At 53.4% G+C, this 136,819-nt stretch overlaps 6 protein-coding genes across 37 annotated transcripts in view; 5 read left to right on the forward strand and 1 right to left on the reverse strand.

Annotated features, from left to right (window-relative positions):
- LOC105487001 (Rho/Rac guanine nucleotide exchange factor 18) overlaps positions 1-11,921 on the forward strand; it is a 128,141-nt gene extending 116,220 nt beyond the window's left edge. For 5 of the 7 annotated variants that reach the window (XM_071086266.1, XM_071086267.1, XM_071086268.1 and 2 more), the window contains 10 exons: positions 1,625-1,807; positions 3,297-3,434; positions 4,044-4,174; positions 6,373-6,429; positions 6,524-6,571; positions 6,673-7,143; positions 8,219-8,525; positions 9,327-9,452; positions 9,546-9,735; positions 9,966-11,921. In XM_071086266.1, coding sequence (XP_070942367.1) covers positions 1,625-1,807; positions 3,297-3,434; positions 4,044-4,174; positions 6,373-6,429; positions 6,524-6,571; positions 6,673-7,143; positions 8,219-8,525; positions 9,327-9,452; positions 9,546-9,718 — 1,634 coding nt within the window. In that variant the 3' untranslated portion in view covers positions 9,719-9,735; positions 9,966-11,921. Of the gene's footprint in view, positions 1-1,624; positions 1,808-3,296; positions 3,435-4,043; positions 4,175-6,372; positions 6,430-6,523; positions 6,572-6,672; positions 7,144-8,218; positions 8,526-9,326; positions 9,453-9,545 lie in introns of all 7 variants that reach the window. The other 2 variants (XM_071086265.1, XM_071086272.1) reach the window with 2 other exon arrangements.
- Positions 11,922-14,683: 2,762 nt separating this feature from the next.
- On the reverse strand, positions 14,684-27,011 carry LOC105484507 (peroxisomal biogenesis factor 11 gamma). 6 transcript variants are annotated; one of them, XM_071086274.1, is made up of 6 exons: positions 25,276-25,838; positions 24,487-24,578; positions 23,337-23,525; positions 19,872-20,050; positions 16,117-16,179; positions 14,684-15,241 (listed from the first exon to the last, which is right to left on the reverse strand). In XM_071086274.1, exons 3-6 carry the CDS (start codon positions 23,373-23,375, stop codon positions 15,007-15,009), a joined length of 516 nt encoding a protein of 171 aa, XP_070942375.1. In that variant the 5' UTR covers positions 23,376-23,525; positions 24,487-24,578; positions 25,276-25,838; the 3' UTR covers positions 14,684-15,006. The 6 variants fall into 6 exon arrangements, with proteins under 6 accessions (XP_070942375.1, XP_070942376.1, XP_070942374.1 ...); XM_071086275.1 differs by lacking the exons at positions 24,487-24,578; positions 25,276-25,838 and adding an exon at positions 26,880-27,011; XM_071086273.1 differs by lacking the exons at positions 24,487-24,578; positions 25,276-25,838 and adding an exon at positions 26,484-26,870 and having other exon boundaries at positions 14,684-15,058.
- Positions 27,012-35,141: 8,130 nt separating this feature from the next.
- Positions 35,142-52,856, forward strand: SAXO5 (stabilizer of axonemal microtubules 5). 11 transcript variants are annotated; one of them, XM_071086553.1, is made up of 12 exons: positions 35,148-35,388; positions 35,587-35,750; positions 36,502-37,089; positions 38,887-39,480; positions 42,332-42,435; positions 42,522-42,622; positions 43,525-43,637; positions 43,718-43,827; positions 44,111-44,312; positions 45,172-45,257; positions 47,618-47,730; positions 52,460-52,856. In XM_071086553.1, the coding sequence occupies exons 4-11, from the start codon at positions 38,904-38,906 to the stop codon at positions 47,720-47,722; spliced, it is 1,398 nt and encodes a 465-aa protein (XP_070942654.1). In that variant the 5' UTR covers positions 35,148-35,388; positions 35,587-35,750; positions 36,502-37,089; positions 38,887-38,903; the 3' UTR covers positions 47,723-47,730; positions 52,460-52,856. The 11 variants fall into 11 exon arrangements, with proteins under 11 accessions (XP_070942652.1, XP_070942650.1, XP_070942651.1 ...); XM_071086548.1 differs by lacking the exons at positions 47,618-47,730; positions 52,460-52,856 and adding an exon at positions 46,942-47,228 and having other exon boundaries at positions 35,151-35,388; XM_071086546.1 differs by lacking the exons at positions 45,172-45,257; positions 47,618-47,730; positions 52,460-52,856 and adding an exon at positions 46,942-47,605 and having other exon boundaries at positions 35,144-35,388; positions 36,502-37,097.
- A 2,441-nt stretch (positions 52,857-55,297) lies between these two features.
- Positions 55,298-61,091, forward strand: LOC105484472 (zinc finger protein 358). 4 transcript variants are annotated; one of them, XM_071086540.1, is made up of 3 exons: positions 56,105-56,240; positions 59,271-60,503; positions 60,540-61,091. In XM_071086540.1, exons 2-3 carry the CDS (start codon positions 59,309-59,311, stop codon positions 61,013-61,015), a joined length of 1,671 nt encoding a protein of 556 aa, XP_070942641.1. In that variant the 5' UTR covers positions 56,105-56,240; positions 59,271-59,308; the 3' UTR covers positions 61,016-61,091. The 4 variants fall into 4 exon arrangements, with proteins under 4 accessions (XP_011744433.2, XP_011744423.2, XP_070942641.1 ...); XM_011746131.2 differs by lacking the exon at positions 56,105-56,240 and adding an exon at positions 55,298-55,402 and having other exon boundaries at positions 59,271-61,091; XM_011746121.2 differs by having other exon boundaries at positions 56,093-56,240; positions 59,271-61,091.
- Positions 61,092-62,786: 1,695 nt separating this feature from the next.
- Positions 62,787-75,044, forward strand: LOC105484467 (mucolipin TRP cation channel 1). Of its 2 annotated transcripts, none has more exons than XM_011746111.3 (14): positions 62,787-62,945; positions 65,135-65,340; positions 66,946-67,113; positions 67,232-67,397; positions 67,992-68,100; positions 68,333-68,429; positions 68,627-68,726; positions 69,066-69,172; positions 69,290-69,439; positions 69,570-69,671; positions 70,059-70,181; positions 70,680-70,895; positions 74,564-74,694; positions 74,800-75,044. In XM_011746111.3, exons 1-14 carry the CDS (start codon positions 62,915-62,917, stop codon positions 74,834-74,836), a joined length of 1,743 nt encoding a protein of 580 aa, XP_011744413.1. In that variant the 5' UTR covers positions 62,787-62,914; the 3' UTR covers positions 74,837-75,044. The 2 variants fall into 2 exon arrangements, with proteins under 2 accessions (XP_011744413.1, XP_070942643.1); XM_071086542.1 differs by lacking the exon at positions 62,787-62,945 and adding an exon at positions 63,296-63,312.
- A 163-nt stretch (positions 75,045-75,207) lies between these two features.
- On the forward strand, positions 75,208-104,123 carry LOC105484447 (patatin like phospholipase domain containing 6). 7 transcript variants are annotated; one of them, XM_011746071.3, is made up of 35 exons: positions 75,208-75,283; positions 75,792-75,944; positions 76,541-76,609; positions 76,965-77,052; positions 77,224-77,306; positions 77,481-77,578; positions 81,346-81,486; positions 81,577-81,736; positions 82,058-82,138; positions 82,351-82,479; positions 82,782-82,862; positions 82,956-83,118; positions 83,422-83,505; positions 84,009-84,118; positions 84,209-84,376; positions 84,455-84,532; positions 91,339-91,544; positions 91,731-91,862; positions 91,950-92,073; positions 92,419-92,532; positions 92,781-92,856; positions 96,209-96,352; positions 96,546-96,609; positions 96,892-97,060; positions 97,230-97,412; positions 97,586-97,704; positions 97,968-98,124; positions 98,805-98,921; positions 99,007-99,076; positions 99,520-99,636; positions 101,207-101,508; positions 103,021-103,137; positions 103,386-103,482; positions 103,579-103,688; positions 103,844-104,123. In XM_011746071.3, the coding sequence occupies exons 3-35, from the start codon at positions 76,583-76,585 to the stop codon at positions 103,916-103,918; spliced, it is 3,984 nt and encodes a 1,327-aa protein (XP_011744373.1). In that variant the 5' UTR covers positions 75,208-75,283; positions 75,792-75,944; positions 76,541-76,582; the 3' UTR covers positions 103,919-104,123. The 7 variants fall into 7 exon arrangements, with proteins under 7 accessions (XP_011744373.1, XP_011744405.1, XP_024648989.1 ...); XM_011746103.3 differs by having other exon boundaries at positions 75,213-75,283; positions 96,212-96,352; XM_024793221.2 differs by having other exon boundaries at positions 75,268-75,283; positions 75,770-75,944.
- The last annotated feature ends 32,696 nt before the right edge of the window (positions 104,124-136,819 follow it).

Consider the following 136,819-nt stretch of genomic DNA (forward strand, 5'->3'; position numbering starts at 1 on the left):
CTTCCTCCTTAACAGTCACTCCCCACCCCGTGCCCCAACCCTGACAACAGGAATCTATTTCCTGTCCCTGTGGATTGGCCTGTCCTGGATATTCCACATAAATGGAGTCACACACTGTGCGACCTTTTGGGTCTGACTTCTCTCACTGGGTGTGATGTTGTCAAGGTTCATCTGCGTTCAGTGAGCACATTGTCAAGAACAGTTCCTGGTACCCTGTAGCCTATAGCAAGCTCCCTTCTTCCCTTTCACTGTCTGTACTTTTTTTTTTTTTTTGAGACGGAGTCTCGCTCTGTCACCAGGCTGCAGTGCGGTGGCGCGATCTCAGCTCACTGCAAGCTCCGCCTCCCGGGTCCAAGGGATTCTCCTGCCTCAGCCTCCTGAGTAGCTGGGACTACAGGCGCGTGCCACCACGCCCCGCTAATTTTTATGTTTTTAGTAGAGAATTTTAGAGTTTTTAGGGTTTCACCATGTTGGCCAGGATGGTCTTGATCTCTTGACCTCGTGATCTGCCTGCCTCGGCCTCCCAAAGTGCTGGGATTACAGGCATGAGCCAGTGTGCCCGGCTCTGTATTATTCATTTTTAAATTGAATAATACTAAAATAGTAAGTGGCCTGCTATGGTGGCTCATACCTGTAATCCCAGCATTTTGCGAGGCTGAAGCAAACGGATCACTGGAAGCCAGGAGTTTGAGACCAGCCTGGACAGCATGGCGAAACCCCGTCTCTACAAAAAATTTAAACATTAGGCTGGGTGCTGTGGCTCATGCCTGTAATCCCAGCACTTTGGGAGGCCAAAGCGAGTGGATCACCTGAGGTCAGGCGTTTGAAACCAGCCTGGTCAAGATGGTGAACCCCATTTCTACTAAAAATACAAAAAATTAGCCAGGCATGGTGGCGCATGCCTGTAGTCCCAGCTACTCGGGAGGCTGAGGCAGGAGAATCACTTGAATCTGGGATGTGGAGGTTGCAGTGAGCCAAGATCGTGCTACTGCATTCCAGCCTGGGCAACAGAGCGAGACTCCTCCTCCAAAAAATAAGGAAAGAAAGAAAGGGAGGAAGGAAAACTCAAGTTTTCTAAGGCTCTAAGTTGGTCCCAGACTAATAAACAGGCCTGATACAATCCTCACTCACACCCTACTGTGTTTGATTTTCTTTCTTTTAGAGACAGGGTCTCGCTTTGTTGGCCAGGCTGGAGTACAGTAGTGCGGTCATAGCTCACTGCAGCCTTGAACTTTTGGGCTCATGCGATCCTCCTGCCTTGTTTCCCAGACATGCACCACCACAACCAGCTAATGTTTTCTTTCTTTCTAGAGACAGAGTCTCATTATGTTGCCCAGGCTGGTCTCGAACTCCGGGCTGCAGGAATCCTCCTACCTTGGCCTCCCTAAGTGCTGGGACTGCAGGCCTGAGCCACCACAGCTAACCTGATTTTTATAACGAGGGGGAAAATAATCAGAGGACAAGGCCATGCCCTCCCCCACCTCCCAGGAATGCAGGACGCAGGGGGCAGCCTATCTCAGGGCAGGGGCAGCGGGGGTCCTCCTCCTTAGGCCAGTCCCTGGGGCTCAGACAATTCCAGGGAAGGCTGACCAGGCTGACTGCCACCTCCACCATCACTCTGCAGAGCGGTTAAGCATGAAAGACCAGCTGATTGCACAGAGCCTCCTAGAGAAGCAGCAGATCTACCTGGAGATGGCAGAGATGAGCGGCCTGGAAGACCTGCCCCAGCCCCGCGGCCTATTCCGTGGAGGGGACCCATCCGAGACCCTGCAGGGGGAGCTAATTCTCAAGTCGGCCATGAGCGAGAGTAAGTTGGCTGCCCACACCTCAAGGGTGCAGTCCTGCCTGGGTGGGCTCAGGGGAGCCCAGGACAGGCTCACGGCTCAGTGTGGCCAACACGGCACTCTGTCCAGGACAGGCTTCTATCTGGGGAGACCCAGGAGCAGCACTGACACCCCGACTGGTGCCTGCTAGAGCCAGAAGGGCCTTAGACACAATCTGGGCCAGCCCCTCCTTGCAGACATAAAGCACTTTCCCCCCGCATTCAACAACCGCTCTGATGCTCCCTGCATGCGGAGAACTAAGCCGGGCTGGGGAGGATCTGAAGTTGACTGACACTGGTTCCCTACCCATCAGAGGTTCCTCTTCTTCCTGGGAGGTGGGTCTATGGTGATATCCCCAGAAAAACACACGCATGCTCCCTCAGGGGTTCCCCAAGCACAGCTCCAACACAGCCACTCCAAGACAGCCGCTCCAACACAGCCACTCCAAGACAGCCACTCCAAGACAGCCGCTCCAACACAGCCGCTCCAACACAGCCGCTCCAACATAGCCACTCCAACATAGCCACTCCAAGACAGCCGCCAGGCCCCTGAGCTGGCCGCTTGGGCAGGCAGTCAGTGCCCAGTCTGCTCTTTCTTTTTTTCTTTTTTCTTTTTTTTTTTTTGAGATGGAGTCTCGTTCTGTCACCCAAGCTGGAGTACAGTGGCATGATCTCGGCTCACTGCAACCTCCACCTCCTGGGTTCAAGCAATTCTCCTGCCTCAGCCTCCTGGGTAGCTGGGATTATAGGCACCTGCCACCACACCTGGCTAATTTTTGTATTTTTACTAGAGATGGGGTTTCACCATGTTGGCCAGGCTGGTCTTAAACTCCTGACCTCAGATGATCCACCCCACTTTGCCTCCCAAAGTGCTGGGATCATAGGCGTGAGCCGCCGTGCCCTGCCCCAATCTGCTCTTTCAACAGTGAGGGAGGCCGACACAGCCCCTGCCTTCCAGAGCCTTTCCGCAGAGTAAGAAGGCAGAGACGGGGGTCAGCCTTTCCCCTCCAGCCCCACTGACATCCTTCCACCCGGCTCCAGTGGCCGTTGTTCTTGGCCCCCGGGGACACTCTCATATCCCGCACCTTGGCCTGGAATGTTCTTGTCCCCACCTCTGTGCACACCAAGTGTGTCCTGCTGGCCCTGGGCAGGGCCACATCCAGCATTCTCCAGCCCCTGGCCCAGGATTGCCTGGTGGAAGGTGCGGCAGGAGCCTGTACCCGCCCTCCCCATGGCTGCCCCACAGCCGTGTCCTCTCACTTAGATGCGGATTGGCCTGTCCTGGTGGCCACACCTGAAGCAGGGGTGTGCACAGGGACAGTGGGGCTGAAATCCCATTGCAGACAGTGCGGGCCAGGCCATCACCACCCCAACGAGTCCCTCCATCCGCCCCGGTCTCACTGCCCCAGCACTCCATATTCCCCCGTACACTTCCGCAGGGCGACCCGTGCCTCCTGTCCCCTTCCTTCCACAGTTGAGGGCATCCAGAGCCTGATCTGCAGGCGGCTGGGCAGCGCCAACGGCCAGGCGGAAGACGGAGGTAGCTCCACAGGCCTGCCCAGGAGGGCCGAGACCTTCGGGGGCTACGACTGCACAAACAGCCCCACCAAGAGTAAGAGTGGGGCCATCGCCCCTCCCGCCCCCAGGGCCACCCCTCAGGACGCACATTAGCTTGTATGGGGTTTTCTGGAAGCTTCTTTGTTGTTGTTGTTGTTGTTGAGACAGGGTCTCGCTCTGTCGCCCCGGCTGGAGTGCAGTGGCGCAATCTCGGCTCTCTGCAACCTCCACCTCCCGGGTTCAAGTGATTCTCCCGCCTCAGCCTCCCAAGTAGCTGGGACAGCAAGCACACACCACCACGCTCGGCTACTTTTTGTATTTTTAGTAGAGACAGGGTTTCGCCATGTTGGCCAGGCTGGTCTCGAACTCCTGACTTCAGGTGATCCACCCGCCTCGGCCTCCCAAAGTGCTCAGATCGTAGGCGTGAGCCAGCGCGCCCAGACAGTTTTCTGGAGCCTTCTGAAACCCTGCAGACATTGTCGGTTGTGTTGTGACAGCAGCACCCGGACCAGCCCCCTCCCCCCAGCAGGTGTCTGTGCTGCAGACGCCTCCATTCGGGCCCAGCCTGGGTTTCCTACCTGGGCAGGGGCTGGGGGTGGACTGGGAAGGTTTCCCCTCCCCATGGGATGGCAGCAGCCTCACGCCTCTGGCTTGGGGTTCTCAGATGGCAGTTTCAAGAAGAAAGTCAGCAGCACCGACCCCAGGCCCCGAGACTGGCGAGGCCCCCCAAACAGCCCGGACTTGAAGCTCGGTCACACTGACGTTCCTGGGGGCTCCGAGGAATCGCCGCAGGTGGTACGTGGATATCCGTTTGCTCGGTACAGTCTGAGTCGTCGTAAGGATTCAGGCGTGTGAGCGGCTTCTGCTGGGGTTGTCTAGTTTTAGTCTTACCAGCATCGACAAGCGTGGTTCGTTTTGTGGTGCATAACAGTATCTCAGCCCAGATGAACACGCCGGCAGCTGCGTTCTTCCTACGGCCTCCCGGGAAAAGCAAGAGGTCCCCAGGAGGAAGGCTGGGGAGGGGACAGGCTCAGGGCACTCACCGTGGCTTCATCAACAGGCGAGAAACCCCCCTACAGGGACCACCAGGTTTCAGCCAGGGCAGGTGAGGTGGCGCCTACCAGATGCCAGAGCTCCCTGGCTGTTCCTTTGCCTTTGAATCAGAAGGCCAGGTGCCTACTCGGCCCTGCCTGGGTTAGGGGTCAGAGGCCAAGGCCAGCTGCCTCTGGTCAGCTCTGAGGCTTGGACTTGCCGCTGTGGCCAGAGCTGGCATGCAGGCCTTATAGCCAAGCCCACTCTACCTCCCAGGTGGCCCCAGCCCCTCGTTTTCCAAACACCTAGATTTGCACAAGTCAGGTGACCGGCAGGGCCAGTGTTCCCAGTCATGTCCCGGTCCTGGGTCCTTCCTGTTATCCAAACTAAGGGATGTATTTTCAATAAGAAGCAGGGGCCAGGTGCAGTGCCTCACCCATAATCCCGGTGTTTTGGGAGACCGGGATGGGAGGATCACTTTTTTTTTTTTTTTTTTGGAGACAAGGTCTCACTCTGTCACCCAGGCCGGAGGGCAGTAGCATGATCACAGCTCATGCAACCTCTAACTCCTGGGCTCCAGCAATCCTCCCACCTCAGCCTCCCAAGTAGCTGGGACCACAGGTGCACGCCCCCACACCTGCCTAATTTTTTAAATTTTTGTAGATATTGGCTCTATGTTGCCCAGGCTGGTTTCCAACTCCTGAGCTCAAGCAATCCTCCTGTCTTGACCTCCCAAAGTGTTGGGATTACAGGCAAGGCTGTCATACCTGGCCTTGGGAGGATCACTTGAGGCCATGCGTTTGAGACCAGCCTGGGCAACAGAGCAAGACCATGTCGACAAAATATTTTTAAAATAGCTGATCCTTTGGCCGGGCGTGGTGGTTCATGCCTATAATCCCAGCACTTCAGAAGGCCGACTCGGGTAGATCACTTGAGTCCAGGGTTTGAGACCAGCCTGGCCAACATGGTGAAACCCTGTCTCTACTAAAAATACAAAAATTAGCTGGGTGTGGTGGTGGACACCTGTAATCCCAGCTACTCAGGAGGCTTAGGTGGGAGAATTGCTTGAACCTAGGAGGTGGAGGTTGCAGTGAGCCGAGATTGTGCCACTGCACTCTAGCCTGGGCGACAGAGCAAGACTTTGTTTCAAAAAAGTTAAAAGTAGCTGCTGGGCGTGTTGGCTCACGCCTGTAATCCCAGCACTGTGGGAAGCCAAGGCAGGTGGATCACCTGAGGTCAGGAATTCAAGACTAGCCTGATCAACATGGTGAAACCCTGCCTCTACTAAAAATACAACATTAGCCGGGCGTGGTGGCGCATGCGAGCAATCCCAGCTATTTGGGAGTCTGAGGCAGGAGAATCACTTGAACCAGGAAGGTGGTGGTTGCAGTGAGCTGAGATCGTGCCATTGCACTCCAGCCTGGGCAACGAGCAAAACTCCATCTCAAAAAAAAAAATTTTAAAAAGCTGAAACGGGTGGTGCACACCTGTAGTCCCAGCCACTTAGGACTGAGGTAGAAGGATCAGGCCACTACACTCTAGAGTTAGACCCTGCCTCAAAAAAAAAAAAAAAAAAACCCGAAGCGGGACATGGTGGCTCACGCCTGTAATCCCAGCACTTTGGGAGGCCGAGGCGGGCAGATCACCTGAGGTCAGGAGTTTGAGACCAGCCTGGCCAACATGGTGAAACTCCGTTTCTACTAAAAACACAAAATTAGCCAGGCGTGAAGGCGCGCGCCTATAATCCCAATTACTTGGCAGGCTGAGGCAGGAGAATCACTTGAACCCAGCAGCAGGAGGGTGCAGTGAGCCGAGATCGCGCCATTGCACTCCAGCTGGAGCAACAAGAGCAGAACTCCGTCTCAAAAAAAAAAAAAAAAGCAGCAGCAGCAGCAGCAGGCTTGGGTCTAGTCGGATGGGTCTTGAGCGTTCTCTGTGGTTTGACGGTGTCCTCTTCCCAGGTGGAGGCGCCAGGCATGGAATCTGATTCCCGTCTACCCACCGTCCTGGAGTTGGAGGTAGGCGCCCGCTGTCCATCTCCCCAGGGCCGTGTACACGCGCCTGTGGCCTCAGGCCCGAGAACTAGCGTCAATCTCCCTCTCCTCCCTGCAGCTTGTCCAGCGGATCCAGACACTGTCCCAGCTGCTCCTGAACCTCCAGGTACAGGGGCGGGGTAGGGCCGGCCACACGTGCCCTTTCCTGGTTGGCTGGGGCGCGGGCGCGGGTGCAGCTCTCACCCACCTGGCCCTGGCCCTCCGCAGGCGGTCATCACCCACCAGGACAGCTATGTAGAGACGCAGCGGGCAGCCATCCTGGAGCGCGAGAAGCAGTTCCGCCTGCAGTCCACGCGTGGGAACCTGCTGCTGGAGCAGGAGCGGCAGCGCAACTTCGAGAAGCAGCGGGAGGAGCGCGCGGCCGTGGAGAAGCTGCAGAGCCAGCTGCGGCAGGACCAGCAGCGTTGGGAGCGCGAGCGCCAGCGGCAGCAACAGGAGCTGGAGCGTGCGGGCGCTCTGCTGCAGGAGCGCGAGGGCGAGGCGCGGCAGCTACGCGAGCGGCTGGAGCAGGAGCGCGCCGAGCTGGAGCGCCAGCGCCAGGCCTACCAGCACGACCTGGAGCGGCTGCGCGAGGCCCAGCGCGCGGTGGAGCGCGAGCGGGAGCGCCTGGAGCTGCTGCGCCGCCTCAAGAAGCAGAACACCGCGCCGGGCGCGCTGCCGCCCGACACACTGACCGAGGTGAGCGCTCAGCAGCCAGTGTGCGCAGCTGGGGGTGACCGGCTTGCGCGTGCATTTGCACGAGTGCATGCAAGTGACAGGGTTCGCAGGTGCATGCGTGCAGGAGTGTAAGAGCAAATGGCACAAGATACCCTGGCATTAACAGCTCATGCCACAATGCAGAACCTTTCTCAGAGCTGGCTAAATGCTTAACAGAACACTGTTGCTCAAAACATTCCATAAATGTTAGAAACTTCTTTAAGAAAAAAAAAAAAAAATGCACTCCTGTAATCCCAGCACTTTGGGTGGTGGAGGCGGGCGGATTGCTTGAGCACAGGAGTTCCAGGCCAGCCTGGGCAATATGGCGAAACTCCATCTCTACGAAAAAATACAAAAATGAGCTAGGCATGGTGGCATGCACCTGTGGTCCCCGCTACTTGGAATGCTAAGGTGGGAGGATCCCTTGAGCCCGGGAGGCTGAGGCTGCCATGAGCCATGATCACGCCACTGCACTCCAGCCTGCGCAAAAAAAAGAAAAAAATTGGGTGCCATGGTGTGTGCCCTAGCTACTCCGGAGGCTGAGGCCAGAGGATTGCTTGAAGCCAGGTCTTTGAGACCAGCCTGGGCCATGGAGTGAGACCTCGTCTCTAAAAAAAAAAAAATAACAAAAATTAGCAGGGCATGGTGGCACATACCTGTAATCCCAGCTACTTGGGAGGCTGAGGCAGGGCGATCATTTGAGCCCAAGAGGCTCAAGGGCTGTGACTGTGCCACTGCACTCTAGCCTGGGTGACAGAGCAAGACTGTGTCTCTGAAAACAAACCTATAAACCATGGGTTGTGTGAATGGGTGTGGACACGAATGTGTGAGGTGTTTGTATATGAGTATGTGACAGTATGGGTGCCACCGAGTGTCACAAGTATGCACATGTAACAGGGGTTGGGGACAGGCAATGACCAGCAGCTCCTTCAGGCTGCACCTGGCTCTGTCCAGAACAGGAGAGGTCGAGGGTCTCCTGTGCACGACCCTCGGGGGCTCTCCAGAGGCCACACAGGAGGAACCTGGCATTGGGATGTATGTGCTGTTGTCCCCCCAGGCCCAGCCCCCAAGCCACCCTCCCAGCTTCAACGGGGAAGGGCTGGAGGGGCCTCGGGTGAGCATGCTGCTGTCCGGTGTGGGGCCAGAGTACGCAGAGCGCCCTGAGGTGGCTCGCCGGGACAGCGCCCCCACTGAGAGCCGGCTGGCCAAGAGCGATGTGCCCATCCAGCTGCTCAGCGCCACCAACCAGTTCCAGAGGCAGGCGGCCGTGCAGCAGCAGATCCCCACCAAGCTGGCGGCCTCCACCAAGGGTGGCAAGGACAAGGGCGGCAAGAGCAGGGGCTCTCAGCGCTGGGAGAGCTCAGGTGAGCCGGCCCCGCCCCTTTGCCTGGGCCTGGAAGGTGCAGCCGTGGGCAACTGGTCAGGCTGTAGGGGCTCGCTGGGAGCCAGGAAATTCAGGACACCTGTGCCATCCTCCGGAGAGGAAAACCAGAAGGCAGAGCTGGCATCATGGCTGAGGCCACCCCACACAGGGCCATGTTTGGTCTCCAGGCCCAAAACTGAGATGATCCACTGTGTGTCTTCCCCACCTCAACCCTCAAACAGTGGGATGGGGACCAGGAGCCTTAGGGACACGGGCTAGAAGGTAGAGAGCCCTGGCCACCTGGGATCAGCACAGCCGGGGCGGGGACAGGTGCAGGCACCTCTGCTCATCGTCCCCGTTCCACAGAGCTATTCCACAGAGGGGGACACAGAGCCCAGAGCAGCCCCAGTGTTTCCATGGAGGGTGCCCAGGGGCTCCTCTGGCACGAGAGCCGGCCCTGCTGCTCTGGGGGACACCTCCCTGGGGGACAACCAGGGATGTTCTGAGACATTCCCTGAAGATTAGGTGTGTCCCGTGGCCACTGGGGCCTGTGCTGTTTCCACAGGAGGCTCAACCTCCTCTCCAGATGCCAGGTGACTCTGCAGGTCCTTCCACAGCGAGGCTGGGGCCATTCTCCCTGAATTTGGGGCTTAGCATCTGAGCAGCTCAGGTCATGGGATCCAGGCTGCCCGTGGGAAGTGTCAGGTGGGGGTGGCCAGGCCCCTCTGCTCTCGGAGGCTGCCCTAGGGAGCGGGGACAGCTAGGCAGCCTGGAGCTGGCCCAAGCGCCTTCCCTCTTCCAGCGTCCTTCGACCTGAAGCAGCAGCTGCTGCTCAACAAGTTCATGGGGAAAGATGAGAGCACCTCACGGAACCGCCGCTCGCTGAGCCCCATCCTGCCCAGCAGACACAGCCCCGCGCCACCGCCAGGTGAGCCCCCACCTGCTGACATGAGCCCAGTCCCACTTGGCAGCTGTGGCACCACCCGGCAACTGCTCAGTCTGGACCCCCTCTCTGTTCCAGACCCTGGCTTCCCCGCCCCAAGCCCACCGCCAGCTGACAGCCCCTCTGAGGGCTTCTCTCTCAAGGCCGGGGGCACAGCCCTCCTGCCCGGGCCCCCAGCTCCCTCGCCACTGCCGGCCACACCACTCAGCGCCAAAGAGGACGCCAGCAAGGAAGACGTCATCTTCTTCTAAAAGGGCCGTGACTCAAGGTGCAAGGCCCCTCCCTGCCCTGCCCAACCTTCCTGCTCTCTGGGGACCCCCATGGGGTCACCATGCCCACCCAGCTGTCCCCTCCTCTTCCCTAGCAAACCACCGATGACCACCTGGCAGGGGCTGGCCTATCGGTGCTCTGGGCCTCGCAACTCTTTCTGTAGGATTAGCAGTGGTGGCCTGGGTCACTTTCTGAACCTCTTTTTTTTTTTTTTTTTTTTCCAAAAAGGAAAGTTTTTAATGGAAAGTTGAGCCAGGACTAAACCAGGGAGCTGTCTGAAATCATAGCGCCCCATGCTGGTGGCGGGGAGACCCACTCCGCGCTGTTTTTCTGAGGCAGTGAGGAACGGTGCCGGCTCTGCACGGAGCTGAGGACAGGACAGACCTCGCTCTGAGAAGGAGCTGCCGGCCAGGGCCACGCTCCACGGCCACCACGCAACACTGGAGTCAGGGGTTAGGGCACCAGGAGGAGCCAGGTGGCGTCGGCAGCATCTGTCCCCAGAATCAGGCAGAATCCACTTCCCAAGCAGAGACTCACGCAGGTTCACTGTGAACCTCAGGGCCAGGGAATGAGCCAGGCACGGGGGCATGGGCAGAGAGGGCCACGGGGCAGGGCCCACTGAGGGGACATCAGTGGCCCTCCCGGCAGTTCTGTGGGTTTGGAAGCCCACTGTGAAAGGGGCTGACCTTTGCCCCTTTTTACTTGGCATTGGTTTTGAAACCAGCTGTTTCCCAAACTCTGCTTCCCGAGGTCACCCATTGCTGTTCACACGCTACATCTGTCTGGGCAGCCGGGTCTCTAGCTTCAGCCAGGGCGCATACACACCCCGGACACAGGGTCCTCAGCCCCCGAGAAATGAGCTCCTGGGGCTGGCATCCCACCTTCCAGGCAGGGCTGGCACGTCACAGACTGTCGAGAGTGCCACATCCCAGGACATGCGGAGGAAGCACCTAGAGACGTTGCAGCGAGTGGCCAAGTGGCCGCTGTGCGGGCCCCTCGCTTGTAGTGAGCTGTTGCAGCTCATGGCCCCTCCCCTGGAGGATGGAGGAAGGAGTGTTGGGCAGTGTCAAAGGTGCTGGGACGTCCCATGGTGGCGATCCCGGGACGGTGAGATCCAGCCATGATCCAGCTCTGGTGGAGAACGGGACACATTTCAAGCCTTGTTCTGCACCCCAAGCATTAGTGGCAGGACTGGGTCCTGGCTGGTCATCCTTGTTCCCAGTGGGGTACACGTGAGCCCCCGCCAGGGCCAAGTCCTTCTCCGGAACCCAGGGTCCTGGGAACCGCAGATCCCGGGGGGATTCAGCCCTTCTCCCACTGTGCTGGCAGAGGCGCTCCTGTGACCCTGAATACAGTGAATAGGGACATTCCCGCCACTCGGGGACAGACGGGCACAGGGGATGGGAAACTCCATCAGGAAGTGCTCCCCTGGGCAGAGGCGCCCACTGGGTGCTGTGGGCTCAGGAGGGGACGGGGCAGGAGCTGGTGCCAACTAGGACCAGAGCCCCACAGCCATACAGCCCATTGGTGACAAGGTCCTGAGAACACAGTGAGTGGCCAGGCGTCCCAAGACGCCTGGCCCCTCCAACGACCTCGCCTCCACCCAGCCCAGTCGTTGGCCATCAGCGACGCTCTCCGCCCCCCGTCGGATCCCATGTGTGCCATGTTTATCATCAGTGTTTTGTATTTTTGTACTGAGTATCAGAGCACTTTACAAAAGCTGACTGTACATTCCTGTTCTGTTGTGAAGAGAACATTCCCAGACCCTCACACCCTCCTGAGCCGGCATGTGCCGGTCCAGCCCTCCGAGATGCCACAATTCCTTGGATGGGGGAGAAGTTCAAGGAATTTCTGCTCGGCCACTCGGTGGGAACCCTGCGTCCCCGCCACATGGCCGAGGGGTCTCAGTTGTGCTAGGCATGGGGCGGCGGCATTGACAGCCCTTCCCTCACCAGTGCCCCTCGGCCACTCTTGGGTTGGAGCCCGATTTTATTTGTAAAGTTGACAGTCGAGCACATGTTCGTATTTTCGTGGGATCTGCACACGTCTTTGTCAGTCGTGATCGTGATCTTAGTCACCTGCTAATTATGTTTACGATGATTACAACGTTTCCTCACCGCGGGATATTTCTGACCTGCTTTAGAACTTAAGACCTGATTCTAGCAATAAACGTGTCCAAGATGAGCAGTGACTGGCGTGCACGTTCTTGGGGGTTTTGTTTTAGGATTTTCTTCTGCCCAGACGTCGCTGCAGGAGTAGCGGGTTCTGGTGAGGGTTTCCCGTGGCTCCTGCACCTCAGCTCGCCCCCCTGCCCTCCGTGTCCTGCTTAACACTCTGAAGGCCCCTTCAGGCACAGACTTGTTGGGGGTTCTTTTTTGTTTTTGTTTCTGCTTTTTTTTTTTTTTTTTTGAGACGGAGTCTCGCTCTGTCGCCCAGGCTAGAGACCAGTGACAGGATCTCAGCTCACTGCAACCTCTGCCTCCCGGGTAGCTGGGATTACAGGTACACGCCCCCACACCCAGCTAAGTTTTGTATTATTTTAGTAGACATGGGGTTTCACCATATTGGCCAGGCTGGTCTCGAACTCCTGACCTCAAATGATCTGCCCGCCTCAGCCTCCCAAAGTGCTGGGATTACGGACAAGAGGCAGGAGTGGGGCGTGGAGGTGCCTGTGGAGGGTCCTGCCCACCGGGTACACTTCAGGCTTTTGTGGCGCCTCCACAAAAATCTTCTTGCTTTTAATCCAAAATAACCCCTAAGAGTGTAACTTTCAGTTCCTCCATCTGGTGTGAGAGGCAGCTTGGCTATGAGTGTGAACTCATCATTTCCACCTGGTCTGAGTTCCAGTGGGGCAAGGACACTGCTGTTTCAACAGAGGGTTTCCCGTCACGAGGTGACTAGGTGTAAAGTCAATCACTAGGTCACTAGGAAGTGCAAAATGAGAACTCTCAGGCAGCACTCTCCACCAGGAAGATGATGCAGGCCACGTGTGGAATTTTTCATTTTTAGTAGTCATATTAAAAAAGTAAAAGGAGGGCCGGGCACAGTGGTTCATCCCTGTAATCCCAGCATTTTGTTAGGGCGGGGGCTGAGGCAGGAAGATCGCTTGAGCCCAGGAGTTCAAGACCAGCCTGGGCAACATAGTGAAACCCCTTCTCCACAAAAGTAAAAAATTAGCCAGGTATGGTGGCATGCACCTGTAGTCCCAGCTACACAGGAGGCTGAGGCAGGAGGATTGCTTGAGCCTAGGGGTTCGAAGTTGCAGTGAACTATGATCGTGCCACTGCACTCCGGCCTGGGCAACATGGTGAGACACTATCTCTAAGAGCTTAAAAAAAAAAAAAAAAAAAAAAATTGGGGGGGATTGAAAAAAGAAGTGAAATTTAAAAAAAAAAGAAAAAGGGCCGGGCGCGGTGGCCCATGCCTATAATCCCAGCACTTTGGGAGGCCAAGGCGGGAGGATCACCTGAGGTCAGGAGTTCAAGACCAGCCTAGCCAATGTGGTGAAACCCCATCTCTACTAAAAACACAAAAATCAGCCGGGCATGGTGGCAAACGCCTGTAGTCCCAGCTACTCCAGAGGCTGAGGCAAGAGAATCGCTTGAACCCGGAGGCGGAGGTTGCAGTGAGCCGAGATTGTGCCATTGCATTCCATCCTGGGGGACAAGAGTGAGACTTTGTCTCAAAAAAAAAAGAAAAAAGAAAAAGGATGAAATTAATTTACTATTTCATTTTTACTTATTTTTGAGATGGAGTCTTGCTCTGTCACCCAGGCTGGAGTGCAGTGGCATGCTATCTTGACTCACTGCAACCTCCGCCTCCCGGGTTCAAGCGATTATCCTGCCTCAGCCTCCCGAGTAGCTGGGAGAGTAATTGGGTCTCCAGGTAGATAATGAGATGTCCTCATCATGCAGGTGCTGCTAGGGGCTGGGAAGGTGGCCTTTGCTGAGGACCCGGACAGGCCTGCACCCCCGACAAGGGAGAGAAGGGGGAACCCACCAAACCCGGCCCACTCGTGAGTCCTGGGCAGAAGGAGCCCCACAGATGGGATCTCCTGCACCCATTTGATCCTGAGCAGTCCCCGGCCTCCCAGCTGCTCAGAGCCACCTGGTGTCTTCCTTGTAAAAACAAAACAAACCACAAATGTACTCTGGGAGGCCGAGGCAGGCAGATAGCTTGAAGCCAGTTCAAGACTAACCTGGGCAATATGGCGAGACCCCGTCTTTACAAAACAATTAAAAATTAGCTGGGCGTGGTGATAAATGCCTGTAATTCCTGCTATTCAGGAGGCTGAGGTAGGAGGATCCCTTGAGCCCAGAAGTTCGAGGCTGCAGTGAGGTTATGATCGCACCACTGCACTCCAGCCTGGGTGACAGAGTGAGATCCTGTGTCAAAAAGACAAAAATCAAGGCAGTGCAATTGATATCACGAGGCCCGAGGGCACACATACTGACTATTGTGTATTCCTGGGCCAGGCTGTGCACCAATGTCTGCCAGAAGCCACATGTGCACGGACTCTGAGGCGTCGTTCTCAGCCAGCAGACTAAGAAGTACCCTCATCCCATCCCACCACACACTGGCTGACGTGGAGGCCCCACGTGTCTATCGGTGTGTGTTGCCCAGTCTCAGCCTGGAGCCCTCAAAACGCTCACAGTGACCCTGCGTCTGCAGCACAGGGGCATGAGGCCATGCCCTCAGGTGGCCTGACCGGAGGTGGTACCTCTGGCCGTGTGCCCAGGACTCTGGGGAGTAGAGAACAGCCCTCAATGGCTGGAGGCCACTTGGGGTCCGTAGGCAACGCTTGCTCCAAGACGGAGAGGACCCACCGGGCCGAGGGCATTCCTGAAGGTGGGCTGGGGAAGTGTGGTTTCCAACTGTGGCTCCATCCCATGGAGGGGAAGGGGCCAGGAGCCACCAGTGTAATAACCTTCACCCTGAGCCAGGCGCCAGCACCACAATGTTTAATTGATTCCCGTCCCAGCTTTCCCAAGGCACGACAGGCTCCCTCCTCCTCCTCTTGATTTGGATACAAAACTCCAGCTGGCAGGCAGGAGGTGCCGCTGAAGCCCCCCGCAGCCCCTGAAAACTCCTGCTCAGGAGCTCAGGGCTGAGGCCCGCGAGACCTCGCATCAGTCCCTCCACCCACCCTGCCCATGGGTTTTGCCACAGGCAGCTCCACGAGAGCCCCGGCTCCTGCCCTGCTGGCTTCTGCTTTGCAGGAAGGGCCCTCCGTGGGCTCCGGCTGCGTCCCTGTGCTCTTCTGGCAGTGTCAGGGGGTAGTGGCCTCGGCCTGGCCGCCGGCCCGGGCCGCCTGGTACATGCTGAGGATCGAGGAGATGGTGCCCATGAGGCCCACCAGCCATGGCGGGAAGCGGCCGGCCCACAGCACGCCCCGGGGCAGCCAGTGCACGGCGTTGGCCAGGTCGGCCAGGTTGCTGAGAAGTGACAGTGCTTCCGACTGCATCTGCGCCTCCATGGCCCTCCGCTTGCCCCGGGGCAGCGGGCTGTGGGGCAGAGAGGAGCCACTCACACTCACGCTCACGCTCACACCTGCCTGCCTGCCCTTCCCAAACCCCCGAAGGCCCTGTGTGGCCTGGCAGCCCTGAGCCCCTGCCTGTGAGTGGGAGGAGCTGGCAGGGCCGAGGTGGCCTCCGTGACCCTCCGCAGAGACTGAGTCCCCATCACCCCCACGGCCCAAGCACAGACAGGGCAGGGACCTGGGTCCAAGTCCTCAAATCCACACCTCACTCCTCCTGAACACCCGGAGATGGGGGTTCCTTGTAAAAAACAGAAAGCACAAATGCACTTTGGGAGTGCTATGGAGGCAAGGGGGAACCCCAGGAGCGTGGCCTGTGCCTGCCCAGCCTTTCTTTTTCAGGATGACACAGTGACGACAAGCCTGGCCAATGTGGCGAGACCCCATCCCCACCAAAAAATAAATACTCAGAATCAGCCTGAGACTACGTGCCTGTAGTCTCAGCTACTCGGGAAGCTGAGGCAGGAGGATCAGTTGAGCCCGGGAGGTGGAGGTTGCAGTGAGCCGAGATGGCACCACTGTGCTCCAGCCTGAGCGACAGAGCAAGGCCCTATCTCAAAAAAGAAAAAGCAACACTAACAATGGCCATGGCCCTCGGGAAATTGATCATTCTCTCCTGCTGGGGGCACAGCCATGAAGGCTCAGCCCTGGAGTCCTCACTCAAGCAAGCCTCAGTTTCCCCATCTGTCAAAGGTACCGCCACCCACCAGAGGCTGCAGTGAGACCGCCATGACCTGAGCACAACAGACCCCAGCACGGGCCTGCACAGGGGTAGCTCTGAGCCGGGATCCCACGCCTGCTGGAGGGAGTGGGCCTTCCTGCTGGGTAATCGCGGGCTCCTACCTGGTGAAGGGCGCCGTGGGGCTCCGCAGCCTCTGTCTCAGTTTCAGCAGCATCCACAGGGACCTGCAGCACCAGAGCCCGAGGGAGGATGCCCCGGGGGGTGGAGCAGGAGGGTTAGCTCCGCAACGCTGGCCCCAGACAGACAGTCTGGGACAGGTGCTGCATCTCGAATAAACGGCCTGCCCTCTCCCTGCCCCCACAGTCCCACGCCCTCCCGCTGTGCCTCAAACTCCCGGGGACTCATCCCTAACATGGCCCCGTCCCACCCTGGACATCGTCCTGCGCTTCTGACATGGCCATCCAGGGCCTGGCCCAGCCTCTGCAAACCACTGGCAAGTGCTCAAAGGAACATCAAGCCCCGTGAGGTGTTCACAGCCTGGCAGGGAGTCCTAGACAGAAGAGGATGCCAAGGGGCCTGCAGTTGGACAGGCCTGGGGACGCCACTTCCCCTCCGGGCCTCAGCTGCCTCGCCTGCTCTGTATGGAAAGGCCCAAACCAGTGCCATGCCAGCGTCCCCTGCACACACACCCCGGACATTGGCTGGATCTATCTGGATGATCCCTTGGACCCCCAGGGCTGGCATCTGCAGGCTGAGGAAGGGGCTACCCAGTGGGCAGCCTCTGTGCTCCCAGGGGACTCTGTAGCCATGCATGGCACCCACCCGGGCCGGTCCACCAGGCACCTGCACTCTCCAGCCTCGGCAGTGGGGTGTGCCAGGTTGTGACTGTGACCTCCTGACCAGAATGGGCAGGGCCTGGTCACATCTTCTCTGGCCACCAGGTACCCAGGGTGCAGGATGCAGGGTAGCACCAGTGGTACAGCAGGTGGGAGCCTCCTGGGGGGCTAGGGCAAAACACTGATTCCTGGGCTCCCTAGACCCACAGAATCAGAAGTTCTAGTCCAGGCACGGTGGCTCACACCTGTAATCCTGGCACTTTGGGAGGCCAAGGCAGGCGGATCACCTGAGGTCAGGAGTTTGAGACTAGCCTGGCCAACATGGTGAACCCCCGTCGCTACTAAAAATACAAAAATTAGCCGGGGGTGGTGGCAGGCGCCTGAAATACCAGCTACTCGGGAGGCTGAGGCAGGAGAATCACTTGAAACCGGGAGGCGGAGTTTGCAGTGAGCCAAGATCACACCACTGCACTCCGGCCTGGGCAACAGAGGAAGACTGTGGCTCAAGAAAAAGAATCAGAAGCCCTGGGCACTGGACCCAGGCATCTCCATTTAGCAACCTGCTGGCTAATGCTCTGGCAGCCTGGGCCTTAGGGCAGATGTCTGGTCATGATGAGCACACATGGAATGCTCTCCACCCACTCCCCCTGCTCACCCCAAACCCAGAGAAATGATGAAAAACCACATGCCCAAAACAAGAATGCCGCAGCAGGCAGGGCACAGAGGACGTTGATGGCCGTGCAACAATTCCATTTGATACTGCAATGGGGGACACGTGTCAGCGTCCAAACGCATAGGATGCCCAAAACCTAGCGTGAACCCTAACGTGAGCTATGCACTCAGGGTGATGGTGGATCCATGGAGGGGCATCAGTTTTAACAAATGCACCATGGGGATGGTGCCAGTAGTTGGGGAGGCTGTCTAGGGGAGGGGTTGGGGGTATATGGGAGCTTTCTGAATGTTATACTCAATTCTGCTGTGAGCCTAAAATTGCTCTAAAAAAATAAAGTCTGGGCTGGGTGTGGTGGCTCACGCCTGTAATCCCAGCACTTTGGGAGGCTGAGGCAAGGGGATCACCTGAGCCCAGGAGCTGGAGACCAGACTGGGCCACATGGCAAAACCACATCTCTAAAAAGAAAATTACAAAAGTTAGCCAGGTGTGGTGGCACATGCCTGTGGTCCCAGCCACTCAGGAGGCTGAGGTTGGAGGATTGTTTGAGCCCAAGAGGCGGAGGTTGCAGTGGGTCAAGATTGAGCCACTGCTCTCCAGCCTGTCTCAAAAAAAAAAAAAAAAAAAAAAAAAAAAAAAAAAGCTTATTTAAGCAAAAAAGAAAGGAACCAAGGCTGCCCCTAAAATACAAACCAGAGGTCACGAGGCACCCAGAGGAAGGTGGAGGAAGAGGGGCTGTGAGCCAAAGCCCCGCTCTGACCTGAGCCCCAGGAGCATCCGGGCTGGGCCCAGGCACCCTTCCCCGGGTGTGCCAGGACATGAGGAAGGCCAGCACCACAGACACTGCGGCCTCCAGGGTCCATGGCCATGAAACATGACCCTTTTGAGACAGTCGAAATGCGTAGACAGGGTATTAGGTCAAAGGCTGGAAAAGAACCACCGAAGCTTGAACAGTGGGAGTCTCTGGGTTGGGTTGTGGGTGATTCAAATCTTCTACTCTGAGGTTTATCCATTTTCCAGATTGTCTACAGTAAGCATGTAATTAGGACATCTGTGTTGGGGGGAAACGAGAACTACTGAGAGTCAGAACCTCACCCAGGGAAAAGCAAATGCTTCCCCCAGAACCAACGACACAGCCTACCCCGAGGCTGGGATAGCCGCACCTCAGCCCGGTGATCTAAGAGCCCTTCACAACCACTGAAACATGCAGACCAGGGCGCCCAGCTCCTCCTGGTGTTTACAGGGGCCGGGGATTCTGACTCAGCACATTTGCAAAGAGGAAAATGTTTGGGAGGAAACCATTACTGGAAAGTTCTAGAAACTGTATCGTTTTTGGAGGCACAGAGCTAGTCAGGAAACTGCTGACTGTCTTCTCCGGGGTGGCAGCTGACAGCAATGCCAGCAGGACTCAGGGACCCGGGAAAAGGTCACTCCGCTGGCTGCTTCTCACAGGCCCTAGAGTTACTTCTTCTTTCTGGGTGTAGTCAGCAGAGTCATGGCCCCTCCAAAAATGGCCATGCCCTGAGCCTGTGAACATGTTTACCTCCAAGGCAAAGGAGGCTTTGCCGATGGATTAAGCTAAGGATTTTTTTCTTTTTTTGACACGGAATCTTGCTCTGTTGCCAGGCTGGAGTGCAGGGATGTGATCTCGGCTCACTGCAACCTCTGCCTCCCCAAATTCAAGCAATCCTCCTGCCTCAGCCTCCCAAGTAGCTGGGATTACAAGTGTGTGCCACCAAGCCCAGCTAATTTTTTGTATTTTTAGTAGAGAACGGGTTTCACCATGTTGGCCCGGCTGGTCTAGAATTCCTGGGCTCCTCGCCCACCTTGGCCTCCCAAAGTGCTGGGATTACAGGCATGAGCCACCACGCCCAACCTAAGCCTAGGATCTTGAGATGGGGTATTACCCTGGATCATCCAGTTGGTCCCCATGTCATCACAGGGGTCCTTACAGGAGGGAGGAAGGAGGATGAGGGTCAGCGAAGGAGGTGTGACCCTGAAAGCAGAGGTCATGCTTGGAAGATGAAGGAAGGGACCATGAGCCAAGGAATGTGGGTGGCCTCTAGAAGCTGGAAAATCCAAGGAAACGGACCTCCCCCTGGGGCCTCCAGAAGGCATCAGCGCCTGCTGACACTAGCCCAGGGAGTGTTCCGACTTCCAGCCTCAGAACCTAAGATAGTAAGTTTCTGTTGCCCAGCGCTATAGCGTTGTGGTAATTTGTTTCAGCAGTTATTCTAAACAAATACATCCACAAAAGGAAGAAACAACAAAACCTCCAAGGAAAACTCTAAGAGGCAAAGACCCACATGCCTCAGTCTGAAGCCTGTGCTGTTGCTGGGGCTGCTGCTGTTTTGCTAAGGAGGTCCCGCCCAGGGACCTTGGGTGCTGCCTTCCGGCCTGTGCCACTTACCTGGCAACTCCCAGGAGCAGAGAGAGGGCCCACAAGGCTGTACTCAGCGTCCACCACCGGGAAGAGTCCACGTGGAGGACCCGGGCATCAGCCGCCCAGGCGACATGCTCACATGGGTAGTAGAGCTGGTCGGCCAGGTTCCCTAGGACGGAGACCAAGCGGACAAAGGCATCCTCCTCCTGCAGGACCAGGAGCAGAGGGGGCCTAGGGTCAGACTTACCCACTGCTCATTTTAGCACCGTAGCCATGCCAGGAAGCAGTGAGCTATTTCCTGCCCCCAGTCCCTGGGCCGTGTCCAGGCCTGGCAGGCCCTGCAGGAGAAAGGCTCTGGGGCTGGGGTCCCCGCACAGGCCTGATTTCCGTGTCTCGGCAGCATGGTGTTCAGGGCCCCCTGAAGGGAGGGTCTCAACGCATCTGTGCAGTGCAATCCTCTGCAGAGTTCCAAAAACCCCATGCCCAGTGCCAGCTGTGAGGATTCTGCCTCACTCAGCCTGGGGCAGGCGCCAGCACCAGGAATTTTCACAAGGAATTTTCACATTCCCAGGGGATTCCCAGGTACGGCCACGTTGGGACCCCTGTGTCAGAACCTTCCTTCCCAAAGGCTTCCAGTTCCCGCACAGGCAAGGACCTCTGATGCCAGACTCTATGCAGGGAGCATGAGAGGTGGCCCGCAGGGAACCCTGACCAGGCTGAGATGGTGTGCCAACCCGTGGGCCACCGCACGCCTAGTGCTGAGCACGCACCAGGCACAGTGCTGTAGACTCATGGCCTCCCTCAACCCCGAGCAAGTTACTGTCCCCCGTTACAGACAGCCATGCTGAGGCTCTCAGGGAAAGCTGCTGGTCCCAGTTCCAGCAGGGATGGTCCTCCAGGCCCTCAAATTGCAATGCACACGCGGGCTCTCGGTGCTGCACGCCGCCCATACCCTCTGCCCCAAGTTCTTAACCACCGCCTACAGACAGCGAGGCATGACCAGTGGAGGCTGTAGGACCACAGCGCTAAAGCCTGGTTTCTGGGATTGGAGCCCCGCGGCCAACGGGGGCCCCGCCCCTGGGGACCCCGCCCCCTCTACCTTCACCTTCCTTGTTGCCTGCCACACCCTTCCCCTCCTCTCTGACTTCCCAGGAAGCTCCTCCCCGCCCCACCGCTGATTGCTGATGCTGCTCTCCTTCTTTCTGGCCAGACACCATCCTGCCTTCCTCTGGGCTCTGAACCTCACTCCAGCTTCCCTCATCTGCCTGGCGCGTCCTGGTACATTTCCCACCTCCCTGAGGATGGCGGACCCCGCCCCAATGCGCTCATTCCACCCGGGTTTCCTGAGAAGCCGCGGGGTCCAGGCTAGACGCTGGGGAGGGGCAGAGGCTCACCAGGGCAGGGAGGAACGCAGACATATAAACCGGAAACCCAACAAAGGGGGCTCTTGTTCTGGCCAAGGGACACTCGAGGTGCAAGGGCCCCCACCCATTGCCTGAGGGCTCTTCCACAGACAAGACAGAGGAGGGAGGGGTATCAGGGATGCACCAGAGCTTTGTCCTAATCAGACACGGAGGAGGAGGATGCCACAGGTGTCAAAACAGGAAGGCGGCCCAGAGCAACACTGGTGATGTGGGATGATCGGGCCAAGGACACGTGGAGCTGAACGGGGTGGGCTTGGGGGTTCGGGGCGGGGAGCATCTGAGTAGCAAGTGGCTCAGCGGGGTGATCCCCGGGAGGACAGAGAGAACAGACAGGGCAGCCCAGGGAGGGGCATGACCCTGAGAGGCTGGCCCATGCACCCTCTTGAGATCATCCCCTGGGGGGCAAGATGGCCCTCTAGATAGGCTGGCACGCCTGTGGGACACCGCAGGGACAAGGCTACTCTCTGCACACTGTCGCAATAGCAAAACCTTAGAAATCATTGCCCTGTGCGTCAGCCGGAGGCCGGTTAAATAAATCTGAATCTGCATAGCAGAGCACTATGTGGTCCTGAGAACGGAGCTCTTTCTAGACTGATAAGAAATGATCTGTGGCCGGGCACGGTGGCTTACGCCTGTCATCCCAGCACTTTGGGAGGTCGAGGCAGGTGGATTACTTGAGCCCAGGAGTTCAAGGCCAGCCTGGGCAACACGGCAAAACCCTGTCTCTACAAAAGATGCAAAAAATTAACCAGGTGTGGTGGTGCACCTGTAGTCCCAGCTATTTGGGAGGCTGAGGTAGGAGGATCACCTGAGCCCGGGAAGTCAAGGCTTCAGTGAGCCATGATCACGCCACTGTACTCCAGCCTGGGTGACCGAGTGAGACCCTGTCTCCAAGAAAAAAAGAAAGATAAAGAAATGATGCCCGAGTTGTACTGTTAAATGAAAAAAGCACTATTTATGTAAACCATATGTATCTGCCTATGCAAGTACAGGAAATCTCACAAAGGAGACACAAGAAGCTGACCACAGGACCAGGCACGGTGGCTCACACCTGTAATCCCAGCAGTTTGGGAAGCCAAGGCAGGTGGATCACTTGAGGTCACGGGTTCGAGACCAGCCTGGCCAACATGGCAAAACCCCATCTCTACTAAAAATACAAAAATTAGCCAGGCATGATGGGGGTGCCTGTAATCCTAGCTACGTGAGGGGCTGAGGCAGAAAAATCATTGCCACCGGAGGTAGAGGTTGCAGTGGGCCGAGATCACACCACTGCACTCCAGCCTGGGTGACAGAGTGAGACCTTGTCTCAAAAAAAAAAAAAGAAGCTGACCATGGTGGGTGCCTCTGTGGGGAAAAATTGGAGGCCTGGAAGATCAGGAAGGAGGGAGGTTTTTTAAATTATATCCCCCTTTGGAACGTGTGAACATGTTTGCTATTTTTAAAAATTGAAATCATAACGAGAACATCTGATCCTCTCAAAGAAGAAAGTGAAATTTTTAAAAGTAATAAACTTACCCACGCAGGGAGCACTTTGGGACAAGACTATAAAACGCTCATGGTGGCTCACGCCTGTCATCCCAGCACTCAGGGAGGCTGAGGCAGGAGGACCACCTGAGCCTAGGAGTTCAAGGCTGCAGTGAGCTATGATCTTGCCACTGCACTCCAGCCTGGATGACAGAGCAAGACCCTGTTTCTAAAAAAAAAATTTTCTTTTTTTTGTTTGAGATGGAGTCACTCCATTACCCAGGCTGGAGTGCAGTGGTGCAATCTTGGCTCATGGCAACCTCCACCTCCCAGATTCAAGCGATTCTCCTGCTTCAGCCTCCCAAGTAGCTGGAACTACAGGCGTGTGCCACCACGCCCGGCTAATTTTTGTATTATTAGTAGAGACAGGGTTTTACCGTGTTGGCCTGGCTGGTCTCAAACTCCTGACCTCGTGATCTGCCCACCTTGGCCTCCCAAAGTGCTGGGATTGTAGGCATGAGCCACCGTGAGGGGCCAAAAAAGTTTTTTTAAATGTCCACTCAGATCCACGCCGTATTCCCTAGAGCCCCACAAACCCTGTTACCTGTGCCCCCAGGCCGTATTGCTTAGTGTAGACGAACATGGACAGGTCATCAAAGAGTCGCAAGATGGTCCTGCAGTGGCTGAGTTGGGTGGACACCACCAACAGACGTGTCCCCACTTCGGACCTGGTGGGACATTGTTCAACCAGGACCCCACCAACCAGCTGGCAGCAGTACCCCAGCACTCGGATCTGTGGGAAACCAGAAGCAGTCAGCGTGGCCCTCCTGTTCTGCAGAACTGAGCTGCATCTCCCCCGACCTGGCCTGGGCCCCACTGGACTGACACTGTGGAAGATTCTTTTTTTTTTTTTTTTTTTGAAACAGAGTCTCTCACTCTGACGTCCAGACTGGAGTGCAGTGGCGCCATCTTGGCTCACTGCCGCCTCCACCTCCCATGTTCAAGTGAGTCTTGTGCCTTGGTCTCCTAAGTAGCTGGGATTACAGATGCCCACCACCACACCCCACTAATTTTTATATTTTTTGTAAAGACAGGGTTTTGCCATGTTGGCTAGGCTGGTCTCAAACTCATGACCTCGAGTGATCCACCTGCCTTAGCCTCCCAAAGTGTGGGAATTACAGGCATGAGACACGGTGCCTGACCCAAGGGTCTGGAAACTTCTAAATCCACAAAGTGACAGTAAAAGCTGAAAGTGTAGGTCGGGGACAGTGGCTCACGCCTCTAACCCCAGCACTTTGAGAGACAGACGTGAGAGGATGCCTTCAGACCAGGAGTTTGAGACCAGCCTGGGCAACATAGCAAGGCCCTGTCTCTACTAAAATTTTTTTAAGTTAACAGGGCATGGTGGCTACTTGGGAGGCTGATGCTGGAGGATCACTTCAGCCCAGGAGTTCCAGACTGCAGCAAGCTTTAATCGTGCTACTGCACCCAGCCTGGGTGACAGAGGGAGACCTAGTCTCAAAACAAAAAAGCTGAAAGTTTAAAAACATACTTGTAGGTGGGACAAATGACGAAACATAACGTCATTGTCCAAAGGTGCTGTGGGGAGTGCCTGCTCATGTAAGTGAAGGGCCCAGCCTTCAGGGACAGATGTGACAGGAACAAAGAAAACAAAACTCCTTACTTCCCACCTCCCAGGTCCTTCTTTTCCCAGGTGGCAGGAAGCTGCAGCTAAAGTGTATATTTACATTTACCTGCCTGGACCAAAGCCTTTGGCTGTGCTGAACGCTGGGTGCAGGTGAACAGGTTTCAACCCAGTGAACAATAGGATAATTTGGTTGAATTACTTTAGAGAGAAAGAACCTACCCAGTAGGTGATTTGGAGTCTTGTGAATTAAGTCATCTTCACTACTCTTATATCTTTCTTTTTTTTTTTTTTTTGGAGACAGAGTCTCGCTGTGTTCCCCAGGCTAGAGTGCAAAGGTGTGAGCTCACTGCAACCTCTGCCTCCCAGGTTCAAGCAATTCTCCTGCCTCAGCCTCCCGAGTAGCTAGGACTACAGGTACCCACCACCACACCCGGCTTTTTTCTTTTTTTTTTTTTTTTTTTGAGACGGAGTTTAGGTCTGTCACCCAGGCTGGAGTGCAGTCGCGCCATCTTGGCTCACTGCAAGCTCCACCTCCCAGGTTCACGCCATTCTCCTGCCTCAGCCTCCCAAGTAGCTGGGACTACAGGTGCCCGCCACCACGCCCGGCTAATTTTTTGTATTTTTAGTAGAGACAGGGTTTCGCCATGTTAGCCAAGATGGTCTCGATCTCCCGACCTCGTGATCCACCCGCCTCGGCTTCCCAAAGTGCTGGGATTACAGGCATGAGCCACCGTGCCCGGCCTACACCTGGCTAATTTTTGTATTTTAGTACAGACATTGTCCAGGCTGGTCTCAAACTCCTGAGCTCAGGCAATCCACCCACCTCAGCCTCCCAAAGTGCTAGGATTACAGGCGTGAGCCATCATGCCCGGCCTCCCTTATATCTTTATTTTACCTGCTTTTCAGAAATTGCTTGTTCCTGTTGTTTTACTTTTACTTGTAATTCCTTTCCAGCCCATTATAACGGCAAAACACTGCAATCTGAATGTCTAACTCGGGGGGGATTTATTAACCCCCCCCACACCGAGTCATGAGATTTGAATGGAATCTAAATGCCTAGTGGTACACCCCCTAATACAACCTAAATGTCTACCTATAAGAGACCAGTGGGGACAAGCTAAGAGTCCAGACTCAGGGACATGGATGGCATAACCTAAATGCTCAACCATATGGGACTTGATTGGAACTTAAAACTGTCTAGCCATAGGGAGAGTCTTACAATATCCTAAATCCCCACATGAGATTGTTTGGGACAATCCAGCGATCAACTACAGTGGCCTGGTCAGATCCTAAATGTCCAAACATGGGAATCTGTTTGGTATGTAAACGTCCAGCTAGGCTGGGTTGGTGCAAACGATCTAAATGACCAACTGGGGTTTTGTTGTAATCCATCACTGCTTAGGCATGGCAGGGTCCAGGACACGGTGGGTTCTTTGGTCTACGCTGGCTGAAAAAACCTAAATGCCCACCTATAGGTGATCTGGTTGGAAATGAATGTCCAGCCACAGGGGAGCCCTGCAACACCCCAAATCCCAACATGAGATTGTTCAGGACAACGCAGGGACTGACTTCAGTGGCCTGGTCAGATCCAAAACGTCCAAACACGAGAATCTGGCCAGTGTGTCAATGTCTGGCCAGGCTGGGTTGACAGAAATGATCTTAATGTCCAACGTTGGCCGGGCGCGGTGGCTCACGCCTGTAATCCCAGCACTTTGGGAGGCCGAGGCAGGAGGATCACTTGAGGTGAGGAGATCGAGACCATCCTGGCTAACACGGTGAAACCCCCGTCTCTACTAAAATTACAAAAAATTAGCAGGGCGTGGTGGAGGGCGCCTGTAGTCCCAGCTACTCGGGGGGCTGAGGCAGGAGAATCGCTTGAACCCGGGAGGCGGAGGCTGCAGTGAGCCGAGATCACATCACTGCACTCCAGCCTAAATAAATAAATAAATGTCCAATGCTAGGGCACCGCGTTTGAGCCTAGCTCGGACGCGGCCTCTGCGACGGAGTATCTTGGGCGACTCTTTCCCCTCTCTGGCCTGTTTCCCCGTCTCTGAGCTTGGGCCAAACTCTAGGCCCTCCGGCCCCGGTCCGCCCCTGCCTCACCAGGCGGTCCCGGCCCCTGTACGACTCCAGCGCCGACGCCAGGCCGCTCAGCGACGCCATGGCAACTCCGTGACGTCACCGCGACGTCGGCGCGTCGCACCAGAGGGCGGGGCCAGGCCGGGGTCCCGGGAGCGCCCCAAAGGCCTGCGCGCAGGCGCGGTCGCAGGCCTTTGTCCCCGGTCCGGCTTCTCGTCCGCTGTAGGGGAGGGACAGAGTTTGCAGAGGTGGGGACGACACGTGTGTGCTTTCCAAGCCTGCAGACCCCGGATGATCCTCGGAGCTTGCTGCATTCTGCCCCACGGCGGTTTGGCCAACTACCCACGCACAAAAAAGTATATTTCCAAGTTTAACCAACTACCCACACGCTCCCAAAATACTCCAAGCAAAACCACCAACCTGTTAGCAATGGCTCAAGGAGAGATTTTCCTTTTTAATTTTTGTGCTTCACCTTTTCTGCACTGTCTGCTTGCTTGTGGTGAGCAGGAATGACTGCTGTAATATCACAACAAGGCATCTTTCGACGTTAAGGAAATGCATAGAATTGTTCTAGAATGCACAAGAACTGTAACTGGACTTTTTCCAGAAAAGGTAACCCGCGTGATTGGGGAAAATATTACATTTTCACCTTTATGCCATTTTGTAGCTGTTAAATTTTGTGCAATATGCTTGTATCATATCGTGGAAAAAAAGTCAAATACCATTTTCACCCGTTTTTGTTTGTTATTGAGGTAAAATTCGCACAAGATGAAATTAACCATTTAAAAATGCACAATGTTTGGCCAAGCGCTTTGGCTCGCTCCTGTAATCCCAGCACTTTGGGAGGATCACCTGAGGTCAGGAGTTCGAGACCAGCCTGGCCAAGATGGTGAAACCCCCGTCCCTACAAATATACAAAAAAAAAAAAAAAAATTAGCCAGGCATGTTGGCCGGCGCCTGTAATCCCAGCTACTTGGGAGGCTGAGGCGGAAGAATCGGTTGAACCCTGGAGGCGGAGGTTGCAGTGAGCCAAGATCAGGCCATTGCACTCCAGCCTGGGAGAGAGAGAGACTCCGTCTCAAAAAATAAAATAAATAAAAAATAAGACCGGGCTCGGTGGCTCACGCCTGTAACCCCAGGACTTTGGGAGGCCGAGGTGGGCGGATCACGAGGTCAGGAGATCTAGACCATCCTGGCTAACACAGTGAAACCCCATCTCTACTAAAAATACAAAAAAATAAGTAGGCATGGTGGCCGGCGCCTGTAGTCTCAGCTACTTGGGAGGCTGAGGCAGGAGAATGGCGTGAACTCGGGAGGCGGAGCTTGCAGTGAGCCGAGATCGGGCCACTGCACTCCAGCCTGGGCGACAGAGCGAGACTCTGCCTCAAAATAAATAAATAAAAATAAAAATGCACAATTCAATGACATTTAGTACATGCCCATGTTGTACAACCATCACCCTTTGCTAGTTTCAGAGTATTTTTATCACCCTGAAAAGAGACCCCCGTAGGAGACCAGCATATGCCACTCTGAAATACGCGACTTTGGTATAGGATTATTTTGAGCTGAGATCAATGGAGCTGATACTGGAAAAGCTCTCTGCTTTTCCCTGATTTGCCTCAAAGCAGGACCTAAATGTACAAAGGTGCCCTCCTCCCCTCTCTACCGGGAAGGACAAAGGTTGATTTATCACCAGGGACACCTTTAGACTCTTGTCTGAGACGTCTTTTTTTTTTTTTCTTTGAGAGGGAGTCTTGCTCTGTTCCCAAACCTAGAGTGCAGTAGCGCCATCTCTGCTCACTGCATCCTCTGCTTCCCTGGTTCAAGCAATTCTCCTGCCTCGGCTTCCCGAGTAGCTGGGATCACAGGTGTGCACCACTGTGCCCGGCTAATTTTTGTATTTTTGGTAGAGTCGGGGTTTCACCACGTTGGCCAGGCTGGTCTCAAATTCCTGGCCTCAAGTGATCTCCCCGCCTCGGCCTCCCAAAGTGCCGGGATTACAGGCATGAGCCACTGCACCCGGCCTCAATGTCTTTTTCCTTCGTCTTGTCACTTCTCCCAACATTTGCTGCTCTATGTTGAAAGTGCTATGTAAGGCCGGGCGCGGTGGCTCACGCCTGTAATCCCAGCACTTTGGGAGGCCGAGACGGGCGGATCACGAGGTCAGGAGATCGAGACCATCCTGGCTAACACGGTGAAACCCCATCTCTATTAAAAAATACAAAAAAAAAAACCTAGCCAGGCGAGGTGGCGGGCGCCTGTAGTCCCAGCTACTCGGGAGACTGAGGCCAGAGAATGGCGTGAACCCGGGAGGCGGAGCTTGCAGTGAGCTGAGATCCGGCCACTGCACTCCAGCCTGGGCGACAGAGCGAGACTCCGTCTCAAAAAAAAAAAAAAAAGAAAGAAAGTGCTATCTAAGCAGGAGTTATATAAGCTATATAAGCCACCTCATTTCTCTTGGCATCTCCCATGTATACATAAGGTATACATGTTAATAAATTTGTTTTTCCCTTGTTAATTCTTTTTTTTTTTTTTTTTTTTTTTTTTGAGACAGGGTCTCACTCTGGGAGGAACCAAATGTGTAGATGTGAGGCCACCACATGTGTGCTCTCTGGGTCCGAGGACCCAGGATGATCCCCAGAGCTTGCTACATTCTGCCCCATGGTAGCATGACCAACTACTCACAAAAAAGGGTAGAGTGCAGTGGCACGATCTTAACTCACTGCAGCCTTGAACTCCTGGGATCAAGCGATCCTCCCACCTCAGCCTCCTGAGTAGCTGGGACCACAGGTGTCCACCACCACGAGTGGCTAATTTCTTTTTATTTTTTGTAGAAATGGAGTCTCACCGTGTTACCAAGGCTGGCCTTGAGCCCTGGGCTTAAGCAATCTTCCCACCTCGACCTTCCAAAGTGCTGGAACTACAGGCGTGAACCACTGCGCCTGCCCCTGTTAATTCTTTCATTGCAAGGATCCATCACAGCTAAGAATTTTTTTTTTTTTTTTTTTTTTTTTTTTGAGACGGAGTCTCGCTCTGTCGCCCAGGCTGGAGTGCAGTGGCCGGATCTCAGCTCACTGCAAGCTCCGCCTCCCGGGTTCACGCCATTCTCCGGCCTCAGCCTCCCGAGTAGCTGGGACTACAGGCGCCCGCCACCTCGCCCGGCTAGTTTTTTGTATTTCTTAATAGAGACGGGGTTTCACCGTGTTAGCCAGGATGGTTTCGATCTCCTGACCTCGTGATCCTCCCGTCTCGGCCTCCCAAAGTGCTGGGATTACAGGCTTGAGCCACCGCGCCCGGCCACAGCTAAGAATTAAGAATAAAGCAAAAAGTATTTTTCCTCCTCTACACCCTGTTCCCATAAAGCAATCACTCAATTCCTCCCTCCTCCCAGCCCCTGCAACCACTAATCTGCATTCTCTGCTGTCTCTATTTTTACCTCTTCTTGATTTTTTTTTTTTTTTTTTTTTGAGACAGAATCTCACTCTGTTGCCCAGGCTGGAGTACAGTGGCGCGATCTCAGCTTACTGCAGCCTCTGCCTCCCGGGTTCAAGCAATTCTCCTGCCTCGGCCTCCCAAGTGGCTGAGAGTACAGGTGCGTGCCACCACACCCAGCTAATTTTTGCATTTTTAGTAGAGACAGATTTCACGATGTTGGCCAGGCTGGTCTTGAACTCTTGACCTCAAGGGATCTGCCCGCCTCGGCCTTCCAAAGTGCTGGGATTACAGGCATGAGCCACTATTCCTGGCCTTCTTGATATTTCATACAAATGGAATCATACAATATGTGACCATATGTGTTGGCCTCTTCCACCAAGCATAATGGGCTGTTTTGATATTTGCTTTTTGTTGTTGAGACAGGGTCTTGCTCTGTCACGAGGCTGGAGTGCAATGGTGCGATCATAGCTCACTGCAGCCTCGAACTCCTGGGCTTGAGAGATCCTCCTGCCTCGGCCTCCACATTGTCTGGGACTACAGGTGCACGCCACCACATCTGGGCAATTTTTAAAATTTTTCTTTTGTAGAGATGGGGTCTCGCTATGTTCACCAGGCTTCAACCTCCTGGACTCAAGGGATCCTCCTGCCTTGGCCTCCCAAAGTGCTGGGATAATAGGTGTGAGCCACCGCACCCAGCTGAGCATAATGGTGTTGAGGTTCATCTAAGTTGCAGTATGTATCAGAATTTCATTCCACTTGCAGCTGTATAACATTGCGCCATGTGGATGGACCACATTTTGTTTATGCACGCGTGGGCTGTTTCTGCCTTTTAATGATCATGAATAAGTACAGCTAGAAACATTCGTGAATATGTAGTTGCAGTCCCTGGATTCAGTTCCTTTGGGTCCATACCTAGAAGTGGGGTTGCTGGGTCATTTGCTAACTCTGTTGAACTTTTTGAGTAATTGCCCAACTGTTTCCCACAGTAACGGTATCATTTTCCATCCCCACTAGCGTTACACAAGGGTTCCAGTTTCGCCACGTCCTCGCAACATCCTTTTTTGATTATGATAACCATCGTAGTAGGTGTGCAGTAGTATCCCGTTGTGGTTTTGTTTTGCCTTTTCCTGATGACTCACGATGTTAACCAACTTTTTGTTTGTTTGTTTGTTTGTTTGTTTGTTTTGAGACAGAGTCTCACTCTATTGCCTAGGCTGGAGTGCAGTGGCGATCTCAGCTCACTGCAACCTCCACCTCCCAGGTTCAAGCGATTCTCGTGCCTCAGCCTCCCAAGTAGCTGGGATTACAGCACACCCACCACTGTGCCTGGCTAATTTTATATTTTTAGTAGAGCTGGGGTTTCGCCCTGTTGGCCAGGCTGGTCTCAAACTCCTGACCTCGGGGAATCCGCCCACCTCGGCCTCCCAAAGTGCTGGGATTATAGGCATGAGCCACTGCGCCCAGCCGGGAGGTCACTGTTTTCGCAGCTGAAAAACCCAAGCCAAGCCAGCTGCAGTGGCCTGTGCCTGTGGTCCCAGCTACTCAGGAGGCTGAGGCACAAGAATCAATTGAATCCAGGAGGTGGAGGTTGCAGTGAACCGAGATCACGCCAATGCACTCCAGCCTGGGCGTCAGCAAGACCCATCTCTAAAAAAGTTAAAAAAAAAAAAAAAAAATCCAAAGCCAAGGTGCAGACATGCAGAGGGAAGAGGCTTCTGGCTGCAAAGCCTGCTGCTGCGTGAATGAGCAGATCCCTCCTCTCGAGCCCAACAGCCTTGGAACAGCGCAGTGCATTTGCCCGAGTGCTTCCTGTGTGCCAGGTCCTGTTCTGGGCAACAGAGATACAGCAGTGAGCTTTGCAGACACAGCCCAGCCCTCCCAGCGTCCCCCCTCTGGCTAGGTCTGAGCTCGACCTTTGAAACAGACCCAGGAGCTGGCCTGGTGTTCACAGCTGGCCTTGGTGTTGCTAGGAGCTGGCCTGGCAGTCCAAGCAGGGCCCTGGTGTCCTCCTGCTGGACATAAACAATCTCACATGACGCCGACATCAGACAAGGCCACTCTGTGACTGTGGCAGAGCAAGACAAAACAAGCCTGCTCCGTAATCATGTCTGAACACAGGCAAAACACGAACACTGTCCACACCATCAGAGTAACTGGACCTCCTCTGCTGCCAGCTAATACCAGTGACGGCTGTTCCTTACCAAGCACAGCTTTAGTCTTCCAACTTCTTTCCTTCCTTCCTTCCTTCTTTCTTCATTCATTTCCTTCCCTCCCTCCCTCCTTCCCTCTTTCCTACCTTCCTTCTTCCTTCCTTTCTCCCCCTTCCTGCTTCCTCCCCTCCCTGCCTCCCTCCTTCCTTCCTTCCTTCTTCCTTCCTTCCTTCCTTCTTTCTTTCTTAATTCCTTTCCTTCCCTCCCTCCCTCCTTTCCTCCCTCCTTCCCTCCTTCCTTCCTTCTTCCTTCCTTCCCCCTTCCTGCTTCCTCCCCTCCTTCCTTCCCTCCTTCCTTCCTTCTTTCCTTTTTCCTTCCCCTCCCTCCCTCCCTCCCTTCCTTCCTTCCAGCTTCCCTGGAGCTCTGAGGAGGCAGGATTTGCACCAAAACCGTGCCCCCAAAACACCTAACAGAACTGCAGATCCCAAATCCCTTCCTTCCTTCCTTCCTTCCTTCCTTCCTTCCTTCCTTCCTTCCTTCCTTCCTTCCTTCCTTCCTTCCTTCCTTCCTTCCTTCTTTCTGACTTCTTCACACAGCTGACTGAGATGCTGAATAATAGAGTTCCTTCTCTCCCTAGCTGCTCTTTTGTTTTTGTTCCTGAGACAGAATCTCACTCTGTCGCCCAGGCTGGAGTGCAGTGGTGGAATCATAGCTCACTGCACCCTCACTGTGACCTCAACCTCCTGGGTTCAAAAAATCCTCCCACCTCAGCCTCCTGAGTAGCTGGGAGTACAGGCATGCGCCACCACACCTGGCTTTTTAATTTTTTGTAGAGATAGGGTCTCACTGTGTTGCCCAGGCTGGTCTCAAACACCTGGGCTCAAGCAATCCTCCCACTTCAGCCTCTCAAAAGTGCTCGGATTACAGGCCTGAGCCACTGCACTCGGCCTCCCTTGCTTTTTTTTCTTTTCTTTTTTTTGGGGGCGGGGCTGGGCACAGTGGCTCACACCTATAATCCTAACACTTTGTGGGGCTGAGGCGGGTGGATCACCTGAGGTCGGGAGTTCGACACCAGCCTGGCCAACATGGTGAAACCCCGTCTCTACTAAAAAAATACAAAAATTAGGCCGGGCGCGGTGGCTCAAGCCTGTAATCCCAGCACTTTGGGAGGCCAAGACAGGTGAATCACAAGGTCAGGAGATCGAGACCATCCTGGCTAACATGGTGAAACCCTGTCTCTACTAAAAATACAAAAAAAAAATTAGCCGGGTGTGGTGGCGGGCGCCTGTAGTCCCAGCTACTCGGGAGGCTGAGGCAGGAGAATGGCGTAAACCCGGGAGGCGGAGCTTGCAGTGAGCTGAGATCCGACCACTGCACTCCAGCCTGGGCGACAGAGCGAGACTCCGTCTCAAAAAAAAAAAAAAAATACAAAAATTAGCCGGGCACAGTGGCGGGCACCTATAATCCCAGCTACTCGGGAGGCTGAGGCAGGTGAATTGCTTAAACCCGGGAGGTGGAGTCTGCAGTGAGCAGAGATTGCGCCACTGCACTCTAGCCTGGGCGACAGAGTGAGACTCCGTCTGAAAAAAAAAAAAAGAGATAGAGTTTTGCTCTGTGGCCCAAGCTGGAGTGCAGTGGCATGATCTCGGTTCATTGCAACCTCCACCACCTGGATTCAAGAGATTCTCCTGCCTCGACCTCCTGAGTAGCTGGAAATACAGGTGCCCACCACCACACCCGGCTATTTTTTGTATTTTTAGTAGAGACAGGGTTTCACCATGTTGGCCAGTCTGGCCTCAAACTCCTGACCTCAGGGGATCCGCCCACCTCAGCCTCCCAAAGTGCTGGGATTACAGGCGTGAGCCACCACACCCAGTTAATTTTTGTATTTTCAGTAGAGATGGGGTTTCACCATGTTGGCCAGGCTGGTCTCAAACTCCTGACCTCAAGTGATCCACCCGCCTTGGTGTGAACCACTGCACCTAGCCACAACAGCCGTTTTCTGGATGGTACTTTGGGAGGTTGAGATTACAAATGTGAGCCACCATGCCTCACCTGTGTGTTGCTTTTATTTGTTTTTATCTACTTATCTCAAAAAAAGAAAGTAAAATTTCCAACCAAGAAATTCATCCCACCCAAACCCCCACTTCCTTAAGCTGTGCCCCCAAAACACCAAGCAGAACTGCAAATCCCATAATGAGTGCTTTCTGGCCGGGCGTGGTGGCTCATGCCTATAATCCCAGCACTTTGGGAGGCCGAGGTGGGTGGATCACCTGAGGTCGGGAGCTCAAGACCAGCCTGACCAACATGGAGAAACCCCATCTCTACTAAAAATACAAAATTAGCCCAGCGTGGTGGTGCATGCCTGTAATCCCAGCTACTCGGGAGGCGGAGGCGGGAGAATCACTTGAACCCGGGAAGTGGAGGTTGCAGTGAGCTGAGATCACGCCATTGTACTCCAGCCTGGGCAACAAGAGCTAAACTCTGTCTCAAAAAAAAAAAAAAAATAAGTTCTTTCTAACACCTCCCTACTGAGACCCCCATCGTGCCCTATGACATGTACGAGCTCTCTCTCCCTCTCTCTTTCTCTCTCTGTCTCTCTCTCTTTGATGAGTAATAAGCTTGAATGTGCTCAATCACAAGTACATTGCCGGTGGTCTTTGGCTGTGGGAGGAGGGGAGGGATGACTGTCCCCTTTAAAGGGCACCTTGGAGATCTGTGCGCCCTAGAATAATATTAAGAGGTACAGTGACTCAGGGGAGTGGGTCCATTCTGTGTGGGGTGTGTAGAAGGTAAAGGGACAGAAAAATTTCAGAGGATGATAATAATAATGGACACCAGCAGCCTATTACATCAAGTCCTCAACACTGACACTTTCTGAAGTGGTTACCATCATCAATCCCCTTTTGCAGATGACAAAACCTAAGTTCTAGCTGGGCATAGTGGCACACACCTGTAGACCCACCTACTTGCGAGGCTGAGGCGAGAGGATCGCTTGAGCCCAGGAGTTCAAGTCCAGCCTGGACAACATAGCGAGACCCTACTTCAAAAACGAAACCAACCAAAAAAAAAAAACCCCCAGAGGCTCCAAGAAGTCAATTTACTTGCCTGGGTTCCTGGAGCTCTCAGGAGGCAGGATTTGCACCAAGCCTGACTGGTAATTTTCCTCCCGGCTGCCCCTAGAGGTGCTGAGTAGTCATTGTGACAGTACCATTACACAAAGGAAGTTCTTGGGATCACAGTGGACAGGGCAGACCACACTTCGATGCAGCTTGGGAAGGAACATGAGGGTCCTCTGAGAGACCAGGGACAGAGGGAGATCCAAAGATCTAGTCTGTAGCTAAGTGCGTTTTCGTTTGGTTTTTGTTTTTTTTTTTTGAGACAGTCTCGCTCTGTCGCCCGGGCTGGAGTGCAGTGGCCGGATCTCAGCTCACTGCAAGCTCCGCCTCCCGGGTTTACGCCATTCTCCTGTCTCAGCCTCCCAAGTAGCTGGGACTACAGGCGCCCACCACCGCGCCCGGCTAATTTTTTGTATTTTTTAGTAGAGACAGGGTTTCACCGTGTTAACCAGGATGGTCTCGATCTCCTGACCTCGTGATCCGCCCGTCTCGGCCTCCCAAAGTGCTGGGATTACAGGCTTGAGCCACCGCGCCCGGCCGCTAAGTGCGTTTTCTAAGACTCATTGATTCACACGCCATCCCTTGAGGTAGGAACACTGTCCTTGTCCCTGATGTACAGAGGTGAAGACTGAGGCTCATGGGAGCTTAATTACTTATTCCAACATTACCTGGCTAGTAATCTCAGTTGCTGGATTCTCTGATGACCCATTTTGGAGGTCATATTCAACTCTCAACTATTTCAGGTGGCAAACTGATTCTAAAAGCTACAAACTCAGCCAGGCGTGGTGGTTCACACCAGTAATCCCAGCATTTTGGGAGGCCAAGGTGGGTGGATCACCTGAGGTTAGGAGTTCGAGACCAATCTGGCCAACGTGGCAAAACCCCATCTCTACTAAAAATACAAAAATTGGCCAGGCATAGTGGTGGACACCTATAGTCCCAGCTACTCTGGAGGCTCAGGTGGAAGAATCACTTGAACTTGGGAGGCAGAGGTTGCAGTGAGCTGAGAAAAAAAAAAGAGCAAACTTACACACTGAAAAATTGTGGTTTCATTAAAACACGCACACTTCTTCATCCATGTTTTCTTTCTTTCTATTTTCGTGATGGTGTCTCACTCTGTCACCCAAGCTGGAGTGCAGTGGTGTGGTCTCGGATCACTGCAACCTCTACCACCCAGGTTCAAGCAGTCCCCCTGCCTTAGCCTCCTAAGTAGCTGGGATTACAGGCGCATGCCACCATGCCTGGCTAATTTTTGTAATTTTTTTCTTTTTTTTTTTTTTCTTTTTCTTTCTTTCTTTTTTTTTCTTTCTTTCTTTTTTTTTTTTTTTTTGGAAACAGAGTTTCACTCTTGTTGCCCAGACTGGAGTGCAATGGTGCAATCTCGGCTCACCACAACCTCCGCCTCCCGGATTCAAGCTATTCTCCTGCCTCAGCCTCTGGAGTAGCTGGGATTACAGGCATGCGCCACCACACCCGACTAATTTTGTATTTTTAGTAGAGATGGGGTTTCTCCATGTTGGTCTGGCTGGTCTTGAACTCCCAATCTCAGGAGATCCGCCCACCTCGGCCTCCCAAAGTGCTGAGATTACAGGCCTGAGCCGCTGTGCCCATCTGGTCCATGTTTTCTAAAGAGGTAGAGGTAAGCAGGTTTTGTGGGTTGAAGTGATCTGGGAGGTCTTCCTGCAGGAGGTGAGCCTGAGAACTTGGAATGCTGGTCTCCAAGGGAGACAGAGAGGAGACCAGGGGAGACACTTGTGATCTAAGCAAAGGCAAAAAAGTCCCAGGTGGCTGAGCAGAGGCGGAGGGTCCAGGAAGGCTTGGAGTCCGAAGCTGAAGGTCAGAGGAGAGAGCTCTCAAAAAGTGTGAAGACAGGAAGAGATTGACAATAGGCAGGACCTAGGACAACTGCAGAGGAGAGGAAAACCAGTAAGAAAGTGTGTGGCAGGCTGGGCATGGTGGCTCACACCTGTAATCCCAGCACTTTGGGAGGCTGAGGCAGACAGAGCACTTAAGGTCAGGAGTTCGAGACCAACCTGACCAATGTGGTGAAACCCCATCTCTACCAAAAATACAAAACTTAGCTGGGCGTGGTGGCAGGCACCTGTTATCCCAGCTACTTGGGAGGCTGAGGCAGGAGAGTCAGTTGAATTCAGGGGAGGTGGAGGTTGCAGTGAGCTGAGATCGCACCACTGGACTCCAACCTGGGAGACAGAGTGAGACTCTGTCTCAAAAAGAAAAGAAAAAAAAAGAAAGAGAGAAGGGAGGAAGGAAGGAAAGAAGGAAGGAGAGAGAGAGAGAGAAAGAGCGTGGCAGAAGCAGAAATGGCCAGTGGCTGGGGTGCAGGGCTGGAGTCAGGCAGAGGAACAAAAAAGGGTCCGCAGAGGGGAAGAAGGAGAAAACCGTGGCCTTGATAACTGACTGAGGGTGAGAAGACGGGGTTCTCGTATCAGACATACAGTAGAATGCAGTGGTTAATTCTCCAAGTTCTAGAATCAGTCGCCCTGGGTTCAAACCTCAAGCAAATGACCACCTCCCTGAGCCTCAACGTCTTTTGTGAAGCAGTAGTTAAAACCTACCCTTGGCCAGGCATGGTGGCTCACACCTGTAATCCCAGCACTTTGGGAGGCTGAAGCAGAAGGATTGCTTGAGCCCAGGAGTTTGAGACCAGCCTGAGCAACATAGCGAGAACCCTGTCTCAAAGGAAGGAAGGAAGGGAAGGAGGGAGGGAGGGAGGGAGGGAGGGAGGGAAGGAAGGAAGGAATCAATTGGCCATGCATGGTGGTGCAAACCAATAGTCCTAGATGCTCAGAAGACTGAGGTGAGAGGACCGCTTGAGCCCAAGAGGTTGAGCCCACCACACTTTTCTAATTTGTGTGTGGGGGGGGATGGGGGGGAGACGGGTCCCACTATATTGCCCAGGCTGGTCTTGAACTCCCGGGCTCAAGCAATCCTCTCCCTCTGGCCTCTCAATGTGCCTGGATTACAGGTGTGAGCCACAGTACCCGGCTATTACCTTCTAACCTACTCTTCAATTTTTGTTGTTATATTTTTTCATTATTGTCTGTCATCTCCCGCCCCATTATCAATTCCACAAAGTCAGGGATCTAGGTCTATTTTGTGAACTATTAGTTCCTCACCCCTGCTGGCCTCCAGGCCTAGAGTAGTGACAGAAATAATCAATTTATGTGGTGCCTATTGTGTGCCAGGCCTACACTAGGCACCACATGAATGATTTTTCTTTCTTTCTTTCTTTCTTTTTTGAGACGGAGCCTCGCTCTGTCATCCAGGCTGCAGTGCAATGGCACAATCTCGGCTCACTGCAATCTCTGCCTCCCGGGTTCAAGCAATTCTCCTGCCTCAGCCTCCCGAGTAGCTGGGACTACAGGTGCCACCACCACTCCGGGCTAATTTTTTTTATTTATAGTACAGATGGGGTTTCCTCATGTCGGCCAGGCTGGTCTCGAACTCCTGACCTCAGGTTATCCACCCGCCTTGGTTCTCCCAAAGTGCTGGGATTACAGGCGTGAGCCCCCGAGCCCGGCCATGAATGATTATTTCTATCTCTGCTCTTGCTGGAGGAGGGCACAGAGGCTGTGCCAGTTTCCCGTGATGTCCCCAGCCTCCAGCTCAGTGCTTGGCGAGCAGAAAGGAGTCAAAGGCAGGAGTCAAAGGCAAGTGCCCCGCTGGCCACTTGCTCAGTCCCTCATCTCCACCCTCTCGCAGGTGGCTGGTGTCCCGCGATGGCCGCAGGCGCCCTCCTGCCGTGCCCGCGCCCATGCCCGATGTCCCAGCAGGACTTCCTCAAGGCCTCACACTTCTCGCTGGGGCCCGACCTGCGGCTGCACGAGGGTACCATGCACACCACGTCGCACCGGGACTTCGCCTACCCGACGGCCACCCGGGAGCCGCCGAGCCTGCAGCCGCCGCCCGCGCTGCTTTTCCCAACGGACCCGCGCTGGGACCGGGAAGAGCGCGTGTCGGAGGCGCGCCGCGCGTTCCCGCCGCCGTCGACGCCGCCGTGGGAGCTGCTGCAAGCGCAGGCGCGGGAACGCACGCTCGCCATGCAGGCCAGCAACTTGCACCTGCACGAGGACGCGCACGCCGGGATCGGCCTCTCCAACGCGCGCGCCGCCTACGTCTGGCCCGAGCTGCCGGCGCGCGCCCGAGAGCGGATCCGCGGCGCGCGCCTCATCTTCGACCGCGACTCCCTACCGCCCGGCGACCGCGACAAGTTGCGCATCCCGCCCACCACGCACCAGGCGCTCTTTCCACCCCACGACGCGCGCCCGCAGCCTCGCGCGCCCAGTCGCCACCTCGGTGAGCGCGCACCCGGACTGAGAGGGCGATTTGCTTCACCCAATGGTTCTCAAAGAGGGGCAAGGACTCTTCATTCCCCTTCCCCCAGGGAACATTTGGCAATGTCTGGAAACACTTTTGATGGTCAAGACTTGAGGGGTGGCCAAGCGCGGTGGCTCAAACCTGTAATCTCAGCACTTTGGGAGGCCAAGGTGGGTGGATCGCTTGAAGTCAAGAGTTCGAGACCAGCCTGGCCAATGTGGAGGAACCCCGTCTCTACTAAAATACAACAATTAGTAGGGCGCGGTGGCGGGTGCCTGTAATCCCAGCTACTTGGGAGGCTGAGGCAGGAGAATTGCTTGATCCCAGGAGGCAGAAGTTGCGGTGAACCGAGATTGTACTGCTGCACTCCAGCCTGGGAGACAGAGCAAGTCTCCATCTGAAAGAAAGAGAGAGAGAGAGAGGGAGGAAGGAAGGAAGGAAGGAAGGAAGGAAGGAAGGAAGGAAGGCAGGCAGGCAGGCAGGCAGGCAGGCAGGAAGGAAGACTCGGTGGGGGGCCGAGGCCATGCGCAGTGGCTCACGCCTGTAGTGCCAGTGCTTTGGGAGGCCCAGGCAGGAGGATCTCTTGAGGCCAGAATTGGAGACCTGCCCAGGCAACATAGCAAGACCCATGTCTACAAATATATATAAATTTTATATATATACATTATATATATAATGTATATATACACATATTATATATAATGTGTATGTATATATAAATTTTTTTAGAAAGTCTCTCTCTCTGTCACCCAGGCTGGAGCACAGTGGCACAGTCTCAGCTCACACAGACTGGATCTGCCCAGCTCAAGCGATCATCCCACCTCGGCCTCCCAGGCAGCTGGGACTGCAGACATACTTGTCATCAGGCCCAGCTAATTTTTTGTACTTATTTGTAGAGATGCAGTCTAACTATGTTGCCCTGGCAGGTCTTGAACTCCTGGGCTCAAGCAATCTACCCGCCTCGACCTCCCAAAGTGCTGGGATTACAGGCATGAGCCAACGAGCCCAGCCCTCACAAAATACAATTTAAAAAGACAGACAGAGGTGCTACCAGCAGACAGCGGGTAGAGGCCAGAGACGCTGCCAAGTATCCTCCCACAGACAGGGTAGCCCCCACAGCAGAGAATTAGCCAGCCCCAAATGTCAATCACACCAAGCCTCAGAAACCCTGGAACCACCTTGAGCGTCAGTTTCAGCATCAGGAGGGTGGACATATCCTCTGAATCTATCCAGAGTGGTGCGTGGTTGGCAGAAGTCATGAATGCCAGTTTGGGGTCAGACAAATCAGCTAAGTTTTCCATCTGCACACCCTCCTCCCCACATCCCCCAGCCTTACCACCTTAGTAGCTGTGTGAGACTGAGCGAGTTGACCTCTCCAAGCCTCAATTTCCCCATCTACAAAATGGGTGCGATCACAGGGCCCAATTCACAGGAGCTGGTAAAGCTGAATGTGTATGGTGTGTCTGGTGCAGAGAGCACCCAACAAAGAGTAGCCACCATTCGTGTGATTTTCCAATTCTGTGACTCCAGGAACCCTTCTGGTGAACGTTACTGGTCAGATGTCCCTCAGATGGCCTCAGGGATTGTCAAACCCTGATTTGACATTTAGTTGTAGTTCCTAGTGTCTGTGGTTTCTGGTAAGTTGCTTAACCTCTCTGAGCCTCAAGGAGACTGTAACATAAGAGAAATAATACCAGGTCCAAGAAGGTGCGACCGGGCACGATGGCTCACGCCTGTGATCCCAGCACTTTGGGAAGCTGAGGCAGGTGGACCACTTGAGGCCAGGAGTTGGAGACCAGCCTGGCCAATGTGGTGAAACCCCATCTCTACTAAAAATACAAAAATTTAGTGGTGCGTACCTGTAATTCCAGCTATTTGGGAGACTGAGGCAGGAGAATCGCTTGAACCTGGGAGGCGGAGGTTGCAATGAGTCGAGATTGTGCCACTGCACTCCAGCCTGGGCCACAAAGCGAGACTCGGTCTCCAAAAAAAAAAAAAAAAAAAAGAGAGAGAGAGAGAGATGCTAGGTCCTGGAAGAAGATGCAATGCACTTAACCTATGCGTGGCTCAATATAGTCCTTGGTAGATATTATCGGGATTTTTTTGTTTTTTTATTGTGTGTGTGTGTGTGTGTGTGTGTGTGTGTGTGTGTGTGTGTGTGTGTGTTTTGAGATGGAATCTCACTCTGTGACCCAGGCTGGAGTGCAGTGGCGTGATCTCGGCTCACTGCAGCCTCTGCCTCCCGGGTTCAAACTATTCTGTCTCAGTCTCCTGAGTAGCTGGGACTACAGGCATATGCCAACACACCCGGCTAATTTTTATATTTTTGGTAGAGATGGGATTTCACCATATTGGTCAGATTGCTCTTGAACTCCTGACCTCAGGCGATCCACCTACCTTGGCCTCCCAAAGTGCTGGGATTACAGGCATGAGCCACCGCACCTGGCTGTATTTTTAAATTTATCATTATTTTTTAGAGATGAGGGTCTTGCTATGTTGCCCAGGCTGGTCTCCAGCTCCTGGGCTCAAGCCCATCTTCCCACTTCAGCCACCTGAATAGCTGGGATTACAGGCATGGGCCATTACCCCTGGCTTTTAGTATAACTTATTCTATTTTTATTCTTTGGTGTTTGCCAGACAGCTCTCAGTCTACACTGTTCAGAATGGCCCAGCTGCCCTTCCCAGGCAAAAATTAGAATTCCTTCCAGAGGGCTTGAGATGGCAGAGAATCTCAATCTCTCTCTGTCTCTCTGTCTCTCTCTCTCTCTCTCCCCCTCCCCCTCCCTTTCTCTCTCTCTTCTTTTCTCTCTCCCCTCTTGCCTATCCTAAGGAGGCCCCAACACCCTCAAGTGGGACTACATGAGACAAGATGGGACTTCCTACCAAAGACAGTTCCAGGCCCTGCCAGGCCCACCTGCCTTGATGTGTAAGAGGGTAAATTGAGGCTGTGTTGGGGCTGCAGGTGGGGGCAGAATTGGGGGCTGGGTGGTTTGGGCCTTCCTATCCCTGTCTGCCCACAGGCCTCCTCTACAGTGGAGCTGGGAGACTGCAAGATCAGCTATGGATCGATGTGTTCGGAGCAGAAACAGGCCTACAGGCCCCAGGGTCTGCCTGAAGATAGGTATAAAGGGGCCATTGCCGGGCACAGTGGCTCATGCCTGTAATCGCAGCACTTTGGGAGGCTGAGGCAGGCGGATCATGAGGTCAGGAGTTCGAGACCAGCCTGGCCAATATGGTGAAACCTCGTCTCTACTAAAAATACAAAAATTAGCCGGGTGTAATGGTGGGCACCTGTAATCCCAGCTACTCGGGAGGCTGAGGCAAGAGAATCCCTTGAACCTGGGAGGCGGAGGCTGCAGTGAGCCAAGATTGTACCACTGCCCTCCAACCTGTTCGACAGAGCAAGACTCCATCTCGAAAAAAAAAAAAAGTGGGGAGGGCACTGCCTTCCCACCCAGATGGGACAATTGGCTTTCAGTAGCATGTGGTATGAGCCCCTTAGGGCTTTAGGACCAATACTCTGCCTTTGAGGTCTATGTCACTGGTAGCCAAGGTGCACTATTGTGCCAGGTCTCCCATTATTAGAGCCCCATGGCTTGGTCATTAGGAAACCCTGATCCCCTCCCCGTTTCTGGAGGTTACAAGGCCTCAGATGGATCCACTTTACCTTCTTCTTCTTCTTCTTTTTTTTTTTTTTTTTTTGAGACGGAGTCTTGCTCTGTTGCCCAGGCTTGAGTGCAGTGGCATGATCTCAGCTCACTGCAAACTCCGCCTCCCGGGTTCAAGCGATTCTCCTGCCTCAGCCTCCCGAGTAGCTGGAATTACAGGCACGTGCCACCATGCCCAGCTAATTTGGTATTTTTAGTAGAGATGGGGTTTCACCATTTTTGCCAGGCTGGTCTCAAAGGCCTGACCTCAGGCAATCCACCCACCTCAGCCTCCCAAAGTGCTGGGATTACAGGGGTGAGCCACCGCGCCGGCTCACTTTACCTTGTTCTTGATAGAATAATACATTACATGCAGGTATGACAAGGCCCAGGCCGCAGCCCACATCCACTATGTAAATATCCGTCCTGGTGACGGCCTCTTTCACGACAGAACCACCAAGGCCGAGCACTTCTATGCCCGGGAGCCAGGTGAGAGCCTGCGGCCCGCCCCGCCCCGCCTCCCACCGCAGCCTCCCAGGGCAGCTCTGCACCTGTTCGGCTCCTGGCAGAACCTTTTGTTCTTCACCACGATCAGACTCCGGAGTCGCACATCCTGAAAGGAAATTGGTGCCCCGGCCCCGGCAGTCTGGACACCTTCATGCAGTACTTCTACGTCCAGGTGAGCAGGAAGAGCGAAAAGGCGGCAGCGAAAGGGTTTCCCAGACAGAGCAAATAGCAGGTGCAGAAGTCCCAAAGGGGGAATGAGCTTGATATGTATGCAGGAATCTCCTGGATGTACTTGAGTGATCTAGGGCGAGTCATTAACCACTCCGATCCTCGGTGGGGCCCAGAAAGGGCGAGGGAGCTGTTCAAGGTCACACAGAGCCCACCTCCTCCCTCCCGATCCCGGGCCCGGGGACCTCTCGGACGCCGGAGCTTTCAAATGCCATGTGGTCCTACAGCCGCCACCCGCGACACAGCCACCCAGCCGCCACGTGCCTCACGAGAAACTACAGAGTCACGTGACCCTAGGGGAGCCAAAGCTACTCAGATGCTTCTTCAAGACCACCATGGGCTCTGACTACTGCCCCTCCGAGTGGAGGCAGGTGCAGAAAGCGCCCAACCTCCACTTGCAGCCGAGCAACCTGCCGCAGGGGACCGGCGGTGAGCGCTCCCGGGAAGCCCCGCCCCATAGAGCCCCGCCCCGGGAAGCCCCGCCCCAGGAAGCCCCAGCCCTGGAAGCCTCGCCCCCTGCCACTGCTCGGGCCCCGCCCCTAACCAGCCCTCCCCTCCCCCTGGTTTCACCCCCGTAAGGCTAAATCCCACCCCCAATTGACCAGAACCACAACTCTGCCCCTGGATAATCCCGCCCCTTCATGTCATACCTCTCCCCTTCATGTCATACCTCTCCCCTTCATAACTCCATCCTTCTGGACATGGCCCCGCCCCTTCTCCATCCTCTCTTATCCAGTCTTAACTCCTCCTCGATTGTCAGACTCTGGCTCCGCCCCTGACCCGCCAGCCAGCCCTGCGTGGCCCTGCCCCCAGACTCATCTGGACGGGTCCCACCCCTGATCTTCTTAGCCCTGTGCCCTAGCTCCTGGCTCTTCCCCTAGCTCCTCCCTCCTCCCCCAGCTCCTCCCTCTTCCCAAGCTCCTCCCCCTTCCTCTGGCTCCTCCCTTCTCGGCTCCTTCCTCTTTCCTAGCTCCTCCCTGTTTCCCAGTTCCTCCCTCTTCCCCAGCTCCTCCCCCTTCCTCTAGCTCCTCCCTCCTCCCCTGGCTCCTCCCTCCTCTCCCACCTCCTCCCTCTTCCTCAGCTCCTCCCTCTTCCCAAGCTCCTCCCCCTTCCTCTGGCTCCTCCCTCCTTATTTGGCTCCTCCCTCCTCCCCTCTCCTAATCCTTTCTTCTCCCCTGGTCAACATCAGCCTGGCTTGGCTCTTGAACCCTTCCCTTGAACTTCACCACACCCTCAGCCCCGCCTCTGCCCATAGCCCTCACTCAGCCTCCCTAACCTGAATCTCCAGAATTCGATTTTTTAACCATGAACCAGAAGATGCTGAAGCCACACGGAACAGCTCCGGCCCTGGTGACTGAAGAGATGCTACAGCGGGTGAGGGAGCGGGAGGGGAGCCACCCATCATTAGGCAACCCCCACATGGGTGTAGAGTTGTCTCAGGAAGACTATGCTGTCACCCAGCCTCAGAGTTAGTGACCATCCAGGCTCGGGGGCACCTTTTTTTTTTTTTTTGAGACGAAGTCTCGCTCGGTTGCCCAGGCTGGAGTGCAGTGGCCGGATCTCAGCTCACTGCGAGCTCCGCCTCCCGGGTTCACGCCATTCTCCTGCCTCAGCCTCCCGAGTAGCTGGGACTACAGGGGCCCACCACCTTGCCTGGCTAGTTTTTTTGTATTTTTTAGTAGAGACGGGGTTTCACCATGTTAGCCAGGATGGTCTCGATCTCTTGACCTCGTGATCCACCCGTCTCAGCCTCCCAAAGTGCTGGGAATACAGGCTTGAGCCACCTTGCCCGGCCGGGGGCATCTTAATATCCCTTTAGCCTCAAGATCATCCCTAGCTTCACCGGGTGCGGTGGTTCACGCCTGTAATCCCAGCGCTTTGGGAGGCCAAAGCAGGCGGATCTCCTGAAGTCAGGAGTTTGAGACCAGCCTGGCCAACATGGTGAAACCCCGTCTCTACTAAAAATACAAAAATTAGCCGGGCATGGTGGTGCATGCCTGTAATCCCAGCTACTCGGAAGGCTGAGACAGAATTACTTGAACTGGGCCGGGCGCGGTGGCTCAAGCCTGTAATCCCAGCACTTTGGGAGGCCGAGACGGGCGGATCACGAGTTCAGGAGATCGAGACCATCCTGGCTAACACGGTGAAACCCCGTCTCTACTAAAATACAAAAAAAATTAGCCGGGCGAGGTGGCGGGCACCTGTACTCCCAGCTACTCGGGAGGCTGAGGCAGGAGAATGGCGTGAACCCGGGAGGCGGGGCTTGCAGTGAGCTGAGATCCGGCCACTGCACTCCAGCCTGGGCAACAGAGCTAGACTCCGTCTCAAAAAGAAAAAAAAAAAAGAATTACTTGAACTGGGGAGGCGGAGGTTGCAGTGAGCCAAGATCGTGCCATTGCACTCTAGGCTGGGCAACAGAGCAAGACTCTGCCTCAAAAAAAGGAAAAAAAAATAGAGATAATCCCTAGCTCACTCCCCAGGGTCATGTCCAGGTCAGCTCAGGGGCATCTTTGCACCACCACCACTGTTATACCCAAGACAAGGGTTAATTCAGAGCCACCGAGGAGCACCCCAGCCCTGGAGTCCTTCCAGGGACACCCCTGGTTACTCTCCAGCTTCTTATCCAGCTCCTTATTCAGCCTCGCCTGGGGCCCTTTTTATCCACCTCTCCCCAGGGTTCAACCTCCCCAGCCTTTGATGCTCTGGCTCTGCCCCTAACCGGCCCCACCCTTCCCCTGGCTTCACCTCCTGAAGGGCTAAATCCCACCCCAAATTGACCAGAGCCCAAACTCCACCCCTGGACAATTCGGCCCCTTCGTAGCCATGTCCTACCCTTGCATAACTCCACCCTTCTGGTCATAGCCTTGCCCCTTTCCCTATCCTCTCTTACCCAGTCTTAACCATCCTACTTCGTCAGACATTGGCTCTGCACTGACCAACTAGCCTGTCCTGCCTGGCCCCAGCCCCTGACTCATTAGGCCTGGAGATCCTGGGGTGGACAGGGTGGGTCAGCCACCTCCCAGGCTGCCCTGCCATGCTGTCCACCCTGACTCCACAGTGCAAGTACAGTCACATGGAGCCCCCACTGGGTGGACTGCGCTTCTTCTCAACCCAATACAAGGACGAATTTCCTTTCAAGTATCAGGGTCCAGCAGCCCTGAGACTGAAAAATCCTCAGGAGGGCTTCGTGCCCCTGGGCACGCCTCACCAGCACGGCTGCAGGGAGAAGATAGACCCTCGGGCTCCCCAGCCCCCTATGTACCCGTGCCCCAGCCAGTAATAAATGCCACCTTGGCAACATTCCACTCTTCCCCATCAGTCAGCCAGTCCAGAGGATGCTTGGGTGGGTGGGGGCTGGGGGAAGGGACTGCACAGGAAAGGATGACTCCATTGTTGCTGCGTTGCCATGAAGAGTATGGAGTCAAGGCTGGACACGGTGGCTCACACCTGTAACCCCAACACTTTGGGAGGCTGAGATGGGAGGATTGCTTGAGCCCAGGAGTTTGAGATCAGCCTGGGCAACATAGGGAGATCCTGTTTCTACAAAAAATAATTGGCCAGGCGCAGTGGCTCACACTTATAATCCCAGCATTTTGGGAGGCCAAGGCGAGCGGATCACCTGAGATCAGGAGTTCGACACCAACCTGGCCAACATGATGAAACCCTATCTCTACTAAAATACAAAAATTAACCAGACGTGGTGGCACATGTCTGTAATCTTAGCTACTCAACAGGCTAAAGCACGGAATCACTTGAACCTGGGAGGCGGAGGTTGCAGTGAGATCACACCACTGAACTCCAGCCTGGGCAGCAGAGCAAGACTACATCTCAATAAATAAGTAAGCAAGTAAGTAAGTAAATAAATAAATAAAAATTTTAAAAAGCCAGGCATGGGGGTACATGCTTGTAGTCCCAGCTACTCAGGAGGCTGAGGTGGGAGAATGACTTAAGCCCAGAAATTTGATGCTACAGTGAGCTATATGATTGCACTACTGCACTCCGGTCAGGGCAACAGAGCAAGAACTCTGTCTCAAAAAAAGACAAAATGAAAAAAGTTGTAGTGCTGAACAGAGATATTGATGTGTGTGCTTGAAAACATAGATCCCTGTGGGGGCTGGATGGACATAGTCCAAACCCGGACTCCTCCATGTCCTGGAGAGTAGTTTGGGCAAGTCACCTAACCCTGCTGAGCCTCAATTTGCTCATCTATGAAACGGGGATAAGTAGCAACTCTCCCATGAGACTGTTAAACATGAGAAATGTCCACACTTTTCAGTGCATGGGGCTGGGGTCGTGGAGGGAAAGCTCCCCTTCTGAGGATGAAAGTGGGGAAGGCCAGGGTGTGGGGAAAAAGCTTTCAATGGTGGGGACACTGGGTGTGGCCTGTAGAGGACATGGAGGAGTGGACACAGTTGACAATAGCCCAGCAGTTTCTTCCATCATGGGCAGAGACTAGAGACCGAATGGGGCACTGACTGTCTGGGAAACTGGCCCCCAGGTCAGAGCAGAGTCCAGAGGCAAATTGACAAAAGCCATCAAGACATTACCAGGTCCAAGGGGGTGAGTGTTCAGCCAGAGACAAAATGTAAAGGGTCAAAAGGAGGAGGATGTGATGGGGCTCTGCAACAAGTGAGTGACAGGGCTTAGTAAGGACCAGTACCTTGGACAGCGCCTGACCTTGAAGGTCCAGGGCGTGGTGAGGAGAAAGGTCTGTCTGGGGTAAGGTCTGTCTGGGGTAAGGTGCCTGCCTCTGTGGGCTGTTGAATGTCCAGTTTCAAGGAGTGAATATGGCTTTCCTGAACCGAGAATCAAACCTCCAAAGACCAAGGACCCCAATCCAATGAACCATGAGGTTGAGCCAATCTCAACCCTGCCCAGGAGCCCTTTCCTGGTTGGCATCAGTTCTTCTAGGCCAGGTTGTCATTTCTGCAAGAAAGGCAGGAGGGAATCAAGCTTTGCATCCTGTAGGGACAAGATGACCCTTTGGACCACACATGGTATCCACGTTGACATGCAAGAATCTGCCGGCTGTAGAATATGTCCTCTAGGCCGGGCGCGGTGGCTCAAGCCTGTAATCCCAGCACTTTGGGAGGCCGAGGCGGGCGGATCACAAGGTCAGGAGATCGAGACCACAGTGAAACCCCGTCTCTACTAAAAATACAAAAAGTTAGCCGGGCGCGGTGGCGGGCGCCTGTAGTCCTAGCTACTCCGGAGGCTGAGGCAGGAGAATGGCGTGAACCCAGGAGGCGGAGCTTGCAGTGAGCCGAGATCGCGCCACTGCACTCCAGCCTGGGCAACAGCGTGAGACTCCGTCTCAAAAAAAAAAAAAAAAAAAAAAAAAAAAAAAAAAAGAATATGTCCTCTAAAGATATTTGGCATCATGCTCTTCTGAGTTACTTCAGGATAAACCAGGGCTTGTCATCTATTGATGTCTTAGATCATTCTTTATTGGAGGCTCTCCTGTGCATTGTAGGATATTTAGTGCCATCCTTGTCCTCTACCCACTAAATGCCAGTAGTACCTCTCCCTCCCACTTGTAACAAAATGTCCCAAATATTGCCAAATATCTTCCGGATGGGAAAGAATTGCCCTGGTTGGAAATCACTGCAATAAGCTCATCCTCTTCTGATGAAGCTGGTCTGCCTAGTGACCAGACTACTAGAACAGAAAGGTTTTCTCTTTTTGCCTTGCCTGCTGGGAAGCTCAGAATGTTTATTTGGTCTTAAGTTCTATGTAGCTCTAGTTGTGGGATTATCTTCCTGCCTCATGCCAGGAATGGTTTATTTATTTGTTATTTATTTATTTATTTATTTTCAGACAGAGTCTTGCTCTGTCACCCAGGCTGGAGTGCAGTGTCATGATCTCAGCTCACTGCAAGCTCTACCTCCCGGGTTCATGCCATTCTCCTGCCTCAGCCTCCCCAGTAGCTGGGACTACAGGCGCCCACCACCACACCCGGCTAATTTTTGTTTTGTTTTGTTTTGTTTTGTTTTGTTTTGTTTTAAGAGATGGGGTTTCACTGTGTTAGCCAGGATGATCTTGATCTCCTGACTTAGTGATCCACCCATCTCGGCCTCCCAAAGTGTTGGGATTAAAGGCGTGAGCCACTGTGCCTGGCCTGGAATAGTTGAAAACAGCCTTAGGCATTAGAGGAAAACAGTCCATAGCTGTTAAAAAGAGCTGGATTTCAGCACAACTTGAAGCGTTTTCTAACAATGAAAATGACCAGCCCTAGGATGGCTTGCCAGGGAAGAACAGAAACTGTACTGGAAATGTTTAATCCTTGGGGAAAGACACTACATCAGGATGATTCTGGATGTATTTTATGGATTTATGACTAACCTCCTATATTCCACTCGCCCCCTTCCTCCCCCAAAAAGCCTAGGGATTAAGACTAATATAGAATTGAATGTGAGAAACTAAGTTTTTTCTTTTTTTTTTTTTTTTTTCCCAAAATGGAGTCTTGCTCTTGCCACCCAGCCTGGAAAGCAATGGTGCAATCTCAATTCACTGCAACCTCCGCCTCCTGGGTTCAAGCGATTCTCCTGCCTCAGCCTCCCAAACAGCTGGAATTACAGGTGCCCGCCACTGTGCCTGGCTAATTTTTGTATTTTTAGTAGAGACGGGGCTTTACCATATTGCTCAGGCTGGTCTTGAACTCCTGACCTCGTGATCTGCCTGCCTCGGCTTCCAAAGTGCTGGGATTACAGGCATGAGCCATCGTGCCTGGTCACCAAGATTAATTTTTAAAGGAAAACAACTTTCTCAATGGAAAGCATCACCCAGCAGCAGAATTCAGACCTGCCTTTCTGTCCTTAGGCAGGAATATACCCTGACCCTCACTTTCCCTCTCTGTAAAATGGGAATGCCAATAGTTCCCGTTTCAAAGAGTATATACAGGAATTAAATAAAAGGTGCATGTACCATGCTCAGAAGAGGGCCTGGCACTTGGCTGCAGCTCAATGAATGGTGACTAAATGTGTTAATGTCTTTTTTTTTTTTTTTTTTTTGAGACGGAGTCTTGCTCTGTGCCCCAGGCTGGAGTGCAGTGGCGCGATCTCGGCTCACTGCAAGCTCCGCCCCCCGGGTTCACGCCATTCTCCTGCCTCAGCCTCCCGAGTAGCAGGGACTACAGGCGCCCGCCACCTCGCCCGGCTAATTTTCTTGTATTTTTAGTAGAGACGGGGTTTCACCGTGTTAGCCAGGATGGTCTCGATCTCCTGACCTCGTGATCCACCCGTCTCGGCCTCCCAAAGTGCTGGGATTACAGGCTTGAGCCACCGCGCCCGGCCGTGTTAATGTCTTATATCATTTTGTTGCAAGCGACAGAAACCAAGCTCTATCTGACTCAAGTGAAAAAAAGGAATTTTATTGATTTAGAAAAAAGCCAGACATGGTGGCTCGTGCCTGCGATCCCAACACTTTGGGAGGCTGGGGCGGGAAGATCACTTGAACTCAGAAGTTCAAGACCAGCCTGGGCAACATAGTGAGATCTCATCTCCACTAAAAATAATTTAGAAAATTAGCTGGGCATGGTGGCATGCACCTGTAGTCTCAGCTACTTGGGAGGCTGAGGTGGGAGGATTGTTTGAGCCCAGAAGATTGAGGCTGCAGTGAGCTATTATCACTGCACTCCAGCCTGGGCAACTGAGCAAGATCCTGTCTCAAAAATAATACACACACACACACACACACACACACACACAGAAACAAGAAAGTCTGAGTCTGGAATTGGGTCTAATATCAGGCATTTTGCATCAGGACTGTGTCTCCCTGGCCATCTCTCAGTCCTGTGTCCCTCCAAACAACAGCAAAGGAAGATGTTGGTAGTATTTACCAATGCTAATGATTAAATCCCCTAGAGAAGGGCAGGGTCTTTCCAACATGCTCCCTCTATTGAGTTTTTTGTTTTTGTTTTGTTTTGTTTTGTTTTTTTGAGACAGAGTCTCACTCTGTCACCCAGGCTGGAGTGCAGTGCTGCAATCATGGCTCACTGCAACCTCCACCTCCCGGGTTCAAGTGATTCTCCTGCATCAGCCTCCCAAGTAGCTGGGATTACAGGCATGCACCATCATGCCCGGCTAATTTTTGTATTTTTATTAAAGACGGGATTTCACCATGTTGGCCAGGCTGGTCAGTCTCCCAAAGTGCTGGGATTACAAGCGTGAGCCACCACACTGGGACCCATATTGGAATTTAAGGAACAGGCCGATTGGCCCATTTGAATCACACACCCAGTTGTGGACCAATCACTGTGCCTAGAGGAAAACAATATTGTGATTGGCTTGGCCAGCTCAGGAGCCCACCCCTAGGTTATTTAGTTCCCCAAATCCAGTCAGGATCTCGGCGCTGGAGCCCAAACTTAACTGACTGTGTCTCCTAAGGACAGATCTGTGTCCTGCCCCAGGTTGCAATCTGGAGGGTGGATTAGCTCAGCTAATAGGCTCTTCCCAGTGAGAGTGATCGTCAGCTTTGTAGACAAGGAATGTTCAGTGTTTGGGAGTAGCTTAGGGTGTCAGATGTTCTCCCATAATCCCAGTCTTATCTTCCACCTCATCATCTGCCTCGTCTTTTAGCCCAGAACAGAAAATTCAGCTCTGACAATCTCACAAGATGAAGCAGATGAGTCTCTGCTTTGAGAAGGAACACATTCCAGAAACTTGTGTCTTTCTTGCAAGACTTTGCTGAAGATTGCATGAAAGCTGCTCCAGGCCCCAGGCCAGGCATGGTAGCTCACACCTGCAGTCCCAGCAAGTTGGAAGGATTGCTGAAGCCAGGAGTTCGAGACCAGCCAGGGCAACATAGTGAGACCCTATCTCTACAAATAAAATAATAATAATAGGCAGGCATGGTGGCTGTAGTCCCAGTTATTCAGGAGGCTGAGTCCCCAGCTACTCGTCTGTAGTCCCAGCTACTCAGGATGCTGAGGTGGGAGGATGGCTTGAACCCAGGAGTTCAAGGCTGCAGTGAGCTACGATTGTGTCACTGCACTCCAGCCTGGGTGACACAATGAGACCCTGTCTCTAAAAAAGAAAGAAAGCTTCCCTATATTCCAATATTCTGGTCCTTAGGAGACACATGGTTAGAGTTCCATGATAAAATAGGTTACTATTTATTTATTTATTTTTTATTTTTGAGATGGAGTCTTGCTCTGTCGCCCAGGCTGGAGTACAGTGGCACGATCTCGGCTCACTGAAATCTCCACCTCCCAGGTTCAAGTGATTCCCCTGCCTCGGCCTCCTGAGTAGCTAGGATTACAGGCACCTGCCACCATGCCCGGCTAATTTTGTATTTTTAGTAGAGATGGGGTTTCACCATGTTGGCCAGGGTGGTCTCAAACTCCTGACCTCAGCGATCCGCCCATCTCAGCCTCCCAAAGTGCTGGGATTACAGGTGTCAGCCACCGCGCCTGGCCAGGCAACAATTTAATCAGCTGGTTTTCTTCCACATAACTGTAGTTTTCTGGGGGAAAAGCTCTTTTACATAGCCCCTGTGTACATCTAGACAGGTTGTGCATTACATAATCTAAGGTGCCCTGTTCACTTTATAGTCCATGTGTGTGGCAATCCTGGCTCTCTCTACCCCATCTTCCTTTAGTTGGTTCCACATTTTTAGGTTTTATTTTTAAGATTTTTTTTTATTACTCTTTCCTTTCCAGGTAATAATTCCTAAATTAGTCAAGACTGTCACGGATGCAAGAAACAGACATCCACTAAAACTAGCTCAAACACCCAGAATATTTGTGGGTTTGTGGTACAGGAAAGAATGAGTTCTCTGGCTTCAGGTACAGCTATATCCAGGAGCTCAACAAATATAGCCAGAGCTATCTCTCTGACTCTTACTTGTACATCTTGGTGCATATTGGCCTCAGTCTGCAGACTGTTCTTTTGAACAACTGGGGAAGGTGACTGCAGACAGAATGAGCTCCTTGTGGCTCATAATCCCAGAGGTAGAATGAGAACCTCCAATGTCACCTTTTCATCCCATACCTAATTTTTTTTTTTTTTTTTTTTTTTTTTTTTTTTTTTTTTTTTTTTTTTGAGACGGAGTCTTGCTCTGTCGCCCGGGCTGGGGTGCAGTGGCCGGATCTCAGCTCACTGCAAGCTCCGCCTCCCGGGTTCACGCCATTCTCCTGCCTCAGCCTCCCGAGTAGCTGGGACTACAGGCGCCGCCACCTCGCCCGGCTAGTTTTTTGTATTTTTTTAGTAGAGACGGGGTTTCACCGTGTTAGCCAGGATGGTCTCGATCTGCTGACCTCGTGATCCGCCCGTCTCGGCCTCCCAAAGTGCTGGGATTACAGGCTTGAGCCACCGCGCCCGGCCCCCATACCTAATTATTATGGCCAGGGGATGGGGCCCTTTGATTAGAGTCCAGATCACATGGGACTGGGAAGGGGTGTTAGACATATGTCCATTTGGAGTAGTGGAGGGGACTCCACAAAGGAAAAGAAAGTACTGTTAGATTCTAAGCCAAAGAAACAACAGATGTCATCACAAGTATTTGTAATGGGATCATCCAGGAAGTGGCAGGATAAGGAACTAGGGGCATAATCCAATTGAAGTTATCTCCAATCTCTCAGATCTGCTATGGGCTCTGCGGAAAGATGGAAAGCAGGTCTCAGGCTATGAGTCCAACACACATCTAGAAGGTTCAGGAAGGAAGAAGGAACCATAGGGTGTCTCTATAAGGAGGACATGGGGGCAGAGGAGCATCTTATAGAATTTGGGCTTATACTTGTTAGTTTGGGTTTTTGTTTTGTTTTTGAGATGCAGTCTTGCTCTGTTGCCCAAGCTGGAGTGCAGTGGTGCAATCTTGGCTCACTGCAACCTCCACCTCCTGGGTTCAAGCAATTCTCCTCCCTCAGCCTCCTGTGTAGCTGGGATTACGGGTGTGCGCCACCACGCCCGGCTGATCTTCGTATTGTTAGTAGAGACAGGATTTCACCATGCTGGCCAGGCTGGTTTCAAACTCCTGACCTCGTGATCTGCCCCCCTTGGCCTCCGAAAGCGTTGGGATTACAGGTGTGAGCTACCACACCCAGCCTATATTGGGTGGTTTTAAAGAGAATTACTAGGGTGGTATTGTTGGGAAGCTGGAAGCACTTTGCTGACTAGGTATTTCGGTGATTTTTATCTCAGAGGTGGGAGGATGGAAGTTGGGTTGGATTTGTGGTCGGTAAGAAGTGGCAGTCATTTGTGTTCACTGGGCGAGGGGGATGAGAACTCATTTTTGTGGTTGCAGAGGGCCCATGTCTCTATCTTGGTTCAGACATGGTCACAGAGTGGCCTTGTCTCATCATTGTTTATATTCTGTGGCCACTGTTTATATTTAGTGGAGAACATCGCGGCCCAGCCGCCAGGAGCTGATTTCCACTCTCTCTCCTGGCTGGCAGTGGGGATCTGTGTCTCCAAGGCAAGTTTGCCCCCAGCCCTTCCCAGCCCTGCCTAAGGTTCTCCGGAAACCATCACTCACATCTAGCACTTGGAGGCCTCCAGGGACAGCGGTGACCCGCCATCTGGGTAGGAGGCTGAAAACACTAGGGGATGAATATCCCAAATCTGTGCCTTGGCGGGTGTTACCCAGAAAGGGTGACGGGTTTCACCATGCATAAAGGAAAAATTGGAGGAAGGCCAGGTTAAGCAAAACTAGACTTATTTTTAGATTGCAGAGCTGAGAAGCTTGGCTGTGCCTATGTGCATTGCAAGTCTACAAGAACAACATGTGTAGAGTTTTATGAACAAAGATAGAGTCAGAGACATGGGCAGCAGGCAGAGACAGACAGACAGACACAGAGAGAGACAGAGGCAGAGAAAGCAACAGAGGCAAAGAGATTGGAACACAGAGAGAAAGAGATGGGGACAGAGACACAGAGAAAGGAACAGAGATGGGAAGACAGGGACAGAGCAGACAGAGAATGAACAGAGACAGAGAGATAGGGACGGAGAGAGACAGAGAGAGGGATAGAGACGGAGAGAAAGAGACAGGGCCAGGGCCACAGAGGGGCTGAGACAGGCCCAGGAGGAGACTAGGGATGGGGCCAGGGCTGCGTGCGGGCGGGGCATGGTGCAGACAAAGGCGCGGCCGCGCGGCCGGGGTGGCCTGGCCGGGGACAAAGGCCTGCCCGGGGGGCGGGGGCAGCGATGGCGACGGCCGCGGCGGGCGCGGGCGAACTACAAGTCCCAGCAGCTCCCGCTGCGGCCCTCGGCCGGCCCCTCTCGCTCCCCGGGAGCGCCTGGCGGGGCCGCTGGGCCGAGGGGGCCGCCGGCGGGGCTGGCGGGCGGGGGGCTTCCTGCGGGCCCGGGGGGCGCCGGCGGCCGGCGCGGGCGCGGCGGGCCGGGCAGGGGCGAGGGGCGCCGGGTGAGTGTCCCCGCGAACGGGCTGGGGCCGGGGCGGGGGACCGGGCGGGGGGCGGACGGGCAGGGGGGGCTCCAGGCGCGGGGCGCAGCCCGGGGCGACCTCTATTCGTCCCCCGCCCTGCGCGCCGCCAGCCCTGGCCCGGGCGAGTGGGGGTCGCGGGCGCGATGGGGAGGGGACCCCGCGGCCCACCCCGGCCTAGCGAGCCCATCCCGCCGCTGAGGCCGGGGAAAAGGGCCCCGGAGATTGGGAACCTTCAATCGGGCGTGGTGGGGGGCGCCCGCCAGCTCTGGGGTCTGGAGCGCAGGACGCCCCCTCCCAAGAGGCTATCCAGGACCCCCTCCCCTCCTGATTCGAGGAGGGGCTCCGGTATTGTTCCCACCTCCCGCCTGGGGTCGGGAGTTCAGGAGGCCCTGTCCTCAAGAGGGGGATCTAGGGGGTCCCTCTTCCCCCAGGACCCTAGGAAGGGTACCAGCGATTGTCCCCCTCCCCCTCCAGTCTTGGAGTCTGGAGTTCTGGAAGCTCCTTCCCCTGGAGGTGATCCAGGGGGTCCACCTGCCCTCACCCCTGGGAACTCAGGAAAGACTTAAGTGATTTCTCCTCCCACCTTCCAGCTAAGAGATGTGAATTGAGGGGACCCCTTCCCCTGGAGGTAATCTAAGAGTTCCTCTGTCCCCGCAGGAATGCAGGAGGGGTCCCAGGTATTGTTTCCCCCGCTCTCCAACTACGGGTCTGGGTTGAGGACCCCCTGTCCAGGAACTCGGCTCTGTTTGCCTGCACACTCCCAGCTATGGGGTTGTGGCTCAGTGTATTCCCCTCCCCAGAAGGGGAGCCACAGGTCCCCCCACACCTTCTCCTAGGAGCAGATCATTCATTGTTGGCACCTCAACACCCAGCCATGGGTGGGGAGCTCAAGGCCTCCCCACCCCAGGCAGGTCATCCTGGGCTCCCCTTGCTCCCCAGAAGTGGTTCCAGCTTTTGTTCCTCTACCTCCCAGCCTGCCCCCAGTCACAAACTGGGAGTTCAGTTCAGGATCCTTCCTGCAGGAAGGGCCACAAGTGTGCTGACACTACCCGCCACCTCCCAGCCATGGGAGGAGATGGCTCAGGCGTTTCCCCAGTAACTTCAGAGGGTCCCCAGGTATTATTCGTGCCCATCTTCCAGCTAGAAGTTAAAATTCAGGACCTTCCAGCCAATAGTGCAAACAGGTATACTGGCCGGGCATGGTGGCTCATGCCTGTAATCACCATATTTTGGGAGGCTGAGGCGGGAGGATCACTTGAACCTAGGAGTTTGAGTCCAGCCTGGGTACCATACCAGGACCCCATCTCAAACATAAATAAATAAATAAAACAGGTATACTAACAACTGTCCCCACCCTCCTGCCTATGGGGTTCATGAGTCTCCGTGCCCACCCCTCCTCACCAGGAGGGGTCCCAAATATCACTCTACTGTGCTCACCATCTGTCTGTAGGAAAGGGCATTCCCGATCTAAGAGAGAGGATTTGACACTGACTCCCACCTGGCGCTGTGAGTTCTGGAATGCAGGTTTTCTTCTCCCCAGAAGGCAAGCTAGGGTCTTCTTGTCTTTCCCCAGTGACTTGGGAGGGATGCCAGACGTTATTTGTTGCATATTCTTATCCCCCAGACATGGGTTCTAGAGCTCAGAATGCTGCTGCTGGAGGGGGGCCTCCCCTACCAGAACTCCCCCCGATAAATTAAGCTGCCACCCCCAAGTATAGGACAAGAATTCAGGCCATGTGCTCAGGAGCACAAGAACGCTGACACCCACACTGTTCCCCATGTGGTGACCTCCAGCAAGGTGGTAGGAACCCAGGACTGTCTCCTCCACAGGACCCCAGCTTCCCATAAGAGGAGCCCAGGATGGAGAGAGGGGCAGAGCCATGGAGTTGGGGACTAGAAACCTCTAGTGCCGGGTCTCATGACCTCTGTCCAGGTTCGGGGCTGAAAGGGGAGGGTCCTACCATGTCCCACCTGGGTCCCTCAACTCCCTGCCCTGGCTGGGGTAAGTCAGAAATCTCCCTGCAGTCAGAGACAAGGGAAACATCCACGTGTATGCTCAGAAGTGAGTGGGAGTTGGCCAGGCACAGTGGCTCATGCCTGTAATCCCAGCATTTTCTGAGGCCGAGGTCAGAGGTTTGCTTGAGTCCAGGAGTTTGAGACCAGCCTGGGCAACGTAACGACACCCCATCTCAAAAAAGAGAGAGTGAGAAAGGAAGGAATGAAAGAAGGAAGGAGAGAGGGAAAGAAGGAAGGAGAGAGGGAAGGAAGGAAGGAGAGAGGGAAGGAAGAAAGGAGAGAAAGAGAAAGAAAAGAAGAAAGAAAGAAAGAAAAAGAAAGAAAGAAAGAAAGAAAGAAAGAAAGAAAGAAAGAAAGAAAGAAAGAAAGAAAGAAAGAAGGAGAAAGAGAGAAAGAAAGAATTGAGGTTAGTTGAGTGTGGTGTATCTGTAATTCCAGCTACTTGGGAGGCCCAGGTGGGAGGATCGCTTGAGCCCGGGATTTCCAGTCTGCAGTGAGCTATGATCACATCACTGCACTCTAGCCTGGGTGACAGAGTGAGACCCCATCTCAAAAAAATAAAAATAAAGAAGTGGGGCTGGGCGCGGTGGCTCACGTCCGTAATCCCAGCACTTTGGGAGGCTGAAGGGGTGGATCACCTGAGGTCAGGAGTTTGAGACCAGCCTGGCCAACATGGTGAAATCCTGTCTCTACTAAAAATGCAAAAATTAGCCAGGTGTGGTGGCGAACGCCTGTAATCCCAGCTACTCCCGAGGCTAAGGCAGGAGAGTTGTTTGAAACTGGGAGGCAGAGGTTGCAGTGAGCCGAGATCCTGCCATTGCACTCCAGCCCTAGGGACACAAAAAGACCCCATCTCAAAAAAAAAAAAAAAAAAAAAAAGTGGGTTCTGAGGGCACAACCGGGTCCCCTTTCTCATCCCTAACCAGACTCCAAAAGACACCCCCGCTCCCCTAGAACCCACCTACCCTCTACCCTCTATTCTTGCCCTTGCAGGTCCTGCCCCAGAAGCTGCCGGCACATCCACGCCTGAAATGCGGCGCTCAGTCCTGGTCAGGAACCCAGGCCACAAAGGCCTGAGACCCGTTTATGAAGAGCTTGACTCTGATTCCGAGGACCTAGACCCCAATCCTGAAGATCTGGACCCGGTTTCTGAAGACCCAGAGCCTGATCCTGAAGACCTCAACACTGTCCCGGAAGACGTGGACCCCAGCTATGAAGATCTGGAGCCCGTCTCGGAGGATCTGGACCCCGACGCCGAAGCTCCGGGCTCGGAACCCCAAGATCCCGACCCCATGTCTTCGAGTTTCGACCTCGATCCAGATGTGATTGGCCCCGTACCACTGATTCTCGATCCTAACAGCGACACCCTCAGCCCCGGCGATCCAAACGTGGACCCCATCTCCCCTGGCCTCACTGCCACCCCCCAGGTCTTGGCCACCAGCCCCGCGGTGCTCCCCGCCCCCGCCAGCCCGCCCCGGCCCTTCTCCTGCCCGGATTGCGGGCGAGCCTTCCGCCGCAGCTCCGGGCTGAGCCAGCATCGCCGCACTCACAGCGGTGAGAAGCCGTACCGCTGCCCCGACTGCGGGAAGTCCTTCAGCCACGGTGCCACCCTGGCGCAGCACCGTGGCATCCACACCGGGGCGCGGCCGTACCAGTGCGCGGCGTGCGGCAAGGCCTTCGGCTGGCGCTCCACGCTGCTGAAACATCGCAGCAGCCACAGCGGGGAGAAGCCGCACCACTGCCCGGTGTGTGGCAAGGCCTTCGGGCACGGCTCGCTCCTGGCGCAGCACCTGCGCACGCACGGCGGCCCGAGGCCCCACAAGTGCCCGGTGTGCGCCAAGGGCTTCGGCCAGGGCTCTGCGCTCCTCAAACACCTGCGCACGCACACGGGCGAGCGGCCCTACCCGTGTCCGCAGTGCGGCAAGGCCTTCGGGCAGAGCTCGGCGCTGCTGCAGCACCAGCGCACACACACGGCCGAACGCCCCTACCGCTGCCCCCACTGCGGCAAAGCCTTCGGGCAGAGCTCCAACTTGCAACACCACCTGCGCATCCACACGGGCGAGCGGCCCTACGCCTGCCCGCACTGCTCCAAGGCCTTCGGGCAGAGCTCAGCGCTGCTCCAGCACCTGCACGTGCATTCGGGCGAGCGTCCCTATCGCTGTCAGCTCTGCGGGAAGGCCTTTGGCCAGGCCTCCAGCCTCACCAAGCACAAACGGGTGCATGAGGGTGCAGCCGCTGCTGCAGCTGCCGCGGCTGCCGCAGCTGCAGCAGCGGCGGCCGGCCTGGGCCTAGGGCCTGGCCTAAGCCCTGCATCCATGATGAGGCCGGGGCAGGTCTCCCTCCTGGGTTCTGATGCTGTTTCTGTGCTCGGCTCTGGCTTGGGCCTCAGCTCTGGCACCAGCTCTGGCCGTAGCTCTGACCCTGGCTCCGGGCCGGGCACTCTGCCGGATCCCAGCTCTAAACCCCTCCCCCGCTCCAGATCCACCCCCAGCCCTACTCCTGTGGAATCTTCTGACCCGAAGGCTGGGCACGACGCTGGTCCTGACCTTGTGCCCAGCCCAGACCCTGATCCTGCTCCCAGCCCAGACCCTGATCCTGTGCCCAGCCCTGATCCCAACCCTGTGTCCCACCCTGACCCCTGCTCTCCCACTGGTGACACTGTCAGCCCAGCCCTCCCTACCGGCCAGAGTCCAGAGTGGGTACAGGAGCAAGGGGCACTGCTGGGGCCTGATGGCTGAAGGGGACTCGGGCATCCTCCGGGGCCTGGGGAAGTTGTGTGTTGTGCAGTTAGTAAAATCCTCCCACTGCCTCCGGCTTCTGTGTCGTGGCTTGCCTTTTGTGCTTTCTTTCTGAGCACAGCCCCTTGCTCCAGAGATGGGACAGTGTGGCCAGGGCCAGCCACGATCTGGAGCTCCAGTGTCCTGGCTTCCTTCTTAGGCCCTGGAGTCCCACCAGCTAGACTTTCCAGTTTAACCCACAATGCCTCACCCTGGTCCATCCCACTAGTCACCACTCTTTGTTCCCCTCACTTACCCCTTGCTCTTCAAAGCCCACACAGTAGGCACACAAGTGGACAAAAAGAGGCTGCTCATGTATGCAATCAACAAACATCTCTGGATTGCTGGGGTCTCTGCAGGAAGCAGAAAAACAGGTTGCTCATTTATGCAATCAACAAACATCTCTGGATTGCTGGGGTCTCAGCAGGGAACAAGATAAGTATGGCCTCGACCTGCACGGAGCTCGCAGATATTAAATCCAGAATACTTAAAAAATAATTACAGGGTATGGTATATTCTAGGAGAAGCATAACAAGACTTCTGATATAAATGGTAGGCAGTTTTCTCAATGAAGGATTTTATAATCCCAATAATCACTAACTTAATAATCAGTACTGTTTGCCCAGCCTTATGCAATAGCTTTTGCATTCTCTCATTTAATCTTCTCAACAGTCCCAGGAGGTAGACGACTTTGATTGAATCTCCGCATTTTGCAAATGAGAAAATTGAGGCACATATGTATATGTTTTTTGTTTGTTTTGTTTTGTTTTAGACAGTCTTGCTCTGTTGCCCAGGCTGGAGTGCAGTGGTGTGGTCATAGTCACTGCAACCTCGACCTCCTGGGCTCAAGCGATCCTCCCACCTTAGCCTCCTGAGTAGCTGGGATTGCAGGTGCATGCCACCACCCACTGCGCTCAGCTTGGAGTTGAAGGGACTTTGGAAGATGTAGAAGTGGCATTTGTCAGTGCCTAGATTTAAATCCCAATTGCCCTCCAGAGTCCAAATTCTTAACCATTACGCTCCAGGGCAAAAGTTTGCAAAGGCTCTGGCACTATAGAAAGATGAGCTTTGGGTGGAGGTAGGGGCCAAATCAGAGGGCCCTGATAGACGACAGTGGGGACTCTGCCTGTCAGTCCAGAGCAATGGGAAGCCGAGGGCAGGTTCTCGCAGGACGGATAGGCAGTACTCTTTGAAGATGCTTGTGGCTGCTGAGCCGAGAGTGGAGTGGAGGGAGGCTGAGATCGGGGAGGAGGTTGCTGCCAAGATCCAGGCCAGGAATGTTGGAAGACTCTGGGCTGGGGGCCATGGGGTGGGGATAAGTGGTTCTATTTGATACATAATTAGGAAATCGTGTTTGCTGAAGATCCGCAGGAGAAGGGTAAAAGGAGTTTCTGGGAGAAAGAAAGACAGCGTTGAGATAGTACGCAGGGTCATCACCAGGCACCAACGAGGATAAGGGGTCAAGCTCTGGACATGGAAGTCACGAGCCTGGCACCGGATTCGGGGGACGGCCGGGAGCCAGGGCGGAGCTCGTCGCTGCCAAGCTCAGAGTCAGCCCATCCCCCGCCACCCAGAGCACGTCGGCGCTAGGACCTGGCGACTGCCTTCGACCCAGAGGGCGCCCGTCGAGGCACGCATGCGCGCTGTTCCGGCGGGCGTTGTCGTGGCGCAGGGGGCGGGACCAGAGGCGGTCACGTGAGGGGCTCTGGGCTACCGGGTCACGTGACGGAGGCACCGATCAGCTGATGCCGGAGGGTTTGAAGCCGCGCCGCGAGGGAGCGAGGTCGCAGTGACAGCGGCGGGCGATCGGACCCAGGCTGCCCCGCGGTACCCGCCTGCGTCGTGCGCACCCGCCCCAGCATGACAGACCCGGCGGGTCCGCGCGGCTCAGGTGAGGGCGCGGGCGGCACCGTGGGGCCCGGAACTCAGGCGGGCAGGCTGCTTCTCCGACCTGGGGCGGCGGAGCTCCCAGTCTCTTTTTTTCTAAGCTCCAGCGCTGACTTTTCAGCCTCCCCACGGTGGAGAAATGGGCAGACGGCTCCTAGAACTTGGGCGGCGGGTGGGCACCAGCCTCTCCGATTCTCCCTCCTGAAGCCAGGCTCTGCTGGGTTCCCAAACTCTAGCAGCGATCGCGCCGGGCCGCCAGCTTCTCCCTTTGGGGCGGCGAGGTTCCTGGGATTTCCACTGGGAGCCTAGGTTCCGATTGCTCAACTTCGGCTGGAACTCAGACAGCGGGCACCAGCTTCTCCAACCCGCGCGTGAGACTCCCAGCCTTCCCCTCCCGATTCCAAGCGACAAATGCTCAGCTACCCTAAACTCAAGCGGGGAGAGCTGGAGGGATTGCTCCCAGGAGATTAACTCAGTTTTAGCTTTGCAAACCTGGGGAAGCGCAGCCTTCTTAAATTCGGGCTTCCAGCCAATTCTGATGCCACCCCTTCTCGGGGAGGCTAGAGGAAGACCCCTTGTGTTAGCTTCCCCTTCTGGAGCTAGCTGGGGACCCCTACCTGATAGGTGTCCCGGGGTCCCAGCTAGTAGGGTCTGGGGTGGGTTAGCTGTAATCTCAGCTCTGTAGGCGGGCCCTGCTCTCTGACTTTGTGGTAAACAGCCACAGCAGCATCCCATTACAAAGGGAGGGGCCGGGAACTTGTCCCTCTCTGCATGGGAGGTTCTGACAGTGCACACATTTATCCTGACAGCTTTGCTAGGCAGGGGGCCAGGCCCTAGAAAGCACATCCCCATGGGGGTGTGACAGGGACAGTTCTGGGCTACTGTGACCGGTTTGGACTCCAGCAGTTGCTGAAACCTTAGATCTCACAGTTAGGCTGGAAAAAAAATAAAATAGTGATTAGAACAGCTTGTGTTTGTGGAAGAGGTTGTGTCTCACTGAATTCTCAGAGCAGCTTCAGGATCTCAACCTCAGGGCTCAGGGGGAGGGTGGACTTTGTTTTTGAGACTTTTTTGTTGTTGTTACCCGGGCTGTAGTGCAGTGGCATAATCCTAGCTCATTGTAACATTGAACTCCTGGGTTCAAGTGACCTCCCAACTCAGCCTCCCAGGTAGAAGGAGTCCCAGCTACTAACTACGGGCATGAGCCGTCACCACACCTGACTATTTAAATTTTTTTTTTTTTTTTTTTTTTTTTTTTTGTAGAGAGGGAGGTCTCGCTGTATAACCTAGGCTGGTCTCAAACTCTGGGCTCAAGCAATCATCCCACCTTGGCCTCCCAAAGCCGTTGGGATAACAGGATGAGCCACTGAGCCCAGCCAAGGGGTAGCCTTTATAAAATTTCCACTCTTCAAATGAGGAGATGGAGGCTCAGGGTGGTACCTGGAGTCACCCTACTGGAAAGTGGCAGGTCTAGGATTTGATGCTAGGGCTGCATGATTTCCAGGAGCTAGTGCTTTTCAGGGAGATAAAATGAGTCTTTAGCAAATGTGTTCCATTATTATTACTTACATTGTCAATTCCCCCTTCTCCAGGTCTTTGGCTTCTGAGAGTGTCAGCTGATAGGCCAGGTTATAATGAACCCAGAGGTCATCTTTTGGGTATCTGTCCAGACAAACCTAGAATACAGGCTGAGTTCTATGCTCATGTCTGGAACCTGGAGCTGGGATGAGCCCAGGAGCCTTGGATGCCCAGTGAAAAGCCGGTGGGAGCAGTTCATTCTCTCCCCACAGATCAGTAACGAGAACATTGATGAAACGTTCTGACGTTCACCATGGACCGGCCCCTGTGATCAATGCTTCATAAGCATCCAGTCCTTAGCGTTCCCATGAGACATGATTACTACCCCATTTTGCAGATGAGGAAACTGAGACTCAGAGAGCTGGTGAGCAGGAGGGTCAGGAATCAGCCCAGGCCCTGTACCTCCTGAACCCCAGCTCATAACCTCTGAGCAGGACTGGCGCATAGATACAGACAACGTTGCAGGTTTTCTGGTTTTCTTTAGACCTCTCAGAACTCTTCCTTGGCAGGAGCATGGGGACATGAAGATAGGGTGTGTGCTGCCTTCCTGGTTGGATAAAGGGGAAAAGGGGAGTTGCCCAGCCCTCACCCCAGCACCCTCTCCTATTCCCACAGAGACCGAGCGGCTTCTGACCCCCAACCCCGGGTATGGGACCCAGGTGGGGCCTTCGCCGGCCCCTCCGACACCCCCAGAAGAGGAAGACCTTCGCCGTCGTCTCAAATACTTTTTCATGAGTCCCTGCGACAAGTTTCGAGCCAAGGGCCGCAAGCCCTGCAAGCTGATGCTGCAGGTGGTCAAGATCCTGGTGGTCACGGTGCAGGTGAGGACAGCCAAGCAGGGGCCCCAGCCGAAGGCCACCTGTGGCTGCTGTGCTTCTTGAAGAAGCGTCTTAAAGCAGCACTTTGGGAGGCTGAGGCCGGTAATCACTTGAGGCTGGGAGTTCAAGACCAGTCTGGCCAGCATGATGAAACCCCATCTCTACTAAAAATACAAAAAAAATTAGCCATGCATGGTGGCAGGTGCCTATAATCCCAGCTACTTGGGAGGCCGAGGCAGGAGAATCGCTTGAACTGGGAGGTGGAGGTTGCCGTGAGCTGAAATCATGCCACTGCACTCCAGCCTGGGCAACAGAGCAAGACTCTGTCTCAAAAAAAAAAAAAAAAAAAAGCTACCTCTGAGGCTCAGAGAGGTTAAGAGACTTGTCCAAAGTCACACAGCAACAGAACATTGGCAGCTGGGATTTGAACCCAGGCAGTCTGACACCATGTTGACCCACTGGCTGCACAGACAGTTGGCTCTCCCTTCCCCATGCCAGACCCTGTGCTGGGCTCTGGGAGCCCCAAGATGAATCAGACCCAGCCACTGCTCTAAGTGCTTGCTTCAGGTCTTGGGCTGACTTTAGCGTGTCACCATGCCTCTAATTTTCCCTCGGAAAAGGGACCCAATTGGCCAGGCATGGTGGCTCATGCCTATAATCCCAGCACTTTGGGAGGCTGAGGTGGACGGATCATTTGAGGCCAGGAGTTTCAGACAGCCTGGCCAACATTGCAAAGCCCCGTCTCTACTGCAAATACAAAAATTAGCTGGGTGTGATGGCAGGTGCCTGTAACTCAGCTACTCAGGAGGCCGAGACAGGAGAATTTCTTGAACCTGGGAGGTGAAGGTTGTAGTGAGCTGAGATCATACCACAGCACTCCAGCTTGGGCAACAGAGTGAGACTCTGTCTCAAAAAAAGAAAAGAAAAGAAAAGAAAAGGCTGGGTACAGTGGCTCACACCTGTAATCCTAGCACTTTGGGAGGCTGAGGCGGGCGGATCATGAGGTCAGGAGATCGAGACCATCCTGGCTAACACGGTGAAACCCTGCCTCTACTGAAAATACAGAAGATAAGCTGGGTGTGGTGGCAGGTGCCTGCAGTCCCAGCTACTCGGGAGGCTGAGGCAGGAGAATGGTGAGAACCCGGGAGGCGGAGCTTGCAGTAAGCCGAAATCATGCCACTGCACTGCAGCCTGGGCGAGAGAGCGAGACTCCATCTCAAAAAAAAAAAAAAAAAAAAGAAAGAAAAGAAAAGGAATCCAGTCATGGTACTTACCCTGAAAGTTTGGGTTTAACACAGAATCCGACATCCAGTAAACATTTAATGGACATTAGTCCCTGCAGTGATATATATGAGTGCCCATCCTGTGATGTATGGGGGAGGACACAGTGGTCGGCGTGACATGGAGCTTATGCCAGGAGTTGGGGTGAAATTAAAGCAAAGAAATGCACAAGTGAAATCCGTGTCTGTGGCCCAAGTTAGCAGGGCCCTGCCCCCACCAGTGGACATCTCTAGGGCCCTCCCTGTCCTCTTCCTCTGCCTATGCCCCAAGGGAGATATCCCCCAATCCCCATCCTAGCCATGCCAACCTCCGCTACCCTCTCCCCAGCTCATCCTGTTTGGGCTCAGTAATCAGCTGGCTGTGACATTCCGGGAAGAGAACACCATTGCCTTCCGACACCTCTTCCTGCTGGGCTACTCGGACGGGGCGGATGACACCTTCGCAGCCTACACGCAGGAGCAGCTGTACCAGGCCATCTTCCATGCTGTGGACCAGGTGCTGGTGGGCGGGCAGGTGCAGGTGGGTGGGCAGGTGCAGGTGGGCGGGCAGGTGCAGGTGCGCAGGCTGCAGAGAGTGGGCCGGACTCACAGGCCCTCCCCTTCTCTGCCCACAGTACCTGGCGTTGCCTGACGTGTCACTGGGCCGGTATGCGTATGTCCATGGCGGGGGTGACCCTTGGACCAATGGCTCAGGGCTTGCTCTCTGCCAGCGGTACTACCACCGAGGCCATGTGGACCCGGCCAACGACACATTTGACATTGATCCAATGGTGGTTACTGGTGAGTGGGCAGGGTGGGGCTTCACTCTTTGGGGCCTGAGCTGCTGGGATTAAAATCAACAGCTGTGGCTGGGCACGGTGGCTCACGCCTATACCAGCACTTTGGGAGGCTGAGGAGGGAGGACTGCTTGAGGCCCGGAGTTTGAGACCAGCCTGGGCAACGTAGGAAAGCCTTGTCTCTACGTACAAAAAAATTAGCCGGGCGTGGTGGCGTGCCCCTGTGGTCCCAGCTACTCAGGAGGCTGAGGCAGGAGGATCACGAGTGCGGGAGATTGAGGCTGCAGTAAGCTATGATCATGCCACTGTACTCCACACTGGGTGACAGAGTGAGACCCTGTCTCAAAAAAAAAAAAAAAAAAAAAAGAGAAAAAAAAAGTATGCTTAGTGTGAATGTGACTCTTGCCACGTAGAAAGCACCAGGTGTTATTTCTTAATATGGTTCATTCAGTAAATAGCCGCGGTCCCAGAGAGTGTCAGGCCTGTAGGAATGACCCAGCCCTGGGGAAGCACAGGAAAGCAGGCCACTGGGGACTCCGGGGAGACCAGCCTGGCCTCCCCTGCCCCCTGAGGCCCTTCCCTGACTCCCTGTCCTCAGACTGCATCCAGGTGGATCCCCCCGAGCGGCCCCCTCCGTCCCCCAGTGACGATCTCGCCCTCTTGGAAGGCAGCTCCAGTTACAAGAACCTCACGCTCAAATTCCACAAGTACTGCCTGCTGGCTCGAGGGGGGCCCAGGGTGGGGGAGGCAGCACACTAGGCACTCTCACCCCAGTAGCTACTTCCCTAAGGTGGGACAGGGCCCCCCGCCTGCGCTGGCACCTGCTGGGTGAGCACTTCCCCTACCAGCTGCAGAGTCAGCACGTGGCAGGGGCGCTGGCACTTGGGGCCGGAAAGGACCCGAAGGCGCCCCTGCCCCTCACCCAAGCCTCCTGCCTAGGCTGGTCAATGTCACCATCCACTTCCGACTGAAGACCATTAACCTCCAGAGCCTCATCAATAATGAGATCCCGGACTGCTATACCTTCAGCGTCCTGGTGAGGCCCCCCAGGGACCCACAGGGCTCCTGAGTTCCAGGGCAGGGACCTGGTCAGGGAGTGTCTTGGAAGCACTGGCCAAGGGCAAGCGTGTGGGTGATGAGGGAGGGAGCCCGGGGTCTGTCAGGCCACCTGTCATGTGGACCTTGGGGTTTGGGGCTGCCAAGGTTTACTCTGCCCCCAACTGGCCCCCACAGATCACGTTTGACAACAAAGCACACAGTGGGCGGATCCCCATCAGCCTGGAGACCCAGGCCCACATCCAGGAGTGTAAGCACCCCAGTGTCTTCCGGCACGGTGAGCCCCTGAGCCCCAGACCAGCGCTGACCAGGGGCCCTGGCCTGTCCTGGGATTCCCCAAGCCCCAGAGCAGCGCTGCCTGGGGCCCTGACCTCCCTAGGAATCCTCTGAGCCTCAGATCAGCACAGATCAGGGACCCTGTCCTGTCCTGGGATCCTCCAAGCCCCAGACCAGTGCTGACCGGGGTTCTTGACTCACCCCAAGCAAGCCCTGAGCCCCACTGACCAACCAAAACCAGCCGTGCAGCCCCCTAGGTCTCCAGCCTGGCCTGGCACCAGCACTGGCCTCCCAAGGCTCCATGCTACCCTTGGCCCTACCCACTGTGCCCTCCCCACAGGAGACAACAGCTTCCGGCTCCTGTTTGACGTGGTGGTCATCCTCACTTGCTCCCTGTCCTTCCTCCTCTGCGCCCGCTCGCTCCTTCGAGGCTTCCTGCTGCAGAACGTGAGGCTCCTGCGTCACGTGTGCCGGTGTCCTCCCCGCCTCGCCCTGGGGCGATAAAAGCCAGGGCTTCGAGGGTCCTGTGCCTGGTCAGGCGCTCACCCCACCTGCCTTCTGCAGGAGTTTGTGGGGTTCATGTGGCGGCAGCGGAGACGGGTCATCAGCCTGTGGGAGCGGCTGGAATTTGTCAATGGCTGGTACATCCTGCTGGTCACCAGCGATGTGCTCACCATCTCGGGCACCATCATGAAGATTGGCATCGAGGCCAAGGTACGTCCTGCCCACACCCTGGGCCCCAGGTCCCATCCCTGCTGTCAGTGCCTATCCAGGGCTATATCCTCCTCCAGGCCCTCCAAAGGAAGGGCTGGGCCAGGTAGGTTGATGCAGCTCCCACCTGCAGAACTTGGCGAGCTACGACGTCTGCAGCATCCTCCTGGGCACCTCGACGCTGCTGGTGTGGGTGGGCGTGATCCGCTACCTGACCTTCTTCCACAACTACAACGTGAGCTTTTCGCACGCGGCTGGGCCTTCCGCATGGTTACCCCACACCCTCCAAATAAATCCCTACACAGCCAGCACTCACCAGCCCCGACCAATGACCGCTTGCAAGCCGCCGCCTCATACCTGCCCACACCAGATATATCTGTCGCTGTACCTGGGCGGGGCCCCGGGAGCCTGCTCCTGTGTGCCCACCCTGCTGAGTCCAGCCATGTGGTGCCCTCAGACCCCCTCAGACACGGCCACAACCCCTCTAGGCACCCACTGGCTCCCATGGCCACACCTGCTGTGCCCTCGGCAAGGCCCTGCCCCTCTCACCCCCATCTGGGTGCCCACAGCTGACCTGAGTTGTGACCACACCCTCAACAAGGCTCCCTCTGCCCCAACCCAGATCCTCATCGCCACACTGCGGGTGGCCCTGCCCAGCGTCATGCGCTTCTGCTGCTGCGTCGCCGTCATCTACCTGGGCTACTGCTTCTGTGGCTGGATCGTGCTGGGACCCTATCATGTGAAGGTACGTCTAACCCCTGATGTCCCTGACATCGACCCCGTGACCTTGTCATTGCCACTGTGACCCCCAGATGACCCCTCGGTGACTGCTGGGAGTCTGTCCACTGTCCCCTGTGGTCCTTGGTGACCCTGAAACTGACCCTGTGTCACAGTTGCTGATGACCCTAGTTCGACCTGGATTACTCCCCTTCTGCTCTATCTACCCAGACCCTAGGTCGGCCCTGTGTCCCTGTCATTGACCTTGGGACCTGGCCATTCACATGGTGACCCCAGCCTGGGACCTGGCTATTCGCATGGGACCCTGGCCTGGGACGTGACCATTCACATAGTGACCCCAGCCTGGGACGTGGCCATTCACATGGTGACCCCAGCCTGGGACCCAGCCACTCACAAGGTGACCCCAGCCTGGGACTCGGCCATTCACGTGGGACCCCAGCCTGACCCCAGCCCCCGGCTCCTGGCCATGCCTTGGCTCCCTCTGACCCCGCCGCCCTTCTGACAGTTCCGCTCGCTCTCCATGGTGTCCGAGTGCCTGTTCTCACTCATCAACGGGGATGACATGTTCGTGACGTTCGCCGCCATGCAGGCTCAGCAGGGCCGCAGCAGCCTGGTGTGGCTCTTCTCCCAGCTCTACCTGTACTCCTTCATCAGCCTCTTCATCTACATGGTGCTCAGCCTCTTCATTGCGCTCATCACTGGTGCCTACGACACCATCAAGGTTAGCCGCACGCGCCCAGCCCCCAGCTCAGGCTCTGGGTCCCCTGGAGTTTGCCATGAGGGCGTCTTGGGGACACCGCGGGGTGAGCAGAGAAGACCCCAGGAGAGAATATGGGAGACTCTATGAAACCAAAAAGAGGGTGGTTCGGAATTTGGGAGCGCAGGGGGAGCTGATGGCATCTCAGCATTGTCAAGGCGGGCTTGGGCCAGGAGGGGGCCTGAGTCTGCCTTTACCAACAGGGCAACCGACTCATAGAGTTTATTTATTTGTTTATTTGAGACAGAGTCTGGCTCTGTCACCCAGGGTAGAGTGCAGTGGTGCGATCTTGACTCACTGTAACTTCCACCTCCCGGGTTCAAGTAATTCTGTCGCAGCCTCCTGAGTAGCTGGGATTACAGGCACATGCCACCATGTCCAGCTAATTTATATATATATATATATATATATATATATATTTTTTTTTTTTTTTTTTTGAGACAGAGTCTCACTGTGTCGCCCAGGTTGGAGTGCAGTGGCATGATCTCGGCTCACTGCAAGCTCTGCCTCCCGGGTTCACGCCATTCTCCTGCCTCAGCCTCCCGAGTAGCTGGGACTACAGGCGCCCGCCACCACGCCCGGCTAGTTTTTTGTATTTTTAGTAGAGACGAGGTTTCACCATGTTAGCCAGGATGGTCTCAATCTCCTGACCTCGTGATCCACCCGCCTCGGCCTCCCAAAGTGCTGGGATTACAGGCTTGAGCCACTGCGCCCCGCCAATTTTTATATTTTTAGTAGAGATGGGATTTCACCGTATTGGTAAGGCTGGTCTCAAACTCCTGACCTCAGGTGATCTACTGCCTCCAAAGTGCTGGGATTACAGGCATAAGCCACCATGCCCGGCCTATTTATTTTATTATTATTGTATTATTCTTTATTTTATTAGAGATAAGGGTCTCACTATGTTACTCAGGCTGGTTTTAAACTCCTGAGGTCAAGCGATCCTCCCACTTCAGCCCCCAAAACACTGGGATTACCAGCATAAGCCACCACACCCAGCCAAGTTTTTTTTTTTTTTTTTTTTTTAATGGAATCTTACTCTGTGGCCCAGGCTGGAGTGCAATGGCATGAACTCGGCTCCCTGCAACCCCGCCTCCTGAGTTCAAGCGATTCTCGTGCCTTAGCCTCCTGAGTAGCTGGGATTACTTGCACATGCCACCACACCTGGCTAATTTTTGTATCTTTACTAGAGATGGGGTTTCACCACGTTGGCCAGGCTGGTCTCGAGCTCCTGACCTCAGGTGATCCACCTGCCTTGGCCTCCCAAGGTGCTGGGATTACAGGCATGAGCCACTGCACCCGGCTAAGTCATAAGAGTTTCAATGACCTTGTCATTGACCCTGGGACCTTGCTATTAACATGGTGACCCTCAGTTGGCCCCATTCCTACAGCTGACCTCTAAAACCCCCACCCTGACCCCAGCCCCCAGCCATGCCCCTGACTCCCTCTGACCCCGCCCAAGGTTAGCTTCTTTATGTATTTATTTATTTTGAGATGGAGTCTCACTCTGTTGCCCAGGCTGGAATGCAATGATGCAGTCTCAGCTCACTGCAACCTCTGCCTCCCCGGTTCAAGCGATTCTCCTGCCTCAGCCTCCTGAGTAGCTGGGATCACAGGCGCCCGCCACCATGCCTGGCTAATTTTTGTATTTTTAGTAGAGATGGGGTTTTGCCATATTGGCCAGGCTGGTCTCAAACTCCTGACCTCAGGTGATCCACCCCCCTCAGCCTCCCAAAGTGCTGGGATTACAGGCGTGAGCCACCGTGCCTGGCCCAGGTTAGCTTCTAAGCAGTAAAAGTGGGCTCAACCCAGGACTGTCTGATTCCAGAAGCCATGCTCCTAACCCCTCTGTCCTCTGTTTAGTAGGGTGGCTGGGAACAGTGGTTTCCTTGCAAGCTGCAAGGGTCAGGGGACACAGCAGGATGCGGAAGTGGCAGGTAGACAGGATTCTTTCAGCAAATATATCCAAGGGCCAAGATCTGTGCTGGGTTCTGGGCATCGAGGAAAATCAGGTGTGCATGATCTGTCCAAGGCCTGTGGGCAAGGATGGCACAGGAACAGACATCCCATGACCAATGACCTACTTGTAACAGGTATGATGGAAGAGTGGAAGGTTACAGAGGGACTCCTGCTTTAGATTGGTATGAGAGTGGGTCCAGGAGAGCTTCTCGAATGTTCTATCCATCACTAGTCTCTAGCCCCATGCAGCTATTTAAATTTTGATTTTAATTCCGGCTGGGCACGGTGACTCACGCCTGTAATCCCAGCCCTTTGGGAGGCCAAGAGGGGGGTGAATCACCTGAGGTCAGGAGTTCAAGACCAGCCTGGCCAACATGGCAAAACCCCATCTCTACTAAAAATAACAAAAAATTAGCCGGACGTGGTGGCACGCACCTGTAATCCCAGTTACTCCCGAAGTTGAGGCAGTAGAATTGCCTGAACCGGGGACGTAGAGGTTGCAGTGAGCCGAGATCAAGTCACTGCACTCCAACCTGGGTGACAGAGCAAGACTCTGCTTTGAAAACAAAACAAGGCCGGGCGCGGTGGCTCACGCCTGTAATCCCAGCACTTTGGGAGGCCGAGGCGGGCGGATCACAAGGTCAGGAGATCGAGACCACGGTGAAACCCCGTCTCTACTAAAAATACAAAAAATTAGCCGGGCGCGGTGGCGGGCGCCTGTAGTCCCAGCTACTCAGGAGGCTGAGGCAGGAGAATGGCGTAAACCCAGGAGGCGGAGCTTGCAGTGAGCCGAGATCGCGCCACTGCACTCCAGCCTGGGCGACAGAGCGAGACTCCGTCTCAAAAAACAAAAAACAAAAACAAAAAAAAGAAAACAAAACAAAACAATTGTTTAAAAATTTTAATTCAAATGAAGCACAATTGCAAATTCAGCCCCTGACTCGCACCATCGTGTATCCAGTCCTCAAAAGCCAGTGTGGCTGGTGGCTGCCATATTGGACAGCATAGATATTGAACACTTCCATCGTCTCTAGACCAAAGAGTTGGGAGCCCAGGGGCAGTGCACCCAGGGGGAAGGAATAGCTAAAGCAAAGGTCTAGTAGCCTGAAAAAACTTGGAGAAAAGATGGTCCCTCCATGAGGCTGAGTGAGAGTAAGGAAACCTTGGCTGGTCCCCTGCCACATCCAATGTCACCAGCAGATGGGTACACCCCCTTTTCCCAGGCATGGATTCAGCTGTCCCACAGACATTCACTCAGGCCCTTGGAGCTACTTCCTGTCTTGCCTTAGCACATAGACATCACACACAGGCATCCACTCTGGTGGGCAGATTCAGGTCCTGCTCCCACGGCTGTGCTTAGTGTGCATCCAGCTCTCTCAATAGATGGTTTCTGACCACCGAGGTCGTGTCAGCCCTGGCTCTAGGTCTCCAGCTGCTGGGCCCATAGCAGAGGGCACCAGACTGGCAAAGACACAGCTTGCATCCACGTTCAGGGGTCAGGGAAGGTCTCTCTCTGCAAGCAAACTATGGAACAACGGGTGGAGCAGGCACAGCAAGTGCAAAGGCCTGGAGGTGGGAAGCGATGCAGATATGGCTGGAGGGGAGGGCGGACTTCAAGGGCCTTGGAGGTTGGGAGCCACTTTCAGGCTGAGCCTCCCAGCTTCTCTCCCCAGCATCCTGGCGGCGCAGGCGCAGAGGAGAGCGAGCTGCAGGCCTACATCGCACAGTGCCAGGACAGTCCCACCTCTGGCAAGTTCCGCCGCGGGAGCGGCTCAGCCTGCAGCCTTCTCTGCTGCTGCGGAAGGTTCGAGTCCCGAGTCTGGCCCATTCAGATTGGGGGTTAGGGACTGGGGAAAGGGGAGCAAGCCAGAGAAAACTGACGCCCCTCATCCCTGCTTCCCTCCTCCAGGGACCCCTCGGAGGAGCATTCGCTGCTGGTGAATTGATTCGACCTGACTGCCATTGGACCATAGGCCTTGGACTGCGGAGACCCCCGCCCCCCACCCCGCTTATTTATTTTTAGGGTTTGCTTTTAAGGATCGGCTCCCTGTCGCGCCCGAGGAGGGCCTGGACCTTTCGTGTCGGACCTTTGGGGGCGGGGAGACAGGCTGGGGAGGGTGTTGAATAAAAGGGAAAATAAATGTGTCGTTTTCATTTTTAGCGGGAGGAGCAGTCCTTGCGTTAAGCGGTGTGAGGCCCTTTAAGGCCTCATTCAGCCGCACTCAGCATGGCGGCCTCAGTCGGCCTTCCAAGTGTGGCGCGGGTGGGGAGGGGGAGGGCGGGGCGGGACCGCTGTGCGCCTTGTAGTGAATAATTTAAAGGGACCGCGCCTGCGGAGCCGGGCGGAACGCTAGCGGTGTTGGCGCGGAGTGGACCCCGGCTGCCGCCCCTGGGTGAGTCCGGGTTTCCGTTGGCCTCGCAGGGGTGTCCCTTCGAGGGTCATTGGCGAGCCTCCGCTTTCCCACATCTGTCCTCCGATTTCTGTTAACTCTAGACTCTGATGTTCCCATCCCCCCACGTCCCGGCAGGTGTTTCTGCACCGGTAGCCAGGTGTGCCCTGGGGTGAAAGAGGACAGGCCACCCAGGAATTTTCCAAGTAACGACTCGCAGGCTCCGAGATTCCTACCCCCCGGCCCCCGATTTCCCATTAATACTCTAGCGGTGTCAGAAACATCCTCAGCTTCCCAGAAAAATCCCAGTAATGTTCCAGCATCTCTCAGTATCTTCCAAGGAGCCCGCACGCCCTCCCCAGGCCCGCTCTCATAAGCACCCCAGGAATGTGCCCACCCACCTCCTGGTTTTCCCAGCAGTAGTACTGTAATCCTCAGAATCTCTCAGTAACTTTCCAGTGACCCCCCATCCCCACCCACTAATTCCAGCGTCTCTGGTTACGCCTCCCAGCAATGGCGCCACCATCGGTCCCGGAGTCCCAGTGATGCTCCGTGCCATAGAGCCCCCATAACTTCACTACTACGTGATAGTAAATCCCTGGCAAAAACCAGCAGCGCCTTGCAAGCCCACACCACACCAAGCATCCCAGGACTCTTCTGAAACGTGGGTATCAGACGCCTTTGCGGATGCCCCGACAGTAGTCCCGTGCCTCCCAGCTCCTGGGTCTTCCCGGGGGCAGGCTTGGGTCGGGAGCTGGGTATCTAGGTCCCCACCCCCGGACCCCACGGCTTGCGGGCCCCAGTTTTCCTGGGGTGGGGCATTCAGTGTTCGACGGAGTAGGGAGTGCGGCCTGGAGGGTCGGGTGATCAGGCTTGATCAGTCCCGCAGAGGGCAGTGACCCGGGAGGAAGTCACCAGGTGCAGGGGACCGTGCCCAGCGGGGACCTGCCTTCAGGCTGCTGACAGTCGGTGCCAGGTCGGCCTTTGGCCCCGGGGTGGGGTTGGACGGGCGGAGCGTCTGGTAGGCCCTACGCGTAGGCGAAGGGAGCCGGGGACTCGCCTCACCTCCTGGCCTGGGCCGGGAGGTCCGTTTGCTCCATTCCTTAGTCTCGCAGAGCCCCTCTAGCCGCGCCCCTGGCAGGTGGAGACGCTTCACCCCCCCGGGGGCGGGGCTTAAGCTGGGGGCAGGGCTTGAGGCAGGGGAGGGGCGGGCCCAGATTGACGACTTGCACGGATTCCTTCGACTCCTTGATTTCCCAGGACTACGGGCTACCAGATCGGCAGTCCAGCTGGAATCAACCGATGGAGGCTCCGCTGCAAACTGGAATGGTAAGGGGTGGGACGGGGACCGGGTAGGCGCGGGCGTGGGGCGCCACGGGGACTACAACTGCCGGCGTGCTCAGCGCGCATTACATGATCTGGCGAGAACACGCTGCGTCCGCTTGGGCGGAACTACGTTTCCCGGCATGCACTGCGGGCCGCCGGGCCTCAGGGAAGAGTCGCGCCCCCGGGGAGGGAGCAGCACTGGCCCATTCTGCAGATGGAGACATCGAGTCATGGGCTGGCTACTAACTCCTCGGGGGCGAAGGTGGGGGAGAGGGATGGGTTCCAGGACGTCCCGGAGCCCGGGGAAGTCTCGGCGGGACGGATTTGCGGTGCGCAGCCAGTGCCGTTTGTCCCTCAGGTGCTGGGCGTGATGATCGGGGCCGGAGTGGCGGTGGTGGTCACGGCCGTGCTCATCCTCCTGGTGGTGCGGAGGCTGCGAGTGCCAAGTGAGCACCCGAGGGGCCCCTCTTGGGAGGCTGTGTGGTGGGGGAGCCCAAATGCCCGGGTCCCGAGGCGGCAGAGATGGGGATTTGCTGGCGTCTGTTCGCGGTACCCCAGCTCTAGCAGGGTGGAGTCTGCACAGAGCTCGGAGTGCCCCTGTCCCCACCTATCCCCAGAAACCCCAGCCCCGGATGGCCCCCGGTATCGGTTCCGGAAGAGGGACAAAGTGCTGTTCTATGGCCGGAAGATTATGCGGAAGGTGAGTCCGTGACCCCTGGGGTCTGCCCTGACCACACAGAGGCCGCGCCCCTTCCCTATTTACACGTCTTAGGCTCCACCACCGCTCCTTCCTTGATGGAGACCCCCTGGATCCGTCTGCCTCTCCCCCAGGGTCTGAATTAGCAACTGACCCATCCCGCCTTCATTCTTCCAGGTGTCACAATCCACGTCCTCCCTCGTGGATACCTCTGTCTCCGCCACTTCCCGGCCACGCATGAAGAAGAAACTGAAGATGCTCAACATTGCCAAGAAGTAAGGCTGTGCTGGGTGTGACCTGGTATTAGGGGTTATGTCAGGGGCCTTTTGAGTAATCAACCCACACCAAAGTGTTGTGGAAGTCTTCCCATATTGGCTGGGCGCCGTGGCTCACGCCTGTAATTCCCAGCACTTTGGGAGGCTGAGGCGGGCAGATCACCTGAGGTCAGGAGTTTGAGACCAGCCTGGCCAACATGGCGAAACCTCATCTCTACTAAAAATAAAAAAATTAGTTGGGTGTGGTGGCATGGACCTGTAATCCCAGTTACTCAGAAGGCTGAGACAGGAGAATCACTTGAACCTTGGAGGTAGAGGTTGCAGTGAGCTAAGATCACGCCACTGCACTCCAGCCTGGGCAATAGAGTGAGACTCTGTCTTAAAAAAAAAAAAAAAGAGGCCGGGCGCGGTGGCTCACGCCTGTAATCCCAGCACTTTGGGAGGCCGAGGCGGGCGGATCACAAGGTCAGGAGATCGAGACCATCCTGGCTAACACTGTGAAATCCCGTCTCTACTAAAAATGCAAAAAATTAGCCGGGCGAGGCGGCGGGCGCCTGTAGTCCCAGCTACTCGGGAGGCTGAGGCAGGAGAATGGCGTGAACCCGGGAGGCGGAGCTTGCAGTGAGCCGAGATCGCGCCACTGCACTCCAGTCTGGGCGACTAAGCGAGACTCTGTCTCAGAAAAAAAAAAAAAAAAAGAACGTCTTCCTGTTTCAGAGGGATATCTCTGGACTCTCCTCTGAGGGGCTATCTCAGAGCTCTTCCACACCAGACACGCTGTCTCTAGGGTCTCTCTTCCCTGAGGGCTACCTCAGTGATGTTCTCCTTCCACTGGGGTATCTGAGCTATTTGTTCCCAAGTCAGTATCTCAGAGGTCTTGCTATATATTTAGTGGGGGAGTCTACATCAGGGGTCTCCACGTAAGTTATTTCATGAGTCTCCTCACATGAGTGGTTTTCTTCCAGGGTACTTCACTAGGTAACTGTGTTTCTATGATCTCCTAAAGGGGCTGTCTGCAGCCTCCAGCCTCTCTTCTCCAGCGGTTATCTCAGGCATCTCTCTACATCAGAAGGCATCAATCCTGTGTTATGGACCTTGGAGTTCTTCCCACACTGAGGAGGCTGTTTCAGGAGTTTCTGTTCCCTAGGGGCTCTTAGGAATTTTCTTGCACTAGAAATATAGGAAGGATGCATCAGAGATCCCTGTTGGCAGCAAGGAGCTATCTCAGGGTCTGTGAGAAAGGCTCTCCAACTCTCTTTGCAAGTTGAGTGCTGGCTCTGGGATCCCCTTATGTCATGGAGTGTACCTGGAGGTCTGCCTCAAGGGTTTCTTCACACCAGGGCTCTCCATGATCAATAGTCCTGCAATGGCAGGCTTTTCTTTCTTTTCTTTTTTTTTCTTTTTTTTTTTTGAGACGGAGTCTCGCTCTGTCGCCAGGTTAGAGTACAGTGGCGCAATCTCGGCTCACTGCAACCTCTGCCTCCCAGGTTCAAAAGATTCTCCTGCTTCAGTCTCCAGCGTAGCTGGGACTACAGGCGCACGCCACCATGCCCAGCTAATTTTTGCATTTTTGGTAGAGATGGGATTTCACCATGTTGGCCAGGATGGTCTCGATCTCTTGACCTTGTGATCCATCTGCCTCAGCTTTCCAAAGTGCTGGGATTACAGGCATGAGCCACTGCGCCTGGCCAATGGCAGGGCTTTCTATGAGTTGAGTAGAAGGGCTATCTCGAAGTTCCCTATGATCAGTTGAGGGTCCATATCTCAGGTTTCTCCACATCACAGGAGCTGTCTCTAGTGTCTGCATACTCTTCAGGGACTACCCTGATGTCTTCATGATTGTCAGGGGGCTATCTCAGCTTTCCGTGACCTAGGGAAGAGTTAGCTCAAGGTATCCCTGATCAGAAAAGGAATAATAATATAATAATAATTATTATTATTATATTATAATAATATAATAATTAATAATTAATAATTAATATTAATAATTAATAATTATAATAATAATTATTATTATTATTTTGGAGACAGGATCACACTCTGTTGTTCGGGCTAGAGTGCAGTGGCACAGTCACAGCACACTGCAGCCTTGACCTCCTGGGCTCAAGAGATCGCTCCTGCCTCAGCGTCTTAAGTAACTGAGACCGCGGGCATGCACCACCATGCCTGGCTAATTTTTAAATGTTTTGTAGAGATGGGGGGGTCTCGCTGTGTTGCCTAGGCTGGTCTTGAACTCCTGGCCTCAAGCAATCCTCCCGCCTCGGCCTCCCAAAGTGCTGATATTACAGGCATGAGCCACCACGCCCAGCCAAAAAAGGAATTATATTGGAATTTCTTGATTTCATTGAGTTTAACCTAGGGTCCCATCCTCCAAGGTCTATCTCAGGGATCTTTTGCCAGTGGAGAGTCTTGTCTCAGCAATCACTGTGACTTGTGGGGAAGGGCTTGCCCAGGTCCACAATTAGCAGAGGGGCTATCTCTGGATTCTCCATTGATAATGAGGGCTACTTCAGGGACCTCTGTGGCCATCAGAGGGGCTGTCTCAAGGTTCTCTCAGACTGGGTGGAAGGTCTATTTCAGGAATGTTTACATAGAGCAGAGAGGCTGTATCTTCGGTCTTCTCATATATTGGAAGCCATGTCAAAGGCATACTCACGTTAAGGGCAATATCTCAGCAGTCTACTCTGTGACTACTAGAGGGAACGTTTCAGGACGCCCACGACAAACATACGTACCATTTCCGGGCTTACCCTTATCTTGGAAGCTATGTCGGGGTCTGCCTCCCTAAAGGGTTCAGCTCAGGGGCCTATGCCTAGTGGAGGGGCCATCTCGGAGAACTTTAGGTCTGGAGTCCTAGGGTTTTTCCATAAAGGGCCAGATAGTAAATGTTTCAGGCTTTGCTGGCCACATATGGCCCCGTTGCAACTCTTTGACTCTGCTGCATGGCAGCAGCCATAATGATATGCAAATACATGAATGTGGCTTTGTACCAATAAAACTTTATTTACAAAAATAAATGTGGCCAGCCGGGTGCAGTGGCTCACGCCTGTAATCCTAGCACTTTGAGAGGCTGAGGCGGGAGGATCATTTGAGTTTAGGAGTTTGAGACCAGCCTGGGCAACATGGGGAAACCCCATCTCTACTGAAAATACAAAAAATTAGCTGGGTGTGGTGGCGCACACCTGTAGTCCCAGCTACTTGGGAGGCTGAGGCAGGAGAATTGCTTCAGCCTGGGAGGTGGAGGTTGCAGTGGGCTGAGATTTCGCCACTGCACTCCAGCCTGGGTAAAAGAGCAAGACTCTGTCTCAAAAAAAAAAAAAAAAAAAAAGGCTGGGTGCGGTGGCTCAAGCCTGTAATCCCAGCACATTGGGAGGCCGAGGCAGGCAGATCATGAGGTCAGGAGATCCAGACCATGCTGGCTAACACAATGAAACCCCGTCTCTACTAAAAATACAAAAAAAATTAGCCAAGTGTGGTGGCAGGCGCCTGTAGTCCCAGCTACTCGGGAGGCTGAGGCAGGAGAATGGTGTGAACCCAGGAGGCAGAGCTTGCAGTGAGCGGAGACCACACCACTGTACTCCAGCCTGGGCGGCAGAGCAAGACTCCGTCTCAAAAAAAAAAAAAAAAAATGGTGGCTGGCCTGATTTGGCCAGCAGGCCAGAGTTTGCTGTACGTGAGCCCTAGGGAAAGAGGATGTGGGGGTCTCAGGTTTGCCTGAGCCTTCTCCCTGTCCCCCTCCTCCCCCGGCACCCCTCCCCTCCCACCAGGATTCTGCGCATCCAGAAAGAGACCCCCACGCTGCAGCGGAAGGAGCCCCCTCCCGCAGTGCTGGAAGCTGACCTGACCGAGGGCGACCTGGCTAACTCCCATCTGCCCTCCGAAGTGCTTTATATGCTCAAGAACGTCCGGTCAGTGTTGGGATGCAGGTGGGGGTGGAGGACTACAGACGTGGGGCCGCCCTGACCTCCAGCCTCTGTCCCCCACTGCCTGTCCAACAGGGTGCTGGGCCACTTCGAGAAGCCGCTCTTCCTGGAGCTCTGCCGCCACATGGTCTTCCAGCGGCTGGGCCAGGGTGACTACGTCTTCCGGCCAGGCCAGCCAGATGCCAGCATCTACGTGGTGCAGGACGGGCTGCTGGAGCTCTGTCTGCCGGGGCCTGTGAGTGGGCCTCCCCAGGGGCTGCTGCAGGAGGATGGGTGGTGGGGATGGGCAGCAGGCAGTTCTGTAGAGCTGGTGGTCTTTGGAGACGTGTCATCGGAAGTCAGGGGAACGGGAGTGACCAAGGACATTTGGGGTGGTCGGCATGGTTGCTCAGTAGTTACAGGTATTGAACGACGGGGGATGCCTGCTGGTTGGAAGGCTTGGCAGGTTCCCCTGAGAAGGGATGGGGGGTGTCAGCGATCATTGGGATGGATGAGGGGGTGACATGCCAGTCACCAGGGTGAGGCCACCAAGGATCCCTGGTCCCCTGTGTCTCAGGACGGGAAGGAGTGTGTGGTGAAGGAAGTGGTTCCCGGGGACAGCGTCAACAGCCTTCTCAGCATCCTGGATGTCATCACCGTGAGTGACCAGTCCCTGGGGCGGGGGGGCTGGGGTGCGAGGACCCACCCAAGAGACCAGGTTGAAGGAAATCACCGGATCCCCAATCTCTGATTCATCCCTGATGCTGCCGATGGCCCCTCCTGGGACTGGCGCCAGGAAGGATTGGGGGAGTAGCGAGGGGGACTCGCAGCCCCTGCCCTTGTCTCTCTTCACGCTCTCCCCTCCCCCAGGGTCACCAGCATCCCCAGCGGACCGTGTCTGCCCGGGCGGCCCGGGACTCCACAGTGCTGCGCCTGCCCGTGGAAGCGTTCTCCGCGGTCTTCACCAAGTACCCGGAGAGCTTGGTGCGGGTCGTGCAGGTCAGCGGGCCCTCGCCTCCCGTCACCCCCCGAGGGACCCCACCCTGGCCCCCACCCATTCCAGGTTCCAAGGGGCAGAGGCCCAGCAGCCAGCAGGCGCTGGAGCTGTGGTTATCGGCCTGGAGCAGCCAGACGTCCGCAGCCGCGGACTCCTCCCTTAGCTGCCTCGCCCCATTTCCCCAGACTGTGGGTCTCTCCCTGGTTCCCGCCCCACCCCTTATGCTGCGAACTAGCCCTGCCCACTATCTGGCCCTGCCCCTGACCCCGCCCCATCTTATGGCCACACCCCTCGAGCCCTGCAGATCATCATGGTGCGGCTGCAGCGAGTCACCTTCTTGGCGCTGCACAACTACCTGGGTCTGACCAATGAGCTCTTCAGCCACGTGAGTGGGTGGCGGGGAGCGAGCACTGGCGGGATGGGGGCGGGATCAGGATGGGACTCCTAGGACAGGCCACCAGCTGTTCTCTGCCCCCAGGAGATCCAGCCGCTGCGTCTGTTCCCCAGCCCCGGCCTCCCAACTCGCACCAGCCCTGTGCGGGGCTCCAAGAGGATGGTCAGCACCTCAGCTACAGACGAGCCCAGGGAGACGCCAGGCCGGCCACCTGACCCCACCGGGGCCCCGCTGCCTGGACCTACAGGTACCCAGAGACCAGAGGTGGGACCCAGCCTTGCCCAATCTCCCAGGAAGCCCCGTCTCAGCCCCCAGACCCTTTTTTAGTTCTACAGAGTCAACGTGACCCTGTCTAGCCCCACAGGGACCCCATAGCTGGGTACCCATGTCTGACTCCTGACTGGTACCCAGGAAGCTCTGGCCTCATCCCCAAGGACCCATTGGAATTGCTTTCACTAGTTCATCCGTCCCCAGCGTCTCCTAATCTCCCAACCTGCTAATCTGCCTAGTGGCTCTGACGAGCAGGAGCCTGAACATGTGTCTCCCCCAGGGGACCCCGTGAAGCCCACATCCCTGGAAACCACCTCGGCCCCTCTGCTGAGCCGCTGCGTCTCCATGCCAGGGGACATCTCAGGTTTGGAGCATTGGGTCTGGGGGGAGGGCCATGGGGCTTCCGGATTTGAATCCAGGTCCATTGCCTGCCCATCTTGACTTTTTTTTTTATCTGCGAAATGGGAATACTGCCAGTACTTCCCCGGGCACTTTTTGGTAGGTATTCATTGAGATAGTGCTTCTCCCACCTGTATTTAGAAGGATTCAGAGAGAGAGTGCAGGCATTGATTGGTCATGTCTGCTACAGCAGTGGCCCATGGCACGTTGCTATCCATTAGTCTCAGAACGCAACTGTGGTTACTCTCATCTTTTTCTTTTCTTTTCTTTTGAGACCTGTCTCCCAGCCTGGAGTGCAATGGTGCTGTCAAAGCTCACTGCAGCCTCGAACTCCTGTGCTCAAGTGATCCTCTAGCCCCAGCCACCCAAATAGCTAGAACTACAGGCCTATACCACCATATCCGGCTCATTTTTTAAAAATCTTACTCTCATCTTTATGGCTTTTGTTGCCCTCCTGCCCACCTGCAGGCTTGCAGGGTGGCCCCCGCTCCGACTTTGACATGGCCTATGAGCGTGGCCGGATCTCCGTGTCCCTGCAGGAAGAGGCCTCCGGGGGGTCCCAAGCAACCCCCGCTCGGGTAAGGCCTGGGACCCTGGCTGGTGGTGGAGCCCGCTGGCGAAGGTGGCTGGGAGGGAGCATCAGGAGGTCACAAGCCTGCCCCACTCAGACCCCTACTCAGGAGCCCCGTGAGCAGCCAGCAGGCGCCTGCGAATACAGCTACTGTGAGGATGAGTCGGCCACCGGCGGCTGCCCCTTCGGGCCCTACCAGGGTCGCCAGACCAGCAGCATCTTCGAGGCAGCAAAGCGGGAGCTGGCCAAGCTGATGCGGATCGAGGTGGGCAGCCGAGGGGAGCTGGGCCCAGGGCATGAGGGAGGCCTGGCTGCCCCCATCTCAACCCCCCTCCCTCCCCAGGACCCCTCCCTCCTGAACAGCCGAGTCTTGCTGCACCACGCTAAAGCTGGCACCATCATTGCCCGCCAGGGAGACCAGGTGAGGCTGACCCCTGACCTGTAACCATGCCACCTGAGATCATTCCCTCTGTCTTCTGTGACCTCTGATCCCTGCCCTTTGACTGTAAGACCAGCACCTTCTCCCATGGAAACAGACCTCTCTCATCCTATCATTTCCAACCTCTAACCCTTGGATCCTGTGACCCCCACCCCCAACCCCACCCCATGTCCTCTGGACCCATCAACTCTTCACCTGTGACCCCTGAACCTTTCGCCCTAGGACCCCAACTCCGAGATCGCTCCTGCCTGCCCTGGCTCTTCCTGTAATTCTGTTTTCTGAACTTCTGATCCTGCAGTATTCGCTAACGTGTCTGCTTCTCACGCTGACTGCTGCCAGGATAGGGGCTCAATAAATGGCTACAAATTGCCATCCGGCCCTGGAAGGCCATGAACCATGGGGGCGGGGTTTCAGGGCCTTGTAGCAGCACCCAGGATGTGTAGGAAAATATATCCCACTATTCTGTCCACTGTTCATATGGGGAAACTGAAGCTTGTCAAGGGTTAGTGACCCGACTACCAGCTGAAAGTCAAGAAGTCCCAGGGTAGGAGGAGGAGGAGGAGGAAGAAGAGGAAAGTTGAAACCCACACTCTGCCCCCAGAGTGTGGCAGATGATCTAGAAGGTTCTCTGCTTCCTCATCAGTGGAATGGGGTAATAAAGAAGAGATGCCCAGTTTGCAGAACCCCAATGAGCCTTTTTTTTTTTTTTTTTTTTTTTTGAGACAGAGTCTTGCTCTTGTCACCCAGGCTGGTGTGCAGTGGTGCAATCTCAGCTCACTGCAACCTTCACCTCCTGGGTTCAAGCAATTCTCCTGCCTCAGCCTCCCAGATAGCTGGGATTACAGGGTCGTGCCACCATGCCTGGCTAATTTTTGTATTTTTAGTAGAGATGGGGTTTCGCCATGTTGGCCAGGCTGGTCTCAAACTCCTGACCTCAGGTGATCCACCTGCCTCGGCCTCCCAAAGAGCTGGGATTACAGGCATGAACCACCATGCCCGGCCTGCCGCGACATTTTTGATTGTTAGGATTTCACCGGGTACTGTTTCTGACACCTGGTGGGTAGAGACCAGGGATGCTCAAATGTACAGAAGCAACAGGCTGGAACCATCCAGTCTATTATCCACAGTGTGAGGTTTGTAAGAGTGACAGGTGGCCAGGGAGGGGGTTTAGCAGCAGCTAACTCTGAGGAGGGCCTGTGGTGACAGTGAGCTGTCATAGGCACTGGGACCCCAGCACTGCCCCAGGCTCGGGGGAGAGAAGCCTGGGGCAAGGTCGGGGTGGGGTGGGAGCTGTGGTCCTACTGTTAGCCAGCTAGGGTGTTGCTGTGTCACTTGACCCAGTGACTCTGCTGTCCCCTTGAACCACCCATGGCAGGGATGGGCTCTTTTCTGGAGAGGAAGTCGAGGCTTTTGCGAGCTGTTCTTAGTACAGCTGAGGAAGTAAGGTTACCTTGTGGCTTCTTTGGGGGCCCCTGGGCCCTGCTTATCTGGGAGACTGTTGGCCACAACCCAGCCCTGGCCTGTCAGTGTACCAGGCTGGTCTGCAGCCCCTCAGAGCTTCTCTGGGTTGGCAGGACTTTTGTTAGAGACCCCCTGCTTTCCTGTGCTTCTCCTTGAAACTTTTTTTTTTTTTTTTTTTTTGAGATGAAGTCTTGCTCTGTTGCCCAGGCTGGAGCGCAGTGGTGCGATCTTGGCTCACTGCAACCTCCGTCTCCCGGATTCAAGCGATTCTCCCACCTCAGCCTCCCTAGAAGCTGGGACTACAGGCACGTGCCACCACACCTGGCTAATTTTTATAGTTTCAGTAGAGACAGGGTTTCACCGTGTTGGCCAGGCTGGTCTCAAACTCCTGGCCTCAAGTGATCCACTCGCCTCACCCTCCCAAAGTGCTGGGATTACAGGCATGAGCCACCGTGCCTGGCCACAGTCTGGAAATTCTGTCTTAGAAGGTTCCAGCATGTGTTTATATCTCCTGGGACTGCGCCTCACCCAGGGGTCCCTGCAGTGTTTTGGCAGGTGGAGCTTCACTGGGTGCCAGACAAGTTGGTGTGGTGGATAAAGAAGGAATCTCTCCATTTCTGGGCAGTTTCAGTTCCTTATTTATAAAGGGGTGGAACAGGAAGGTGTCTAGCTGGTCAGGCTACCCAAAGAAGAAAGAAACATGTGTTTACCCAGCATTTGCCCCATCCCGAACCGTGTGCTGCCAGCTGGACAAGAGGCAGGAAAAGGCCTGGGCATGGTGGCTCACGCCTGTAATCCCAGTACCTTGGGAGGCCGAGGTGAGCAGATCACTTGAGGTCAGGAGTTCGAGACCATCCTGGCCAACATGGTAAAACCCCATCTCTACTAAAAATACAAAAATTAGCCAGGCGTGGTGGCAGACGCCTGTAGTCCCAGCTACTCGAGAGGCTGAGGCAGGAGAATCGCTTGAACCCAGGAGATAGGTTGCAGTGAGCTGAGATCGCACCCCAGGACTCCAGCCTGGGCAACGAGTGAGACCCTGTCTCAAAAAAACAAAAACAAAAACAAATGTGGGCAGGGAAAGCCCTTAAGTGGTCCCTGCCCTTGGGCAGCCCACAGTATTCTGAGAGACATGACTCAAAGGATTACACAAATTCTTGTAAAATCATAAGTGCTTAGTGCTACAAAGGAGATGATCTTGGCACTACAAAGTCTGGCTTAGACAGGGTGGCACCTCTAAGGCCATGACCTAAGAAGGAAGGAGGGGGAGGAACAAACTGGATGCAGTTGTTGGAAAGGTCATTCTAGGCAGAAGGAAGAGCTTGTACAAATGTTGTGTGGTGGGAAGAAACAGGCTGATCTCTAAGAAATAAAAAAGGGAGTCGGTGAGCCTCAAGTGGAACAATATTTTTTTGGGGGGGTGTAATGGTTTTATTGAGCTATAATTCATGTATTATACAGTTTACCCATTTAAAGTATATACTTTAGACTGGGCGCAGTGGCTCACGCCTGTAATCCCAGCATTTTGGAAGGCCGAGGCGGGAGGATCTCTTGAGTCCAGGAGTTCAAGACCAGCCTGGGCAACACAGAAAAACCCAGTCTCTACAAAAAACAAACAACATTAACCAGGCGTGGTAGCGCATGCCTGTGGTCCCAGCTACACAGGAAGCTGAGGCAGGCATGAGCCACCGCACCCGGCCATGCCCGCCTAATTTTTGTATTTTTAGTAGAGACAGGTTTCGCCATGTTGGCCAGGATGGTCTCGAACTCCTGACCTCAGGTGATCCACCTGCCTCAGCCTCCGAAAGTGCCAGAATTACAGGCATGAGTCACTGCACCTAGTCTTATGTAAGGGTTTCTGTGTAGACATATGTTTTATTTTTTTTTTTTAAAGGTGGGGTCTCACTATGTTTCCCAGGCTGGTCTCGAACTCCTGGGCTCAAGTGATCCTCCCACCTTGGCCTCCCAAAGTGCTTGGACATATGTTTTCATTTCTCTTGGGTATATACCTAGGAGTTGAATTGCTGGGTTATGAGCCACCTATTTTTTTTTTTTTTTTTTTTTTTGACGGAGTCTCACTCTGTCGCCTGGAGTGCAATGGCCGGATCTCAGCTCACTGCAAGCTCCGCCTCCCGGGTTCACGCCATTCTCCTGCCTCAGCCTCCCGAGTAGCTGGGACTACAGGCGCCCGCCACCACGCCTGGCTAATTTTTTTTTGTATTTTTAGTAGAGACAGGGTTTCATCGTGTTAGCCAGGATGGTCTCGATCTCCTGACCTCGTGATCCGCCTGCCTCGGCCTCCCAAAGTGCTGGGATTACAGGTGTGAGCCACCGCGCCCGGCCTTTTTTTTTTTTAAAGGGAGTCTCACTATGTCACCCAGGCTGGAGTGCAGTGGTGCAATCTTGGCTCACTGCAACCTCTGCCTCCTATATTCAAGCAATTCTCCTGTCTCCGCCTCCCGAGTAGCTGGGATTATAGGCACATGCCACCATGCCTAGCTAATTTTTGTATTTTTAGTAGAGAAACAGTTTCACCTTATTGATCAGGCTGGTCTCGTACTCCTGACCTCAAGTGATCCGTCTGCCTCAGCTTCCCAAAGTGCTGGGATTACAGATGTGAGGCACCACGGCCAGCCTCTATTTTTAATTTTTTTAAGCACTGTTATTTTGTTTGTTTGTTTCTTTGCTAGACTGTTCTCCAAAGCAGCAGCACCATTTTACATTTCCACTGGCAGCGTATGAATTCCAGTCCCTCTACATTCTCTCTAACACGTTGTAATTCTAACCATTTCTGTGGGTGTGAAGTGTAATTGTGGTTTTGCTTTGCATTTCTCTAATGACTTGATGTTGAACAGCTTTTTATGCACCTAGTGGCCATTTGTATGTCTTCTTTGGAGAAGTTGCTATTCAGATCTTTTGCCCATTTTACTCTTCTTTTTTTTTTTTTAGAGACGGGGGTCTCGCTATGTTGCCCAGGCTGGTCTCCAACTCCTGGGCTCAAACTATCAAGCGATCCTTCTGACTTGGCCTCCCAAAGTGCTGGGATTTCAGGCATAAGCCACTGCACCTGGCCTTTAATTTATTTTAGAGACAGGGTCTTGCACTGTAGCCCAGGCTGGTATCATAGCTCACTGCAACCTCAAACATCTGGGCTCAAGCAGTCCTCCTGCCTCAGCCTCCAGAGTAGCCAGGACTATAGACACATGCTACCATGCCTGGCTAATTTAAATTTTTTTTTTTTTTTTTTTTTTTTTTTTAGAGACAGGGTCTCACTATGTTGCCCAGGCTGGTCTCAAACTCTTGGGCTCAAGCGATCTTCACACCTAGTCCTCTCAAAGTGCTGGGATTACAGTTGTGGGCCACTGCACCCAGCCCCTTCAGTATACTTTAAATCAGGGGTGTCCAATCTTTTGGCTTCCCTGAGCCACATTGGAAGAATAATTGTCTTGGGCCACACATAAAATACACTAACACTAGCTGGGCGTAGTGGCACACACCTGTAATCCCAGCATTTTGAGAGGCTGAGGCAGGTGGATCACTGAGGTCAGGAGTTCAAGACCAGCCTGGCCAACATGGTGAAACCCCGTCTCTACTAAAAATACAAAAATTAGCCGGGCATGTGGCAGGCACCTTTAATCCCAGCTACTTGGGAGGCTGAGGAAGGATAATCACTTGACCTCTGGAGGTAGAGGTTGCAGTGAGCCAAGTTTGCACCACTGCACTCCAGCCTGGGCGACATCGCAAGACACCGTCTCAAAACAAACAAGCAAACAACACTAAAGATAGCTGATGAGCTAAAAGAAAAAAGATCACACACACAAAAAAAATTCCATAATGTTTTAACAAAGTTTATGAATTTGTGTTGGGCCAAATTCAAAGCCAGCCTGGGCCACAAGCAGCCTGTGGGCTGCAGGGTGGACAAGCTCGCTTTAAATCATCTCGAGATTACTTATAATACCTAATACAATGTAAATGCTATGTAAATAGTCATTATGCTGTATTATTTAGGGAATAATGGGGAAAAATAGTCTGTAAATGGTCTGCGCAGGTGCAGTTTTTTTTCTTGAATATTTTAGATCCAAGGTTGGTTGAATCCTGGGTATATGGTACATATATATATATATGCACACACATATATATACACATATATAGAGAAAGATGCTGCTCATCTATAATCTATGTAAAAATATTTTTATATGTTTTTATATGTATTTATATGTATATATAGATGCTGCTCATATCCAAAGTCTTTATTCTCTCCTCCATGTTTTTCTTTTTCTTTTTCTTTTCTTTTTTTTTTGAGACGGAGTCTCACTCTGTCGCCCAGGCTGGAGTGCAGTGGTGTGATCTCAGCTCACTGCAAGCTCTGCTTCCCGGGTTCACGCCATTCTCCTGCCTCAGACTCCCGAGTTGCTGGAACTACAGGCGCCCGCCACGGTGCCCGGCTAATTTTTTGTATTTTCAGTAGAGACGGGGTTTCACCGCGTTATCCAGGACAGTCTCAATCTCCGGACCTCGTGATCCACCCACCTGGGCCTCCCAAAGTGCTGGGATTACAGGCGTCAGCAACCGCGCCCGGCCTTCTTCTTTTTTTTTTTTAAGACAGCCTCTCACTCTGTTGCCCAGGCTGGAGTGCAGTGGCATGATCTCAGCTCACTGCAGCCTCCGCCTTCCAGGTTCAGGCAATTCTCCTGCCGCAGCTTCCTGAGTAGCTGGAATTACAGACATGTGCTACGACGCCCACCTAATTTTTTTATTTTAGTGGAGACGGGTTTTGCCACGTTGGCCAGGCTGGTCTCGAATTCCTGGCCTCAAATGACTCCCCTGCCTCGGCCTCCCAAAGCACTGGGATTATAGTCGTGAGCCACCACGTCCTGCGCCTTCGTATTTTTCTCTTTTTTTTCTTTTTTTTTTTTTTTTTTTTTTTGAGACGGAGTCTCGCTCTGTTGCCCAGGCTGGAGTGTAGTGGCCGGATCTCAGCTCACTGCAAGCTCCGCTTCCCGGGTTTACGCCATTCTCCTGCCTCAGCCTCCCGAGTAGCTGGGACTACAGGCACCCGCCACCTCGCCCGGCTAGTTTTTTGTGTTTTAGTAGAGACGGGGTTTCACCGTGTTAGCCAGGATGGTCTCGATCTCCTGACCTCGTGATCCGCCCGTCTCGGCCTCCCAAAGTGCTGGGATTACAGGCTTGAGCCACCGCGTCCTGCGCCTTCATATTTTTCTTAACCCTTCCTTCCTTCTTTAATGTTTTTCTGTGGAGCACGTTGACCTGAGCTGGGGGTCCACGCTGTCCGGGTTCTGTGTTCATCACATCCCCTGCCCGCACAGGACGTGAGCCTGCACTTCGTGCTCTGGGGCTGCCTGCACGTGTACCAGCGCATGATTGACAAGGCGGAGGACGTGTGCCTGTTCGTAGCGCAGCCCGGGGAGCTGGTGGGGCAGCTGGCGGTGCTCACTGGCGAACCTCTCATCTTCACGCTGCGAGCCCAGCGCGACTGCACCTTCCTGCGGATCTCCAAGTCCGACTTCTACGAGTATGACGGCCTGAGGTTGGAGTGGGGGTGGCACTCGGAGGACCCCCAACCCGTGAGAGTGGCCAGGACCCCATCCCTCAACCTCACTCCTGGAAGAGCAGAAGGGACCCTCCAGATCTGGCCCCCCGGCGCCGGTGTAGGGCAATTTTGAGGCCTTGCTCTTTCATCCCAAGTCTATCCCTGCAGGATCATGCGCGCACAGCCCAGTGTGGTGCTGAGCGCGGCGCACACGGTGGCAGCCAGGATGTCGCCCTTCGTACGCCAGATGGACTTCGCCATCGACTGGACGGCAGTGGAGGCGGGACGCGCGCTGTACAGGTGCAGCTTCCACCACGCTGCTCAGGCCCGGCCTAGGGGTGGGGACTTGGGGGTGGTCAGACCTTGCTGATCTCCACGCCCACTCAGGCAGGGGGACCGCTCCGACTGCACTTACATCGTGCTCAATGGGCGGCTGCGTAGCGTGATCCAGCGAGGCAGTGGCAAGAAGGAGCTGGTGGGCGAGTACGGCCGCGGCGACCTCATCGGCGTGGTGAGCGCGGCCCCCACCCACTGACCTCTGGCCTTTTCCAGGCCAATCCCCACACAACACACACACATCATCCCGGGTAAAGTGGTGAATGCAGCTCCCGACCTCTGACGTCACCCAGTCCGCTCCCCTCCCAGACCTCATTTCGTCGGAAAAGGGGATTCCGCCTGTCGTGTATCCCTGTCCTCTCCCTCTTCTCGGACCTCTAATGGGTAGCGAGCGAGGCTTGCTTCCCTGCACCCCCATTGCAGGGGATCCCTAGATGGGGCAGTACAGCCCCCTCTCCACCAATCTTCGGCCTCCCCATTCCCCACCCAAGCAGCCTCAATTACGCACACGGCTCCCCAGGTGGAGGCGCTGACCCGGCAGCCGCGAGCCACGACGGTGCACGCGGTGCGAGACACGGAGCTGGCCAAGCTTCCCGAGGGCACCTTGGGTCACATCAAACGCCGGTACCCGCAGGTACGCCCTGTTGTGGGCGGGGCAGAGGGCCGGAGGCCGGACCCCGGGGGGACCGGGCCTAGCGTGTGGGAGGGGCTTCCGGAGGGACGGGGGCCGAGGGAGGTGCCAAGGCGAGAGAGTAAGGGCGGGGCTCTTGGGGGTGGGACTCAGGTAACGGGGACCCAGGAGCCCCGGCAGAGGAGGGAGAGGTGGGACCTGGACAGCTGCTTCCCGGGTCTCACTGAAATGCCGGCCTCCAACGCCCCCAGGTTGTGACCCGTCTTATCCACCTGCTGAGCCAGAAAATTCTAGGAAATTTGCAGCAGCTGCAAGGACCCTTCCCAGGTGAGAGCCGGCCGGCCCGGAGCGTGCTGGGAGATGTAGTCCCGCGTCCAGAGCATGCTGGGAGGGACGCCTTCTTCCTGAGGGATGCTGGGAAATGGAGTTCCGCGAAGAAATCATGCCCCTGCGGGTTTCAAACCCGAAGTAGGACCGAGGTGCAGTGCATGCTGGGGAATGGAGTTCGTGTTCGTGAGCATGCTGGGAAACAGAGTCCTTGACCCCAGGCGTGCTAGTTAATGGGCTGGAAAGTGAATCAGTGGTGCCAGGGATGGAGTCTTAGGCGGCGGAGTCTGCCCGGGAGTCTGGGCTTGCTGGGGAAGTCCATGGCTTGGATGTAGAGAGAAAGGGAGTCCTAGATCAGAATATGATGGCAAGGCCGGTCGTGATGGCTTACGCCTGTAATCTCAGCATTTTGGGAAGCTGAGGCAGGAGGCTTGCTTTAGCCCAGGAGATTGAGTTTGAAACCACTCTGGGCAACACAGTAGGACCACCTGTCTCTACAGAAATTTCTTTTCTTTTTTTTATTTCTTTTTCTTTTTTTTTTTTTTTTTTTTTTTTTTTTTTGAGATGGCGTCTCGCTCTGTCGCCCAGGCTGGAGTGCGGTGGCGCGATCTCGGCTCACTGCAAGCTCCGCCTCCAGGGTTCACGCCATTCTCCTGCCTCAGCCTCCCTAGTAGCTGGGACTACAGGCGCCCGCCGCCACGCCCGGCTAAATTTTTGCGTGTTTAGTAGAGACGGGGTTTTACCGTGTTAGCCAGGATGGTCTGGATCTCCTGACCTTGTGATCCGCCCGCCTCGGCCTCCCATAGTGCTAGGATTACAGGTGTGAGCCACCATACCCGGCCGAAAATTTTCAAACGTTAGCTGGGCGTGGTGATACATGCCTGTAGTCTCAGCCACTCGGGAGGCTGAGGCGGGAGGATTGATTGCTTGAGCCCGGAGGTTGAGGCTGCAGTGAGCTGTGATCGTGCCACTGTACTCCAGCCTGGACGACAGAGCTAGAGCCTGTTTCAGAAAACATAAAACAGCAAACAAACAAAACTTCCCATACCGTGATGGAAAATAGTCTGTGGATTGTTGTTTAGGACTCTGGGCACCTTGCCTTCTGAAGTTACAGCATGCTGGGAGATGTAGCCCGTGTCTCAGCCTGTGATTTCAATGAGCTAGAACAGAATGGGGCGTGTAATGGGGTTGGAGGCCTGCTGAAATGTGGGCCTGAGTTTCTACATTGTGGCAGCCAGATTCTGGGCCAGCCCAGCAACCTAGATACCCCTTTTCCCTCCAGGGACTCTACCCAATTGGCCCTGACCCCTAGATCCCCCGAGGCAGGGGCAGGGCAGTAGTGGCAGAAAAGACATCTTTAAGAAATTAGAGGCCTGGCTCACGCCTGTAATCTCAGCACTTTGGGAGGCCGAGGCAGATGAATCACTTGAGGTCAGGGGTTCGAGACCAGCCTGGCCAACATGGTGAAACTCATCTCTACTAAACGTACAAAAATTAGTTGGGCGTGGTGGAAGGCTGAGGCAGGAGAAGCACTTGAACCCGGGATGCGGAGGTTGCAGTGAGCGGAGCCTGTGCCATTGCACTCCAGCCTGGGCAACAAGAGTGAAACTCCATCTCAAAAAAAAAAAAACAAAGAAAAGAAAAAGAAGGAAAGAGGCCGGGCGCGGTGGCTCAAGCCTGTAATCCCAGCACTTTGGGAGGCCGAGATGGGCGGATCACGAGGTCAGGAGATCGAGACCATCCTGGCTAACCCGGTGAAACCCCGTCTCTACTAAAAATACAAGAAAATTAGCCGGGTGAGGTGGCGGGCGCCTGTAGTCCCAGCTACTTGGGAGGCTGAGGCAGGAGAATGGCGTGAAACCGGCGGGGCGGAGCTTGCAGTGAGCCGAGATCGCGCCACTGCACTCCAGCCTGGGGCACAGCAAGACTCCGTCTCAAAAAAAAAAAAAAAAAAAAAAAAAAAAAAGAAGGAAAGAAATTACAGATAAAGAATACAATATTGGCTGGGCACAGTGGCTAACGCCTGTAATCCCAGCACTTTGGGAGGCCGAGGCGGGCAGATCATGAGGTCAGGAGATCGAGACCATCCTGGCTAACACGGTGAAACCCCGTCTGTACTAAAAATACAAAATAATTAGCTGGGCGTGGTGGCGGGCGCCTGTAGTCCCAGCTACATGGGAGGCAGAGGCAGGAGAATGGCGTGAACCCAGGAGGCGGAGCTTGCAGTGAGCCAAGATCGCGCCACTGCACTCCAGCCTGGGCGACAAATCGAGACTCTGTCTCAAAAACAAAACAAAACAAAACAATATCTAGAAGACAAAAGAGGGTCATGATGGTGTGTGGCTGACGGAGGGAGGGAGGGAGGAAGAAAGCGGCTTTTCTAAAGACAGTGAGCTGAGACGACAAATGAGATGGGGCCAGACATGAAAGAGAAACCAGGGATGCTGCACGGGGCAGCTGGTGGTTTCGAAGCACTGAGAGGAGGAAAGTGATCAAGGGGAGAGGTGGCAGGAGTTGGGGGGTAAGTCACATAGGGGCTAGGGGCTGTGGACAGGCATTTGAGCTTATTTAGATTGTTACATGGGAAGAAGGATTCCACCAGTAAGGAGAAAACGAGAGGTCTAGGCAAGATATGGGAGTTGACAGCTTGGTCTAGGCTGTTAGTGGAGAAGCTGGGAAGCAACAGATGGGTCGAAAGTAGCTTTACTTCCTTTTCTTGTCTTGTCTTTGTCATTTCTTTTCCTTTTTTTAAGACAGGGTTTCGCTCTGTAGCCCAGGCTGGAGTGCAGTGGCATGATCTTGACTCACTGCAACCTCTGCCTCCTGGGTTCAAGTGATTCTGCTGCCTCAACCTCCCGAGTAGCTGGGATTACAGGGATATGCCACCACGCCTGGCTAATTGTTTTATATTTTTAGTAGAGTAGTGTTTCTCCATGTTGACCAGGCTAAAAGTAGCTTTATTTCTGCCTCGTTTTGTGTTCAGGTCCCCCATTAGACAGAGGAACCAAGACCAGAATGGGGCAGGGACACTGGCCAATTGATCTCCCAAGCACAGTGAATCTGAATGGTTGTAGAGTTGTGTAATGGATCCCACTGAGGTGATCAGGGCCAAAGTGGAGGGTGGATGGCCAGGTTTTAACAAAAGAGGGGATAGTAGTTAAGGCTGGGGGTCTAGGACCAGACCCATGGTTTTCAGTATGGTAGAGTCAAGACTGGGCAGCTGGAGCCTGCAGTCTGGGAGCAGAGGAGCAGGAACTTCAGATGAGGAGGAAGAGGAGGAAGAGGAGGAGGAGGAGGGTTCAGCTCTCTAGACACAGGTTTGCACCACAAATCTCATCCACTGGGTTCTCAGCAGGCTCTGGGCTGGGTGTGCCCCCACACTCGGAACTCACCAACCCAGCCAGCAACCTGGCAACGGTGGCAGTCCTGCCCGTGTGTGCTGAGGTCCCCATGGTGGCCTTCACGCTGGAGCTGCAGCATGCCCTGCAGGCCATTGGTCAGTGGGGTGAGGGTCATGGGTGGGGGCTGGCCGTGGGTGGGACATTAGTGAGTGAAAGATGTTCGGGTAGGTCATTTGGGGGGTGGAGGGGAACAGGGCCACCGGGTTGGGGTAATGGATATTCTTTTCTGAGTGAGGCCCCAGCCCTGTGGACCATGGTTCCCAGCCTCCCTTCCCCACCTACCCCTAGGTCCGACGCTACTGCTTAACAGTGACATCATCCGGGCACGCCTGGGGGCCTCCGCACTGGATAGGTGTGTGTTGCAGAAAGGAGTGGGTAGGGTGATGGGTGGGCTTGGAGCCTCAAATTCTTTCAGACCTGAGTTCAAGTTCTCGGCTTCAAGCCACAGAGCATGCGTCCTACCGGTAGGTCAATGGGGAGTTTCGCAGTGGTGTGAATCTGCCCACCAGGGCACGGACTTCCGTGGTGGGGTTTTGGGTGTCTAAGTTTCTCCCAGCAACGGAGCTCTGTGGTCTTGGGGAGCACACTGAACCCAGGCCAGCCTCAGGATGACGCTGCCCTCATCCTACCCTAGCATCCAAGAGTTCCGGCTGTCAGGGTGGCTGGCCCAGCAGGAGGATGCACACCGTATCGTACTTTACCAGACGGACGCCTCGCTGACGCCCTGGACCGTGCGCTGCCTGCGACAGGCCGACTGCATCCTCATCGTTGGCCTGGGGGACCAGGAGCCCACCCTCGGCCAGGTTGGAAGGCTGTGCCCCCTGATTTCACCCACCTTGGGCCCCGTCCTTTGCCCTTCCGTGCCTGCACCAGGCCACGTGCACCCTCGCCGTGGGGGTAGGCGATCAGGGACCCAGGTGTGGCCAGGTGGTAGTGGGGCGGCTGGTGACCTCTGCCATCCATCTTCCGCAGCTGGAGCAAATGCTGGAGAACACGGCAGTGCGCGCCCTTAAGCAGCTCGTCCTGCTCCACCGAGAGGAGGGCGCGGGCCCCACGCGCACCGTGGAGTGGCTCAACATGCGCAGCTGGTGCTCGGGGCACCTGCACCTGCGCTGTCCGCGCCGCCTGTTCTCGCGCCGCAGCCCTGCCAAGCTGGTGAGGAGCGGGCCGGCCCCCACCTTCCAGGGACGTGGCTACCGGGCGTGGCCTGGGAGATTGGGGCGGGACCTGGGAGAGTTGAGGACGGGCTCGAAGGTCAGAGTGCCCCTGGGGGATCCGCCGGACCCCGCCCTCATGCTCCTCGATCGCGGCTATCTCCCCCATCCCAGCATGAGCTCTACGAGAAGGTTTTCTCCAGGCGTGCGGACCGGCACAGCGACTTCTCCCGCTTGGCGAGGGTGCTCACAGGGAACACCATTGCCCTTGTGCTGGGCGGGGGCGGGGCCAGGTGAGGGGCGGGGCTTGCTCTCTGGGGGCGGGGCCTGGAAATCCGGGGGTGGAGCTTCCTTCCTGGGAAAAACCGTGGGGGCGGGGCTTGCTCCTGGAGGCGGGGCCTGGGTGTCCGAGGGTGGAGCTTCCTCCCAGTGAGAGACCCCATGGGTAGGGGCGGGTCCTTTGTTCCTTAGCAGTGTGGAAGGTGGGAGGAGGTGGGGGCAGGGGAGTTCCTGCTGCTGGGGCCTAGCGGATCACTGGGGCCCACTTTCCCGGCAGGGGCTGCTCGCACATCGGAGTGCTAAAGGCATTAGAGGAGGCGGGGGTCCCCGTGGACCTAGTGGGCGGCACGTCCATTGGCTCTTTCATCGGAGCGTTGTACGCGGAGGAGCGCAGCGCCAGCCGCACGAAGCAGCGCGCCCGGGAGTGGGCCAAGGTGTGGCGTTGGGAGGAGGGGTTGCTGCACCCCAGGAGTGCCATAAAACCCGTGGCTCCACCCTAATCTGATCCCATGGGGGAGACTCCGGGGTCAGGGTTACCCTTCCTGATTCAAACTGTAAACCCCAGCTGTCCGGACTTTTATAGATATGCTTCTAGAAGTCTGGGTAACCATTTTGGGACCTCCTGTTTACTGACCCTAACCCATAACCCCCAACTAGAGCACCCAGGGCCCTTGGTGACCGCTTTGTGAACGGCCTTGGGTGACCACATTATCCCTAAATGCTCCTTTTTTTGTTGTTGTTGAGACTGAGTCTCGCTCTGTCGCCCAGGCTGGAGTGCAGTGGCGCGATCTTGGCTCACTGCAACCTCCACCTCCCAGATTGGAGTGATTTATCCGCCTCAGCCTCCTGAGTAGCTGGAATTACAGGCGCGCCCCACCAGCCCGGCAATTTTTTTTGTATTTTAGTAGAGATGGGGTTTCACCATGATGGCTAGGCTGCTTTCGAACTCCTGGCCTCAAGTAATCTGCCCACCTTGGCCTCCAAAGTGCTGGGATTACCAGCGTGAGCCACTGCACCTGGCCCCTAAGTGCTCCTTGCTCACCCCCTATTAGTGAACCTTATCTGTGACCCCACGTGACTCCTATTTGACGCTGTCTGGCGCCCTTGTCCCTAGAGCATGACTTCAGTGCTGGAACCTGTGTTGGACCTCACGTACCCAGTTACCTCCATGTTCACTGGGTCTGCCTTTAACCGCAGCATCCACCGGGTCTTCCAGGATAAACAGATTGAGGTAGGCCCACCCTGTCCCCTGCCCTGCCTGCCCCTCCTCGAAGGAGTCCCCTGCTCCTCCCCCACCTTGATCCCTGTCCCCGCAGGACCTGTGGCTGCCTTACTTCAACGTGACCACAGATATCACCGCCTCAGCCATGCGAGTCCACAAAGATGGTGGGTGTCCCCGCCCAGCCTGCAGCAACCGCTGACACCACGTGGGGTTGGGGGGATGCTTCCGGGAGGGCCGCTGAACATCTGGGACGTTGTTAACACGAGTGACCGTCCACCCTGGCCCGATCGCCGACCACTAACCGCCACCCACTAATGCCCCGGAGACCCCAGGTACGTCCGTCCTCGGCGGAGGGGAGCAGGGAGACTCGTCGGGCGCCTTACCCCCGTCACGCCATCCCCACAGGCTGTGTGTGGCGTTACATCCGGGCCAGCGCCTCCTACTGCCCCTACCTGCCCCCACTGTGCGACCCCAAGGACGGGCACCTGCTGGTGGATGGGTGCTACGTTAACAACGTCCCAGGTCAGCAAGCCCGCCGGGCTGGCCGGGCCTCCGGAGTGTCTGAGCGTGTCTGTGCGTGTCTGTGTCTGTGTGTCCCACCGCGCAGGCTCCCTGTGGCGGTATGTGCGCGCCAGCATGACGCTATCGGGCTACCTGCCGCCGCTGTGCGACCCCAAGGACGGGCACCTACTCATGGATGGCGGCTACATCAACAACCTGCCAGGCAAGTGGCTGCCCGCACCACCCACACACGCAAGCACCTCCCGCACCACACACACACACGCACGGGCACACAGACAGGCTCAACGACGGGACACATGCCGAAGCCACACGTGCAGGGGTGAGACACACACACACACACACACACATACAGTCATGTGTATGACACATACAGTCACGTGCACATGGAGGTGCCTGTGGACAGCGACATGTGCAGTTGAAATCTACATCCTGGCCGGGTGCGGTGGCTCAGCCTGGAATCCCAGCACTTTGGGAGGCCTGAGGCAGGCATATTGCCTGAGGTCAGGAGTTCGAGATCTGCCTGGACAACATGGTGAAACCCCGTCTCTACTAAAAATACAAAAAATTAACCGGACATGGTGGCGGGCACCTGTAATCCCAGCTACTCAGGAGGCTGAGGCAGGAGAATCACTTGAACCCAAGATGCAGAGGTTGCAGTGAGCCGAGGTTGTGCCATTGCACTCCAGCCTGGGTGACAAGACTGAAACTCCGACTCAAAGAAAAAAAAAAGAAATCTACATCTACCTCCTGGCGTGCTGTTATGCACAAGTGGATGTACGTACAAGAGGGACAGGTGCCCATGTCCACACGCACATCAGGGGACATGCAGGTGGAATGCAACATTCATATGTGTGCACACTGGCTACACACACACATGCTTTCTCTCGGGCAGGTAGAGCTCACACACATGTGTACACACAGGTACATGTGCACAGATGAACACGTGTGTCAGTGAAATAGGGCATTTGCCTATGTATACCAGTCTGTCCCACTTGTCCTTCACGTTCCCTCAAACATGCAGGGATGTGCACACACATAGATAGGATGCGGCACCTCTGACCAAGTTAAGCCATGCCTGCCACCTTTATGGGTGCAGGTGAGAGGTGGGCAGGTACACAACTTAAAATTTCACACCCCAGAAGTGTGCATACACGAATAGACATGTACGCTAGCTGCACACATACTCACAATCTTATAGGACGGGATGGGCAAACTATGGCCCACAGGCTGAATCCTGCCCTCTGTTTGACTGTATAAATAAAGCTTTATTGAGCTGGGCACAGTGGCTCAGGCCTGTAATCCCCGCACTTTGGGAGGCTGAGGCGGGTGGATCACTTGAGGCCAGGGGTTCAAGGCCAGCCTGGCCGACATGGTGAAAACCCGGTTTCTACTAAAAATACAAAAATTAGCCGAGTGTAGTGGCATGTGCCTCTAATCCCAGCTACTCGGGAGGCTGAGGCAAGAGAGTTGCTTGAACCCAGGAGTTGGAGGTTGCACTGAGCCCAGATCATACACTGCACTCCAGCCTGGGCGACAGAGTGAGACTCTCTCAAAAAATAAAACAAAACCTCCCCACACCTGACCCCACTCTTCAACTTCAGTTGCATCATTTCTATTCCCTGTACATGACAGCATGTTGTTTTCATGTGTGGGTTTTTTTTTTTTTTTTTTTTTTGCGTGATCATTTGTATATGGCGTCTGTGGGACTGGGTTGAACATCTGTGCCCCCTGCCCCTGAGAGGAGCAGCCCGCTGACCCCTCTGACCCCACAGCGGACATCGCCCGCAGCATGGGTGCCAAAACGGTCATCGCCATCGATGTGGGGAGCCAGGACGAGACGGACCTCAGCACCTACGGGGACAGCCTGTCTGGCTGGTGGCTGCTGTGGAAGCGGCTGAATCCCTGGGCGGACAAGGTGAAGGTTCCAGACATGGCTGAAATCCAGTCCCGCCTGGCCTACGTGTCCTGCGTGCGGCAGCTAGAGGTTGTCAAGTCTAGCTCCTACTGCGAGTACCTGCGCCCGCCCATCGACTGCTTCAAGACCATGGACTTCGGGAAGTTCGACCAGATCTATGTGAGTGGGCAGGAGTGGCATGGCGCCTGCATAGGTGGTCCAGCAAAGCTTTGCTACTTAAAGCTCAGAGCAGTGTGAGGGGGAGGAATCCAGGAGGGGGAGGAATCCAGGAGAAATCCAGGAATCCTATCTGGAATCTGGAAAACAGATCAGTGATCAATTAGTGATGTCTGCAGGGGATGTGGTGGGGGTGTGGCTGTGCATGTGCTGTGTATGAACTTTCTCTTTATGGGCCAACTGCCCCCCCGGAAGCACTGTATAGTGATTTCTAATGCCATTTCTGCATTGGCGGGAATGAGAATAGTGATGAAGTAGTAATGCCTGCCACAGGTCCAGGAGAGGGATGTAGCAGTGTGTGTGTTATGTGCCACTGACCCTGAAAAATGTGCCATAGCCCAAGCCAATTGAAACTGATCAGGGGCCAGACATGGTGTCTCATGCCTGTAATCCCAGCACCTTGGGAAGCTGAGGTGGGAGGATTGCTTGAAGCCAGGAGTTCAAGACCAACCTGGGCAACATAGCAAAACTCCATCTCTACAAAGATTAAAAATAAAAAATTAGCTGGATGTGGTTGTGCACGCCTGTCACCCCAGCTACTCGGGGGACTAAAGTGGGAGGATCACTTGAGCCCAGGAGTTCGAAGCTGCAGTGAGCTATGATTGTATCACTGCACTCCAGCCTGGGAGACAGAGCAAAACTCCGTCTCTAAGAAAAAGAAAGGGCCAGGCACAGTGGCTCATGCATGTAATCCCAGCATTTTGGGAGGCCGAGGTGGGCAGATCACTTGAAGTCGGGAGTTCAAGACCAGCCTGGTCAACAAGGTGAAACCTCGTCTCTACTAAATATACAAAAAGTAGCCGGGTGTGGTGGCGCATACCTATAGTCCCAGCTGCTTGAGAGGCTGCAGCAGGAGAAATCGCTTGAACCTGGGAGGCAGTGGTTGCAGTGAGCCAAGATTGTGCCACTGCACTCCAGCCTGGGTGATAGAGTGAGACTCTGTCTCAAAAAATAATATTAATTTAAAAAATTAAAGATAAAAATAATTTTTAAAAATTTTAAAAAAGAAAAATTGATCAGTAGCTGCAGCCCAGAAGCCCTGAGTCTGAGAAGAAATATGTGATGTCCCTTGGGGGCTCACTGGGATGCCATGCCATGAGAAATTCAAGATGTTTGCTGTGGGCTTGGGAGATGGCAATATCCACAGATGTACTGCCTGTTTGCAGACTTCAAAATAAGCTCACATATCACCAGTTTGTGTTATTTGCTACCCAACACCCTGCATGGGGCTGAGTGGGAAAGAACATGGAGAGATTGATTGGTAATGTCTGTCAAGCACAGGACAGGGGATATGTGGGGGAGTGTGCTATGTGCAGCTGACTCTGAAATAGGTTGAGTCTCAAATGCCAACTCCCCCAGAGCATCAGGCTTTTAAGGGGCCAGAGAAGGGGCAGACAGAGTGGGGACAAGCAAAACGGAGTTGCAGACATGGACCCAGCCCCTCACTTCCCGCAGGATGTGGGCTACCAGTACGGGAAGGCAGTGTTTGGAGGCTGGAGCCGTGGCAACGTCATTGAGAAAATGCTCACAGACCGGCGGTCTGCAGACCTTAATGAGAGCCGCCGTGCAGACGTAAGCCTGTGATGCCCCCGGGGCCACTCTGACTCCAGTGATTCCAGAACCCAAGCCCCCTTAAAGTCTCCCCCAAACCTCAGATGACCCCATATATCCCTGGGTTTTGCTGAGCTCTCAGACCTCCGCTGACTTCAGAGAGTTCCCACCCTAGGATCTCCTCTGAGCCCCCAGTGGACCACTAGGCCCCCCAGGGGCCCCAATACTCTGTGGGCCTCCCCAAGAGCCTCACCAATGTCACCCCACAGGTGCTTGCCTTCCCAAGCTCTGGCTTCACCGACTTGGCAGAGATCGTGTCCCGGATTGAGCCCCCCACAAGCTATGTCTCCGATGGCTGTGCTGACGGTGAGGGGCCCAGGGGACCCCCAAGAGGGAGGGGAGTGGCTGGAGATGACAGGCCAGCCCTGATCCCCTCACCCATGCCCTGCTTTCCGACTCCAGGAGAGGAGTCAGATTGTCTGACAGAGTATGAGGAGGACGCCGGACCCGACTGCTCGAGGGATGAAGGGGGGTCCCCAGAGGGCGCAAGCCCCAGCACTGCCTCTGAGATGGTGAGAGTGGGGAGCCCAGGGTCCCCTCACATCCCCCAGAGAGTCATGAGTACAGTTGGAGGGGTGTATTTGAGATGCTGGGTGCTGGCTGACATGTGCGCAGTGACATATCAGTGTCCCGTGCTGGGTGACGTGTATGTGACCTGTCCCTGCAGGAGGAGGAGAAGTCGATTCTCCGGCACCGACACTGTCTGCCCCAGGAGCCGCCCGGCTCAACCACAGATGCCTGAGGACCTCGCCAGGGGTCACCCCCTTCCCCCCGCCCCTGGACTGGGCTGGGGATGGCCCTGTGGGGGTAGCTCACTCCCCCTCCTGCTGCTATGCCTTGACCCCCAGGGCTCACACACTGGACCGACCTGCCCTGAGCGGGGATGCCGTGTTGCACTGATGACTTGACCAGTCCCCTCCCCCAATAAACTCACCTCTTGGAAATGACCTCCTGTCGTCTTTAGGTTGGGGAGCCACCTTCTGTGCTCAGGGTGGCTGGGGCTGGGGTCTGACACCACCTGGTGCTTGCCCCCCACAGGAAGTGCCTTTCTAGAATCCACACGGGGCCCCACTAGGTTCTTGTCCCCACTCTGCCCCTTCTCTGGCTCTCAGAAGCCAGTGCTGACTCCAGACCACAGGGCCAAACATTCCATGCCACCCTCCCCAGCTCACAGGTGTTCTTGGAGGCCCGATGTGGCATCCCTCAATTTCTTTTTTTTTTTTTTTCTCCTTTGAGACAGAGTCTCACTCTGTCACCCAGGCTGGAGTACAGTGGCATGATCTCCTCTCACTGCAACCTCCGCCTCCCGGGTTCAAGCGATTCTCCTGCCTCAGCCTCCTGAGTAGCTGGGATTACAGGCAGCCGCAACCATGCCCAGCTAAATTTTGTGGGGTTTTGGGGTTTTTTTTGTTTGTTTGTTTTGTTTTGTTTGTTTTTTTAATTTTTGAGACAATATCTCTGTTGCCTAGGCTGCAGTGCAGTGATGCAATCTCAGCTTATTGCAGCCTCCCGCTCCTGGATTCAAGCGATTCTCATGCCTCAGCCTTCCAGATAGCTGGGGCCACAGGCGAGCACTACCATGCCTGGCTAATTTTTGTATTTTTCTTAGAGATGGGGTTTCACCATGTTGGCCAGGCTGGTCTCAAACTCCTGGCCTCAAGCCATCCACCTGCCTCAGCCTCCCAAAGTGCTGGGAATACAGGCATGTGCCACCACACCTGGCCTTAATTTTTGTATTTTTAGTAGAGACGGGGTTTCACCATGTTGCCCAGGCTGGTCTCAAACTCCTGACCTGAAGTGATACGCCCACCTTGGCCTCCTAAAGTGCTGGGATTACAGACGTGAGCCGCCTTGACCGGCCAGAACTGTTTTTGTTTTTATGACTGAATAATATTCCGTTGTGTGAATGGACCACGTGGTGTTTATCGGTTCATATGTTGGACACTTGAGTTGCTTCCACCTTTTGGCTATGGTGACTCATGCTGCTGTGAACACAGGTGTACAACTATCTGGATCCCTGCTTTCAGTTTCCTTGGCTAGATGCCCAGGAGTGGAATTGTTGGGTTATATGGAGATTCTGTGTTGAATTGAGGAAACGCCAAACTTTTCCATAGCGGCTGCACGGTTCTACATTCCCACCGACTGTCAGTGCCTCGAACTGTCAGCACCATGGACAGGGATGGTGCTGTCCGAGGTGCTACTGACGCCCCCTCTGTGTCTTTCCCTCTAAGCCCCCCGATATCCCTGCGCCCTCCAGATCTCTGGGTTTTGAGGGTGGAGGGGGACAATTAAGGGGAAAGTTCAGTCCATAGTTCGGCACCTACTGGTGTCTGCATCTTAACTGGCTCTCCTTCCCCCCTGGCTCACGAGGCTCCAGTTGTACCAGGCTTCATTCTATTCCTCAAATTCTCCATCGATTCCTGGCTCAAAGCCTGGAATTGGGCTTTTTACTCCCTGTGTAGCTGACTAACCCTGTCCTTAACTGTCACCTCTTCAGACTGTGTACAGTAACTTCCCTGTCCCTGTTGGCCCCGTCTCCTCTCCTTTAAAGCACTTCATTAGTCATCGTTGCTTCACTTGTTTTTATTGTTTTAGTTGTTTATTATTACTACTATTATTATTATTTTGAGACAAGATCCCACTGTGTCACCCAGGCTGGAGTGTGGTGGTGCGATCACAGCCCACTGCAGCTTTGACCTCCCGAGCTCAAGTGATCCTTCCGCCTCAACCTCCTGAGTAGCTGGGACTACACGCGTGAGTCACCACACCCAGCTAGTTATTATTATTATTTTTTTTTTTTGTAGAGATGGGAGTCTCACTATATTGTCCAGGCTGGTCTCAAACTTCTGGCCTCAAGCGATCTGCCTGTCTTGGCCTCCCAAAAGTGATCGGATTACAGGTATAAAACTTTTTTTTTTTTTTTTTTTTTTTGAGACAAAGTTTCACTCTGTTGCCCAGGATGGAGTGCAGTGGTGCCATCTCGGCTCACTGCAACCTCTGCCTCCTGGGTTCAAGCTACTCTACCTCAGCCTCCCAAGTTGCTGGGATTACAGGCACCCACCAACACACCTGGCTAATTTTTATATTTTTAATAGAGACCGGGTTTCACCATGTTGGCCATGCTGGTCTCTGACTCCTGACCTCAGGTGATCTGCCTGCCTCAGCCTCCCAAAGTGCTAGGATTACAGGTATGAGCCACCACACCTGGCCTAAAGTTTTTAATTAACTATTTATTTATTTATTTATTTATTTATTTATTTATTTATTAGAGACAGGATCTTGCTCTTTTGCCCAGGCTGGAGTGCAGTGCTGCAGTCATAGCTCACTGCAGCCTCAACCTCCCAGGCTCAAGCGATGCTCCCACCTCAGCCTGCCAAGTAGCTGGGACTACAGGCGTGTGCCACCAGGCTTGGCTAATTTTTTTTTTTTTTTTTTTTTTTTTTTTTGAGACGGAGTCTCGCTCTGTCGCCCAGGCTGGAGTGCAGTGGCGCGATCTCGGCTCACTGCAAGCTCCGCCTCCCGGGTTCACGCCATTCTCCTGCCTCAGCCTCCCGAGTAGCTGGGACTACAGGCGCCCACAACCGCGCCCGGCTAGTTTTTTGTAATTTTTAGTAGAGACGTGGTTTCACCGTGGTCTCGATCTCCTGACCTTGTGATCCACCCGCCTCGGCCTCCCAAAGTGCTGGGATTACAGGCGTGAGCCACCGCGCCCGGCCGGCTAATTTTTAAACATTTTTTTTTGTTAGAGACAAGTGTCTCGCTATGTTGTCCAGGCTGTTCTCAAATTCCAGGGTTCAATTAATCCTCCTGCCTCAGCCACCCAAAGTGCTGGGATTACAGTCATAAGCCACCATGCCAGGCCTCACTCACTTACTTGTTTCTCATCTGTCTCTACAAGACACACTTAAATATAAGTTCCATCACTGGAAGAACCTTGCATAGAACAGCACCTGGCTCAGGGTAGGTGCTCAGTAAATGTTGAATGATATCAAGCTCCAGAGACGCAGCAAAGATTCCTGAGATAACTCCCACTCTCTCTCTCTCTCTCTCTCTCTCTCTCTCTCTCTCTCTCTCTTTTTCTGAGGTAGGGTCTGGCTCTGTTGCCCGCCCTGGAGTGCAATGGTGCCATCTCAGCTCACTGCAACTACTCCCAGGCTTAAACCATCCTCCCACCTCAGCCTCACTAGTAGCTGGGACCACAGGCACACGCCACCACACCTGGCTTAATTTTTGTATTTTTGATAGAGACAAGGTTTCACCATATTGCCCAGGCTGGTCTTGAACTCTTGGGCTCAAGCAATCCACCTGCCTTGGCCTCCCAAAGTGCTGAGACTACAGGCATGAGCCACCGCACCCGGTCAACAATACATTTTTCTTGCTGAAGTCACTGTATCTGTGGAACTTTGTTACAGCAAATCCTAGCAAACTAACATAGAAGCCCTTGGCTAGACTCAGCTGCCATGATGTGGATGGTGTAATGGATCAGTCAGGACAAGTCAGGTTATGCCACTGTAACAAATCACACCAAAGTCTTGAGGGGACAAAAATAATACAAAAGTAATTCCTGAGCTGGGTGCAGTGGCTCACGCCTATAGTCCCAGCTAGTTGGGAGGCTGAGGCAGGAGGATTGCTTGAGCCCAGGAGTTTGAGACCAGCCTGGGAAACATAGCAAGACCTCATCTCTTTTTTTTTTTTTTTTTTTTTGAGACGGAGTCTCGCTGTGTCGCCCAGGCTGGAGTACAGTGGCACGATCTCGGCTCACTGCAAGCTCCACCTCCCGGGTTCACGCCATTCTCCCGCCTCAGCCTCTGAGTAGCTGGGACTACAGGTGCCCGCCACCACGCCCGGCTAGTTTTTTGTATTTTTAGTAGAGACGGGGTTTCACCATGTTAGCCAGGATGGTCTCGATCTCCTGACCTCGTGATCCACCCGCCTCGGCCTCCCAAAGTGCTGGGATTACAGGTTTGAGCCACCGCGCCCGGCCTGGAAACATAGCAAGACCTCATCTCTAAAAAAACTTTTTTTTTTTTTTTTTTTTTTTTTTTTGACGCGGAGTCTTGCTCTGTGCCCCAGGCTGGAGAGCAGTGGCGCGATCTCGGCTCACTGCAAGCTCCGCTCCCCCGGGTTCACGCCATTCTCCTGCCTCAGCCTCCCGAGTAGCTGGGACTACAGGCGCCCGCCACCTCGCCCAGCTAATTTTCTTGTATTTTTAGTAGAGACGGGGTTTCACCGTGTTAGCTAGGATGGTCTCGATCTCCTGACCTCATGATCCGCCCGTCTCGGCCTCCCAAAGTGCTGGGATTACAGGCTTGAGCCACCGTGCCCGGCCTCTAAAAAAACTTTTTAAAATCAGCTGAGCAGAGTGGCATGCACCTGTAGGCTCGGCTACTTGGGAGGTCAAAGCAGGAGAATCGCTTGAGCCCGAGAATTCAAGGCTGCAGTGAGCTGTGATTTCACCACTGCACTCCAGTCTGGGCGGCAGAGTGAGACTCTGTCTCTAAAACAGAAGTAGTCACTATCTGGAATGTTTTGGGTCACTGTAACTGAGGCAAGACGTCTCTGGAAGGCCTCATCCCCATAATTAAATACTGTGGTTCAGAAATGATGCAATATTTTTATCTCACTGCTCATTGGTCAGAAAAAGTCACATGTTTCTACCCAACCGTATGTAAGTGGCCAGGAAAAAGCCCTCCCAGAAGAGAGAGCATTGGAAATATTTGGTGATCATCACAAATGATCAACAGGCTGGGCGCAGTAGCTCACACCTGTAATCCAAGCACTTTGAGAAGCGGAGGCGGGCAGATCACTTGAGTTCAGTAGTTCGACATCAGCCCGGGCAACATGGCAAAACCCCATCTCTACCAGAAATACAAAAAATTAGCCAGGCATAGTGGTGTGAGCCTGAAATCCCAGATCCTAGGGAGGCTGAGGTAGGAGGATCACTTGAGCCCAGGGGGGTCTAGGCTGCGGTGAGCCACGATCATGCCACTGCACTCTAGAATGGGCAATAGGACGAGACCCTGTCTCAAAAAATAAAAACAAACAAAAAACGAACTATTGACTAACAGAGTTGGAACTGAGCCTGGACTGGACGTTCCTGAACTCTCTAGGCTACCCTTCTCTGGCTCCAGAGCTTGAGACTCAACTAGTGCCAAGAAATTTTGAGGTTCCAGTGAGGACCTAGGTTCAGGGTCAGGGAACCTGTCCTGCAATGCACAGGATTTGGCCACGAGGTATGGACTCAAGAGACTGATAGAGTCAAATTCACGAGAGTGTTTTCTCTCTCTCTCTCTCTCTCCCCCACTCCCCCTCTCCCTCTCCTTTTCCCTCACCCTCTCCCCTCTCCTCTTTTTCTTTCTTTCTCTGACAGAGTCTCTCTCTGTTGCCCAGGCTGCAGTGCAGTGGTGTGATCTCACCTTACTGCAACCTCTACCTCGTGGGCTCAAGTGATTCTCCTGCCTCAGCCTCCTGAATAGCTGAGATAACAGGCGCATGCCACCATGCCCAGCTAATTTTCTTCTTAATTCTTAGCAGAGATGGGGTTTTGCCATGTTGGCCAGGCTGATCTTGAACTCCTAACCTCAAGAGATCTGCCTGCCTTGGCCTCCCAAAATGCTGGGATTACAGGTGTGAGCCACTGCACCCAGCCTCTTGGTGTGTTTGTTGTCCAGTCTCTGGAAATGGCCATGTAGAGGCTGGACAAGGAAGAACCAGCCTGGTCAGGCTGTAGGACATCTTTCGGCCTCCCAGGCCCAGTGCAGTGGCTCATACCTGTAATCCCAACACTTTGGGAGGCCAAGGCAGGAGGATCGCTTGAGGCCAGGGGTTCAAGACCAGCCTGGACGACATAACAAGACTCTGACTCTATGAAAAATACTAAAATTAGCTGAGTGTGGTCGTGCGCTTCTGTAGTCCCAGCTACTTGGGAGGCTGAAGTTAGAGGATCGCTTGAGCCCAGGAGTTAGAGGCTGCAGTGAGCTATAATTGCACACCAGCCTGGGCAACAGAGTAAAACCTTTTATAAAAATAATATTATTAATAATAAGTTTAGGCTAGGCACAGTGGCTCATGCCTGTAATCCCAGCACTTTGGGAGGCCAAGGTGGGTAGGTCACTTGAGGCCAGGAGTTGGAGACCAGCCTGGCCAACATGGTGAAAGCCCTTCTCTACTAAAAATACAAAAATTAGCTGGGCACGGTGGTGTACACCTGTAATCCCAGATTTTTGCGAGGCTGAGGCATGAGAATTGCTTGAACCTGGGAGGCAGAGATTACAATGAGCCGAGATCACTCCACTGCGCTCCAGCCTGGGTGACAGAGTAAGCCTCTATCTCAAAAAATAAATAAACAAATTAAAAACAAATAAGAGGCTGGGCGTGGCTGCTCACACATGTAATCCCAGCACTTTGGGAGGCTAAGGTGGGAGGATCGCTTGAACCCAGGAGTTTGAGGCTGCAGTGAGCTATTATCACACCACTCCACTCCAGCCTGGGTGACAGAGCAAGACCCTATCTCTGAAACAAAAAATAAAAACAAAAAAAGCAAAAATCAGAGAATTTTCCTTTCCTTCTTTATTGCCAGAAAGAAAAAAAAAAAAAATCAGGCCGGGCGCGGTGGCTCAAGCCTGTAATCCCAGCACTTTGGGAGGCCGAGACGGGTGGATCACAAGGTCAGGAGATCGAGACCATCCTGGCTAAATACGGTGAAACCCCGTCTCTACTAAAAAATACAAAAAACTAGCCGGGTGAGGTGGCGGGCGCCTGTAGTCCCAGCTACTCGGGAGGCTGAGGCAGGAGAATGGCATAGACCCGGGAGGCGGAGCTTGCAGTGAGCTGAGATGCGGCCACTGCACTCCAGCCTGGGCGACAGAGCGAGACTCCGTCTCAAAAAAAAAAAAAAAAAAAAAAAAAAAAAAATCAGGGTGCTAGATTTGCACACACTGGCAGGTTCTGCCCATTGCCAGCTAGCTGACCTTGGGCTTCCTTTCCCCCATTCTCCAATTCATCACCTGTGTATTCTACCTAATTTTAGTCCTAATGGGTTGCTTTGTAATTTATTTTTATTTTTTTATTTTTTTGAGATGGAGTTTTGCTCTTATCGCCCAGGCTTGAGTGCAATGGCATGATCTCAGCTTACCGCAACCTCCATCTCAGCTCACCGCAACCTCTGCCTCTGGAGTTCAAGCGATTCTCCTGCCTCAGCCTCCCAAGTAGCTGGGATTACAGGCACGCGCCACCACACTTGGCTAATTTTGCATTTTTAGTAGAGACCGGTTTCTCCATGTTGGTGGGGCTGGTCTCGAACTCCCGACCTCAGGCGATCCTCCCACTTTGGCCCCCCAAAGTGCTGGGATTACAGGTGTGAACCACTACGCCCAGACTGTGATTTAAATAAAAGGAAACAGCCTGGGCACGGTGGCTGTAATCCCAGCACTTTGGGAGGCTGAAGTGGGAGGATCGCCTGAGGTTGGGAGTTCGAAACCAGCCTGGGTAACATAGTGAGACCCCCATCTCTAATAAAGAATAATACATGAATAATAAAATAAAATAGGCCAGGCATGGTGGCTCTGGCCTGTAACCCCAGCACTTTGGGAGGCCAAGGCGGGTGGATCACCTGAGGTCAGGAGTTCGAGACCAGCCTGGCCAACATGGTGAAACCCTGTCTCTACCAAAAATACAAAAATTAGCCAGGCGTGGTGGTTCACGCCTGTAATCCCAGCTACTTGGGAGGCTGAGGCAGAAGAATTGCTTGACCCAGGAGGCAGAGGTTGCAGTGAGCCTAAGATCACACCACTGCACTCCAGCCTGGACGACAGAGCAAGATACAGTCTCAAAAAAAAATTAATGATAAAACAAAACAGAGCTCCTTGCAGGAGGAAACTCACTCACACACCTACCTGAATCGGCTTCTTATTTTTCTGCCACCAGGGGGCGATCCTGCTATGGCCTTCAGGCATCTGGCTCCGGGGTGGAGCTTTGCGGACTAGGGGAGGGTTAAGCATCCAGTGGCTGTGGACTGACTTCTTACTTTTTTTTTTTTTTTTTGGTCCTTTAGAATTAACATTTATTGGAAAGGACGGGAGGGGAGGTAGTACTGTTCTCACTATAAAATCATTACCTGTGTGCTTTGGCCGGGTGCATTGGCTCATGCCTGTAATCCCAGCACTTTGGGAGGCCGAGGCAGGTGGATCGCTTGAGGTCAGGAGTTCAAGACCAGCCTGGCCAACAAGATGAAACCCCATCTCTACTAAAAATACAAAAATGTAGCCGGGCATGGTGGTGGGCGCCTGTGATCCTAGCTACTTGGGAGGCTGAGGCAGGAGAATCGCTTGAACCCAGGAGGTGGAGTTTGCAATGATCTGAGATCGCACCACTGCACTCCAGCCTGGGTGACAGAGGAAGACTCCATCTCAAACAAACAAACAAATTATTACTTGTGTGCTTAGAACAAATTTTAAAAACAAATGCAACATAAACATAAAGGTAATGTTTATGTTCATTCATTTGGAAATATATGTTCATTAGAACATTAGGAAAAGCAGAGTCTTAAAAAAAGAAAAGATCATAGGAATTCCACCGCCTGGACATGAACACTGCTAATACTAATACTCTCTTCTTTTATCCCAATTTCCTTTCTTTTGTTTTGTTTTGCTCTGCTTTGTTTTTTGAGACAAAGCCTCACTCTGTCACCCAGGCTGGTATACAGTGGTAAAATCTCGGCTCACTGCAACCTCTGCCTCCAGGGTTCAAGCGATTCTCCTGTCTCAGTCTCCTGAGTAGTTGGGATTACAGGCGCCCACCACCACGCCCAGCTAATTTTTGTATTTTTAGTAGAGACAGGGTGTCACCATGTTGGCCGGGCTGGTCTTGAACTCCTGACCTCAGGTGATCTGCCCACCTCGGCCTCCCAAAGCAATGGGATTACAGGCGTGAGCCACCACGCACGGCCCAGAGTCAGTTTTTTCTTCTGCAATCAATTTAAATGTCCTAGGTTTGCTTTTACTGCAAGTCAGTGCCTTGAAAGAAAAGATGAGCGCGTTGATGACATGAAAACGTGCTAAACAAAGACAGAAGACAAAGCCAATAGCCTGGAAGGAAATATTTGTCACATAAATTAGGCAGATGATGGAGCTTTGTTCACGTTTATTGAACACTTACTATTATATATACCAGCCATTGTTTGGGGGGGTTATATTTATCAAATAACTTAATCTTTAGCCCTTTGATACAGGTGCTATTATTATTTCCTTTTTTATCTTTTCGGTTTGTTTGTTTTTGTTTTGGGGTTTTTTTTGGGTTTTTTTTTTTTTTTTTTTTTTTTTGAGCCTGGATACCACTCTGTCGCCCAGGCTGGAGTGCTGTTGGGCAGTCATAGCTCACAGCAGCCTCGACCTCCTGGGCTTAAGCAATCCTCCCACCTCAGCCTCCCCAGTAGCTAAGACTACAGGCACCTGTCACCACACCCGCCTAATTTGTTTCATTTTTTCTTTTTTTTTTTTTTTTTTTTTTTTTTTTTTTGAGACGGAGTCTCGCTCTGCTGCCCAGGCTGGAGTGCAGTGGCCGGATCTCAGCTCACTGCAAGCTCCGCCTCCCGGGTTCACGCCATTCTCCTGCCTCAGCCTCCCGAGTAGTTGGGACTACAGGCGCCCGCCACCGCGCCCGGCTAGTTTTTTGTATTTTTTAGTAGAGACGGGGTTTCACCGTGTTAGCCAGGATGGTCTCGATCTCCTGACCTCGTGATCCGCCCGTCTCGGCCTCCCAAAGTGCTGGGATTACAGGCTTGAGCCACCGCGCCCGGCCATGTTTCATTTTTTCAAAGTGAGATGGTGGGGGGGTCTCACTTTGTTGCCCAGGCTGGCCTTGAACTCCTGGGCTCAAGCGATCCTCCTGCCTCGGCTTCCCAAAGTGCTGGGATTACAGGTGTGAGCCACTGTGCCCAGCCAGTTTTCACTTCTTAATTTGGAAAATGCTAAAAATATTAACACATCCGGTCACACTGAAAGTTAGGTGAATAAGAAACATCTTCACAGTGTTGGGCTGGGAAACCATCAACTATGGAGATTTTCGGGGGAAGGGAATTTGACTGTTGTCAAACAACAAATTTAAAGCACATAACTTTCAACCTAGCCGGGTTTCATCCAACAATCGATCCTCTATGAATGTATGTGTCTAAAGATGTGTGTTCATCACAGCGTTTTTCTGCAATGATGCCATTGCTTGTAAAAGTGAAAATTGGAAAACAGTCTCAGTGACTGACAATAGAAGCATAGTTTAACAAATTAGGGCACAGTACATTATGGCATTATGGGAACGCTCTGAAACCATTAACAAGAATAAAACTGACATATAGCTATGAGACATAAAAAAAATTCCTAGGTACTCTGCTCCGTGGAAAAAAAAAAGCCATGGAACATTGTGTGCAGTAGGATCACATTTACGTCCAAGACCATCAGTGACACACAGGTTTGTACATGCCTAGGACGTGCTGGGAGGATAGTTCCTTGGGAAGAAATATCAGGGTGGGAATTTAAGGGGGAGAATTTCAGTATTTTTACTTTTCTACTGTTTGACACTTTAACAATGAAATTGCATTATTATGATAATTTTTTATTTATTTTGATAATTTTTTTTTTTTTTTTTTTTTGAGACGGAGTCTCGCTGTGTCTCCCAGGCTGGAGTGCAGTGGCGTGATCTCGGCTCACTGCAAGCTCCGCCTCCCGGGTTCACGCCATTCTCCCGCCTCAGCCTCCCAAGTAGCTGAGACTACAGGCGCCCGCCACCACGCCCGGCTAGTTTTTTGTATTTTTAGTAGAGACGGGGTTTCACCATGTTAGCCAGGATAGTCTCGATCTCCTGACCTCGTGATCCACCCGCCTCGGCCTCCCAAAGTGCTGGGATTACAGGCTTGAGCCACCGCGCCCGGCCTATTTTGATAATTTTTAAAGCCCCCAGAAATGATCTTGTTTTGAAATTGTTAAATGTTTCTTTTTCTTTTTTTCTTTTCTTTTTTTTTTTTTTTTTTTTTTTTTGAGACGGAGTCTCGCTCTGTCGCCCAGGCTGGAGTGCAGTGGCCGGATCTCAGCTCACTGCAAGCTCCGCCTCCCGGGTTTACACCATTCTCCTGCCTCAGCCTCCCGAATATTTCTTTTTCTTTTATTTATTTATTTATTTATTTTTGAGACAGGGTCTCATCCCATCACCCACGCTGGGGTGCAGTGGTGCTATCTCAGCTCACTGCAGCCTCTGCCTCCCGGGCTCAAGCGATCCTCCCACCCCAGCCTCCCAAGTAGCTGGGACTACAGGGCATGTACCACTATGCCTAGCTAATTTTTTTATTTTTAGTAGAGATGAGGTCTCCTTATGTTGCCCAGGCTGGTCGCAAACTCCTGGGCTCAAGCAATCTGCCCACCTTGGCCTTTCGAAGTGCTAGGATTACAGGCATGAGCCACCTTGCCTGGATCTTTTTAAATTTTATTATTATTTTTTATTTTACAAAAACAGAGATAGGGTCTCACTATTCTGCCCAGGCTGGTGTTGAACTCCTGGGCTCAAGTGGCTCGCCCACCTCTGCCTCCCAAAGTGTTGGGATTACAGGCTTGAGTCACTGCGCCTGGCCTAAATATTTCTTTTTTTTTTTTTTTTTTTTTGAGACAGAGTCTCGCTCTGTCGCCCAGGCTGGAGTGCAGTGGCCACATCTCAGCTCACTGCAAGCTCTGCCTCCCGGGTCTATGCCATTCTCCTGCCTCAGCCTCCCGAGTAGCTGGGACTACAGGCGCCCGCCACCTCACCCGGCTAGTTTTTTGTATTTTTTTAGTAGAGACGGGGTTTCACCATATTAGCCAGGCTGGTCTCGATCTCCTGACCTTGTGATCCGCCCGTCTCGGCCTCCCAAAGTGCTGGGATTACAGGCTTGAGCCACCGCGCCCGGCCTAAATATTTCTTTAAAACGACAGAAGGCTGGGCATGATGGCTCACTCCTGTAATCCCAGCACCCTGGGAGGCCGAGGCAGGCAGATTACGTGAGGTCAGGAGTGCGAGACCAATCTGGCCAACATGGCAAAACCCCATCTCTACCAAAAACACAAAAATTAGCCGGGCGTGGTCGTGCACGCCTGTAATCCCAGCTACTTGGGAGGCTGAGGCAGCAGAATCGCTTGAACCTGGGAGGTGGAGGTTGCAGCGAGTCAAGTGCTACTGCACTCCAGCCTGGGCAACAGAGCAAGACTCTGTCTCAAAAACAACAAACAAACAAACAAACAAAAACCCAGAAAACAAAACACAACAGAAGACAGACAGAGCAACAGCCTGGGAGGAAATACTTGTCACACCAATTAGGCAGAATATCAAGCATCGTTCATGTTTATTGAACATTTATTGCATACCAGCCACTGTTTTGAGGTGGGGGGATTACAATTATGTTTATCAAGTAACTTAATCCTGTGATCATGGTTGTTTCTGATGTTTCACTGTTATGAATGAAACTGGGATAAATATCTTTTTTTTTTTTTTTTTTTTTGAGATGGAGTCTTGCTCTCGTTGCCCAGGCTAGAGTGCAGTGGCATGATCTCGGCTCACTGCAACCTCCGCCTCCCAGGTTCAAGTGATTCTCCTGCCTCAGCCTCCCTAGTAACTGGGATTACAGGCATGCACCATTACGCCTGGCTAATTTTGTATTTTTAGTAGACATGGGGTTTCTCCATGTTGGCCAGGCTGGCTCGAACTCCCAATCTCAGGTGATCCACCCACCTTGGCCTCCCAAAGTGCTGGTATTACAGGCATGAGCCTCTGTAATAGGGGATCAATAACTTTATGTATGAATCTTCACATGCATCTGCGAGGATTTCTTTATATAATCTCTAATTTGTGTGTTTGGTTTATTTCAGAGTTGGGATCTCACTTTGTTGCCCAGGCTGGTCTCAAACTGGATGATTCTCCGGTCTCAGTCTCTCAAAGTGCTGGGATTACTGGCAAGCCACTGCCCCAGGCCTGTTTGGTTTTCTTTACATCACAAAGGAACCTTTTGTGTCAGGGACTAAAATTAGGTAGAATACAAAGATGGTAAAACAGTCTGGGAGAGCTTAAACCCAAGCCCATCTAGCTGGCAAGCGGCAGAACTCGCCACTCTGTGTGCGTCCAGGTCCCTATTCTTTTGTTTGTTTTTTGTTTTTTTTTTTAGAGACAGGGTCTCTCTCTGTCGCCCAGCTGGGAGGGAGTGCAGAGGCATGATCACAGCTCAGTGCAGCCTCCACCTCCTGAGCTCAATTCATCCTCCCACCTCTGCCTCCCAAGTAGGTGGGACTAGAGGCATGCGACCATGACTAGCTCATTTTTAATTTTTTTTTTTTTTATAAAGACGGAGTCACGGCTGGGCACAGCGGCTCGTGTCTGTAATCCCAGCACTTTGGAAGCCCGAAACTGGCGGATTATGAGGTCAGGAGTTCGAGACCAGCCTGGCCAACATAGTGAAACCCCATCTCTACTAAAAATTTAAAAATTAGCCGGGAGTGGTGGCAGGTGCCTGTAATTCCAGCTACTCGGGAATGCTGAGGCAGGAGAATCACTTGAACTCGGGAGGCAGAGGTTGCAGTGAGCTGAGATCATGCCACTGCACTCCAGTCTGGGGCAACAGAGTGAGAGAGTCAAAAAAAAAAAAAAAAAAAAAAAAAAAAAAACAGGTGTGGTGACTCACACCTATAATCCTAGCACTTAGGGAGGCTGAGGCAGGTGGATCACCTGAGGTTGGGAGTTTGAGACCAGCCTGGCCAACATGGAGAAACCCCGTCTCTACTAAAAATACAAAAATTAGATGGGCGTGGTGGCGCATGCCTGTAATCCCATTTACTCAGGAGGCTGAGGCAGGAGAATCGCTTGAACCCAGGAGGTTGTGATGAGCTGAGATCACGCCATTGAACTCCAGCCTGGTCAACAAGAGTGAAACTCCATCTCAAAAAAATAAAAAAAGGTATTGATTTTTAAATGTTTCAGTTTCTAATTATTCATTGTTATCGTGTAGAAATACAGTTTAGTTTTACATGTTGACCTTGTATTCTACAGCTTTGCTAAATCACTTACTGGATCTAGTAGCTTTTTTGTACATTCATTCTGATTTTTTGTGTAGATGATGTTTTATTTTTCTTTCTTTTCATATATGTTCGATATCATCTTTATCTTCTTTCCAAGTCTGTGTGTTTTTTATTTCATTTCCTGCCTTATTGCACTGTCTAGGACTTACAATACTGAATAGAGGTAGTAATAACAGACATCCTTGGCCAGGCATGGTGGCTCACGCCTGTAATCCCAGCACTTTGGGAGGCTGAGGAGGATTACAGCACTTTGGGAGGCTGAGGTCAGGAGTTTGAGACCAGCCTGGCCAACAATGCGAAACCCCGTCTCTACTAAAAATACAAAAATTAGCTGGGTGTGGTGGCACGTGCCTGTAATCCCAGCTACTCAGCAGGCTGAGTTGGGAGAATCTCTTGAACCTGGAAGGCAGAGTTTGCAGTGAGACAAGATGGTGCCACTGCACTCCAGCCTGAGTTACAGAGTAACACCCTGTCTCAAAAAACAAAACAAAAACCAGGCTGGGCGCAGTGGCTCATGCCTGTAATCCCAGCACTTCGGGAGGCCGAGGTGGGCAGATCACGAGCTCAGGAGATCGAAACCATCCTGGCCAACATGGTGAAACCCCATCTCTACTAAAATACAAAAATAAATAAATAAATAAATAAAAACAATTAGCCAGGCAAGGTAGTGCGTGCCTGTAGTCCCAGCTACTCAGGAGGCTGAGGCAGGGGAATTACTTGAATCCGAGAGGCGGAGGTTGCAGTGAGCTGAGATCGCGCCACTGCACTCCAGCGTGGTGACAGAGTGAGACTCTATCTCAAAAACAAAACAGGCCGGGCGCGGTGGCTCAAGCCTGTAATCCCAGCACTTTGGGAGGCCGAGACGGGCGGATCATGAGGTCAGGAGATCGAGACCATCCTGGCTAACACGGTGAAACCCCGTCTCTACTAAAAATACAAGAAAATTAGCCGGGCGAGATGGCGGGCGCCTGTAGTCCCAGCTACTCGGCAGGCTGAGGCAGGAGAATGGCGTGAACCCGGGGGAGCGGAGCTTGCAGTGAGCCGAGATCGTGCCACTGCACTCCAGCCTGGGGCACAGAGCAAGACTCCGCGTCAAAAACAAACAAACAAACAAACAAACAAAAAACTAGACATCTTTACCTTGTTTCCAGTCTTAGGATAGAACATTGAATCTTACTATTAAGTACGATATTAGCCATGTTTCATGTGTTTCTTTGTTTAATCTCTTCATTTGGCAATTCCATTGATTGATTTTTCTTTTTCTTTTTTTTCTTTTTTTTTTTTTTTGAGACAGAGTCTCGCTCTGTGCCCAGGCTGGAGTACAGTGGCCAGATCTCAGCTCACTGCAAGCTCCGCCTCCCGGGTTCCCGCCATTCTCCTGCCTCAGCCTCCCAAGTAGCTGGGACCACAGGCGCCGCCACCTCGCCCGGCTAATTTTTTGTGTTTTTAGTAGAGACGGGGTTTCGCCGTGTTAGCCAGGATGGTCTCGATCTCCTGACCTTGTGATCCGCCCGTCTCGGCCTCCCAAAGTGCTGGGATTACAGGCTTGAGCCACCGCGCCCGGCCTGATTTTTCTTTTCTTTTCTTTTTTTTGAGACGAAGTCTCACTCTTGTCCCCCAGGCTGGAGTGCGATGGCTTGATCTCGGTTCACTGCAACCTCCGCCTCCCGGGTTCAAGCGATTCTCCTGCCTCCTGAGTAGCTGGGATTACAGGCACCTGCCACCACACCCGAGTATTTTTTATTTTTAGTAGAGATGGGGTTTCACCATGTTGGCCAGGCTGGTCTCAAACTCCTGACCTCAGGTGATCCACCCGCCTCAGCCTCCTAAAGTGCTGGGATTACAGGCGTGAGCCGCTGCGCCTGGCCACTTTTTTTTTTTTTTTTTTTTTTTTTTTTTGAGACAGAGTCTCCCTTAGTCACCCAGGCTGGAGTGCAGTGGCGCGATCTCGGCTCACTGCAAGCTCCGCCTCCCGGGTTTACGCCATTCTCCTGCCTCAGCCTCCCGAGTAGCTGGGACTACAGGCGCCCGCCACCTCGCCCGGCTAATTTTTTGCATTTTTAGTAGAGACGGGGTTTCACCGTGTTAGCCAGGATGGTCTCGATCTCCTGACCTCGTGATCCGCCCGCCTCGGCCTCCCAAAGTGCTGGGATTACAGGCGTGAGCCGCCGCGCCCGGCCACTTTTTTTTTTTTTTTAATGGAGTCTCACTCTCAGCCACCTTGCCCGGTCCCATTGATCGATTTTCAAATGCCGAACCCACCTTGCATCCCTGGGATAAATTCCACTTGATCGGGACATGTTTTCCTTTTTATATACTGCTGGACTCAAGTTGCAAATATTTTGTTAAGTATTATTTGTGGCCGGGCGCGGTGGCTCAAGCCTGTAATCCCAGCACTTTGGGAGGCCGAGACGGGCGGATCACGAGGTCAGGAGATCGAGACCATCCTGGCTAACATGGTGAAACCCCGTCTCTACTAAAAATACAAAAAACTAGCCGGGCGAGGTGGCGGGCGCCTGTAGTCCCAGCTACTCGGGAGGCTGAGGCAGGAGAATGGCGTGAACCCGGGAGGCGGAGCTTGCAGTGAGCTGAGATTCGGCCACTGCACTCCAGCCTGGGCGACAGAGCGAGACTCCGTCTCAAAAAAAAAAAAAAGAAAAAGAAAAAAAAGAAAAAGAAAAAAGAAAAAGAAGAAAAAAAAAAAAGAAAAAAAAAAGTATTATTTGTATCGATGTTCCTGAAGAATATTGGTCCGTACTTTTCTTTCCGGGCATGGTGGTGGGCACCTGCAATCCCAGCTACTCAGAAGGCTGAGGCAGGAGAATCGCTTGAACAGGTTGAACCGAGGAAGTGGCGGTTTGCCGTGAGCCAAGATTGTGCCACTGCACTCCAGCCTGGGTGACAAGAGCAAGACTCCATCTCAAAATAAAATCAAATAAAGGCTTAGCGGTTTTTCATTTTGAGGAACTTGTCTGTGTCAAGTAAATTGTCAAATGTCTTGCCACAAAGTTGTTGATAAAATTTCCTCATTATCGGCCGGGCACGGTGCTCACGCCTGTAATCCCAGCACTTTGGGAGGCTGAGGCAGGTGGATCACCTGAGGTCAGGAGTTCCAGATCAGCCTGACCAACATGGAGAAACGCCGTCTCTACTAAAAATACAAGAAATTAGCCGGGCATGGTGGTGCATGCCTGTAATTCCAGCTACTCGGGAGGCTGAGGCAGGAGAATCGCTTGAACCCGGGAGGTGGAGGTTGCGGTGAGCCAAGATCGTGCCACTGCACTCCAGCCTGAGCAACAGAGTACAAGAGCGAAACTCCATCTCAAAAAAAAGAAAAAAAATTCCTCATTATCCTTTTAATGTCCATAGGGACTGTAGTGATATCCCCTCTTTTACCTCATTGTGCAAATGCTTTTCAAACCTCTGCTTCTGTTATATTTTCTATTGTCCCATTGGCCAAAATAAGTCATATGGCCAAACCCTGAGTCAGCATGGGAGGGGACTCCCCAGGGGTGTGGATACGAGCAGATGTGAACAAACTGGGAATCATTACTTCCGCAATCCACCACACGAAGCCCCTCCCTGTGGTAAGTTTCTGCCCCTAAGGGACAGATTTGTTCACATTAGTTGCTTGGTGATTTTGTGTGACCAATTTTCATCTATACAGGTGTAATAAGAGTATTAAACATACGTCAAGACCTCCTTGTTGGGTCTCCCTGTGTTACCCAGGTTGATCTCAAACTCCTGCCCTCAAGCGATCCTCCCGCTTTGCCCTCCCAAAGTGCTGTCTACACTTCACTCTATATCTCTTCCTCCCAGAACTCTCACCACCATTGTAATTAATAACTGTGTCTGCGTTCCCATGAAAATATAAGCTTGGGCCGGGCGCAGTGGCTCAAGCCTGTAATCCCAGCACTTTGGGAGGCCGAGACGGGCGGATCACGAGGTCACAAGATCGAGACCATCCTGGCTAACGCGGTGAAACCCTGTCTCTACTAAAAAATACAAAAAACTAGCCGGGTGAGGTGGCGGGCGCCTGTAGTCCCAGCTACTCGGGAGGCTGAGGCAGGAGAATGGCGTGAACCCAGGAGGCGGAGCTTGCAGTGAGCTGAGATCCGGCCACAGCACTCCAGCCTGGGTGACAGAGCGAGACTCCGTCTCAAAAAAAAAAAAAAAAAAAAGAAAATATAAGCTTGATGAGAACAGAGACTGTGTATCTTTGCCCAATATGAAACACATTGATGAATATGTTAACATATTAATCTATATTTAACAAATACATTAATACATATATGTTAACATATGTATTATAAATAAGTTTATAGAAAACTATATATATATATCAATATGTATATGGCCAGGCGAGGTGACTCACACCTGTAATCCCAGCTACTTGGGAGGCTGAGACAGGAGAATTGCTTGAACTCGAGAGGCAGAGGTTGCAGTGAGCCAAGATTGCACCACTGCACTCCAGCCTGGATGACAGAGCAAGACTCTGTCTCAAAATGAAATAAAATAAAACAAAATCAGTAATAAAATAAAATAATAAACTCTGTGATGACTGCAAGTCACTCCACACCTTGAAAATTATGTTTACATCTAGAAGATATATATATATGTGTGTGTGTATATATGTGTATATACGTATGTATATATGTGTATATATGTGTATATATGTATATATGTGTGTATATATGTATATATGTGTATATGTATATAAGTATGTACGTGTATATGTGTGTATATATGTGTATATGTGTATGTATAGATGTGTATAGATGTGTATATATGTATGTATATATGTGTGTATATGTATATATGTGTATATATGTATATATGTATATATGTGTATATACGTGTATATGTGTATATATGTATTTATATGTGTGTATATGTATATATGTATGTATGTATGTGTATATGTATATGTGTGTATATATGTATACGTGTGTATATATGTATGTATATATGTGTATATATGTATGTATATGTGTGTATATGTGTATATGTGTGTATATGTGTATATGTGTGTATATGTATGTATGTATGTATGTGTATATATGTATGTATGTATGTATATATGTGTATATATGTGTGTATATGTTTATATATGTATGTATGTGTGTATATGTGTATATATGTATGTATATATGTGTGTACGTGTGTATATGTGTGTATATATGTTTATGTGTATATATATGTATATATGTACACATACATATATATACACACACACAAGTTCTCACTCTGTTTCCCAGGCTGCTGTGCAGTAGAGTGATCATGGCTCACTGGAGCCTCAAACTCCTGGCTCAAGACATCCTCCTGCTTCAGCCTCCTGAGTAGCTGGGGCTTCAGATGTGCTCCACCACACCCTGCGAACTTTTTAAATCTTTTGTAGAGATGTGGGTCTCCCTTTGTTGCCCAGGTTGGTCTCCAATTCCTGGGCTCAAGCGATCCTCCCGCTTTGGCCTCTCAAAGTGCTGGGATTACAGGCATAAGACACTGCACCCAGCCTTAGGATACATAACTCAGTAGAGAAGTTGAGAAGTGAGGAGAGCATACTGAAAGGTAAGTCAGGGTGATGGGGGCTCAGAAAGTACCAGAAAGGCCAGGAAACAGATTCCACAAACATCAATTGGGTACTTACTGTATGCATGATTCTGCTAAAGGATTAACTGTGTGGCCATCAGAGCTAGAAAATACAGTTTTTCTCAATAATGAGCTCCCTGTTCACAGAAAGAATCAAGGATAGGCTGAATTTTGTGAGCTCTGGGGAAAGGTTTGGACTAGCAGATGTTTAAGGCTCCGTTCTTCTGGAATAGTCTACAATTCCACAACAGGGATTGAGTTTGGGGGAAAGATAGGAGGTGGACAAGAAACAGAAAATGAGGACACTGGCTGGGCACGGTGGCTCATGCCTGTAATCCCAGCACTTTGGGAGGCTGAGGCGGGTGGATCACCTGAGGTCAGGAGTTCGAGACCAGCCTGGACAACATGGGAGCCCACATGGTGAAACCCCATCTCTACTAAAAATACAAGAATTAGCTGGGCGTGGTGGTGGGTGCCTATAATACCAGCTACTTGGGAGATCACGCCACTGCACTCCAGCCTGGGTGACAGAGTGAGACTCTGTCAGAAAGAAAGAAGGAAGGAAGGAAAAAGAAAGAAAGAGAGAAAGAGAGGAGAAAGAAAGGAAGGAAGGAAGAAAGGAAGGAAGAAGGAAAGAGAGAAAGAGAAAGAGAAGAAAAGAAAGAAGGAAGGGGAAGGGAAGGGAAGGAAAGGAAGAAAGGAAGAAAGAAAGGCCAGGTGTGGTGGCTCACGCCTGTAACTCCAACACTTTGGGAGGCCAAGGTGGGTGAATCACTTGAAGCCAGGAGTTGGAGATTCTAGTGAGCCGAGATCGCACCACTGCACTCCAGCCTAGATGACAGAGCAAGACTCTGTCTCAAAAAATAAAACAATCAAAAAAAAAAAAAAAAAAGAAAGAAAGAAGAGTGGATGGTGGGTGATGATGCAGAGAGGTTTAGGAGGGCAGATTTTAGGCGAAATCTCCCTCACTGACTCCTCTCACTGACTTCTTCATCAGACACCCTCTTTCCTGCCTTCCCACACACATACCGCTAAGACCATCTTCCCCAAGGTCACGATAGGACGCCGTGTCCCTGGATCTAATGCAGCCACCCACTTCTTATCTCACACAGCCTCCAGGCCAGCCCAGGACACTGGAGACTACTCCCACCTTCCCGAAGCCTTTGTTCCCTTGTTTGTTTGATTTCCTCCCTCTCTGGAAACTCAGAGCCTCCTCTTTCTCCTCCATTCCCTCCCAGGGCCACATCCTCAACCCCATATCTCACTTTCCATGGAGCTTCCATTTTTATCACCGGCACACCTGTATTCCCAGTCTAGGTTTGTCTGTTTGTTTTGAGTCAGAGTCTTGCTCTGTCCCCCAGGCTGGAGTGCAATGGCGCGATCTTGGCTCACTCCAACCTCCACCTCCCGAGTTCAAGTGATTCTCCTGCCTCAGCCCACCACCACACCCAGCTCATTTTTTGTATTTTTAGTAGAGATGAGGTTTCACCATGTTAGCCAGGATGGTCTCGAACTCCTGACCTCAAGTGATCCGCCCACCTTGGTCTCCCAAAGTGCTGGGATTACAGGCGTGAGCCACGGCACCCGGCCCACCATTTTAGTATCATACAGAGTAGTTTCATTGCCCTAAACATCCTCTGTGTTCCACCTACTCATCCGTCCTCCCTCTTAAGCCTTAGTAACCACTGAACTTTACTATCTTCATAGTTTTGCCTTTTTCAGAATGTTGTAGAGTTGGAGAAGTACACAATAAGTAGTCCTTTCAGATTGACTGTGTTTTCCATTTAGCCATATGCACCTAAGTTTCTTTGATGTCTTTTCACAGCTTCAGAGCTTTTTTTTTCTTCTTGTTCTATCACCCAGGCTGGAGTGCAGTGACATGATCTTGGCTCAAAGCAACCTCTGCCTCCCAGGTTCAAGTGATTCTCCTGCCTCAGCCTCGCGAGTAGCTGGGATTATAGGCCTGCACCACCACGCCCGGTTAATTTTTTTGTTTTTGTTTTTGAGGCGGAGTCTCGCTCTGTGGCCCAGACTGGAGTGCAGTGGAACGATCTCCACTCACTGCAAGCTCTGCCTCCCCGGTTCACGCCATTCTCCTGCCTCAGCCTCCCAAGTAGCTGTGACTACAGGCGCCCGCCACCGTGCCTGGCTAATTTTTTTTTTTTTTTTAGTAGGGATGGGGTTTCACCTTGTTAGCCAGGATGGTCTCGATCTCCTGACCTCCTGGTGATCAGACGGGCGGCCGTCTCGGCGTGTGTGTGTTTTTAATAGAGATGGGGTTTTACCATGTTGGCCAGAGTGGCCTTGAACTCCAGGCCTCAAGTGATCCACCCACCTTGGCCTCCCAAAGTCCTGGGATTACACGTGTGAGCCACCGCGCCCGGCTTTTTTTTGTTTTTTGTTTTAAAGAGAGATAGGGTCTCGCTGTGTCACCCAGGCTGGAATGCGGTGGCGCGATCACAGCTCCCTCCTCTCACTGCTCTGGGGATCTTGTGTATCGGTGGAGGCGCCTGGGCCAGCATTCATCACGTGGTAAAGATGACACATTTCTGGCCTCCCTGATGGCCCTCCAGGATGTGAAACTCAACCCGACCAAGACGAAACTCATCTTCCCCACCCAGCCTGGCCCCTCATCTCCTGTCCCCATCTCAGCATGCAGCACCACCATCTACCTGCTTGCGAAAGGCAGCAATCTGGGCATCTTCCAAGGCTCCGCCCTCCCTCTCCTGGCCGCCTGTTCTCATCCACCACAAGCCCTGCCAATTCCATCTCCCAACACATTCTGCACCCGTGTGTGCTCCCTGGCCCGAAAGCCACACCCTGGGGCTGACCTCGTTAGCGAAGCCTCCATGATCTACCCGGAATTGTCTTGGAAACACCAGGTCCCCCAAGGGCCACCTGAAGCCCACAGATGTGCATGGGTTTTACTGGACCAAGTTCTCAGGTTTGATTTTGTCACCCATATGTACGCGGTTTTCTTTTTCTTTCTTTTTCTTTTTTCTATTTTTTTTTTTTTTTTTGGAGATACAGTCTTGCTGTGTCGCCCAGGCTGCAAGGCAGTGGCACGGTCTCGGCTCACTGCAACCTCCGCCTCCCGGGTTCAAGCGATTCTCCTGCCTCAGCCTCCCGAGTAGCTGGGATTATAGGTGTACACCACCCTGCCCAGCTTACTTTTTTTTTTTAATATTCTTGGTAGAGATGGAGTTTCACCATGTTGGCCAGGCTGGCCTTGAACTCTTGACCTCAAGTGATCCACCTGCCTCGGCCCCCCAAAGGGTTGGGATTACAGGAGCAAGCCACTGTGCTCAGCCTGTACATGGTTTTCAAGGGGGCAATGATTCAGCCTGCTGGGGGACATTTGGCAATGCCTGGAGACATTTTGGGTGGTCACAGCTGGAGGGGGCTGCTACGGGCATCTGGTAGGTAGAGACGAAGGGTGCTGCTAAACGTTATGCAATGCACAGGACGGCCCCCACAGCAGAGTTATCCAAATATTCTACATCTCAATAGTGCCGTGATCAAGAAACCCTATACTGGTACTACTTGAAGTGTGAACCGCAGCCTGCAGCTGGTCCCAAGCTGTTGATTTCCCATTTAGATGAAAGAGTCCAGAAAAAAAAAAAAAAAAGCTTTCAGAGCCTTTATTTTTATTTATGTTTTTTGAGATGGAGTCTCACTCTGCTTCTCAGCCTCGAGTGCTGTGGCACAATCTTGGCTCACTGCAACCTCTGCCTCCCAGGTTCAAGCGATTCTCCTGCCTCAACCTCCAGAATAGCTTGCTCCACCACGCCTGGCTAATTTTTATGTTTTTAGTAGAGACAGGGTTTCACCAGGTTCCCCAGGCTGGTCTCAAACTCCTGACCCCAGGTGATCTGCCTGCCTCAGCCTCCCAAAGTGCTGGGGTTACAGGCGTGAGCCACCGTACCTGGCCTTTGATTTTCATTTTCTTGGAGACAGGGTCTCACTCTGTTGCCCAGGATGGAGTCCAGTGGTGTGATCACAGCTCACTGCAGCTTCCAACTCCTGGGCTCAAGTGACCCTCTCGCCTCAGTCTCCTGAGTGGCTGGGACTACAGGCTTGTGCCACCTTCCCCAGCTAATAGGCTTTTTAAAGAACAGTGTTAAATTTTCAGAAAAATCAAGTAGATGGTACAGAGAGTTTGAGTACATTCTCCCCCAATACATACACGATACAATTTCCCCTTTTATTAACATCTTACACTGATATGGCACATTTGATACAATGAATGAACCAATTTTTTTTGTTTGTTTGTTTAGACAGAGTATCGCTTTGCTGCCCACACTGGAGTGGAGGGATGCGATCTCAGCTCACTGCAACATCTGCCTCCCAGGAATGAGCCAATATTGATACATTTTTAGTAACTAAAGTCCATTCTTCATTCAGTTTCTTCAGCATTCCCTTAATGTCCTTTTTCTGTCCCAGGATCCCATGCAGGATTTCTTATTTTTTTATTTATTTATGACAGAGTCTCACTCTGTCGCCCAGGCTAGGGTGCAATGGCATGATCTTGGCTCCCTGCAACCTCCGCCTCCCAGGTTCAAGCAATTCTCCAGCCTTAGCCTCTCAGTTCCTGAGAAACTGTCCCAGTTGAATGGAAGGAGATGATTAAATGTCATGTGAGGCTGGGCGCAGTGGCTCACGCCTGTAATCCCAGCACTTTGGGAGGCCGAGACAGGCAGATCACTTGAGGTCAGGAGTTCAAGACCAGCCAGGCCAACATGGTGAAACCTCATCTCTACTAAAAAGACAAAAATTAGCCAGGCGTGGTGGTGGGCGCCTGTAATCCCAGCTACTCAGGAGGCTGAGGCAGGAGAATCACTTGAACCCAAGATGCGGAGGTTGCAGTGAGCCCAGATCTCGCCACAGCACTGCAGCCTGGGTTACAGAATGAGACTTTGTCTCAAAAAAAAAAAAAAAAAGAAATATCCAGATGTGGTGGCAACTGCCTGTAGTCCCACCTACTCAGGAGGCTGAGGTGGGAGGATTGCTTGAGCCTAGAAGGTGGAGGCTGCAGTGAGCTGTGATGCACCACTGCACTCCAGCCGTGGTGGGATCAAAAAAAAAAAAAAAAGTACATACTAACAACATAATTTCTGACTGTCAAGGTTGTCTTTGGCCATCTGCTGGAGTAGTGTGTTAGGTTTCTCCACTGTATCCCTGTTTTTCCTCTTTCCTCCTTCCATACTGTGCTCTTTGGAAGCAAGGCACCCTGTGTGGCTTACATCTAAGGATTGGAGAGTTACATTCCACTCCTTGAGACTGCATCTACATGAATTATTTGAAATTCTTCTGCAGGGGAAGAAGTCCTTCATCTCCTATTATGAAATTATGTGCTCCTTTTTTTTTTTTTTTTTTTTGAGACAGGGTCTTGCTCTGTTGCCCAGGCTGCAGCGCACTTATGCAAACAAGGCTCACTGCAGCCCCAACCTCCCTGTCTCAAGCAATCCTCCCACCTCAGCCTCCTGAACAGCTGGGATTACAGGTGTGCACTGCCACACCCAGCTAATTTCTTTAATTTGTTTTATTTGTAGTAGAGATGGGGTTTCGCTGTGTTGTCCAGGCTGGTCTGGAACTCCTGGCCTCAAGCGATCCTCCCGCCTCGGCCTCTCATACTGCTGGGATTAGAGATGTGAGCCACCAGGCCTGGCCTGCTCATTTCTTGACATCAGTATGGACTCTCAAATATTCATTTTATACTTCGGATTATGTACTTCGGTCATTTTTTTTTTTTTTTTTTTTTTGGACAGGGTCTCTGTCTGTCATCCAGGCTGGAGTACAATGGTGCAGTCATAGCTCACTGCAGTCTCAAACTCCTGGGCTCAAAAGATCCTCCTGCCTCAGCCTCCCAAGCAGCTGGGACCACAGGCATGCACCACCATACCTGGCTAATTTTTAAATTTTTTATTTTTCAGCCTGGGCAACATGGTGAAACTCCATCTCTACTAAAAATACAAAAACTTAGCGGGGCATAGTGGCGCGCTCCTGCACTTCCAGCTACTCGGGAGGCTGAGGCACGAGAATCATGTGAACACGAGAGGCAGAGGTTACAATGAGTTGAGGTCTTGCCACCGCACCCGCACATCAGGCTGGGTAACAGTCAGACTCCATCTCAAAAAAAAAAAAAAAGAATGGGACTGTGTGCGGTGGCTCATTCCTGTAATCCTAGCACTTTGGGAGACTGAGGTGGGCGGATCACCTAAGGTCAGGAGTTCAAGACCAGCCTTGCCAACATGGTGAAACCCCGTTTCTACTAAAACTACAAAAATTAGACATGCATGGTGGCGTGCGCCTGCACTCCCAGCTACTTGGGAGGCTGAGGCACGAGAATTGCTTGAATGTGGGAGGCGGAGGTTGCAATGAGCTGAGATCGTGCCACTGCATTCCAGCCTGGGTGACAGAGTGAGACTCCATCTCAAAAAAAAAAAAAAAAAAAAGAAGAAGAAGAAGAAGAAGTGGTCCTTCACCAGGGAGAGTTTGGACAGCAACAAAACACCTTCCAGCATCTCCTTGCATTGCTCCTGGCTGCACGCCAGGAATAGTGACCTTCCTTGAGTACCAGCTTGGTCCTTCCCCAGGGCCTCCGTCCTTACCATTTGCTCTGCCGGGAATGCTGTTCCCCCATCTGCTTCTTTTCATTAAAGCAGCTCCCACCCTGACTGTCGCTAGCCATTTTGCTAGACTGTGTGATTGTCCCAATATTTTATCCCTAGGTGAAATGATCCCTCCCTCCCTCCCTCCCCTCCCCTCCCCTCCCCTCCCCTCCCCTCCCCTCCCCTCCCCCCTCCCTCCCTCCCTCCCTCCTTCCTTCCTTCCTTCCTTCCTTCTTTCCTTGAGACGGAGTCTCACTCTTTCGCCCAGGCTGGAGTCCAGCGGCACGAACTTGGCTCACTGCAACCTCCGCCTCCCAGGTTCAACTGATTCTCTTGCCTCAGCTCCCGAGTAGCTGGGACTATAGGCACGCACCACCCTGCCTGGCTAATTTTTCTATTTTGTGTGTGTGTGTGTGTGTGTGTGTGTGTGTGGAGACAGGATCTCACTGTGTTGCCCAGGTTGTTATCAAACTCCTGGGCTCAAGCGATCCGCCCACCTCAGCCTCCCAAAGTGCCGAGATTGCAGGCGTGTGCCACCATGCCCAGCCAATATTGTTCTTAAAAATTATTTTGAGGCTGGGCATGGTGGCTGGGCACTGTGGCTCACACCTGTAATCCAGGCACTTTGGGAAGCCAAGGTGGAAGGATCGCTTGAGGCCAGTTGTTTGAAACCAGCCTGGGTAACATAGCCAGACCCATCTCTACAAAACAGCTTTTAAATTAGTAGGGTGTGGTGGTGCACACCTGTAGTCCTAGCTACTCAGGAGGCTGAGACAGGAGGATCGCTTGAGCCTATGTGTTCCAGCCTACAGTGAGCTATGATTGCGCCACTGCACTCCTGCCTGGGCAACAGAGCGAGACCCTACTTCTACAAATATATATATATATATATATAAAAAACATATATATACCTATATAACATATATTTACATATATATAACATAATATTTACATATATATACACACACATATATATAAATAATTCTTTTGAAATATTTTGGACATGTCTCCCTGAGGTACCTGGGGAGTGCTGATAATAAACTCCATACTGGCCGGGCGCGGCAGCTCACACCTGTAATCCCAGCACTTTGGGAGGCCGAGGTGAGCAAAGCACTTTAGGTCAGGAGTTCGAGACCAGCCTGGCCAACATGGTGAAACCCCATCTGTACTACAAAAACAAAAATTAGCCGGGCGAGTTGGCAGGTGCCTGTAATCCCAGCCACTCGGGAGGTGGCACAATCTCAGCTCACTGCAACCTCTGCCTACTGGGCTCAAATGATCCTCCTGCCTTAGCCTCCCGAGTAGCTGGGATTACAGGTGCCCAGCACCACACCCAGTTAATTTTTGTATTTTTAGTAGAAATGGGGTTTCGCCATGTTGCCCAGGCTGGTCTTGAACACCTGACCTCAAGTGATCCACCCACCTCGGCCTCCCAAAATACTGGGATTACAGGCATGAGCCACCGTGCCCATCCTGAAGGTCGTAGACGTTGAGAGAAGGGTGAACCAGCCTCGCAGTGGAAGGGCTGCAAAGTGGCTCAGCTGGTGGACCCTAGATTCGACTCAGGGCCTCCTTCCATTGGCCTTGGTGTATGACTCAGGTTTTCCATCTGTAAAATGGGTACAATCCTCATTATGCTGGTGTTGGCATGAGGATTAATGAGACGATGTCGGGCATATAACACACTCAGAAATTGTCATCTATGCGTCCGATCCCTGAAGTGCACACACAGGCAGAATTTTGCAGATGATTTTATGGGGTTTCATGTACTCCCCCAAACCAAATCCTGAACTCCTGACCTATAAATCCTCTAAGTCATCCCCACCCCCAGCTTAATAATCAGGCTCTGTCTAATGAGTTAGGAGGCGTGAGAGCCCAAAGAGCTCCAGGTGTGGGAGGAGGCAGGAGGCTGGAGGGGGGCTCAGGGAGGGGCCGCCCCATGGGCACAGGGCAGCCAGTGTGTCTGTGGCTGCCTGGGCCACAGGAACAGGCCCCCAGGGGCAGGTGGGATCTTGATTCCAGCCGGCAGTGTGTGGGTGGGGCAGTCTAGAGCAGCCAGGCTTTCCAGTCTGCCCAGTGTGGGGGTTGGGCCAGTGGAGGCCCCTGGAGGCAGGGGCAGGAGCACTCGACCTGCACCGACACCTCTGGACCTGGACGGTCCCCAACCCATCCTTCCTAAGCTGCAGCCCCCTCCCGGGATGGGAAGCTGAACCCGTGCGTCCACCCCACTTCTCCCCGGATTGTGTGTGAGCAAGTCGCATTTGCCGCCTTTGCTGGGTTTGTCCTTGGGGTCCACAGAGGTCCTGGGAACCATCCCAGCGAAAGCAAACTCGGCAGGACACGCCGAGCCCACAGAGGTGCAGGGCGTGGCGGGAGCACACTTTCCGGTGGGAAATGCTTCCCTGGGTCGGGAGCCCCAGGTCTCCAGATGGGGAAACGGAGGTCCAATGGGGAAAGGACCTTGTTTAGGTCCTTCGAGGGGACTGGGACAGGAGGGGGGCATGTGTCATCCATACCAGCACCTGTGCTCACACACATAGACACTGGCCCCTTTGCGCACCCACACCCACTCCTGCACGGGCACATCCAGACAGGAGCGCCCACGCCCCAGCTCCCCTCCCTCGGCACACCCACCCCCATGCCTGCTCACAGGCTCCGGACCTTGAGACCCACGCCCCAAACACATGTGTGCAACGCATGTCAGGGGGGCCCTGCAATTTCTGGGGCCACCATCTGGGGTCAGGGGTCTTGGGGACCGGCATGCTACAGCGTCTTTCCATTTCATAGCACTTTTTTTTTTTTTTTTTTTTTTTTGAGACAGAGTTTTGCTCTTGTTGCCCAGGCTGGTGTGCAGTGGTGAGACCTTGGCTCACCTCAACCTCCACCTCCCAGGTTCAAGCGATTCTCCAGCCTCAGCCTCCTGAATAGTTGGGATTACAGGCATGTGCCACCACGCCTGGCTAATTTTGTGTTTTTAATGGAGGTGGGGTTTCTCAATGTTGGTCAGGTTGGTCTCGAACTCCGGACCTCAGGCTATCCACCGGCCTTGGCCTCCCAAAGTGCTGGTTTTTTTTTTTTTTTAGACGGAGTTTCGCTCTTGTTGCCCAGGCTGGAGTGCAGTGGTGCGATCTCAGCTCACTGCAACCTCTGCTTCCTGGTTTCCAGCAATTCTCCTGCCTCAGCCCCCCAAGTAGCTGGGATTACAGGCATGCACCACCACCTCTGGCTAATTTTTTTTTTTGTATTTTTAATAGAGATGGCGTTCTCCATGTTGGTCAGGCTGGTCTTGAACTCCGGACCTCAGGTGATCTGCCCACTTCGGCCTCTCAAAGTGCTGGGATTACAGACATGAGCCACTGGGTCCAGCCGTTTTTTGTTTTTTGTTTTAGATGGAGTCCTGCTCTTCCGCCCAGGCTGGAGTGCAGTGGCTCGATCTCAGCTCACTGCAACCTCTGCCTCCTGGGTTCAAGCAATTCTCTTGCCTCAGCCTCCTGAGTAGCTTGGATCACAGGCACCCGCTACCACGCCCAGGTATCTTTGTATTTTTAGTAGAGGTGGGGGTTACACAATGTTGGCCAGGCTGGTCTCGAACTCCTGACCTCAGGTGATCCCCCTGCCTCGGCCTCACAAAGTGCTGAGATTACAGGTGTGAGCCACTGCGCCTGGCCTGTGTGTTATCTTTTTACGTATCACTTTCTGAGTGCATTTGTGTTCATGAAGCTGATATTTACATCTGTGTGAATTTGTGAATATTGTGTTAGTCTGTGAGCATTTTCTCTCGTTCACAAGGTGACAAGGTGCATGTGTGTGTGTGTGTGTGTGTGTGGTGTGTTTTCTGAAAGTAACACACTTTTCTTTCCAGGCCTGGAAAGAACAAACTCACATAAACACTTGTGTGTTTACAATTACATGCAGCTAAGAGAAATGCGGGGAATATTTTGACAAAAATACAATGGAGGGCCAAGCACAGTGGTTCATGTCTGTAATCCCAGCACTTTGGGAGGCCGAGGCAGGAGGATCTCTTGAGCCCAGGAGTTTGAGATCAGCCTGGGCGATATAAGGAGATCCCATCTCTACACAAAATAAAAAATTAGCCAGGCATGGTGGCTGCAATGAGCCATGATTGTGCCACTGCACTCAAGCCTGGGGTTACAGAGTGAGATCCTGTCCAAAACAGCAACAACAACAACAGCAAACAATGGAACACAAAAGCAAATGTTAAAATATTAAAAACATCTGGCCAGGAGCGACGGCTCACACCTGTAATCCCAGCACTTTCAGAGGCTGAGGTGGGCAGATCACCTGAGGTCAGGTGATCGAGACCATCCTGGCTAACACAATAAAACCCCATCTCTATTAAAAATTCAAAATATTAGCTGGGCATGGTGGTGGGCGCCTGTAGTCCCAGGTACTTGGGAGGCTGAGGCAGGAGAATGGTGTGAACCGGAGAGGCGGAGCTTGCAGTAAGCTGAGATCACACCACTGCACTCCAGCCTGGGTGACAGAGCGAGTCTCCGTCTCAAAAAAAAAAAAACTCCACAAATCAGCGCTCAGACTTTACAAATAAACACACAATCGCACTTCTGTACACAAACACTTGTACTCAACACGTTCACACACACCTCTATACTGACAGACACAATCAGATTCATACACAAAAATGCATTCAGTCACACAAATATGCAATTCCTAGATAAATATGCACATTTGAACTCTCACAAAAGCAGTCAGAAACGGGCATTCTTTATTTTTATTTATTTTTGTTATGTGACTGAGTCTTGCTCTGTCACCCATGTTGGGGTACAGTGACAAAATCCTAGCTCACTGCAACCTCTGCCTCCTGGGTTCAAGCGATTCTCCTGCCTCAGCCTCCCAAGTAGCTGCAATTACAGGCGCGGGCAACTACGCCTGGCTAACTTTTGCATTTTTAGTAGAGACGGGGTTTCACCATGTTGGCTAGGCTGGTCTTGAACTCCTGACCTCAGGTGATCCACCCACCTCGGACTCCCAAAGCACTGGGATTATAGGCGTGAGCCTCCGCACCCGGCAGAAACAGGCATCCTTGCACACTTATACCTGCTTTTATGCTTACACAATGTGCCACAGGCACCCACCATGTGTTTAAATCTACAAAGATACTCACATGTAAACATACATATATGCACAAAAATATAGTCAGGAACTGCTCATCATAGATCACACATCTGTGTGCATACAGCCAGATTCACATACACAAATACAAACCCACTTAGACACACATCCTCATCTCCACACAGAGTCTTCTCCCAGCACACACTGCAGATACGAGAAGAATACACAAAGACACTTGCAAATACACCCAGTACAGCTACGCGAGGACACTCATAGCACAAATAGCCACACTCCTGCAGAAATATACGTACTTTTTTTTTTTTTTTTTTTTGAGACAGAGTCTCAGCCTGTTGCCCAAGCTGGAATGCAGTGGCGCGATCTCAGCCTCTGCTCCCTGGTTCAAGCGATTCCCCCGCCTCAGTCTCCCAAGTACTTGGGATTACAGCCATACACCACTATGCCCAGCTAATTTTTTTTTTTTTTTTTTTGAGATGGAGTCTCGTTCTGTCACCCAGGCTGGAGTGCAGTGGCGCAATCTGGGTTCACAGCAAGCTCCGCCTCCCGGGTTCACATCATTCTCCTGCCTCAGCCTCCCGAGTAGCTGGGACTACAGGCGCCCACCCCCAGGCCCAGCTAATTTTTTGTATTTTTAGTAGAGACGGGGTTTCACCGCGTTAGCCCGGATGGTCTCGATCTGCTGACCTCGTGATCTGCCTGCCTCGGCCTCCCAAAGTGCTGGGATTACAGGTGTAAGCCACCGCTTGGCCTGAAATACATACACTCTTAATGTCTCTCCATACTCCTGCATTGACAGAGACATCAATAACACCCTCATACAACACAGTACGTTTAGATGCACAGAGATAGACATACTTACATGCACTCCAACAACAGACACACAACTGGGCCCGGTGACTCACGCCTGTAATCCCTGCACTTTGGGAGGCTGAGGTGGGTGGATCACCTGAGGTCAGGAGTTTGAGACTAGCCTGGCCAACATGGTGAAACCCCGTCTCTACTAAAAATACAAAAATTAGCCGGGAGTGGTGGCCCACACCCATAATCCCAGTTAATCGGGAGGCGGAGGCAGGAGAATCGCTCGAGCCCGGGAGGCAGAAGTTGCAGTGAGGCGAGATTGCGCCACTGCACTCCAGCCTGGGTGACAGAGTGAGACCCTGCCTCAAAAGTAATAATAATAATAATAATAATAACAACAATAAAACAGACACACACACACACACACACTCATCACTTCCATCCTCAGGATACACA

This window comes from Macaca nemestrina, chromosome 20 (assembly GCF_043159975.1).
Source record: "Macaca nemestrina isolate mMacNem1 chromosome 20, mMacNem.hap1, whole genome shotgun sequence".
NCBI lineage: Eukaryota > Metazoa > Chordata > Mammalia > Primates > Cercopithecidae > Macaca > Macaca nemestrina.

Excerpts from the sequence above, each read along its gene's own strand:
- LOC105484507 (XM_011746197.2), bottom strand. The coding sequence starts at position 26,543 with ATGGCGTCGCTGAGCGGCCTGGCGTCGGCGCTGGAGTCGTACAGGGGC. Across the intron at positions 16,180-19,871 it reads CTGCTCCTGGGAGTTGCCAG|GTCCCTGTGGATGCTGCTGA; the intron begins GTAAGTGGCACA and ends CTGGTGCTGCAG. Across the intron at positions 15,242-16,116 it reads CCCACGGCGCCCTTCACCAG|CCCGCTGCCCCGGGGCAAGC; the intron begins GTAGGAGCCCGC and ends TCTGCCCCACAG.
- SAXO5 (XM_071086546.1), top strand. The coding sequence starts at position 38,904 with ATGGCCGCAGGCGCCCTCCTGCCGTGCCCGCGCCCATGCCCGATGTCC. Across the intron at positions 42,623-43,524 it reads CAGGGTCTGCCTGAAGATAG|GTATGACAAGGCCCAGGCCG; the intron begins GTATAAAGGGGC and ends CATTACATGCAG. Across the intron at positions 44,313-46,941 it reads CCTGCCGCAGGGGACCGGCG|TGCAAGTACAGTCACATGGA; the intron begins GTGAGCGCTCCC and ends CTGACTCCACAG.
- LOC105484472 (XM_011746131.2), top strand. The coding sequence starts at position 59,309 with ATGCGGCGCTCAGTCCTGGTCAGGAACCCAGGCCACAAAGGCCTGAGA.
- LOC105484467 (XM_011746111.3), top strand. The coding sequence starts at position 62,915 with ATGACAGACCCGGCGGGTCCGCGCGGCTCAG. Across the intron at positions 67,114-67,231 it reads TCTTCCATGCTGTGGACCAG|TACCTGGCGTTGCCTGACGT; the intron begins GTGCTGGTGGGC and ends CTCTGCCCACAG. Across the intron at positions 69,440-69,569 it reads AGATTGGCATCGAGGCCAAG|AACTTGGCGAGCTACGACGT; the intron begins GTACGTCCTGCC and ends TCCCACCTGCAG.
- LOC105484447 (XM_071086539.1), top strand. The coding sequence starts at position 76,821 with ATGGAGACATCGAGTCATGGGCTGGCTACTAACTCCTCGGGGGCGAAG. Across the intron at positions 77,053-77,223 it reads GCGGAGGCTGCGAGTGCCAA|AAACCCCAGCCCCGGATGGC; the intron begins GTGAGCACCCGA and ends ACCTATCCCCAG. Across the intron at positions 92,533-92,780 it reads TCAAACGCCGGTACCCGCAG|GTTGTGACCCGTCTTATCCA; the intron begins GTACGCCCTGTT and ends CAACGCCCCCAG.